Consider the following 144179-nt stretch of genomic DNA (forward strand, 5'->3'; position numbering starts at 1 on the left):
ATGTTATTTTTACCATCTATTAGTATCATCTCTCTTATAGAGACAGGACCCACATGTGTTGATGAGCCCTACCTCTATTAGAGAGATGGTCAAATGATGGTACAAATAGGTAATAAGTGTATCACTACTCTTTGTACAATGTGATTCATTCATTCTAAACACATTCTCTTACTTGTAACGAATTTTCAAGCCAAACACATGGACAACACAAATCATGTGACTTGGAATACATATGGCTGTTGGACTTCACACGTAATACAACATGCTCATATACTATAAAAGAAGTTGAGGTTCCACAATAAAATCAATTGGCAATATGGGGAGTAACTCAACTCCTTATAAGTCCATGCAAAATTCCTCATTCCATCAATATGAGATTCATTCTCACCAATTGTAAATATGGAGGAAATTAAATCCTGCCAACCAAATTGGTTAGGCAGTTGCATTGTCAATACTGAAGATTATCTTTTCAAAAGTGTATGACACCCCAAGTTTCATAGACTAATATATACATAGATTTGATCTGTCATTCATTAACTAATAATCTACGTATTGCCAAATTAACAACTTCACTTTGCTTAATTAGTTTACCAGAAGATTACCTGGAATTGCAGACTTCTTCAGAACCCTTTACAAAGAAATATAAAAAATAATCGAAAACGAACAATTAAGATAATGATGTGCACATTCAAAAGGCAGCCGTCATATACCTAATGTTTTGAAACTTGCAGCCGTTATATACCTAATGTTATGAAGTACAGGTCGAAAGTGTATCAGAAAATAGATTTTTGACCAGAAAAAGGTCGCTCTGTAACTATATATTTCTCGAACAGAATTGTACACATATTTCTTAATAATGCTTCCCCTAAGCAGCCTAACCTTTCGGCTGGGAAGGATAAACCGTATAAAAGCTTAACAGACAAATATAAAGCCTAACTACAAAAAGAAAGTGGTCCTTCACACAACAAGAAAACTTTTGAGACTTTAATAGGAAAGAACTAAATATGGGAATATTTAATCTCAAATAGTTCGTCTACTCCTATTTTCTGTGATGATAGTGTGATTTGTGACTTTGTCGGCTTCAGGTCTAGAGTTTACTGCATTGAGTTTACATTAGAAACAACAATGAGAAGGCAAATACTTGTATTCATCTCTTCTTCACTCTTTGTGGATAACGTATCTTCATTAAACAATTTTCGTAATTGGAACAATATATTCAATTTCTTAAGAATCGTTTGAAGATCATATCTTCACAAAATCATTTGAATCATATACCGTTTAGTAACCCAAATATATGGAACAAATTGAAATATAAGTATCAAATAACACATTCATGATAAACCATTCATTATATTGATATAGCAATACTACTAGGAAAATTGTACGGACTTTTTTTAAAAAGAGAATCGGTACCATTTGTATTAAAAAATTATTAGCGGACATTATGGAATTGTTAATCATCGTTATTCATTTTTTTTGGCTCCCTTCATGTTTAACTGGTTACAGCATGACCTTAATACTCAGCGTATGAAATACATAAAAAATATGAGGTTACACTATGATCATCAAAGCTTGCAGTCCAAGACTACAGAGTAGTGATGAGGTTCTAATCAATAACATTGTTACTAGATAACAATGTTTATGTTATGGACGTCTGTTGCACTATTAAGATAGCCTATTATATATGCATGAACGTGTATGGATTACAAAATTATTGTTCAGAATAAAGGGTACTGGTACTCTTTTTTTAAAGGGTACTGTACACTAGTTCTATTTAGAGACACATTATAACGCACATGCTAGCACACTCTCTAATAGAAGTGACTCTACCATGTATGTGAAATCGATTTATATTTAGAGATGTGTTAGCAAGTGTATTAATTTTTTGTGTTTAATGGAGCTATCTAGATATGACATACCTAAGACCATCTCTAAATGAGATGTTAAATCTTAAGTAGAATGTCATGTAATCAAATTTGAATGTATCAGCAAGTTGCAACCGATATGGCAATCCTATGTGGATTGACATATGAGTTTTTATATGTCAAATTTGACATATGAGAAAATGTGATGTCAAATAATTTTTAATTATTTTATTGTGTATGTCTCATTAATGCACCAATTGTAGATCTTGAAAATTTATTTTAATTGATTTCTTTTTAAAAATGAGTCCTACAAATATCATTTATAACAAAAAAAAAACATATCAGTTGGAAAAAGAAAAAATTTGACATTAACACATCAACCATCAAATTAACATTTGATATTTATTTTTTGATATCTCCATTGGAGATGCTCTAAGAACATTGGTGGAAGGATAAGTATTCCTAAGTACACTAGGGCTACGAAGGCTCCAAAATTCCAAATCTTATCTTATATTCTCCCATACACGAAGGCTCCAAAATTACAAACATGAACACCTAAATCAGTGGCTGCAACGTGTGAGCAACGATGAAAACAGTTCTCAGGAAAAGTATCCTATAGAGTGGAATAATTTCTCATGACATTTGCCAAATCTGCAGAGTTTTGAATGTGGACCACTTGTTTTCAAAGGAAGATTTAGGCAATTTTTTATATTGGAAGAAGATAGACCACTTGACGAGGTCATGGACTTTTGGCCCTTCTTTCTGAGGAGGGTCTACCTAAAATTATACTAGTTTGGCAATTGTTTGGAAATTGGAAGGCTACTTATGTCATGCACGTTGCAATTTGCAATTGTGCATTCAACTGAAATACGTGAAATAGTGTCAATATTTTAGGGAAGTGCAGGCCTAGGTTGGTAACTTGGTATTGAGGAATGAAAGAGAAATTAATGAAACAGCAAAGAAACCCCAACGGGTTAAGTCTAGTAGAAAGCGAGCAAACATTTGGAATCTCTAAGTTGAATTTGAACTCTTACAGACGTATTTTTTTAGGTCACTAGTTTTGCTTTGATGTGTTGTTTGACTCTGGATCAAAAGTATGCTACCGCTTCGTATGAAACGAGAACTATATAGAAAAACAAATTAGTCTATTATCAATTTGTAGTGAGATACCTCTTATATTAAAAAAGAATAATAAACCAATAAAGAAATTGGTTAGGGTTTGCCCCTTTGTTTAAGTGCATAAAAATTCTACTGATCCCAATCAATATTGTGGTGTTCCGTGGGTTTTTGATGATGGGCAGCCAGGAATTTTTTATCTTAATAATCAAATCAGAAGCTCTCTGCCTCTCTTAATATAACATTGTGTAGTGTGCGTGCAAGCAGGCATGCGTGTTGAGAAATGGACATAAGACAGAGACAGATGGCTCTACACCGACAAGATAGAGATCAACCGCTAATGAACATTAGTTTCTTGAATTTCATCTCTAATGATTTTTAAGAGTGCTAATTAATCGTGTTTTCAGGTTCATCGACAAACACCAAGCTTTGGAACTTATTTTAGTTATACCTTTTTGTTTATCCATCATACATGAGGATTGGATGTGCTTCATTTACTATTCACATTCATGACATAAGTTTGAAAATACCTTTTTCATTTTTTTTTAATTCAAGAAAAATTCTCTAAAGTTAGAAAGAATTTCTTGTCGTGAATGTGTTTAGAATTTTTATTGTTATTACAAGCGATATTTAACATTAATTTACATTAAAATAAGAGTATTTAAACATGAGATACAATGAGTTAGACAATCCACTACTTTCATACGATTTAGGATTTAGTAAATATGTGTATCGACTACCCATTATGATATTGGTTGTTATGATTGCTGACAAGAGGCAAATTACATAACTTGAAGTTGAGTTTTTACCAAATGAAATCCATTTTCAATTAACAAGTAATGTTAACAATTTTTCTAAGAATCATGAAGTGACATATATACATACATATACATACATATATATATATATATATGTTTTATTAGTGTTTGGGAATCAAGGGGAGGAAATTGTTCATAGTCATAGACTCATAGAGGAAAACTAACTTTAAATTAGTGAGAAGGTGGGTAAAGAATTTATTAAGTAATCAAATCTTAAAATTCACTACCATTGGGCTATGAAAGTCAACTACTTGAATGATCAAACCAAAACATCTCATAGAAATTAACTAATCTACACTCGGAGGAAATGGCTCCACTCAATTAACTTGTACAACAAATTGGAAAACACCTATAGTTTGATCTAGACCGCAATATCATCGTGTGAATATGTGAGTGCCTCATTTATTATGTGCTCAAAGCACATTGTAAGTCAAGACAATTATATAAGAATATATCTCCATTATCATTCATTGTGTGACTAAATCAAATGACAAAATTACATCTACACGAAATACTCTCAGTGACACCGAAGCCTTCCAACACAGCGAACCTCTCCCACGCATGACAATAACTATAAGAGCGAGTTCCCCCTGTCGATCTACTTTCTCTCCAAGTATTTTCACAATCACAAGTCACAACCGGTGGGATAGTTGAATATTTGGGCAATTAATTTATCAACCAAATTTAATATGACATCTCATCTACTACTTAATCATATATATAAGGCCACGTGAAAACTTAGGCTTCCAAGTTAGTCTATGTTTTTTTTTTAATATGACTGAAATAATAATGCACTGTACCTGCATCTGCCAATTAAGTCAAAGATATTGCATGCAATCATCCGATTAAGGATAATGCTAAGAAGATTAAATTTGTAGATTAAATTTTGTAAACTAAATAACATAGAAGTTGATGATTCAATTATTGCCTAAGCGTTAATTAACGTGTTTAATTTTTATTGGCGACATATCATTTAATTTGCAAATATAATTTACAAATTTAGTCTCTCTAGATACCTTAAATACCTGATGCATTTGTTGCTTCTTGGAAGTTGGTAAAAGTCCATTTAGTTTGTTAAATGAAGATTAACAATGAAAAACTGACTTTTGAAATTCCCATTCAATTCCTGCATCGTTAGAATAATATTATATTTCAGAAAATATAATATAATCAGTTTCGGCACATTTGTATTACTATTTTTACATTTGAGAGTATTTTTGTCAATTTATTTTTATTTAATAAGAATTTTTTCCGAATAATCAAAATGATTGACGGTGGACAAACTCAAAAACCACTTTTATCGATATTAAATTTCAAGGACCAAAGTAAAAAGTTATGTTAATCTTATGGACACTTTTAGATAAAAATCCATATGAATATGTTGCTAACCAAACCGTTCCTTTTTTTTTTTTTTTTTTTTTTATGTTCAAGTGTACATGTGTTTAAATGTTGTGGTGTTGAAATTGCATGCCTTTTTGCTCACCACTTTTAATCATAGTGTAGTATTATCACCTCACTCGATGCTTGTCGCATGTTGTTATTATAGTGTATCATAATCCATCTTGCTAATTACCATTTAGTTTCTGGGTATGAACTCGTTCTACGTTGAACGGTTGAAGGAGGTTCTAAGTTCTAATTTCATGAACTCTAGGTGAACTCCATGTACATGTTCTAATGATTCTGAAACGTCTAAATGCTGAACTAACTAATCTCAAAAATTGATGGGTATATAGGGGTAAAATGATGAGTCTATGAGGGTGATATAATGAGACTAGAAGGTATCAATAAAGGGTGGTGCTATCCATCCAACATTTTTTTACCTCCTACACACCCTGTTAATTTCTGTCGTTTAATCATCTTCAATTGATTTGATCTGAATATCGAAATTTGGGATGAGAGTGTAAAAGGTAAAAAACAGATGTGTGGATAGGCAACATCCTAAATAAAACACGTAACATGAATGAACTATAGCAAGAGGTGTGTAGAAGTTTTAGCACAACTGAAAAGAGGTTATGCTATTGGGCCGATCCAGTTCACTCTTCTTCTACTCTGCATTTGCATCACAGAGGATTGTGTAGGAGCAGCTTGGCAGCTCTATGTGCTGTTTTACATCAAAGTGGAAGATGATGCGTGGGAAGATTTGATTTTCCAAAGCCACTAGCTAGCCAAGAGGTGATTTTCGCACACTATTTTTAATATCTCTCACACACTTCTTTTTATTTCTAACTATTGGATTCAATAAAACACAAACAAAAACAAGAGACAAGATTAAACAGGAACATGTGGTAGGCTAAAAAGGGTGTGTTTATCATTTCCTATGTAGTCATTGTACGCTGCAGAGTTGAATTTTGTGTCTCAATTCTTTCAGGTTTCATCACACTTTGGTCACTTATATAGCTTCTACCACCAAGGCTCACCTCTCAAACTATTTGTGTCAAAAGAAGCAAATCATCTTGGCACAATGGCAATCAGGCAAATTACTCAATCCTAACATTCTTGTTTACACATTTTACTGGCAAAATTAACTGAGATCTAGGCTCATTGGCTTTAAAATCAAAGTTCATCTCCAGGTATATAACTCATCCGCATGAACAAATAAAAACAGTTCCAACAGGAGCTATATGATCATTTAAGGGTCGAAGCGAAACAAGAAAAGCAATGAATGATCGATTGTTACTCGGCAAATAGCAGTAAAGGTGTCACGGGAGTGATTCTAAAAATAGGAAAGTCTACCATGACCTATGATCCAACAACTAATAATAGATTTATGCAAAGAAACAAATACAAATGACAGAAAACAATGGATAATATGCGTCTAAGAAAGATAATTCAGACCAAAAAGACAAGTTAATCTAATTACCCGAGAAAACAAAACAACTTTTTAACTCCGAGACAACCCTTCTCTTTGTGCTTAAAATAGGAAGCCAACAAACTTCAACAATCCCAAATCACCGTGTCTCTAACATAGTAAAGTAACTACTGCTTAGTAACCAAACGCTTTGCAAGACTAGTTGATAACTTTGCATTCTTTTCGTCTTGCCAGTTGCTACTACATAAAGTTGCATGCAACTCTACAGAAAGTAGCCAGTTTAATAGATACTAATATATTTGCCTCTTAAGCAAATAGAGGAAAAGAGACACGTCGATCTCTCATACGAAAATTTCTCTCATAAATCAATTATATGAAAAAGGAAGACTAGGTTCACAAACAATTCAGACATTGCAACCCAATAAATGAAGGAGGAACAATTCAGACCTAGACTTTAGGCCTTATCATTCCAACATCAACATCCCTTTTAGTAAAAGTATTTTCCCCAAAAATAAACCATCACCTCATCTCATATTTTATTGATTACTTTGATACAAATTTAACATGACATTACTTCAAAACAATACAAGTACATCATCTAACTAGTGAATGTTAAATTGAACTCCCATGTAACAAACTAGAAGAATTTCAGGAGATGCAAAAGATTTGCTATTTAATTCAAAACAAGCATGTTCAGCAGTTCACCTCGAAAGACAAGCATTTCGTTTCGACTTTCGAAAGAAACTTATCAGCAAATTCAAGAATAGTACAAGAACTCTTGATTTCAGCATGCACACGCTCCTAGATAGGACTGATATAGTTCACAAATCTGCCTGTGGACCAGGGGAAGAAAGAAAAACATAGTACCATCAGGTAACTCCCAATAACAACTAATAAAGCTGTAAAAGAAGAAAACCGAAAGTTCAAAGTTCAAACTCACATCTCAGCACATAAATCAGGTAATGTTTCCCTTTGTTTTTTTTTTTTTTTTTTTTTTCATTTGGTTTTGACAGCATAAACCAAGAATGTTCCCAAAAAAAATTTGTTTATGCTTAGTTTTCCCCTTAAATTCCTCATCCCACGTTAAGTTCTAATTCCTAAGTTTTGAACAAAACTACTTTTAAAGCTGAAACCCACCTGTGCAAGTATGTCTCACCTCTGCGAGAGATATAGTCACTAAACACGGTGCATATAACAATACTACTATCCTTTATCCAGTATAGACAATTTAACCAATCAATGAGAAAGGATGCTAATTTATGATACTGCATTCAATGAACTTTACCCCTGTTAATTTACTTTTCTAGTTAGAGATTAACCTTCCTAAAGGACGTGTCGTTTGTTACTTGCCTTATCTCGAGGGATGGACATCATATAACAAGATTACAGGCTGAATGACAATTAGCAAACGACACGCCGGTAAACGGATAGGAAGACGTAAACATGGATGCAAAAACACCAAATTAATAGAAAATGAGGACATTAGGGACCTTCGGAGGAGGTGGCCAGGGCCGGAAGCTTGGAGATAAGGCAAGCGGACGCAATGGCATTGTGGAGAGGTTGAAGAGAGCTCAATTCTCGGCGCAACAGCCTTCCAATGCAAATATAAACAAGATTATTACATTCATATACATTTCAAATGTGTATATACACAATATATATACATATGTCAAAGAAAGAAACTACCTTGAGGAAGAGGAGCGACGAGCCATGAAATTGGACGGAATCGAAGGGCATGGCGCTGCTGAAATTCTTGTTCTTGTTGTTGATGTTGCTGCTCGGCAAAACGCGCGCAGAATTGTCGATCTTCCGGCGATCGAAGCTGACATTTTTGTTCTCTGTTAGTCTGTGTGTTTCGTTTCGAAACCCTAAAACCTCTGTAAAACCCCAATTTCAGAGACGAGGACTGACGGACGCTGAGCTCAATTTCACGTCCTGCTTTGTATTGGGTTGGGCTGGATCAATTCGCATCGTATTTGGGCTTAAGAGATTGTGGGCTTTCAGTTTGAAGTTCTTACAAACGTGTCAAGAAATAATGTGGGTACTAGTGGAAATTTCTTGTTTTCGTTTTTTACAAAGTGATATTCTAAATTATTCTAGTAAGAAGGGGATATTCGAACTTAGGTGAAAGATAGTAAAAGGGAGGCATCTCTCATGACATCCCACATATGTGTTGTGGCAATTTATTTATAGAGACACGTGTTACTACCTAGTTTGATATGTTATGTTGCTAAACTTTGTCTAAACTATTATCCATGCATGAGTGAAAAAATTTACCGAAGCATCTAGTTTACATTTAAATGTATGGGGCAGATTAGCATATAAATGAAGGTAGTTTACTCCGGTGAAAAAACTACGTCTATTCACCTATAACCTGATGATAGCGTTAGTAGAGTAGGGAACTCTCCAAAAAAACCAATTGCCATGTGACATGCTCATTTATGAAATGATCGTGAATGCCGCACAAGCACATGATTCTCCTATCACGTATCCCACTCTCAAAGCTCTTCTTCTCACTACTGAAAGAAGAATGGTGGAGCCGACTGTTTCGTTGGTTGAAACTACTCCAGTGAATGCTTATGTGGCTACAAAAGGACGTGGTGGACGTTCTCAAAAAACTGGACATGGTGTTGGTTGGTCCAATCGTGGCATTCATGTGAATCATCAAAGGTATGCTCCCCACAACAATAGTCAACGATAACTGCCCGGAGAAAGGTTAGTTTCTAGAACTGGTCATATAACTTGTCAAACATATGGAAAAGAAGAGCATCCAACCCTAGACTGCTATCAGCGTATGAATGCAGCCTACGAGGGTTATATCCTAAGGAAGCGCCTCACCGCTATGGCTTCTTCTTCGATCACACTCAATCGTCAACAAAATGGGTTCTGGTTATTTGACACCAGGGTAAACGCATATAGTACTCCTGAACTTCAGAACTTTGTCAATCCCAATGAGTATAATGGTAATGAAAACATTGGTGGAGTAGGTAATGATATTGGACTCTCTATTGCACATTCTAGTTCAAATACAATTATGACTAATTCTTGCTCCTTTAACCTGAATAATATATTACACTATCCCTCGGCCTCAACAAGTTTGATTTCAGCCCATAAATCTACCCTTGACAACCATTGTTATATCCTAATTTTCCTATACTTTTTTCTTGTTAAGGACCTCAAAACCCGGAGGACGCTTTTCCGAGGAAGGTGTGAGAATGGGTTATACCCATTTCCAAATGGTGGTGGATCATCTAAACATCCCCTTTCAACATTTGTAGGCGTTCAAGTGTCTACACAGAAGTGGCATGCTCATCTTGGCCATTCTGCATCTAAAATAATAAGATTTTTAATTGTAAATAAACAAGTGCCAATTAGTGGCACCTCTAATGAAAGTTTTTGTCATTCGTGTCCGTTAGGCAAGAGTACCAAGTTGCCTTTTGATGTTTTAGAGTTTGTTTCACAATTTCCTTTAGAACTTTTGCATTTCGATGTTTAGTGTTCACCTATTGTTTCAATTGAAGGATATCGCTATTATTTATTGTTGGTTGATGATTTTTTAAGTTATTCTTGGATTTTTCCTATGAAAAATAAGTCTGAAAGGTTCCAAATATTTATTAAATTTAAAACAAAGGTTGAAAACATGTTTTAGCGTTCCATAAAATCTGTCCAGTGTGATGAAGAATGAGAGTATAAAAGCAATGCTTTTCGTGATTTTCTTGATAAACATGGCATATCTCAAAGGTTTTCTTGTCCAAAACATCCTAAACAGAACACTCTTGTAGAAAGAAAACATCATCATGTTGTTGAAACAATCATAGTCATGTTGTCTCATGCTCATATTCCTTCAAAATATTGGTTTGATGCGTGTCAAACAACAACTTATATCACAAATAGGCTATCTACGCGAGTTCTTTTCGAATGAGTCACCTTATGAAAAAATGTTTCAAAGAACACCAAAATATGATTTATTAAAAGAGTTTGGGTGTAGATGTTTTTCGTGGCTAAAACCTTATACACAAAATAAACTTGAAGCTAAGTCAAAATCATGTGTTTTCTTAGGTTATTCGTTGGATCATCAAGGATACAAATGCTTGGATTTATCCACGAGACGAGTTTCTTCATCTCGTAGTGTCCCTTTTGATAAGGACTCTTTTCCATTCCAGGATTCTAGACCTGCAAAGGAAGGCGTCAACACCATAGGTAGTTCTTCTCAACCTGAACTCTAATTTGTTTTTCCTAGTTTATCTCATCCATATCCTGCAACCATCGAGACCCAAGCTATAATCTCTCAGTCACATGTCACGTCCTTACTTCCTAACATAAGTAGCCCTGCACAACCTCAGAGCCTTCATTGAAAACCATAGCGTATCTAAATCCAATCTTATTATAGGCTTCCCCATTCTACCTAACCTAGTACCACTATCCTAAGATTACCAAGTGAGCAAGGATCAGTCCCCGAACCTGTCCTGCAACAGCCACCTACGTGTGTTCCCACTCTAGTTCATTCCATGCAAACTCGCTCCAAAACTAGCATACAAAAACCCAATCCAAGTATGCATTGCATGTTGTAACTAATGATAAAAGTGATGATTCCAACTTGTTTCAGCCAAGCAATTAAACACCTAGGAATGGAGGAGTGATATGGTTCAAGAATTCAATGCATGAGAAAGGTGCGGGATGTGGAATCTTGTTCCTTATAAACCCCACATGAACTTGCTTCCAAACAAGTGGGTTTACAAGATTAAATGACACACCGATGGTTCCATCGAAAGACATAAAGAACGGCTAGTGGCTAACGAATTTCGTCAAAAGCAAGGTGTGGATTACGGTAAAACATTTAGTCTAGTGATCAAGCAAAGTACCATTCTCCTGGTGCTAAGTCTTGCAGTTTCCAATCGATGGCCAGTTCATCAACTGGACATCCAAAACACCTTCTTACATGTCTACCTGATGGAGGAAGTCTATATGAAATAGCCTGTTGGTTTTATTGATCAACAATACCCTAATCATGTGTGCAAATTACAACAGAGCTTGTATGGTTTGAAACAAGCACCGCGAGTGTGGTTTGAGCGCTTCTAAGATTTCTTGCTTCATTTGGGATTTCAGGATTCAAAATGTGATTATTCACTATTTGCTTTCAATCAACTAGGTGTGTATTTGATTTTGTTGATTTATGTGGACGATATACCGCTTACAGGAAATAACCCATACCAAATGCATCACTTAATCAATAAGCTCAGTACTTTGTTCTCTATGAAAGACTTGGGGCCTCTCCACTATTTTTTGGGCGTTGAAGTCTCCTATTTGAAGAATCATATGTATCTTAGTCAAAAAAAGTATGCATTAAAGCAGGACCAAGTTCGTTGATGCAAAGCCTATCTTTACGCCAGTTCCTGCAAATCAAAAACTGAGTCTTTATGATGGTGAACCGCATCCTGATACTCATAATTACAAAAGTGTCGTGGGTGCTTTGCAGTACCTCACAATCACACGTCCTGATATTTCTTATGCGGTTAATCAAGTGTGCCAGTTTATGCATGCTCCAAACAATACGCATTGAATGGCTGTGAAACGAATTCTGCAATATGTTAAGTCTCTCTATGATCATGGACTTCTGTACAAACCTGGTAACATGCATCTCAATGCGTTTTCAGACGCTGATTATGCAGGAGATCCTTACATAAGGCATTCAACAGGAAGCTTCGGTATATACTTGGGTTCGAACCTAGTTTCGTAAAGCTCCAAGAAATAGAAAATAGTCTCGCGCTCAAGCACAGAGGCTAAATATAGGTAGCTGGCCTATACTGCAGCTGAGCTTTCATGGTTGCGTTCTTTGTTTTGTGATATGTAGTTCCCTTTGCTTCGTCCACAGATATGATGTGATAACATTTCATCAATAGCCTTGGCCTCTAATCTTGTGTTTCATTCACGAACCAAACACTTGGAGGTTGACTATCATTATGTCCGAGATAAATTGGTTCTTGGTGAGCTTTCTGTTAATTTTATCTGTTCACATGATCAAGTTGCAGATTTATTCACGAAAGGTATGTCATCATCAAGGTTTAAGCTTCCGATTTCCAAGCTTCTAGTTATTTCTCGTCCTATCAGCTTGTGAGGTGATGTTAGACCAAGTCCTCAGTCCGTTAGAATCAAATCTGTTTGAATCTTTTATTCTCTTTGTAATTCTTATCTCTAAATAGTTTGTTAGGCGTAGGACTTTGTCAATATTCTTAAGCGCTCTAATTGTATATTTAAATTTCAAACCTTCCATGTAAATAGAGGTTTGAAACCCTATATGTAATCTTCAGTATATTATGAATACATGCAACCTAAGCTTGATGGGGTATGCAATTGACTAGTGAAAAACCTAGCTACATATTTTACAACATTTAAAGTTCTTAGTTTGTACAACAATTCCCCATCAGTGCTACGTGCAATGCAGGATGACAGACTGCTACAACAACTTTTTCTTGTTTGGCTTCAGCGTCTAGTTCATTTACGAGAGACTCCCAGGCTTTCTCATATTGATCCCACACATGTCCCATGACTATGTCCTCTAATCCATTTAGCCATCCAGCCTGAAGAAGCAGAATATTACCTTCATCCTGCAAAAACAAAAAAAAAATCAAAAATAATCGATTGGCGAAGTTAACAGGGCCACTCTTAACGAAGTTTTTTCAGTACAAAGTTAAAAGACTAGCTTGTTTCCTACCCTCATGGACTTTATTGCATTAAACAAGAATGAAAGAAGAGGTGAAAACATTTATGTTTGATGCTATATGTTGTTCTATCGAAAAATGAAGCCGGAATTGAAGAATGACAAAATGTGATTCTTTCTTGGAATCTAAGCAAGAGAGAAAGATTATGAACATCAAGTTTAGATTTCTCACCTTAAATGAGCATTGAACGGTGCAGGGCAGGCTCTGAGGGAAACCGAGGTAAGGCGGTCACCTAGGGCCCCCAAATTTTTTTATATAATCTACAAATAATATAAACATATCAGAAGTAAAAAGCATCATAGTTGTGTTGTTAGCGTAGTGGAAGTTTGCCAGCTGTTTTTCCTTGGGGGGTTTAAGTTTGATAGTTGCAGTTGCGTCTTCTAGCATTAGTTTCTTTTTTATTTTTTAAAATTGAAATTAATAGCCTAATCAAGGAGTTGATTACAAATAGCCATCATCCTAATCCAAATGTATATAGACGCATTAGTTTCTTTTGCCTTCCTCTTCAACATATAAAGTTACAAAACCTAAGTCCCTTTGCAATCCTCTTTTTCCTTTACTTTCCTATTTCTCCATTTTTATTGAATGTTTAAATCAACTCTCACATGTTCTTGAAGATTGTAATTTGAGGTAACCAAAACTATGATTTTTTTCTTCAATAATTTATTATTCAATTGGATGATTCTAATATCTTGGCCTCGTTTGGTGGGTCGCATAATGAAGCGGATAAGATTAATAATATGAACCCGATCATTTGGTGTCCTCTCGTATTAAATAGTCGCCGGATTAATTTAGTCAGTCTGCTTATTTAGTAGGGTATACACCTGCATAACAAACCCTTCCAAAAGGAGTGGATTATTAGTTTGGTTCCCTTCCCTCTCTCTTGCACTTCGTTCTCCACGACACCTAATTGAGCGCCAACACCTGGGTGTACAAAATTCGATTGGAGACGACGGGGAGTCCCTGGGACCATGACTCGAGTTTTTAGGGAGATAAAGCTTTGGATTTTTTGGGCCCGCACTTTTTCTCCTTAACGACGGTGGGGATTTGGGGGAAGGAGGTGGAGATTACTGTGAGAGTTACAGAGAGCTTGAGGAAATCAAAATTGGATTTATGGGTTTTATCGTTTTCATCATCATCATCGGCGGGTGAAATGTGAGATGAGGAGATAATGGATGGAGGGAGGGGTTTTGGCTGGGTTTTGGTGAGGGGTATTGGTTTGGGGTATGGGGATAGGGAAGAAGATGAGCCTAAAAGGAAATAGGAGTCCATAGAGCTTCTCTCTCTTTATCTCTCGCTTCTACATTTGATTAAGTGAAGGTTTTGTGGACGAAAGGTGTGACTCCATTTTTCAGCTTCTTCTCTTTCAGGTTTTTGTAAGGGTGTTGGGGGTGCGACAAAGAGATCTGGGGAAGACAAGACTGAAGAGATTATTTTAATTTTTTTTAATTTTATTTTAAGTTTGATTTAAATAAAGGAAGATTTTGTTCTTTTTTAATTTGACCCATTTGGTGGTCGTGAATGTGTAAAAAAAAAAAAAATCCATTTTTTTCATTAATCATCAATTTTTATCTTAAAAGTAATAATTCTTTGAATTCCTTCTATCCGGTATAGTATCAAACACAGTATAAATAATACAATCGTTAGTCGATACAGCACCAAACGTCAAACAAATTTAGTTAGTACTATCCAATGACTATTTATCTTATCCGACTGAAATAGTCAGTACAATCCAAGCTGCTAAACGAGGCTTTAGTGTAATGTTGATTTTAAAAAGAACCATGGCATTGTTGAACTTATTATATTCATCAATCAAGTTTAGTTGTTATTTACTCTATCAATCAAAGTTTTATTGTTATTTACTCTCTTTATCATATATCGTTGACTGTAAATTCTTGGTACATTTGAGTCCAAAAATGTGAGACATGTATTATTTATGTAATCTTTGTATATCTGTCTTCTTTGATATTAATTTTTAAAGATATTTGATGTAAAACTAACCTTTTTCATGTATTTAGAGAATTCTTTTTTATACATAATCACTATACAAAAGACTGGGGGTCAGAAAATTTTAGGGCCCCACTTCAAAGACCAGTCTAGGGCTCCTAAATTCTCAGGGCCGGCCCTAGAAGGATGTCCTCAACATGAAGGTTCTCCATCTTTATCTCCAAGTCATGTGGCAAACAATCAACATCCAAGCAATCTACAACTTCTTGCACCTACAATTGCTTTAGCATATAATTAACTAGGGAGCAAAATTTATAACTCTTTTAATAAGAGGATTAGATCACCAATTCTTCCCCAATCCCCTCCTAAAAGGAATTAATAGAAATTTTAGTCTCGTCGAATAAGGAAGAAAAAAAGAGAGGGAATACAGTATTCTACAAACTGACTTGAGAACATCTAGGATGAACTTACTTTGGAGATGGCAATTGCTGTTTCAACACAAGCTTTCTTTGGACTACTGCTAACTGTAGAACTCACTTTCAAATCCAAAAGTAGCGCCACAGTTTTTTGGGACTGTAATGTGTCTGCGAAAAGTACATCAAATTCCGATCATATGACAGTGATATATGAAATTGTGAAAATAAAATAAACAGTTGGTGGAGTACCTTCATAACCCCAAACATGTCCATTGGTTGATTGATGGTCGAAGGAAAACCAGTCTGTTTAACATCGGAGGTGATAATTCAGAAACATATATGAGGAATATAAAGCTTGGTGGTTTCTCTTGACAGTTCAACCTTGAATTTATACTCAACCAAACCAGCAAAAGAAGTGAGAATATATCAACAAAAAAATCACACAGCACTTTCAAATGTTCTCCTCATACCTCTCTAGTCGCTCTGTGTGGATCCATGACAAACAAGTATAATCCCTTACCCGTTTTCCTTCCTCATGAACTTCCACCAGCAACTGGTGAGCTAGGGGTCAACATTAACATTGCAATATCATTTAGAGGACAACATATCCACTTACACAACCTACATAACAATAAAAGCTTCATGAACTACACGAATAAATTTAAACAACAGAAAGAGAGACAGAGAGGGAGATGTTTGTCTTCATACTTATAGCTCATACCAGCAGCATAGGTAATTACCATGATGGCGAATGTAATCAACCTCATTTTTCATCAGTAAAGATGCCCAATACCTGGTACAGTCGATTGAGGCAAATATACGGTGATCCACCCTCAACTCATGGGATGAAATCCAACACACTTACACCACAATTGCTCTAAACTAAAACCCTAAAGTACTATGTTCCCAATCCTGATTTTCAAATGGAAATTTTAATAAGTAATTAAATGAAAAGGATAAAAGTATGCTTAGCAAGAAATGTCATATATCTGAGAAAGGAATAATACCAATAGCGGTTGCAATGAGAGCCTGATTAACAGCATTATGAGGAACCACAAGAACAAACTTGCTTTCATGCAATAGTATTCGGTTTCAGCAACCCCTAGCACATGCCCCTAACTCACTCATAGGATAATGACCGTCAATAATAAATTTGCAGCATCTACATGCCATTATTGAAAAGCTTCACCAAACTTTGCTTTTCCCTCATGCTTCAAGAGGCCCTAAAATCATAAAAGTATATTAACAGTCATCAAATCCTCTTCACCTCATTTGTTTTATATAATTCCTGATGATGCAAAATTCAAAAAGTAAATTGCCGAAGGAACGTAGAAAATATAACTCACTTGAAATGCATACAAGTCAATTTCCCTCATATCAGAGTCCATAATCATTTCCTCTTTGTGAGGAACCCATATAATTTTAGCTGTTCTCTTTGACCTCATCAGGGGACTGCAACGTATAACGCAATGTTAGTAGAGATCCAATGCAAGAACAAGGGTCAGTTACCTAGAATAAACTAATACAATTTACAAAGATGGTTTGGATTTGGTTATTAGATTTGATATATGCTGAAATGTAGGGTAGTGGGAATGCTCAAAAGGGTTGAAGCTATTACATTGTCTAAGCTTATCGGAACACCACCACCCTCACTTGCAGTTGTGTAGCTTGTTGCTTCACAAGAGAGCCCAACATATGGAATTCCACAATTTGGAAGGTTGTGTTTCGTTTTAGGAATTCGAACTCCAAATTGCGCTTTCTAATATCGTGCTAAGGTTTTCTTTGAGTTACTAATTTTCAAAACCTTACAATTTAAAATGTCGCATAACAATTATATATATTCAAATAGGCTGAAACAAGACGGCTTATTTGGCTCCGACTACTCTCGAACTAGTACGGAATCTATTTTCTTAAAGCCTGACATAACAATTCAATTGGATATTGCTCCAAATACTCCGTTTTCCTCAGGTTTTCTTTGGGGATTATTTTCCTAACAATTCAATTGTTTCTTGGGCATTACATAAGCTACAAAACTAATAAAAAATGCAACAAGTTGAACGTAACGCCCCGACCCAAAATTTTTTATTTCGGAAATAATTGCAGTGATAGGCCAAATTAAACTCTTGTTTATTTAACTACCATAATTTATATTTCTTTATCTAAATTTATTAATCACTCACAAAATCTATAACCAAAATTTAATTACCAAAACATAAGATTTAATTTTTACAATTAATCACCAAATTTATTTTCTTAATTCAAATTCCCAACAAAGGATTAATCTCAATTATTTAAGGCTTCATCGAACCCCTGTTAGATTGCCTACGTACCCTTGATGCGGGATCAAGCCTTTTGTAGTTCACGTTTCATTTTCAATCCATTTCCAAGGACATTCAAGTAACCGAAATAACCAACATTGGGTTTAATAATCGAAACATATTAATTGAATACCAAATTCATATTTAGAATATCAAAATTTGCACAAAATGGCAGCATCGGCCCACTGGCCACACGTCGCCATGGGTGGTGGCCAGCCGCCCCTGACTATCCAGAAAATTTAACTATTTCCAAAGATTACCAAATTTTGTAGGAATGTACAACTAAAGGAGAGGAACATTTTTCATACCTGGATTGAACCCTAATTCGAACGAGAATTGCTCGGATTTTCCTCGAACCAGCTGGAACCCTAGAATTTGGGTGTCCTTGATTCGTCAAAATCATAGCTCCGCCACCCCCAAACTTGTTTGGACTTTAATCCAAGCCTTAAGAGGAGTTGAACAAGGTTGGTGGTCAATGGTAGCACATGCAAAAATGGCAGAATTGTTGTCGACACCCATGAACTGTCAGGGTGTTTTCCACTAAAATAAAACCAAAATCCTTCTAATTTTTGGTGGAAATGGAAGGAGGGGCTAGATGATGATTAGGAGTGGTGGATTGGTCCAAATCATCAGAAAAAATGGTGGAAAGCGACGGAAAGCCGTCGGAATAATAGGTCGGGTCGCACGATTTGGGTGAGAGGGATCCATGATCCAATGTCTCCTTCTTCTCTCCCTTCCCCTCATTTCTTCCTTCCTCATTGGTCCACACTCTCCCTCCTCTCTCCCGCAATCTTCTCTTCCTCACAGCCACACACGTGGCATCATCCCATTGCTCCAGATTTTCTAGAGCCTTCCAATTTAATGGTAAAATGCATATTTTGCCCTCCACTTCAATCGTTAATAACTTCTTCGTTATAATTCCGTTTCACAAATGGTTTTTGCCCACACGCTCGTGAGATCGAACTCCATCCAAGTATGCCAAGAAAAATGATAAAATATGCAAGGATAAAATATGTCCTCATAAATTATAAAAATTCCCAAAAATAAAACTTTAAAATTTCTTAATTAAATTTTCATAACTATAAATCGATTTATTTTCGATTTTCTTCACATATTCATAATTAAGAATATCTAATTCATGTATTTAAATTTTCAGGGTATTAAACCGAACCTGGCAAAGTAGATATTTAGAGTATCATTGATGAGTATCAGGTGGGAAGTCTCGGCCTAAGCCTCACCTTTCTTGGTGAGCACGGAAAAATTGGAGCTCCCCCAGATCCGACCCTACTCGTTCCACATGCTCTGCCCGTGCCTCACCGACACCAGCCTCTTTGCCCCCGTCACTGCCGAGAATGGCATCGACGCGTAGAGCTCGGAGCTCAACTCCCTCTACTCGGAGGACTTTGGCGCCTCATGCACGGCGGAGGCTGCCACTGCTAGGGTGCACCCTTGTAGGGCTTGGGATCAGAAAGACAAAAATGACTGCGAAGCTTGTGCTGTGGATGAGAAAAGGAGTGGGAGTGAGTGAGATCATAATCTAGCATTTGGATTTGGAAGTGTTTGTTTCTTGTGATTTGGTTGTCTGGCGCTTAAGAGTTGGAAAAATCAATTGGAGGAGTTTTTGTTCGGTTACCGTTGCTTCTGTGAGCCAGGGAGATGAGGGAGAAGCTAAGGGGACTTCCTTGGAACTTCGGATTATCAGTTACTCCAGTTGTTTTAACCGTTATATTTTTGTTTTAAAATATAAAAAATAAAATTCAAGGGTTAAAAAATCCAAAAATACAGCGGTGCATCTAAAATTTTGTGGGAAGCTAATACCACGTGGCACTCTCAAAGTTATATTGCTTCATGTTCAAGGGTGCATTTTTGCATGTTTGTAAGCATCACCACAATTCATTATCGTTGGATGAGTGATTTAATCATTTTCCTGCACAAATATTTTTCTTTGCCAACGTGGTTTGAACTTGCGCCGAAATGCAAAGGCACAACCTTCCACAACTGTGGAAAAGACAACCTACTTCCGTCATAAATTTTAAAATTTAAACTTGTCAAACCAATTAATATGATGGTAATGCTCGTCACCAATTAAGGGTTGCGAACCAAAACGTTCCATATGCTCCCATGTTCAATGAGGTGCTATGGGCAAAAGAAATAACAGCTATATTTTGAATGGTTCATGTCCAAGAGAGAGCCTCAGGATGAAATAAAAAGGCAGCCGTAGTGAGCTCTTAACAGAGTATTAAAATGATTCGTTTACCAGAATGTAACTGTTGGTATCACACTAACACCCAAGTTTTTCCCATATCAACGAAGGTGCATTGACTGGGATATGGCTGATATGAATTCTTCAAGTTGACTTGACGCAATCCCTATGCAAATATAACTACTCAAATAAAATGTATAAAGTCCCAAAACTGCTCAAATCAAATGTATAAAGTCCCAAAACTGTTGGACCATAAATTCAAAAACTTACATATAGAATATCTTGTTATAAACGTTTTACAACAGACCTGGGACTCGACGAACATAATTTAGATCCGACGCTACAAGTTCATGAGAAGGAAAACGGGATCCAAAACTTCAATCAACACAGAAACAATCGTCTTGCTACTTGTTGGAACTATGGATGCAAAAGAGACGGATAAAACCATGACTGCTGAAACAATAAATTTACTCCTCCATGGCAACTTGTTTCTCGAGATGCGGTTGGGAAACCTTGACGAGTGATGGCTCTTGCTGTTGCGCAATCGGAGATATGACCAAGTGGAGGCTATGGTCAATCTCTTTCCTTTTCTCATTTTGCTCTTTGACATTCTTGCCCTTCATCCTGCATAAGTTTTTAACAAGTTTCGTAAGATGAAGAAAACCAAAAACAGGTTTGACTGTTTTCTACAGAAGGTTAAAATGGAACAGGAGGAATGTACCTATTCTTGTGGTGTCTGGCCTCTCTCTCGATTCTGACTTTATCGATCTTCTTAATTGCCTTCAGAGTGTCTTCTGTAAGACTCCTGTCAGTATCTCTCCGGCCTATTTCGTTTTCTCTCAAACTCAAAGGTTGAGTCCTGCAGATAGAAAGAAAAGAGTAACATAACTAACAGGATATTACCCAAGCAATTAAACGATATTTACTAAATGTCTGTAACAATAATAGGATTAAGAGAGATCAAAGTTAGTTTACCTGCGTCATGTCCTTTCCACGCAACCGCCTATAGGCCTTAGTCCACTTCACCTTCGCGGATTCCTCTTCATCTTAAAGTTCTTGTGGCATTTGGATCTGCAGAATCGAAAAATCTAGAAGAGGAATGGTGTCAGGTTATCCGGTCACACATCATATAGCCTCAGAGCAATGTGAGTGTTATCAGTAACCATCATCAGTTTCACAGTGAAAGCATAAGATGCTAAGAAAATGCAAACTATTTCTGGAGTAAATCTGAACTAAAAGATCAAAAAATTAACCCAACTTGAGGACCTCAGTCCAAAACAAAACCCCAAACTGAGTGCCAAATAAATTGACTCATCGTAGCGTCAACCCTGAATGGAATTAATATAAATAGCATCCTTGACATAACCATGTAAACTAAAACTAATCTAAGCTGACTTAACCAACAGTAAATCAGGCACTGTTTGATTATAGGACTGGAAAACCATATAGGTTCAGCTGTTCAGGACTAAATGAGTAACATTTTCAAACTTAAGGCTCACGAGTGCATCTGTATGGCTGTCATAGTCCCTGTTGAGATTACTACAATTAGAATACAACTACTTTTGTGCTTTAGTAGAGAGTAGATAACAACTTTACCTTTGCATCGTTGCGAACAAACTGAATCCCATGTCCGGGGTATACGGTAGAGGAACAAAACCAGCACTTTTCCAACCTCATTGTTCCCTTAGATCATATAGTCCTACTTTCTGGGAGAAAAATTAAGTGTACCATCATTAAGAATTCACAACCAACCACATCAATTATTATAAAAGTACATGGAACCCCTTTATTCGTCTATCCAAATCAATCCATGACTAACAACCTAAATGATTGCAATGATTTTGCCGAGCAGTATCACATATACTCTCCATCCACATTAATCTAGCAGGCATTAGATCGATTTGATATATCAAAAGAGCTATACATTCTCAAATCTCAATGTTAGCTCTAACAGTTATTCTTCTAAAGTCCCACTGTTACGAAAAAGTTAACGAATGGAAACCAGCAACATAGTGGACAAAAAATAAAATCTCAACTGCGCCACCGGAAACAGGAACAGGTAGAGCAATACAATGCGATACAGTGATTCAGGAAAACTCAAAAATTCAGATACAGGTATGGCATAGATAAGTCAAGCAGAAATATTATTTACAAATTTTAGCCAACAATATTCCAAATTCACGGGAAAAAACTGAATCAATATTAATTTGGGTATTATTCTAAATCAGATAATTCAATTCGTAGCCAGTTTTCAATTTTTCCCCAGAAGAATATGAGGGGGCAAGAAAAAAAAAAGCAAAATTTTCAACATGAATTTGAACATACATTTAGCCTATCAACCAATATCAAGCAGTGAATGACATTTCCAACAGCACAAACACGAAAGCAAAACATAGAGAAATTTATAAGTGAAATCAAAGAATCGATTGAGATTACCTATTGAGAGAGAGGGAGAGAACTCACCGACTGAGAAGAGAGAGAGAGAGAGAGAGAGAGAGAGAGAGAGAGAGAGAGACGAGGGTGGGAGAGGGTGAAGTGCCTGCAAGAGGCGTCGCAGGAGACGAGAGGTGGTGGGAAACACGAGAGATGAATCGAGTTTAGGGTTTTAGTAAGAATTGGGCTGGGAAATTAGGGTTTACATAACAACTGAAAAAATTTTGACTTTTTATTTTTAGAGGAACCAAATTTTTTCAAACTAAATTTGTAAATCAAATGATATGAATGTTAATAATTGAATTATTAATATGTTTATTTTCTATTTGTACCACATCATTTGATAAAAAAAAATTGTAAATCAAATTATACTATTGTTGATGATTGAATTATTAACATACTTATTTTTTATTTGTACCACATTATTTGATTTAAAATTTGATCTCTTTAACATTATCCTCCTTTAAAATAGAGCACTTCTTTTAATCGTCAGGCCTTTATCGTAAGTCAGAAAAAAAGTGATCGAGAAATTAATATATTGAATGTACATAGAAATCACATTTACATAGTAAATTAGAAAATTTGAGTGTGATACTTATATGTTGAACTCATGAGTGTGATATTAATATATTGAATTCACACTAATGTAACAATAATGTTATAGATAATAAAATCAGGTTACCTGATTCCTATGTGTATATATATCACACTCGCTCAAACTATTGTGGAATGCGTAATGACACGCCCCGACTCAAAATGTCCACCTGGACTTCGAATCGAGCTGTGCTGGCCGACATCAGAATGGTGATGTAGCCATAAAGTGTAGTGATGTGGAAAATGTGAATAAATTTAAACCTAAAAGTGCCTAAAGATAAAAGTGCGCTTGTGAGCGAGAATGAATTCATTTCACACGTGATGTTAAAGCATAAGTAAAGTACAGTAAAGTATAATGAGAATCATACCATCGAAGGTAACCATCTATACCAAGATTTGCCAAGAATTCTCGTCAACACGAAAGCTCAGCTACTAAACTTGGAGGGGCAAAAAACAAGGGTGAGTGAGCCTAAAAATAAAGTTTTATAAAAACCTTTTTCAAAACTTTATAACCCCTCACCATAAAATAAGTATAGTTTCCAAAATATACATACTATGTATAGTATGAAAATACTTACCGTAGCCTGCAATATCTCAAGACTTCAATACGTCACAAAATTCGTAGATAAGCATATAACTTCTAGAAATCACAATATCTCGCAAAAATAAATATATCACATCGAGTGCTCATCGACACATGCTGACACACGATTCATGTAGAGGTATTTTGACATGAACAAAACTCGGTGTAATAATGATTTACGCTTTATTACTACAATGTCGTTATACGCATCACATACAAGTCCTAATTGCCTATAGCAATCTAGGATAGGACTGGCACCTACAATGGATCCAAAGTGAGCGTACGGTGCGATGTGAACATACACATGAAAGAATGGCCCTAGCCCAGGGGAGTACTAACATCGATGCAGCAATGATGAGCAGATAACGTAAATAAAATCATACAGTGGTAAATTGATAATTCACGTCACCGTGATATTATTCATGGCCATAAATATAATTAAGGCATCAATAATAATACGCATAATGTGCATCTCGTAGGACGTAGCATAACTTCACAATTTCTATCATTGCGCTAATAAACGTCACACTAATCTAGGCGTACTATAGGAAAATCTTTAAGAAATGTATGAATGGAAACTAACAATTATATATATACTATATAAAAGAAAAGATTGACTCACATGCAAGGTTTTAAAAAACACTAGGTGCTAGTCGAGTGACGGGCTGGTGCCTAGTGCCTAGGCGGCTAGGCAGGGTCTAGGCGGCCTAGGCGGATTTAGGTAAATTTCTTGTATATCTTGTAAATAAGTGCATATTGACACTTACAAAAAATTATACTTGTATGAAATTCATGGATAAGATAATAAAAGAATGATAAAATACAAAAAAATTATTTAACAAATCCAAAATTTAAAAACATATTAAGCATATATGTCATATAACTTAAGATATTTTGAAAGATTATATGTAATTTTTTTAAAATAAAAGTAAAAATCCCACGTAGTGGGTTGGGTGGTTCATGATAAAGAGAAAATTTTGATGACAATATGGGTGGTTCATAATAATTTGCAAAATATTTTTTAGAGATCATATTAATTTATGTTGAATTTAAAGAGAAATAAAGGTGTCAAATATGTGGATGTGGAAAAGGCACACTAGGATGCATAAAGATGGGACTCTGCACCAATACTTATTGTTAATGACATTCAACCTGACTGATAGCCTATGGCTTTTTACAAAAAACAAGTAATTTGATGATAGGTGTTCAAATTTGATTGGAGAGAAACTAAGAAAAAAAAAAAGAATAGTATGTAGAGTGGTCACGTGGTGTGAAAGGAAGAGAGAGAAAGTCATCATCTTCATCTTTCCTCTTCGCCAAACCGAGAACCAGAAGAAACCCAGAAAGGTGATCTGCATTCTTGAAAACATAACAAACCGAAATTCACCCACCTAGGCCGCCCAAGGGCCGCCTAGGCCGTCTCGGCGGCGGCCTAATCCCTATCCTAATTTTTCTCCTGATTTTGAGTTAATCCCCACTGCCACCTAGGCCAATTTTTAGAGCACTGCTCACAGGTACATGCGATGTCACATCCATTCAAGTTAGGAAGACGGAGTCTCCGATAGTAATTGCACCTAAGCAGAATATTAGGACCATTAGTAAAACTCAACTAAAACGATTAAATTTGGAAAAACGGAGTGCAGATTTGGAATCAGAACGTTAAGATACGCTAAGAAGGGTCTCCCTGCAAATTTTGTAAAAAGTCAACCAAAAGTCAATGGTCAACCCTAAAAAATCAAATGAGACGTCTCGGTGGTTATCTATGTTAAAACTTTAGAATTTCACTAAATGGATATCAAAAATGGACTCGAGACATTGAAATTAGCCTAGAAGGGTTTCTGAGAAAATTTTGAAAAAAAGTCAACTAACAGTCAATAGTTAACTTTAATGAAATATTCCATTCTCAAATGGAATATTCCAAATCTGAAATGGATCCAGGTCGTATCCAGGTTTGGGCTAAGTCAGGACTTGGGTTAGGGTTAATGAGTCATGGGTCTGGGCCCTTTTTTTTTTTTTTTTTTGAAACAGGTCAACCCAATCCTCGTCGAGGGTCCGGTCATTGGTTTCTGAGCTGGTTGATTGGGATAGCTTCTCAAGCTCAAATCTCAACCATAACTCACCATTTAATTACCAAAATGAAGCTAGGAGGGTAGGGATTTGAATTATCCCATTTTTGTTCTCAGTTGTGGATAGAAAGTGGCCTGAAAAAGGCCTGCAACCCACGGGTCCTTCTCTGGAAAACTGGGAAATAGTTTTTCCAAATTATTTTTGTCACAAAACCTTCCCAAAATCACTTATCACACTTAGATTTACACTGAGCAACTAGAGATATTCATCCTAAGGTATTTCCGACTCACCTTCACCGGAAATTTGCGACATCTCGTCGGCGCTTGTGGTGGATGCATCACGGTTTGATTGCATATGTGTAGTGAACACAGGGAGAAGAGAGAAGGCCTTGAGGTTTGAGATGAAGAGAAGAGCAAGAACTGGTGAGGGTTAGGTGGTCGCTGGCCTCGGTGCCGGTGGTTGCAGTCTATGACGTGGGTTCAACAGAGAGGAGAGTTAGAGTGAGAGAAAGAACCGGAAGAGATGAGAGAATGAGTGAGTTTGAGGGAAGAGAGGGCCGAGAGAGACAATGTGAGGTGGCAGCAAGGAATAGGTCCCAAAGGTCTGAAAAAGGACACGAGAGCAAGGGAAGAGTGGGGTGTGGAATCGCCCTTCACATTTCGTAGTTTCGTAAAATCATCATCGTAACTCCAAATTCGTTTCCTCTTACGCCTACGCATTCGTATTGTCGAGTACTTCAAGATTACGGAAAAAGTGGCTCGTACACCTCACAAAATAACGGTCAACAAAAGTCAACAATCTCACCTCTAGGGCATTTTTGTCAATTCATTCTTTTAAAATTAATAAAATCGTAAAAGTAGGGACAGGTTGTCACACGTAAGGTGGAGATTCCAACCTAAAAACTGTTATTTATAAATGAGGAGAAATCATATAAAACATTGTATAAGTTACAAGACAAACTTGAGCCTATATTTTCTCTTAAATCTTTTATCATAAATATTTTTAATTTTTTTATATATTACTATACAATAGGTCATATTTGTCACGCCACAATGGTCAACAAAAGTTAACCTTCTTAGCTTTTAAAGGCATTCTAGTCCTTTTACACCTTTGAGAATTTAAAATATTTTAATTTCAGGAAGGACCAATGACAAAGGTCCACGTGGAATTGGGTGAAAAGAGAATTGATTCATTGGATTTCCAAAGAACAAAAATTTTAGGAGAGAAAATGGTGACCGGAAGAAAAGGGTGATGTCGTCAACGACAACATCATAGTCCCTTTATTCTCTTCGACAATCCTAAACTCATCTTGCAGGCACTTCGCCTGACATTGTCGAAGGCCACAATCACCCTTCACTATCTTTTCATTGTTCTGCGATCACTCATTTCAATTCCGATCCCATGACACCATTTACTATTTCGATCTACCTATTCGTTGATTGATAGTTCAATAATTTATCTATAGACCCATTTTATTTTATGGTATAGTTAAAATATAAACTCATGTTAGCGCATTGTAAGGCTAAATACACCCCCACCTTCTTAATGTAACAATATCGTTTGTTAAAAAAAAAAAAATATATATATATATATATAAACTTATGTTAAAAGTTGTTTGTCAATAGTTTCTCTATAGACCCATTTTACTCCACCAGTCCTTTTGTTTGTCAAAATAAAATATTGTTTCCCGCCACTTACTACTACGGTCTAATGATATTCCTCTTCACTTGTAAGTGAAAGGTCTTAGGTTCAATTCTCGTTAAGGAAAATTTGAATCACATTAATATTATCTCATTACAAGGCTAAACTCACCTTATTCTTCTTAGTTTCACTTTGAAGCTCTAAATATGTTATAAGTTGACGCAAGTCATAGAATGGCTAAAAAAAACATATATTAGAGTTACTACCTTGACGAATAAACGAAACGACAATGGCTAAAAAAATCTCAATGGAGCAAGAAAGTTCTTGGCGATAGACTAATGAGGTCAAGAATAAACGGCTCCCATGTGAAATAAAAAACCATAGTTAATACCACTTTGGTACTTCAGGAAGAAAAAAAACCCACTTTGGTACAGTTTGGAAGATAAAATAATCCTACAAATTCCATAAGCTTTAAAAAGTTCCACACCCTAAAATCTATCAACATCTATTTGTATAAACACCGAAAGAAGAGAACTGTTGGATTAATTTAGCACTTGGTTCGGTTATTGCGCTTAAATGATTTATATATTTTTTAAATATGAAATAATATAAATAATGGAAAAACTCCACGAAAGATAATTGTATTCAAGATTGTCAGGGCAAGGTCCCACCTTAATTAGTTTAAGACCTCAAGCTTAATAAAGCATGATGTTAACGGGCATGTGAATCTGTTACTAAACCTTAAATTATGGAAAGTATATTGTTATATAAATAAATAAATAATTATCATGTACTTCACAGTAAGCATTAAGTGTCGTATGAAGTGGGTTGTAGAGCGATTGCATTTCAAGACTTTGTTCTTCTATCTTTACGTTGAGCGATTGCCACTTAATACTACGATCTAGTGATATTCCTCTTTATTTGTAAGTGAGAGCTCTTAGCTTTGATTCTCGCCAAAAACGAATTTAAACTACATTATTATTAGCACATTGTGAAACTAAGCTCATTCATTTTTTTCTTAAGGTAAATAATATCGTTTGTTCAAAGCAAAAAAAAAAAAAAAATCAGGTAGTGACAGGACCTTGTCCATGAAATGAAGGTTTGTATATGGACAACAGGTTCAAGGCCTACATTCATCATTTAATAAACCATTAGGAAATTAGAGTGAGAGCATAATTGGACGTTTCCATACTCCTCAAAGCTTGCCCGACTAAATTATTAGAAATCATGTCAACTTCAACATGGTTGTCGTGACGATCATACAAAATTCCCTCCATGATTTTTACGCCATCAACGGTGGTACAAACAACCCCAATCACAAAGGATATCATAATGAACATAATAATATAGGTTCTGAGGGCTATATGAGTTTGTGAATTAATCTTTTGTCTTTTACTCATGTCACATGCATTCTACTAGCATGCACAACAAATATTTAATTAATTTTTAGTTGAAGAACTAAAATTTTAACAAAAGAAGAAAAATAGTGAAATTGTTGTAATTAATATTTAACGTTGTGTGATTTTGTAAATCCTTAATAGATTTGGCTTAGGATTCCAATGTAACCTCGTGATTCTATCCTCTTAGGTTTTGTATTACTTGGAGAGCAAGTATCTCTATTTATGGTTTACTATAAAAAAAGGCACTAACACGAGGGAAACGTATTTTCAAATTTCGTGGAGCACTATCCTCTCTTTCTCTCTCTTTAATGCACCCTCTCATTGCAATCTTTCTTTTGCTGAAATCTCATTGTCTCTGACGATTTAATTTGAGATTCACATCAAATCGAGTCGAGATTTTGTGAGATTTAATTCGAATCTCTATGAATTTGGACCTCGACATCCAGACATTCTTCCCAGTTGCAATTTTAAGGTTCCTAGACAAACTTATGACTCACATCAACCTTCTTGGGTTGAGATCATCGCTGTCTGTCACGGCGCCACTAGCTTCTCCTGTGAAACCCCACCCAGCCTTGCTGGGCTGTTCTCTAGTCTACTTAAGCCATGTTGGGCTTCCCCTGCACTCGGCTCACATGAACCAATCCCAGTTTTTGGGCTTGGGCACCACTGCTTCTTGTTTTGGCTCCCATTGTGCCCTTGTTCTACTGAACCTACCAAAATAGCCCAGTTTCTGAGCTTCTGCTCTCTGCCCGTTCCCTATGTTGGCTTGTAGCGCAAGCAGTAACTAATCAGCCCCAATTTATGGGTCGTGACACATCTCACATAGTTGGCCCTATAAACTTCATTTACTTGTTGTTTTATATATTATTGTTCTGTATATATTGCGTTTGCTTGTAGGTACCCATGAACTTGAAGTTCATAAATTTGAACTCAAAGTTTCGAATAAGTGCCATAGAAACCTGAAGTTCACTTAAAACACTACACCTATGAAACCCACAATTTTCATGTAAAGTTAAACCAAAACATGTATAATAGAACCTAAATGTTATACTTTGTGTGTATGGACGATTTTTTCATTCATTCCACTAATCACAACCTTTTTCCCTTGGTTATAGCGACATGTCAAATTTGAACAAACTCGACTTTACGCTATGGAAGTCTCTGGAAGAAACTACCTGAAGTGGGTCCATGATGTGAAGTTCCACCTTACTGCAAAGAGTCTTAGGGCCACCATTCAAGCTGATCCAGATAACCTGGTTGGCAAAGCTAAAAAAAGCAACCACCATAATTTTTATATGAAGCCATATGCATGACGCACTCCTAGCCAAGTACCCGGCAAACCGAGTACTCCACTGAAGAAGATTCAAGAGCTTTATGTCTCACTTTGGAAGAGCTCTTTGATCATTACATATATATCTTATTGCATGAAGTAAGACACGACTAGCAGCATTTACGCTTCCAATACTTGAAGTCTATGAATGAATACAATTCTGAAGTTTGTTGAATCCAATCACTCTCAAGTTTTTTAAAGAGGACTTGACTAAACAGAATCTCCTGGAGAAAACCTATTCAAGTTTTCATACCATCAGTATTGTCCAAAAGTAACAATATAGGGCACAAGAATGACAAACTTTTCAAATTTGATCTTTCTCTAACTACTTGCAAAAAAGCAAAACTAGCTGTTGATGAAAAATTATCAAGTTAGGCCTACTGGCTCAACTGTTGTGCTTGAAGCACATGCCAATATGAATCTAGGCCTAAATGGATACCATAGGCGTGGCAGGTGAAGTAAGGGCTTAAACCTTAAGTCAAAGGCCCAAGGTTTACAAAGCAATGACCCATGCAAGGGAATAAACCAAGCCTCAAAGGGTGACAACCTCGCTCCTAAAGTCTCAAACTTAAAGAATAAGGGCAAAGTACCCGCCCACCATAGAAGCAGATATGTGCATCGTTGTGGTGTCAAGGACCATTGGTCCCATGTTTCTTGAGCTTCCGCTTATGCTATCGCTGAGTATCACTTATGTCCTCATATGATTGAGACTAATTTTGCTCAAGTGGAGAATCTCGAAGATATTATCCTAGAGATTTCTGATTTTCAAAAGGCATCCGCTCTAATGAAAGATTAGATTTTAGACATGTGGCCGAGTTTCCCTAGTGACCAAACCCCTTTAATTTTTTTTGGTTTATTTGAACAATTTCCTTTGTTTGGATTATTTGTTTGAAATTTTTGGATATTATTTATTGCATGGTTGATTGAATGAAATTTTAAATTTCCTTATACATACCAATTCAATTAATTTATTTATAAATCTGCCTTGTGTGGAAGTTAGTTGTCTGACAAATAACGCAAAACGTGAACACATCTATTTTACTAACTTTATACCTAAAATATAAACTTTGACAACCCTTTCAAGCCCATCTAACCTGATTAAGGAGTATGACATTGTTTATATAATTTTGTCTAATGGTACTGAATTAGGGCTCGTTTGGATGTGCTTTTAAAATGACTGAAAGGGCTTTTAGAGAAAATGTTTTTTGTTCCAAAAGCACTTAAAGTGCTTTCTACAAGAAGCACCAATTGCAGAAAGTACTTTAAGTGATTTTCTAAATTTACTTGCATTTTTACTAAGGATTGGTTCCAAAAACATTTTCACCAAAAGCGCTTTTAGTCATTTGAAAAGCACATCCAAACGAGCTCTTAAACATTAAAGAGGCTATTTACTCACCCCTATTCAGAAGAAGGTTGTTGAGCTTTAAAGATATTCGAGATAGTAATTAGGACAAATTATATTTTATCACCTCAATTTTGGGTCACATAATAAACTCATACCTCAAGTAACTTTCGTATCTTGTAGCGGTTTTTGAGCTCGCTGCTGGTGTCGAGGATCATCGTGACTTGCTAAGGCAACGAGCTGACAAAGAGGGAGATTGTGAAAATGGGAAAGGATTTGCTGGGAATTGGGCATCGAAGTGGCTTGATGACATGTAGAGCCACCATTGTGAATTTTATTTTAATTTTACAATTTTTCTTATTAGTTTCTTGTCCATGTATCTCAAACTTGACATTTATATCAGTAAAAATGTGGGTCGTACATTTTTCACGTCATTATTTAATGGTCAAATTGACAGAATTATACTAACGACACACAGAAAAACCCCTACACTTTCTCCACACTCTCTTTGCCGCACCTTCTCTCTCCATTGTCAGTTAAATAGGCAACAACAAAGTATACCTAATGGAGAAACAAAAAGGGTAATGTTAGTGATACTAAATTTGCAAATAAATTTTGTATACTAAATTATGTGTCGCTTATAAGAATGAGTACGTTTATCAACGCTTAAGTAATAATATCCAATAATTACCTTTCCATGTCATGTAGTTTATAATATTTTACTATAAATTTAGTGTTCACTGACATTACCTAAATAAAAATATGGAAATGAAAAAGTAAGATGACAATACCAACATTTCTCAAATTCATGACTTGTCTAACACACAAACAAGATTTGATATTCACTAGTATTTGTTTGACCAGGAAAAAACTGGTATTTGTTAAGTCTATCCTTCAATCTCGGGAAACAAATTTATTACGGGAGAAATTAAAGAAACGCGGTTTTAGCTTCTCCACCTCCTTCTTAGTTGTCTCCATCTATCTCTCTCGCTCTCTCTCTCTCTCTCTCTCCTATCTCTCTTCACTCCCCCTTCCGCACTCACTCACTCCAAAGGCAAAACCCTCCATCTCTCTCTCTCTCTCTCTCTGGGTTTTATTTATTGGTGTTGTACTTGGTGCATTTCTTAGAAAGTCGTAACCTTGGCGTACAACACCAGATCTGCCCTGTCATTCATTCAATTCAAGCTATGCTCCACTAAGTTCAGTCACCTCCGAAATGTCCAACTCCGACCCCAAAACCCGACCCCGTCTGGGCCCATGGCCTCCGGTCCCGGAGTCCTCCCCAATGCCCCCTTCTTCCTGGGCTAAGAAAACCGGCTTCCGCCCCAAGTTCTCGGCGAGACCAATGCCAGTGATTCTGGCCAGATATCCCTGCCGCCGCACGGCCCCGAGAGCCCCAAACCCAGCCCGATCTCGAAGCTGGTCGGGCTCGACCCCAACCGGCGCCCAATGGTGTACCCGAGCGCGAGATGGCTACCCCGCCACCAGCGCCAGGGCCGCCTTCAGAAAAGGATAATAAGGTGAAGAGGAGGAAGGAGTCTGATGGAGGGTCGAAGACTGCGGCCAATGGGCCCAGTGGGGTTAATGGGCAGGCTGCGACTACGCCCACGGAGCCCAATTCGCAACCGCGGAGGGCGGCCAGGAGTGAGGAGGTGGTTGATGTTTTGCCACACGGGGTTGATGATGATGGGTATGTGGCTAGGCACTCTCATATGAAGTATGAGCTCAGAGATACACCTGGTCTTGGTGAGTGTTTTTCTCATACAAATGTGCTATCTTTCGATAAGTTTAATTGGTATATTTTGAGCCCGGTGTGTTTGTACAATTGTTGATCTTCGAATTTGATTTGGTTTATTGATAATTGAAAATGTGTTGTGCTTGTGTGTGATTATTCGGACGTTTATTCATGTATTTGTCTTGATTAAGCGTTGTAAATGTAATGAGTTTAGCTTTTCTGAAGTCAAATTTTTATGTTTTTGATATGATTTGTGTTTGTTGGTACAATGTTGCAGTTCCCATTGGCCTCTATGGGTTCCAGCATTATCTCTCCATGTTGGGTTCGATAATTCTAATTCCACTCGTCATAGTTCCAGCAATGGGTGGTACTTATGTGAGTAGTTGTGCACATATTATTTATTTTATGTTACACATTTATTTTCTGAGTGGTACAGTGCTGGATAGTTTGATTTGACTGGATTTAGTGTATGTAGGAGGATACTGCAAATGTTGTCTCCACAGTGCTTTTTATTTCGGGAGTGACCACTCTCTTGCAGACATCGTTTGGATCCAGATTGCCCTTGATACAGGGCCCCTCATTTGTTTACCTAGCTCCTGCATTGGCAATAATCAACTCCCCAGAATTTCAAGGACTCAATGGAAATGTATGTTGCTGTTCTTGTTTTTGTTTAGTTTGATTGGGAGTTTAGTGAACATCCTTTTGTATTTATCACACCCCAATCAATAGTTGAGTCTACAGCTGAAACAAAGTGAAAATTTGTAGTGTTGTCTTATAAAATTTCTGAGTGCTTTAAATAAAGCGCATCTTAGAGATGGCTACAGGCGTGATGTCTGCCATCTAATAGTATTGTTTGCTCTTCTTACTTTCTGTCCTTTGTTGGTTAGCCTGAACGGTTATATTATTAAAAGTTGTGTTTTGTTGCTTCAGTATGAAATTTGCATTTTACTGAGGTTCATGGAACTTATCAGGACTTCTTTCCATGCAAGGAAGAAATTCTATTTTATTGTTTATTTTGTGTGTTCTATGAACCATTACTTTGTCCTAATTCTGAAGAAGAAAGACTCACTGATTAGAAAACTGTCTTTCAGTGGATCATATCAGTTGGATCTTTCTTTTTCACCTCTACTTTATTGAAATGCCTTTTTATTCTTGTAGGTTAGTTCAACCAAATTGTTTGTGAAATTTAATATTCATCTTAAATTGTAAATAAAGATGCACACACATGTATTTACATATGTATAAATTATTACTCTCCTTTCCTTCCACTCTCCTCTAGCCTACTAGCCTTTAAGACCTGGCTTGAATTCTAAGAAATAAAATTAGCCACCAGCAGAATTACATAAGAATACCACGGATAACAATACCAAAACATTAAGACACTATTGCTTTCCAGATAGTCCCTAACTCTGGAGGAACAGAAGCCCATGAGGATGCATGAAATTGGACTTTCTCACAAATTTTCGACCTTCATCCCCCTAATGTCTTCAACTACCCTTCTATTTCTATCCTCCTGAACTAACCAAAAACCAGCCATCACAGCACAACTCCCCATTACCACTCCCTTCTTATCTCCAAAAAACAGAAAACTCTGCCATAACAAGGAAGCACATGAGACTGGAATCACCCAACTTAGGTCAACCCTAAACAGCCTTGACCGTTAAGACAACACGATTGGACGGTAGAGAAGAAAATGCTACAAGCTTTCAGCCCCACTTTTACACATAGCACACCAATGAAGAGGTGGACTAGAAGAATATCAGCTCCTCTAGGCCCTGTCACAAGTATTCAACCACACATGAACTTATCCAAGTTTTGCACCTGTACATTACCTAGGCAGTACTTGAGGCTTCTGAATTACATGCCATGTGCTAAATGAAGGGAATATTTTGTAAGGTTTCTTAATTATTTGGTGCCAAAGTGTGCTGAATGTACACTGGGTAGCCTTTATATATAAAGCATAATTATGTACTTAAAGAAAGGTCATTTTTAACTAAAAAATAATTGACATATATTGGCTCGAATAATCTCAATTGATGTATGTGTGTGTATGTGGGTGCGTGCGTGCGTGCGTGCGTGTCTGTATGTGTGCCTATGTGTGCGTGTGTCTGTATGTACGTGTGTGCGTGTGTCTGTGCGCGTGTGTGCATGTGTCTGTGCGCGTGTCTGTACGTGTGTCTGTGTGTACGTGTCTGTATGTACGTGTGTGCGTGTCTGTCTCTGTGTGTGTGTACGTGTGTCTGTATGTGTGTGTGTGTGTGTGTATGTACGTGTGTGTGTGTGTGTGTGTGTGTGTGTGTGTGTGTGTGTGTGTGTGTGTGTGTGTGTGTGTGTGTGTGTGTGTGTATGTACGTGTGTGTATGTATGTGTGTGTATGTACATACGTATGTATGTACATGTGTGTGTATGCACGTATGTACATGTGTGTATGTATGTATGTATGTATGTATGTACGTGTGTCTATGTATGTATGTACGTGTGTCTACGTATGTATGTATGTATGTATGTATGTATGTACGTATGTACGTGTGTGTGTGTGTGTGTGTGTGTGTGTGTGTGTGTGTATTTCATGATATTTAGTAACTGCGACTAAGTAGTAAACTAGAGGTCATTTTCACGTACAAACATTATGAAACAAACTGTGCTATTCAGTATTACTATGAGTGCCTTAGAGTTGCTGTTTTCTTTATTTTATTGGTTTCATTCATCTTTTACTTCCCTTTGAAATTGAATAACTGTTTCACTACTAGTGAATTCTTATCAACAACTGATGGTAATCCTTTGTCATGGCAGAATTTTAAGCATATCATGAAGGAGCTACAGGGGGCTGTAATAATAGGTTCAGCTTTTCAAGCAATACTTGGATATAGTGGACTAATGTCAATATTTTTGAGGTTTGATTCCAGCATCTTTACCAAATCCCCCTCATGTTTGGTTATTTATATTATTTTTTTTCTTTTTGCTAATAGGGAAAATCAGAATGCCCGGTATTTGATTAGTTTACTTTGAAATACCTGCCAAACCTACCAACCAGGATTGCCTAATCGGAGCTTGAGTAGATGGATGGAAATAAGTTTCATTTGTTATAGAGGTCACGGTTCGAATGTTTGTGGGTGTTTATTAATTATATGTTACGAATGTAATGATCCTTAGTAGATAGCAGTGTCTTCTTTTTATGTGAGATCTGTGGCTTGTAAGTTGTAATAATTACTTTTCAATTCTGGCAAGATAGGTAAGGGGTTCCCGAATATGGAAAAAAATGTTGAAAACAGACAGTTTTTTAGTGTAAGGGAAAAAAAGTGATATAGGATGCCCCGTGGAAACCACCAATTTGATTTTCAAGTCTGGAGTTATTTAATTTATTTCAGACTGGGTATATGGATTGAACTATTTGATGCAGCTTAGTTGGCAGTGATCAAATTATTCCATGGGGTTCGGTCTTGGCTGTGGATGATTTGATATGCCATCATTATTATACATGAAAAAGGAGAGTGAACAGTGGGATGACTATATGGAATAATATGCACTGAGTTTTAATGTATCAAAGGGGATCAAGTATTTGTGAAGAGGGCAAGTAAGCAATCACATGAATAATGTAGAGGTGCATAGTGATATTGTAAACTAGCCTAGTGTTTAAACCAATTGATAGATCATTAATATGTTAGAAATATTAATCTTGGTAGTGGCTTGAGCTGATTGAATTAAAGGCTTATTTTTTCCTATACCCTCTAGACTCTAGAAAAAAAATCTCACTTTATCCCGTGTACTCATTTTTCATGCCCCCTATTACCCCATTTTGTCAACTGGGTTGAAAGAAGTATTAGTTTTGCTGATCTGCTAACGTGACACTGTTTCTTTGGTGTTTTTCAGCCGTGAATTACAGAGATAGGTTAATAAATTGTGTGTTTTAGACCACACAATTCATACGGCCTTTCAATATTGATTTTTCTTTGAATCACTTTTCACTAAATGTTTGCCAAATATTACATCTTATATTCAAAATATTTCTTTTGGATTTGGTTCCTAGCTTTTGTACAACACTTGCAATAGTTGGGTCTTGTACTGCAAAATCAATAACTCAATGTCAGTTCGTTTGCCTTTCCTATTCAGGTTAATCAATCCAGTGGTTGTGTCACCAACAATTGCTGCTGTTGGACTTTCTTTCTATAGTTATGGTTTCCCGTTAATTGGTAATTGTCTTGAGATTGGTGCGGTGCAGATACTAGTGGTCATTATTTTTTCTCTTGTAAGTATATGAAGCTACCCTTTTATTTGTTTTTAGTCATTGCTTTTATAGGTATATAATAGATTATTCATGTCAACTGTTTTTTTCTCCGTGCCAAAACACCTAACGCACTATTATTTTACTTTCTGCAGTACCTACGGAAGATATCCGTTTTTGGTCATCGTGTATTTCTGATATATGCGGTAAGTTCCTCCATGTAACACAATAAAAAAGATATACGCTGTAAGTTAGAAATATTTAGGTTTATATCATATTCACTGTTTACGATTATTAATCTTAGCATGTATGTTACACTTGTATGGATGCCTTCTGTAAATTGTATAAATTGATACGGTTCTGTCTGAACTGCCAGGTTCCGTTGGGTCTGGCAATCACATGGTCGGCTGCTTTCCTACTAACTGAAGCTGGAGCATATAGCTATAAAGGTTGTGATATAAATGTACCTGCATCAAACATAGTATCTGAACATTGCAGAAAGCATGTTTTGAGGATGAAGAGCTGTCGAGTTGATACTTCTCATGCACTAAGATCTGCCCCCTGGTTTAGGTTTCCCTATCCATTACAATGGGGTACTCCTGTCTTCCACTGGAAAATGGCCCTTGTCATGTGTGTGGTATCAATTATTGCATCAGTTGATTCGGTTAGTTTTCTTGTCATTCATTTTGGATATAAACTTCTTGGAGTTATAGTTGCTTTATAACATGAACTTTTATATTTTCATATTTTTTTCTAGTTTCACTGTTTAGCACATGCTGGACTCCTGAATTTGATGGACACCACTATAGTATTTATATAACAGTTTCAGATTTATATATGTTATTAGAATGCTATTTCCATTAAATAGATGAGTATGAAATGAATGAGTTGGCTTTAACCCAGTTTTGATAAATTAGTTCTTAACTCTGGTTGATATGTGAATGCAAGGTTTGATTGATGTCCTGGACTAATGCTTGATAAAAAAATTTCTCTACATCTGTCTTGGTCCCATAAAACTTGTGAGATTGAAGATGTTGGCGATTGGAACAATGTACTTGGTAGGATAATAAACTGAGAGCTACTCATACTTTCTTTGTTGATAGGTGAAAACTTATTGTCTCATGGTCTTAATTGTTCACTTTAGAAAAACACCAGTCTGGTCTTTAAAGATCTTGGTTACATCAGTGTATGGGATTGCCTCTTGGAAATGCCCTCTATACATGTGTCGTGGAAATATTAACAAACTACTAAATTACTGGTTACAATGAAAACTATTTACAACATTAGGTATTATTCTTTCTTTTCCTGTCAAGTTGCTAATTTAATTTGTCATGTCATACTGTCTGATTAGTTTGGTTGACCTTTTGCTTTGTGTATGAAATTCCTAGATTGGCTCATATCATGCATCTTCATTATTGGTGGCATCCAGACCTCCTACTCCTGGTGTTCTTAGTCGAGGGATTGGTCTGGAAGGTCTTTCTAGTGTCTTGGCTGGTCTATGGGGTACTGGAACAGGGTCCACGAGCTTAACTGAAAATGTGCACACAATAGCCGTCACTAAGATGGGAAGCCGTAGAGCTGTTGAATTGGGTGCATGCGTTTTGATCGTCTTATCCCTTGTCGGTAAGTGTTTGTCAAACTTGTGTTTTCAATTGTAACAATGGGCTTGTACCTCAACAAGAATCTGTATGACTACTAGTCAGTTTCTCTTTTGGTTGGGCATTGCAGCATTTAGATAGTGTGTAGTTTGAATATCTATAATAGCAGGTTATCTATTGGTTTTGTTAGAGGATTATAATTGCTCATATGATATGTTTATGGCCCGTTTGGTTACACACTGTTCTCAATCTTCATTATACACTTTTCGGGATTACCATTTGCTTATTCTGCAGTTATTTCACCGCCAGGATCTTTTCTGTGCTATTAAATTGTTAGCATATAGTTGTCCTCCACTGTTTAAAAGATATGAACAAAGCTTGTCTGCTCATGTAAGAATAATTGCAGGCATATGATGGTTTGGGATTGTGATTTTCATTAAATACTACTCTTCAAGCATTTTTAGATGAATTCTTTCTCTCATTGCTGACTGTAATCCTGGTCTGTTTGCTTTATGGGCTGATTGAACTATCAAAGGGGTTGGTCTCAAAATAATTAAATCAGTGAAGCTCAAACAATGCTTTATACACGTTACATTATAGGACTTGCAAAGATTATGTTGGAATATGTTTGTACATTTTTATCTTGGATTGAACAGATCTTTCTGCCGTAGAAATTGGCTATTTGATCCTGACCATCGTTATCTATGTTAGAAACTTATAGTCAACATTTGTTTTGAATGTTTCCTCTGTTTCTCATGCTACTTCATATCACCACATCTTGGTGATTTGGTATCCATTACCCCTGGTACAACTTAAAAGATGCGAGTTATATGTAGAATCAAGTGCATATTTTGCATTGCATCTAATCTCAGTTATTGTACTTGCAGGTAAAGTTGGAGGCTTTCTAGCATCTATTCCTCAAGTCGTGGTTGCTGCACTGCTGTGCTTCATGTGGGCGATGCTTGCTGCATTAGGCCTATCAAATCTACGTTATAGTGAGGCTGGAAGCTCTAGGAATATTATCATAGTCGGGTTATCTTTGTTTTTCTCGCTTTCAATACCGGCCTACTTTCAGCAATATGGCATCTCTCCAAACTCCAACTTATCTGTTCCGAGTTATTTTCAACCATACATTGTAGCTTCCCATGGACCCTTCCGCAGCAAATATGGAGGGGTATGCTTCTACTTGACATTCTGCAATAAAAAGAATGTGTTCTGTATTTTGTTTTTTTTTGTTTTTTTTTTTTTTTTTTTTGTGTGTTTCATTTTTGAATAGTAGGAAAAGAACAGCTTTGTGGTCAACTGACCCATTTGGACTACTAGAGGAAAAAATGAAAACCAAATAAATAACTGGCATTCTACAAGTAAATCCAAGTCCTTTGCACATGATAGTAAAGATAACCAGCTGCCTTTCTTTATCCATTCTACTGTTTAAATAGAGTTCATACAATCCAATTAACATAGGAAAAGTCAAACAAGTTAAGCTACTTGTACAACTTCTTTTGCCCCCCACATGTTACTTATAGAAGACTCGATACTCATACCATAACTGTCTCCCTTAACATGCTGTAACACCTGGAATTTACTAATGTTGATACCTCCTTTTCCCTTTTTGCCCTTCTGTGTGTTAGGTGTGGTGCATACATTAGTCATCAATTCGTTGAATCCTGAATCCCTGATTCTCCCTCGTTTTCCCAGATAAAGCACTTGGTGGTTGGGAAATAGAACCAACCACCTTACTTAGATTACTTGGGACATTTTTAGATACTGATAGCCATTTTGGTAGCTGGTCCTTTTCTACTTTATTCCTGTTGGGCAGTTTTATAATTCTGTTCAGTGGTTGTCATTTTTTGTGAAGTTGAAAGCGGTTTGTATGCTGAATAGCATGGTAGATGGTTGGTTTCCATTATTAGATATAACTCTGCATATCAACCCTATAGAAACCAGAATGTTTGTCACATCATTTCCCTAGCATATGCCTATATTGTTGGCATAGTCAATCTAATACACATGCTGGCCCTGCATATGTAATAAGCTCTGCTTAAGATGTTCTCTTTGCATATGTAAAAAGCTCTGCTTTAGAACCAATAAACTCTACTCAAGATGTTATTTTTGCAGGTGAACTATGTGCTGAACACGTTATTCTCATTACACATGGTGATTGCATTCCTTGTGGCTTTTATCCTGGATAACACTGTACCTGGCAATCGTCAAGAACGCGGGGTGTATGTGTGGTCTGAAGCTGAGGTTGCTAAGAGGGAGCCTGCTGTTGCCAAGGACTATGAGCTGCCCTTCAGAATTAGCAGGTTTTTCAGATGGGTGAAATGGGTTGGCCTTTGACAGAATTTTGTGGTTGGTGTTGGCATAGTCAGAAGTTAAAGCTTTTCGAGCAGCCATTTTCAGGTGACGATTGTACTGTACTGTGATTCTAAATGTAAGTTCGGGGCACATACTCTTAATTATTGGCCTGGAAACTGTTTTTTCCTGCACGAACAGAGTTGCGACTTGGTAGACTCATAGGTCTTGTAGAGATATTGGTGTACATTTGAGGAACCAGAGGATATGGTTTTGCTGTAATCTTAGATAAATGTAACTAGTTTTGAGTCATTGGGAATATCAGGTGGGACTCTCTTTCATGCTGTCAAGTGAGGTTCATGTATATGTTATTTCGTTTGTTGTTTCGCTTTTGTTTTCCTTGATCAGCTAGACAGCTACTTCCACAAATGTCAGATTCTCAATGAAAACAAAAATATTCACACCGCGGGAGATCTGCATGCCGGAATGTTTTACTTTATGTAAACTGTTTACATATATGATCAACTACAACTCCAACTGATTAAGCTTGTAACTCCGCTGTCTCTAACACCGCACTTTGTCGTGAAGATTGTGAAGAACCCTATTTGCGGAGTCAATTGGACGATTCCGTCGTATATTTTGTTTTTGGTTTGCTTTTTTACAGTGCACAAAGATCTCTCCCAGTCTGAAACTTTCTGGCTTGGATTGCTTGGAGCCTGCATATTTTCAGTTGAGAGCCTTGAGGCTCCTCTTCTGCACTGTCGCCATGGATTCTTCACTGGGAAAGTTGCCCTTTTGCTAAGATTTCTCGGATTCGGTTTCCCGATTTGTTAACAGACTAATCTAATTGACTTGGTGCAAACCTTGTGCTGAAAAATCATTTTTCATTGATTTCGTTCGTGCCATCTGGTTCTGGTGAGAGGGAACACGACGAAATAAGCCGTAAAATGATTGCCGGAAAATACATAAGATTGGGCTGGAATCCAAAATCTGCCACTGTACCAACAGGGGCTGAGATTTTTTAGTGCTAGTGTACCGGAACACACAACTTATAGACCAAGCGTCATAAATGAATGAACTTGCAAAAGAAAGTTAGCAATCATTTGCATTGTAACACGTTTGTGTAGAAGGCCATATTCTAAGTACATTGAAAAATTTCTCCAATAACGGCAAATACACTCTCATCTTTCGATTTGTTAGCTCTCCCAAATATTAAAATCGAGATAGAAAAAAATGAATTTACCAAATGAAAAAAAATGAAGGTCAATTGAAAAGTGTAGACATGATGAGCACGATGAGTGGTGATAAATCCGTATGATGAGAGCTAATGGATTATGGAATAGAAGTACAAATGATTGGACTAAAAGTACGAATCCGGATTCTCGTCGGATCCTCCTTGTGACGATCTCAGGATTCGTGAATCATATTCGTTCATCGTATATCGTGCGATCATAAATCATTTTAACTATTTTTATTCAAAATTAAAGGGAATTGTTATTAGCACTCCAAAAATCTCATTTGGCACTCCAAACTTTCTATAATTAGAAAGAAAAATACACTTGTGAGGAGTGTAGAATGAAAATTTTGAAGTGCTAATAGCAATTCCCAAATTAAATACAAACAGTACCTAACAAAAACTGACCGCACAATGTACGATGAAATGATACAATTTATGAATTCCCAGAATCCTCACCAAAAGAATTTGAAGAGGATCCTGTTGGTAAAAGTATGAAGCACTTTCTGTTGAGATTTTCTGCAATGCCTCGGAGTAAGGACACGTGGCAAAATCTTATTTAATTGGTTTCCTATCATCATCGGGAATTGGGATGCCAAGTTAACTTGTGAAACAATCTATTCTTGTTTCTTGATTGGAAACCCTAACCCACTAACCGTTCGCTTCTAAATACAAAACTGCATCCCCTTTCTTTTGGGCACCCGCAATTCCCCCTCCACCAATTCTACAAACAAAGGCACTGCGCCTACTGATTTGGGACAAGATTCAGAGGAAGAAGTCGATGTGTGTGTATATATATATATGTGTGTGTGCGTGTGTGTGTGTGTGTGTGTGCAGATGATATAAGAATCATCATCATGGGGAAGAACAAGATCGACATCAAGAAAATAAAAAACAAAAACTACCTCAAGGCCATATTCTCCAAGTGGCGCAAGGCTTTGTTCCAAAAGGCCACTGATCTATGCTGCTTGACCGATGCCACCCTTGCGGTTATAGCCTTTTCGCCCGGTAACAAGCCCTTCTTCTTTGGCCACCCCTCCGCCGAATCTGGCATTGATCGATTTCTTGCTGAACAAGCAAGGTGTGCATCCGATGATCGCAAAGAGGAGGTTCTTGAGTAAAAATTTGAAGTCGAGTCGAGAGGAAGAAAAGGAAGGGGGCCAAGGTATGGATGAGGAGAATGGGAATTTTTGGTGGGAGGAGCCGATTGAGGAAGGGTTGGAATTGTTGGAACTCAAAAAGTACAAGTCTTTGTTAGAACGTTTGAGGGAGAATGCGGCTATTAAGTTAGATGAGATGAATTGGAAAGAATTGTGCACAAAAGATTATCTCGGTATGAATTGGGGTTTCGAGGTTGATTTGAGTTCTTCTACTCCTAGTGAACTAAGAGATGTATAAGATTAATGGCTGTGTTGAGAATTTTGGGTTTTAGTTTTGGGGTAGCTAGAGACGGTGGTGGCGCCGCCTTCAGCAGGAGAAATCACATCTCTTTTGAGAAAGGCCACGGTTTAGAGAGGTGCGCGGAGCTGAGCCTCATTCTCTAAACGGAGTGTGATGTTTTTTGGTTTTAGTTTTGAATAATTAGGGAAGTTGTAGCTATTGTGATGCAAAAGACATAAATTTTAATGCAATATTTTTGGGTACTTCAATCTTAAATTTCTGGAATTCTGGTTGTGTCAGTAAGTTTTGTGTTGTTCATGTAATTACAAGTGCTAATGTACAATTCTCTGTGCCGAAGTTTGATCTTTCTCAAGTTTCGAGTGTGACGCCAATAGATTGGCCAGTAATTACTAATGAATCGGCATGAATATCTTGTGAAGTTCTGTTAATTGAATTCATTTGCAGGAGGGTTAGTAAGGCTAACATCAGATGTAGACTTCAAGTCTAGCTAGAGTCGATTTTGGTCTTTGAACTTGGGCTCGTGGCTGGGTGTCACTGCCATTTTATAGTCGTTTTTTTTTTTTTTTTACAAACGATATTTTCTACACTAAACGTTGGGTGAGTTGGCTAAGCTTTATTTGCTAGCAATAATGTGGTTCAAATTCGTTTTTTAAACTGTAGCATTAAACGCCTGTCATTTGCTAGTCTTGTGGTAAGTTGTTTGTTTTTTTTTTTTTTTTTTTTTTCGAGAGAGAGAGAGAGAGAGAGAGAGAGAGAGAGAGAGAGAATCTCTCATGTACCCAGGACAATTGCCCCACTTGCTCGAGTTGTTCCACAAGGTTGAGCTTGTGGGCCTATTGTTGACACTTGGGCTGGTTTTCGGCTGTCCTTATCATGCTTATTTTTGGGCCTTGGCCTTAAGGAGTGGTTTTGGGCATTAACAGTCCACACTTCAATTATTTCTAATTTCCTAAACTACAACTCAAAAATAACAATTGTTTTAAACAGTGAAAAGCTCCTTAATAAGACATTATCCATAAGAAGGAAATTATGGTAGCGAAATTCAAGCATGAGATTTGAACCCCTCAGGAAAGCCATGTTGAAGAATACAACCATCTCACGTCAAAAAATTGACGAAGTTTAGTATAACTTATACTGATGAGTGGTTTTACTTCTAATTACAATGAGATCTTTTGTAATAAAGTATCGCACTCGTCCTCTTTACTGTTAATACTGAATACAATCCATGCACTTGTGAACCACCCCAAGAAGTAAGTTACATAGCGTGAAATTGGTGCCCCTTTTTTGGGCCCTTCTTCTTGCATTTGCAACTGCAAAGGACTAGTTGGAGACTCCTCAAAACTTCCTTAATATTTGTAGAAACTGTATATCACATATTTTAAAAGCTGGTAGTTCATCAAATGTTTAGCAATTAATTAATTATTCACATATTTTAAAATACTAGACCACATTCCAGAAATTTTATGATGTAGAAATCTCCTAAAACTTTTGTTATCTTTGAAGTTGGATAGGGAGTGTGATTGGAGATGAATTTTCCGTATTCCTTCTTAAATTTTGGTAGGAATTTATTTAGAGAGTCCATTAAGAATGCAAGTAGTCATAAAAATATGTTAGACTTGGTTCACTAAATAGAGGAAAGCAAGTTGAAGAGCGAACTTCTCATCCACTTTGTCAAAGAAAAGAATAAATAAAATACGAAAGTGTAAGAATAGTTTATATATAAAAATTAATAAAGTTACACTCTCCCATTTAGTGGATGACAAGTTCGTCATTTAGTGGAAGGTCTTGAGTCTAATTTCATGAATGATACATTTGATATTATTTTATTATGACCGTCTCATTATGTTACTTAACTCAAATCATCTTTTTAAGTGTATATAACATCGTTGTAACAATAAAGTTTGTGTCTCTAGTCAACAGTTACTAAAACTCGCAGAGGATTTTAAGCACCTTTTTAAGTTAGCATCGGCTCATCTTCGCACAACACATCGTAGAAGACCAGAAGCACTGTACAGTATCCTTAGATAACATTTTGACTTGACTACATAGTCCTGAGTCCTCTTCCTCCTCCCAAAGGTCGTCCCGAAGGCAACAATTTTGCAGTTAAAGTGGGTGAGAAAGTATAAAGAAATGTCCTACCATGTCCTACCATTTACAACTTGATCGTTTTGGTGCATGATTACATGGCCATTTGAATTCTACTCACCAAATAAAACTATCATAACACGTTTTTCATGTCACGCACCAAACAGGCTTGCAGCATTTGGCTTGTCTCTCTACTGGTACCAATAATTCATTAATTTGCTAAAAGTGGTAGTTGGAAGCTAGCCTTGTCAAATTCCACTACACTGATTTGACCTTCTACAACAACCGCAGAGGGTACGTGAGTATTCTTTGGTTTACATGAAAGTTCACATTTAGTCTCCTAACTCAAAGTGTCTTTATTAACAACCATTTCGTTTTCAATTTCAGTATTTTAAATCAATTTAAAAAATAAATAAAAACTGAAATCCAAAAAATAAAAATTCAAGGTCAAATTAGTTTTCAATTTTCATTTTATAAAAAATTGAAAATTGAAGGTAGTTACCAAATTGGATTTCACTTTTTAAATTTCGAAAAAATGAAAACAAAAAATGAAAATGAAATGGTTATCAAACGGCTCCTAAAATTTTATTTACAGTAAATAGATTTTAAGAGACAAGCTAGATTTTAAGCCACAATGAACATTCACATTGTAGCTTAAAATCTATTTACTGCGACATGACCAATAGATTTTAAGTTTTATTTAGTAAATTGATTTTATGCATAACTCCTTATTTTGGTCCTTAATATTTGAAATCAATAGAAGTAGTTCTTAAGTTTGTCCACTATCAATCATTTTGGCAATTTCCAGAAAAATCTTCATTAAATAAAGATACAATAATAAAAATACCCTTAATTTTTGTTACTATTGTGCCCCTTTGATTATTAAATTGAGACAATTTTTGTCATTTTGGTCCTTATTTAATAACACAGAATGACTAAAATGATTGATGAGGGACAAACTCAGGAACCACTTTTATTAATTTCAAATCTCAGAAACCAAAGTGAGAAGTTATGCAAATCTCAATAATCATTTTGGCTAAAAAGTCTTTTCAATGTCATCCTCCACCACTGAACATTAATGTCCATGACAACATATCATGTCGGTGTTTTATTTGGAAAGAAAATCACAGTAGAAGAAAAAGGCGAAATCAAATATTCTGCACTTAAAATGAGTGTGGGCTTTCTGTGGCTTTAATTGTTGTTTGATGCATATTAAGTTTATGACAATAAAGTTAAGAAAAATTAAATTTATAAATACTTGTTAGTCAATAATTAGGATTAGAGAAATGTCACACTATTTTGGATGCAGAAGATTTTGATTTCGGAAAAGGCACACACATGTATGCACAATGTCATACATCATCGTACGAATTTGTTGCAATGTCAAATTTCTATCAGTTTGTTTATCAATTTCTCTGTTAAACACTGATGTGTCTTGAAATGGAACTCACTTGCTCGTTAATTAGATAAAATATTAATTAAATTAATGATAAAATCATTTAAATATTAATATTTTATTAATTCTCTCTCTCTCTCTCTCTCTCTCTCTCTCAGAAATTCAAATCAGCAATTCAACCCATTTCATCCTCAAAATTTCACAACCCATAGTTAAATTATTCCGGGCAGATGGATCTGGATTTATATTATCACGCTAATGACAGATATGCCCCTAGGTGGAGCGATGAGCAGAAAATTAAAAATCCAAGGCGTAGAGAACATCCTCAAGAAGAACTGTAAAAGTCAAAAAAAAAGAATTTGAAGCATGGAAAGCTTCCAGGTTTAGGAAATGCTTGAGGATTGTCGAAATTGACAGCGACCTCAATGAGGAAAAGATGACAGTTTCAGGGCATAGAGCAACGAAGAAAACTTTAGACATCACGCGGTGAAAGCAATCTCGCATGAAGGAGGTGTGCTCCAAAAACCGTCGGCATACCGAGACCTACATCAACTGGACCTACCGAGGAAACGACGGCGGAATCCGGCTGGTTAAGCCATTGATGGCGAAGTTCGAAGATTGAAGGCATGAATGAAGGTCGAATCGATCAGCTGCAAAAAAAAAAAATCGTGTTTTGTCTTTCAAAATTTATTTATTTTTTTCTGGGGAGAGAGGAGAATAGTGGTGAACCAATCATGTTGAAGGGAAGAATGGGGGAGGGGAGTGGGTTGTGGTTTTGGTGGTGAAGGAAGGAAGGAGGGAGTGACGGATGGATTCGGGAAGGGTGAGGTTGATGAGTTTACAGGGGTGAGTCCCATATTTTAAAATAAAAATATTTAAATGATTTTATCTTTAATTTATTAATATTTAATTAATATTTTTATTCAGTTTGGCAAGAGAGTAGGCCGCACCTCAAACCACGTCAGCATTTAATAAAGAAATTGACAGACAAACTGACAGTGATTTGACATTACAACAAATTTATAAGATGTGGTATGACATTGTAATTTTTGAAACATGAGGCATGAGATTGTGGCTCAACTAATAGTTGAGGTAGTTTTGTGTAATTTACCCTAAATTTTTTCTCAAATGCTAAATAGAACAAATTAAACACTCAATAAAGTAGTATTTGCTATGAATCTCATTTAATATGTGATTGTGTAAATTCTAGTTAGATTTGAGTTTTAGATTACCTATTATTCTAGTGATTCTTATTTAAATTTGGGTTTTAGATTATTATTCTAGTGATTCTTTCCCTTTAGAATTGTACTTACTTGGAGACAAGTTATTCTCTTCCTCTTGTTTACTATAAATAAGATACCGTTTGGTACGTGGGACGGGACAGAACGCAGTGGGACGAGGCGTTCCGTCCCATGTTTGGTGCGCCCAAAAATCGTGGAACGCTCTGTCCCACGGGACTAAATTTGGCTGATTTTTCGTTCCGTCTCACCCCCTGGGACAAAAATGTCCCTTATCTTTTTCAATATTTACCATCCAAATCATAAAACAAACCCTAACCATTCTCTGCCACTGCTTCTCTTCCTGTAGCCTTCCTCCTCATCCTCATCCTCTCCTTATCATCTCTCGTAGTCGCTGACTACACCCAGCTAGCACGCAGTAGCACAGAGCCACTACAATCGTGTTGCAGATTGACCTAAGTATATGGTTGATATCTCAGTTTTTTACTTTAATCGATGAATCTTTTCTGATTCAAATTTTTTTGTGCTTGTTTTGCGTTTCAGTTGAAAGTTTTCTGGGTTTTAATTAACTAGGTATTGTCAATCTTGCAGCTGTCTCACATTTCGTATAATAGAAGAATCTCATTTCAAGCTAACAATGAAGCTTGTGATATTTGTTAATCCATCTGTTATCTATATATGGGTGCAAATAACTGAATTTGTTAACTTTCATGCTTACAAGTTAACATGCTGATTCTTGTATTGGAATCCCAAACTTCAAGGAGATGGCAAACAACCAAGAATTCCATCGCCAGTCAAAGTCCATTCCATTCTGCCATTGTTTTCGTCATCACCATTGTTGAAAGAAATCGCAGCTCCGTCCGTCAAGCCACAGTCGAACTCGAACGCTTCAATGGCAGCCCACACCAATAATAGCAAACCATTTTTGAGCAACCAGAAAGCTTCAACATGTGTGCAGTGTCTGGGTTTAACTCTCAGTAATGAAGGAGCCAAAGCTTCAGGCCCCTTTCAATGGTTACTACATGACGCCAGTGATAACATCAACATTAAGGGCTATGGAGACCACAGAAGCGTCGAATTACAGATTCTTTGCCTCTGCAAGCAGCCGTCAACGAATACAAACACCACCAAACGTAGACACGAGGTATTGAGATCTTTGATTTACAAGTTTAAAAATCGGAAGGCCATATGGCATTGGTTTTTCCATAGTTTCTTTGCGTGTTATACTGATGGCAAGGTGGTCATGAATGATGCTTATTTGAATGAGATAAATGGTTGGGTCAGCATGTATGAGGTTTGCAAGTTTGTGATGGTTTTGAATGTGGACAAAGTGTTCGATGAAATAGCTAAGAGACAAAATGAGATTGGCAAGTTTGTGATGGTTGGTAGCTGATGAGTGAAGCAAAGAATACTTGTATAAATAACAAACACCTCTCTCTTTCTGTAATTCATTCATTATTCAAGGAATACAATCTTTAGTCATTCACTTTCTTTCTCTAAATTCTTTGCCATTGTTTTTTGTTTTGGTTCTTCTTAGTTCTTGTGCAATCTCCAAAAGCTCAACATGGTATTGTTATAAAAGATGACAGAATTCTTGGCATAACATATCTTCAGCCATGTGCTACTATAAAAAATATATCATAGATAAGCACATATGTGTTCAAATATGAACAAGTTCAAAAAAATTAATTAAATAAATAAATTGTCCCGTCCCGTCCCACACATAAACATTGTACCAAACAATAAACATAACAGGGGTAAGTTAGTCATTTAATCCTTTGGTTCCATTCTGTCCAGCGCGTACCATACACAGAACGGAACAATGGTCCTGTTCCGTCCTACGCATACCAAACATAACATGGAACCTCAGTTCCGTCCCGTTCCGTCCATTCCGTTCTGTTTCGTTTCGTCTGCGTACCAAACGGTACCTAAAGACACTGACATAGGGAGAATAACACAATTCATATGCATTCTCTCTCTCTCTCTCTCTCTCTCTCTCTCTCTCTCTCTCTCTCTCTCTCACCCAGATAAAATAGGTTAGAACACATTATTACCACCCTTCTACGCTACGCTACGAAATCAAACGAGAAATTTCTATGACAAACTAGTTCACAATTATTATCACGCAATCCAGGTTCTTCTAAAGCACAATCTTAATTGATTTTTTTTTTCATGCATGATTGCATGAACCTTCACCGAAATGCATGAAGCCAACCTTTTGTTTTATGAAAAGATTCTTTTCAAATTGTGTTCGCATTATATTCAAAATATTTCATATTATGCAAATTGATACTTTGAAGAAAAAGAAAAAAAAATTAATTAGGATTTTGAAAACTCATGCGAGTAGCGGCTTTGAGCCGCACTATTGAGCCATACAAGCCACCAACTGAAGGCCAAGCAACCTGCGCAGTTGAGCTGTGAGAATTAGAAGAACGAAGCAACAAACTCTCAAACAAGAACGTAGAGATTAGAAGAACAAAACAACAAACTCCTAAACAGGAACGAGGCACTACAAAATGAGTTTACAACTCGAATTCCAATATGATAAATCAAAACAACTTCTCCTCCTTTGCTTTACAAATACATGAATTTACAAATTCTTAAAACTTAACATGAGATATGAAAAGACAAATGAAATAAAGACTTACAATATAACTCCTAGAAACTAAAAAGATTTAAGATAATCATAAAACACAAACTTAAGCAGGATACATGCATTATAGCTCCAAAAATGCATGTATCTTATTATACTTCTTAAATCCGAGTTGCTACTTATTAAAATAATGTCTTTTGTTTTCCTCGAGTTTTGTTTGGTCTTCTCAATCTTTTAGATGTCCCAAGGACTCTAGATCGTAGAGCACTCCATATGAAATGATAAGTATACAAATGATAGATAGGTAGGGTTCACTATCTCCTAGTGCAAAAAGAGACTTTGAAAACCCCAAACACTTCGCCCTTAGCACCACCCTGCCGTGTTAAGAACTAGAAGAACAAAGCAATAAACTCTTAACCATGAACCAGGCACTTCAAAATGAGTTTACAACTCAAATTCCAATATGATAATTCAAAACAACTTCTCGTCCTTTGATTTACAAATATATGAATTTATTAAAGGATAAATTACATAATACCCCTTCATGTTTAAGGTCTATTACAACCTCATACATCATCTTTAAAACATTTCACTTTCATACCTCACATACTATTTTATTTCAAAATAATACCTCCGTTAGATTTTCTATCCATTGGTCTGTTATATGCTGACGTGGCTGCCACGTGGCAAAAAAGTAATTTTTTTTATACATTAACAATATTATAATATTAATCCTATTTAAAAAAAATTAAAAAAAAAAACCAAAAAAACCCGAACCCAAATCCCCTTCCTTCCCCCTCACCTCTCTGCAACTCCCATTTACAAAATCCACCATTCAGCCCGCGATTCATCCCATTGAAGCACTTCTATACCTAATTCTACCCACCAACCAACCCATTTACAAAATGCCCACTCCAAAACCCTAATAACCTAACCCCCAAACCCGTAGAGAGTCCTGCCCAGGCCGTCAAAAAAGTTAGAGTCGACGAAGAAGCTTTGAAGGTGGGCAGCAGTGGCAGTGGAGCCGAAAGAACGGTGGGCAGCAGTGGCAGTGGAGCCGAAAGAAGCGGTGGGCTTTGGGGTTGAGGAGAAGGGGTTGGGTGGTTGGCCCCCCGATGAGTCATCAGACTTGAGAAACATGGCAGAAGGTTGAGGGAGGCGAGGCAAGAGAGGTCGAGGTTGGAAGGGTCGAAGAGGAGGAGGTTGTCGAAGTTGGGTAATTGAGTGATTAACCAAAACATGGGTTTGATTAACTTGAAATTCAAGAACATTAAAAACCTGCTGAGGAGGGTAATTGGGAGTGTAGGGTCTCATAATGTGACGCCGTGTCTCGTAAAACAACGTGCGAGTTGCTTCGTCCATGGCATAATGATTCAACGTCGTTTTTCCACCCTCCAAGATCTCAAACACTAGACCTCAAAAACCACACCCGCATATTAAATTCCACATTTTACAGAGGAGGGAGAGGGAGAGAGAGATAGAGAGAGAGAGGTGGGACCTGTGCTGAGGGGTGCTCGGGTGGAGGGGATGGATGAAGCGGTGGAGGGGATGGACGGCTGGGAAGGAAGAGATAGGTAAGGGGGTGGGGGTGGGATATGGGGTTACGGGGAAGGATTTCTGGGTTTGGGTTTTTCTGGTTTTTATTTTTTATTTTTTTTTTAATAGGGTTAATGTTATAATATTTGAAATGTATAAAAAATTATTATTTTTGCCATGTGGAAGCCACATCAACGCAAATGTGGCCGCCACGTCAGCATTTAACAGACCAATAGATGAAAAATCTAACGGAGGAATTATTTTAAAATAAAATAGTACGTGAGATATGAAAATGAAATGTTTTAAAGATGTTGTATATGATTGTAATAGACCTCAAACCCGAAAAGGTATTATGTAATTTACCCTTCTTTTTTTTTTTTACCCGTTGGAGGTGTTTTCGGCTTTACACTTACCTTTGCCCAAATTTAACGGGTGAAAATGCTCTTATATTTTTCTCGCAACGTACTATAAGTCTAGATCCCCGCACTTCCTATACGAATTGAATAATATACTGCATGAATCACCTGCGCATCACATGCTGAGTTGCAATATGTTTATTAAAAATCCGAAAAAAGTCAGCGATAACATGACGAAATCTTTACAGAAGATCACAAACACACACATATTTATATTTATATTAATTATAGTCGAGTCTGCATGTTCGTGCTTTCAAGTAGATTGTTTTGTATTCCCACAAAAGAAAGTAGATCGTGTTATCCCACGCTATTCTTTAATTACGTCCTGCCCACAACGAATCACATGATCAGATAACTATAATTCATTTCCAGGACTTTGCTTAGGCTATTAAGGGTTAAACTAAGAGACCTGAAAGTATAATGTCCTTATTGTTAAGTTGACATCTCTTTTATCACTAGTTTCTAATTTTAAACATGTCATATATATATATATATATATATATATATAATAGTACGCATATGCATGCCCTAATTGTACCTAATAATTGATACTTTAAGATAAGAGACAGGTGTACAATTCATGCTGCGATTTTCCAAATAAAAAATGTTAACCAACACAAGATGATCCAATGGTTGTAGACGAATTTCAAGTTCGTATTCTATACGGCATATTTTGGATTCGATTCCTACCATTGGTGAATTACACAATGATGGTTAGGAGAAGATTGAAATACTTCTATGAGTTGTCCCAACCTAAAAAAAATAGACTTGTTTAAATTATATAATTCAGGTCTAATAGCCATTCACGACGTAGAGAACCACGCATAGAGAAGAATAGAATCCAGCATTATTATGTTTTAATAAATGAGGATAAAAAATGAAGCAAGGAAAGAAGATTGTGAAATGTGTGGCTGCATGTGTATTTCGGCTACTTGCACGTTTTAAAAATGCAATATGAATATGGTGCGCAGCTTTTCATGTTACAACACATGCACGTCGTTCTTTGTACTATATTTAGCAAGGGAAAGGATCCTCGCCGGATGGAATCCTAAAAATTTTATGATCGTGATCGTTCATTGTATATTGTGCGATCATTTTTTATTAGATACTATTTATATTTAATTTTAAATTTTAAATTTTGAAATATTTTCTGACCAGCACGATATATGATATACGATCATGATCACATGATCTCTACGATCCCTAGAAAAATGATCGAGCAATGATCCTTTTCCATTTAGCAAATACTAGCAATTGACAAGTGGATGGTTGTAAAATTAGTACAAGTGGACGGTTGTAAAATTAGGATGTCCTTCTCTAAATTTGAGTTGGTTTTTTTTTTTTTTTTTTTTTGGTCAAATGATAGATTTTGTTAGATTAGATATTAGATCAGCTATTAACATGGTTTGAACTCACGCCATTATACAAGAGTTCAACACATTTCTATCACTGTGGTAAAAGACCATTTGCAATTATATTTTTTTTTTCTTTTTCAGTTTTATGAAATCGGTCTTCATTCAAATAAGAAAAAAAAAAAAGAACAAGTTGTACAATTTGAAAATGGCTAAGAGACCATGGAAACTGATATGAAATTACAGACTCTACAAAATAATATAAGAGACTGATTGATAAATTTGCATGCCTAAAAATATTAAGGGACTGAAATTCGTGCAGTTGATCAAAATACAAGCGTATTAATTAATTACTGGATAAATGCTTTGATTGTCTGGATTTGAAATTTAGGAGAGCTTCTAGCTATTTATTTATGGTTTATTATGGGCAGTTTGATAGTTATTATTTTTTCATTAATAAATATTATAGTAATAGATTAGGCTTAATATCATTAATAATTTTTTGGAATAAACTTGATATTGATACAATCTCAAATAAAAATAATAATGTATTCATATATGTGACATCCCACAGTCACCTAAGGGTGTGATCCTTAAATGTATGTTCTCATCCCTACCTTCACTGGCTTCGAGTTCTGTAGGAACTCCGAAGTTAAGCAAGAAGGGGGCTAGAGCAATCCCATGATGGGTGACCCACTGAGAAGTTGCTCGTGAGTTCCCAAAAACAAAACCGTGAGGGAATGGTAAAGCCAAAGCAGACAATATTGTGCTACGGTGGTGGTGCGGACCCAGGAAGTGATCCGTACCGGGTCAGGATGTGACATATAAGTTTAAAAAAGAGAGTTTTAACAAAACACTCATGGTACTGTTCACTTTTAACGAAAAACCACATTTATACATTTTCCTGATACTATTCACTATACATTTAAAAATGACTTTTCATTAAAAGGGAAGTTTTTGTTGGACTTTTTGTTAGTTTTCCTTTTAAAAAATGATTAAGATAATTGAATGGATTTTACATAAAAAAATTGGTACATTTTACATTTAAAAAAATTGGTACATTTTAAAGAAGGAGAATCAAAACTAAATAATCATGTTGTAAATTATTTATGAGATTAACAAACATGTGAGTATTACAATCTTAAATCAATTACCAATTTTTATTTTAAAAAAAAATATTTGACTGACATGTAAATTCATTAATACATTAATGTTAAAGACATCGATCAAAACTTAAAAACCAATAAAAATTTCAATAAAAAAATAAGGTAAATTACATAAAACTACCTCAACTATTGGGTCAGTCATAGTTTCATACCCCATCTTTAAACAATGTCAATGTCATACCTCATCTTACGAATTTGTTACAATTTCATACATTCCGTTAGTTTGTTTGTCAATTCTTCCGTTAAATAGTGACGTAGCTTGAGACGAGGCCCACTCTCTATTAAAAAAATTAATTAAATATTAAAAACTAAAAAAATAAAATCATTTATTTATTTATTTTTTTGCATAGGGGACCCACCCCTTATCCCCTTCACCTTTCTTCCCCGCTCCCGTCTTCCCTCAACCCAAAACCAAAACCACCCAACTCAGATCCCACCTGTCTTCACCTCCTCCACTTCCAGCTTCTCCTCCCGCTCCTCCACCTTCTTCAACAGCGTCACTTCCCCCCCTCGCGCTGAAGGAAGAGGTTGATCTCAGGGCCGCCGCCGTGGATGAGGATAGGCCTGAGGCCGATGCAGGAAAAGAGGATGAGGTTGTTGACGACGGAGGCCTGGAGGGACTCGGATTTCATGGTGGTGCAGCCATACTTGACGATGATGGTCTTGCCTCGAAATTTCTGGATGAAGAGGAAAGACTTGGCGAGGATGTCGACTCGGAGTTGCCCTAAAGTGGGATCAAGAGACGAAGGGGATTGGGGGAGAGAGTTGCAGATTGAGAGAGAAAATGAGGGTTTGCGGCGGAGGGATGGGTTGTTTGGGAGCTTGAGTGATGGCGATGGGTTTATTAGCGTTTTAGTTGCCAACATTGTCCTTTTTAGTGAGGCAGTGGAGGCGCGAGACTGAAGTGAAAATTGGGCGAAGGGCCGCGGTTGTGATGTTGAGGCGCAGGGGGGAAGTGGCGCAGTTGAAGAAGGTGGATAAGTGGGAGGAGAAGCTGGAGGTGGAGGAGGGGAAGGCGGGTGGGATCTGGGTTTGGTGGTTTTGGTTTTGGGTTGGGGGAAGACGGGAGCTGGGAAGAAAGGTGAGGGGATAAGGGGTGGGCCCCATCTCAAGCCACGTCACTATTTAACGGAAGAATTGTTAGACAAACTAATGGAATGTATTAAATTGTAACAAATTCGTAAGATGAGGTATAACATTGACATTTTTTGAAAGATGTGGCACGAAACTGTGACTGACTCAATAAGTAAGGTAGTTTTATGTAATTTACCCAAAAAATAATGTCAAAGACTTCGATCAAAACAAACTGAACTTCGATCTTAACTGGTTGAGTGTGTTGTCGACCGGCCGCCGGAGGTTCGGACAATAAAGCTTCAACCAATTACAGACACGATTGCTTTTGTAGGTTTTCAGTGGATGCGGAAGCCCATGACCCAAGTAAGAATAATTGCAGGTGCACATATGATGATTCGTTGAGTCATGACTTTGATGGTTAACGACACTACCGAACGGTGAAAATAATATGACGTTTTATGGACAAACCTAAATTGTTCTGTAAGTTTTAACTCTTACAATATCCTTCGAGATTTCTTGAGATGTGATTAACCAGCCTCATATCATATGTCCAGTAGTTTCTTACCGCTTAATCGGTCACATAATACTCCTTTAAGAATTAATTTGCCCTAAATTTAATTAATGCCCTTGATGTTTTTATTTTATAATCATCTTGGAGAAAGAGAATTTGAGTCAGGTTAGTATAGGTGACCGTGTTTTGCTTTGATTCGATTTGACACCAACAGTATAACCAAATCAATTAGCATTCCTCGAATAATGGTCTGGTTTTGACCAGTATCACCACTAAAAGCAAATCATTTTTAATCAATTTAGTTCGATTTAGTTCAATAAAATAGATCCAACATTTCAAAAGTTCTAGTTTTCTAAACCAATCAAAATATTATGTATTTCAGAGCATAACAAACTCATCAAGCCAATTAGGATAAATGTTTAAATAGGTGAAGGTGTAGGCGAGACATTCTATGGAAACCTCCATCTAGGGCAAAGCCTTGAGGCAGAAGGCGAAGCCTCACGACACTTAATTTTAAATATAAATTATATGTAATTATACATACCATATAACATTTTGGTGGAATACTTAATAGTCTTAAAAGAAAAGACAAAATAGTCTTAAAAAGACAAAAAAAAAAAAAAAAAGACTAGCTCGCTACTTGAGGAATTGAGCTATAAAGCTTCTTTACCTCTTAGAAACCCTAATGAGGAATTGAGCTATGAAGTTTCTTATAAAATTTGACTTCACCTAGAAACCCTCACTAACTCGCTACTTGATGCATAATCAAATATTACGTGCTTTTAGATATGAAATTTGACTTCAGCTAAAAATCTCATTAACTCACAGGGCTCGACAGTGTGTTGTTTGGGTTCATAGTATTAGCATAGATATACACATGAATGAACAACAAGAAATCTATCACATGCTAGTAATTGTGTAACGTAAGGAGATGTCCTTGGGAGCTAGTGGAAGATCCATCTTTGAAATCTCTATATAGTACTTGTTGATCAAGCTATGGTTTGTAAAAATTATTTTAACATGAGGTGCATCATGGTGATTAAAGATATTTCCATTTGATTTGACATTATTTCATATCACAAAAAATCTTGGTTGGGAAATAAGCAATAGAAGAATCAAATGGCATTGTACCTATACCTAAAGTTTGGAAGGGGTATTATATTACATATACCTGTATCTAATTTTGGTAGTGTTTCCTTATTTTTGGCATGAGAGGCCGCTAAGGAGGTTTTGCTTTCCTTCTTTAGATATAGCGCGCAGGTGGGCCGCCAACCAAGTCAAGAACTGGTGAGGTTAGAACTAAATTGAAGTTCGACTTCTAACCAAATGATTGAACGATCAAGCTAAGAACCAGTTTTTGGTCCAAATTTAATCTACTAAATTGTTCCGATTACACCCAACAAAAAAAGGACCAATTAAAATATCTCAGCACCAGTCAACTAAACCAAAAAACCAATCGAACCCGTTAACTCTTATGTGAAAGACAATATTTACCAATGCTCCAATTTTCTCTAATACTTTATCCGGTGCCATGAACAAATTGAAGGTTGATAACTTGCTATGGAACTCCCCTTTTCTTGTACTAGGATATTTCTAGACTTAGAACAGAAAGTTACTTCAAGGCAGTGATGAATAGATATCTTGTTTGTGCATTCTACTTCGAACCAAACACAAGATTTGAACCATGCCCTACATATATATGTTCTTTTCGTTTCTTTTCTTTTCTTTCTTTTCTTTTCTTTTCTCTTTGTTGTATGATGTTGAGGCAGGTATGTTTGATATTGCCAATGGATTTCTTATCACGTCATTTCCTTATGTTTGATCTTCCTTATTAAGCTGTTATTTGCAAATGCCTCTTACATACATTTCTAATGACCATGGAGTGCACTTTTAAACCCCTCCTATCAATTTTTTGTGATCCATTCTTTACAAACTCGACCTCAATCCTCAAGAACTTAGCAATCATCACCCCCAACATAGCCCTAACTTCACTCTTGAACTAAATAAGCAACTTAACGCTTGTTATCGATTTGTTTTTTGAGTGATCTCCATAAATTCAATTTCTCGTTCAGCCTCTACTCTAATTTGAAGAATGCTAGCAGCTTTCTCTTTCTCATTTGAACCTTCTCATTTTGTTTTTTAAATATCACCCTTTAAAGACTAAACTCTACTAAGAATCAACGAAATCCCAAAATCATTTAATCATCTAAGTTAAACACTGAAGTTTTTACAACGTTAAAAGTAAATAATTACAATCGTTGCGCAATAATGCAAAATGAGCAAAAGACTGAGAAGCCATCGCACTTCTCATTTTGTCCGTCTACAGAAGGTTCCCAACATTTTCAAAGCAATATTAAACCAAAAAAATACGACCGAGGGTCAGAGCTAACACGTGACACATATTATTTCTTCCCAAGTAATAATAAAAATAAAATCCAACGAATATATAATAAAAATAAATCCAACAAAAACAATAATAAAAATTAGCACAGCCAAAATAAATAAATAAATAAAAGGCAAACATAAAATATTGTAAGAAATGAGAGAGCATTAGGCGAGCGAGGGTGGTAGGTGTGAGATTTGACCAAACCCGCCCTCCACCTCCTCGCAACGGACTCGTCCCCTCTCTCTCTCCCCTCTCGATATATAAATACCCATCGCCACCCTCCTTTCGTCTCAGCTTGACGTTCCCAAGGAGAACACCAAGCTTTCAGTTTCCCCCAAAAAAAAAAAAAAAGTTGAAAAAAAAAAAAACAATACATCAATTTCCATTTCTCTAAATTCCATCCGAGTTCCCAACACGCCACACAATGCAGTCTCTTCTTCCGCCCTCACCAAACAATCTCACGAGCCCCGCATTCCGCCTCGCCCGCCTCGCCCCCACCCGACTCCCCGTCTTTAAATGCGCCTACCGCTCCGACTCCGTCCACTTCCCCAACGGTGTCGGCTCCAGTCGCGCCGACTGGCAGAGCTCCTGCGCCATTCTTGCCAGCAACGTCGTCTCCCAGCAACCCCATACCCCCTCCGACAAATCCGGAACCGCTGACCATGTCGCCTCGGTCAACGGCCACAAGACCTCCGTTGACCTCGATATTGTCCCCATCGAAAAGCTCGAAGACGACAAGTCGTCTTCGCCGCCTCCGCCTCCCAGGGCGCTCACCATCACCGACTACTCTCCAGCTCCTATGCACGGCTCCCAGCTGCGCGTGGCCTACCAAGGCGTCCCCGGCGCGTACTCCGAAGCCGCCGCCGGCAAAGCCTATCCGAAATGCGAGGCCATCCCCTGTGATCAATTCGAAGTCGCCTTCCAGGCCGTCGAGCTCTGGATCGCCGATCGAGCAGTTTTGCCTGTCGAAAACTCCCTCGGCGGCTCAATTCACCGTAATTACGATCTCCTTCTCCGCCACCGCCTCCACATCGTTGGGGAAGTCCAGCTCCCGGTCCACCACTGCCTCTTAGCCCTCCCCGGAGTCCGAAAAGAGTACTTGAACCGAGTCATCTCGCATCCCCAAGCCTTAGCTCAATGCGAGCTGACTCTCACCAAACTCGGCCTCAACGTCGCCCGAGAGGCCGTCGACGACACCGCAGGCGCGGCCGAGTTCGTCGCCGCCAACAACCTCCGGGACACGGCAGCGATAGCCTCCGCGCGAGCCGCCGAGCTCTACGGCATGGAGATCTTGGAGAATGGGATCCAGGATGACTCGAGCAACGTGACACGCTTCGTGATGCTGGCCCGGGAGCCGATCATCCCCCGTACGGACCGGCCGTTCAAGACGAGCATCGTCTTCGCACACGACAAGGGGACGTCGGTGCTGTTCAAGGTCCTATCGGCGTTCGCGTTCCGGAACATCAGCCTGACGAAGATAGAGTCGCGGCCGCACCGGAACCGTCCGATCAGGCTGGTGAGCGATTCGAACGAGGGGACGGCGAAGCACTTCGAGTACCTGTTCTACGTGGACTTCGAGGCATCGATGGCGGAGGTCAGGGCACAGAACGCGCTGGCGGAGGTGCAGGAGTTCACGTCCTTCTTAAGGGTCCTGGGAAGCTACCCCATGGACATGACTCCTTGGAGTCCTTCCAGGGGGGGTGATTAGTGCAATTATTTGATTCCTGAGGCCCCGAAATTGTAAAATTATTACCACAAAGAACAAGGACTTGGGAGAAAATTTGATGTTTTTCGATTTTCTCTCTCATTCGCTTACCTACCCTTTTTTATTATTATTATTTTTTTAATATTCGATGGATCTGAATCCGGATCGATGGGTGGGCCCATGTGATCACAACCAAGTGAATACAACTTGGAATTTGGTGTTTGGGTAATTATATTTATTTGTAGTTTTACATTTTTTCACTCAACTTTTCTTATGTCACGTGTAACAATGAACAATTAGAATTCTTTTTCTTTTCCTTTTTGTTTGTATTTTGGAGATTATTTTTCTTTTGTTTGTGGTGCCGTCTGTATTCGAAGATTACAGTTTGATTCGTAACGTTATTGTCAGTTGTTGAAAATTAGTGTTATTTTAGCAACATGTGGTTCTTTAGAAAAGTCATTCATCATTTTTCCAAAATATGATATCGATTTTGTTATTAACTTATTTTTCATATTTTTTCGGAGATTAAAAATTCAAATGCTTTTTTCGACAATTAAGTATTTATCATTGTATGTTTTAAGTATAAGCAAGCAAGCACTGCCGTCCTTTTTTTTCAAATTAAAAACATGCAAAAGATGCACAATTTAGGTGAATGGATGAGAATGTTTGGAGAGGCTCGTGCTTGGGGTTGTTGAAACACTTGTCAAGGCATGTTTTCACCAACCAAAACCGAGCGATACAAGTCTAAGTTTTGATTTGAAGCTATTGCGAATAAGTCAAGTCTCCAAACTACATGAAGAATAAACTTGGAGTTGGGGTTCATGCACTTACCTTTGTTCTTGTTTCTACCCCATTTTCACGGCTTCACCAACCAACCAAATGAGTTCCATCAACAATATCACCATCTTTCATTATTCTTACAAATGTGAAATTACCTTCTACTATAGAAAACTACTCTCGTTTTAAAGCAAAATTTCATCGGCAATTTTCGGTCCGCATACGTGAAAATCGACAAATTTTGTGTAATTGAGATCATAAGGTAGAGTTTACATTAATAAATGGCTTTCAGTGGTTGATGCAAGAAGCAAATACTTAGCATATATATATGAGGATTGGTCCCCAACTTTCATTGCAGATTGGATTTGGTCTCCCAACTTTTCATGAAGTTAACAAAATATGTACTATTGGTCCATCTGTGCGATTTATAAACTTTCACCCGAATTTATATTTAATTGTTTCACCTTTGTTTAAATTTGGTCTGTAAACACATATTAGAATTGAATATATTAGACATTTTGTTAAATTTAGAAACCTCAATTAATGAAATTTTAGTTTACGACAAATTATAAACTATAATGAAAGTTCATAGACCAATTATAAATTTTTCAAGTCCCTAGTTTCAAAGATGTAAAGTGAATTTGTTTGCCTTCCTCTTTGGATGTCATTCTCATCCACTCCTATTTGTACGGTCACGGTTAAGTTATATCAACATTTTATATTCCTATTGTTTTTTGTCTTATTATTTATATAAAAAAAAATCAATATAAAATGTTGACGTAGCTTAACCGTGATCGTACAAAATAAGAATGAATGGAAAGGGCACCCAAACAAGAGGACAGACAATTTGCCTCCCAAAACAAATGTGTCCATAGTCTTATATCTTGAAAGGAAAGCTTGGTCTACCCTTAAATGATTGGATTATGACCAAAATTATATACAAGAGTGATTAAAGTATAAGAATAAACAATGTTAAGATAGGATTACGTGGGTGATTTAGAATAAGATAGGATTATGTGGGTGACTATATAAAGGGTGGTCTTATCACACATCTCCGGTTGATTTTTATTCTTTGAAATTTTCCAATTCATTTAATTTGATGCTAAAAGTTGAAAAGAATGTTGAAGGTAAAAAATAATATGTAAATAGCATCATCCTATATATAAAGAATATTTATATATTTTTTTTTCTTTTGAACAAATTATATGAGGTAAGCCTCACAATGAATTAACGATAATATAATTCAAAGTCATTTTTAACGGGAATCAATCGTAATATTCTACTTACAAGTAAAAATACATAATATTAAACAAAATAATGAGAAAGAGAGTTTGGTTGGGTGAGCAGGGGCATGGTGGAGAAAATGGGTTGTGGTAGGTGGAGCAGTCTGCAATTTGTGCTTTGGCAGCTTTGCTTGCCAACAAGTGGTCGATAGCCTCTTCACTTCGCTTTCACCCTGACGCCCTCCCCACCTGTCCCTGACGTTCCTCGGTATTTCCTGACATGGAGTGGGCCATATTGGTCCCCATATCGCATCAATAATTTCTCAATAATTAGCTTTCTCTATTTAAACATATTGGGTATTTATTTGGGAAATTGAATCATATAATCACGCATACGTGAGATGTCTCGCTTAGTATAGCTAATTTTCTTGATTTGTATTTGGTCTCTACAACTTCCTAATTGTCATCTACAAGTCATTGTCAAGTAGGAACGAGCTCTCCTTAACAAGGATTGCTCAGACTCTCCGTGTGGTGTTTTAGATTAGATTAAATTAAATAATTTATTATGAGAACTATTAGATTTATCTTGTTGTCTTATTTCTTCATTCATGTTATAATCTCACCTACCACTTAAAAAAAATTAAATAATTGAAATGTTATTTCCCCACTTACTATTATTCTCAAGATAAACCTTACTATATGATATATACACACACACACACATATGAAGTTATAAAATTGTCTCTTAAAAAAATATATAAACAAGTAAAATATAAAACTCAAATTAAGAAAGAAAAGCGAGCAAAAATCAGAGGGAAGAGAGGACAGAGATGGGAGTGTCAAAGGAGCAAGTGAAGTCTTCAGTGACGTCAAAACTAAACCCTGCAAATCTCAAAGTAATCGATACATCTGGAGGATGTGGTGCTATAGCTTTTGCTATTGAGATAGTATTAGAGGCAATCTGAAGGAAAAAACATCAGGAGTATCAGGTATCTAAACCTGCCGCTTGAACATCCATCATTTCAAAGGTTTCAAGAACACAAGTACGCGAATTCAAATGAAAAGTTTGGTGGCAAAAATATGTGCTAATACTAATCGTAATATAGTAGGCAAAATCAAATATAAATTCAAAGTAATATAGTTGGCAAAATCAAATATAAATTCAAAGCCATCAAGGTGTGTAAATTCAAATGGAAACCACATAAGTATGCAAATTCAAATGGAAAACCACATAGGTATCCAAATTCATGGATAAACTTCGACAACAATAAATTCAAATGATCCACACACAAAATTATTCTTCTACCTCTTCAATGGAAACATAATTTTCTACCTCTTCCATAGAAGTGTCACATTTTACCTCTTCAATAAAAAAAGTCATCTTCTAAGTCCTTTTTTTTTTTAGCTTTCTCTAAATGAAAGGAGATGAAAGGATGAGTTAGGATTCGTCTTTAGACCACTATTCTAAAAATCCCTGCCTAGCACCCCCTAGGCGGCTGGCCACCGTCCCGATTAATGGCTAGGCGTTTGAAAATTAAGAAAGAGAGCCTAGACTTGCTGAGGCGCCCGCCTAGCCCGTCCAGACCCACCTAGACACTTGTCTAGGTTTCAACTCACTTAGATAGAAAATAGATAACTTTCCTTTTGCATTTTATTGTTTCCAATAAATTGTAAGAGACTTATTGAACACTTAAATAAACACACATTAAATGTTTGTTCCCCATGTTTTCATTATGTTCTAATACTTCATAATATATATTCATTCTATTTTCTAGTTTATGATGAAATTATATATATTTTAAGTATAAACAGACATTTATTTTCACGAAAATGCAATAGATTTACTTAAATCTGCCTAGTCCGCCTAGGCGCTAAGCCCCAGCCCACAGCCCGACTAGCACCTAGCGTCTTTTAGAACCTTGTTTTAGATAGAGCGTGGGAGTTATCTTGTTCAAGCTTTTTTAAAAACAAATAATGCAAAAGAGGATAAATAATGTCCTTAGCAGTCATTTTACAAATGGACAAAATTATAATTAGAAAATTCATTAAAATGTGAGTGGGATAAGACACTGGAGGTGTGAATAACATCACTTTTTATTATTTTCAAAGTATGTTAAAGGAAGAAATAGATAAAAAAAAAAAAAATTACAGACTTAACTGTTGAAGAAAAATTACTTATTAACAAAACTTGTATTTTTCAATCCTTACAAAATGGTAGGATTAGATTGGACAAGTTTCATTTTTGTCTAATTCCTCACACACCACTATTGTGAATAATTAATCTCGTATAATCCTTCTTTATTTTCGTGGAAAAATCAAATAACATAAGTTGTTTAATCTAATTTAATTCTAGACATAAAGCGGTAAAATAAAATAATAAGAAAATCTAAATGCCTTTAAAAAGGCACAAAAATTAAGTTGATTTTCAAAATTTCTTCAATTTGGTCGGTAATGCCATTTTTTGGATTTTAAATTTCATGCCCTTTAGCAGCCACACACGCGTAGCACTTTTGCATTTATACCAAGTGACGGGGTTGGAGAAGGTCCAATTGCCCATTTTTTCGTAGGTCTAAAATTCAGTAGGTGTAAAAAGCATATACGTAATTACCAACCCAAATGCTGGATTGACTTCTGATTTGGTTTTATTGTTTGCTCAATTTAATAAGGTAAGAAATCCTTCTCTTCTTCTTGTATGGATTGTTTTGTATTTAGTATATCAACACATAATTTATATAAATATTTAATTAAAGTATATCTAAGGGAAGATATTATGTGTTGCCGCCAATTTTGTGATTGAAGCTCGAAGGTTCTTATCTGAGATATATACTACAAGTTAGGGTGTCCATGTCGCAAGATAAATAAAAAAGAAACGAATGTTGTAACCATGGAAAAATAAGAACAAATGTGCCGGTATTCTTCTTAATTTTGTAAGTAAAAGACATTAGGTTTGTAAGTCGTAAATGACTAATTCAATACTAATTTATTTTCGTCCGCCTAATAGAAATGAGTATCAAAAAATTAAGGAAAAAAAATTGTATAGGCTATCAACAAATTAACTTCGCAAAATTATTGGGTTTGAAGTGAAACAAAGAGAGGAAAGTTGGGCCATCCACAAGTTGAACTGGACAAGAGAAACCAGGGTCATAATGTTTTCTTGGGCTCGGAATGGCCCAAACTCAATTGGGCTAAAAGCCTAAACCGGTAGTTTTGTTATGATTATTTGGGTTAAATGCTATTAATGACAAACTTCTGCGGTACCCGTGTCCGAAACCCAAGTAGTTAGGGTGGGTACGATAACAGGAGTAGGCTAGATTCCGTGTTTGAAACTATTCAATGTTACAAGAAGGGGGAGAGTAGAGTATCGAACTCAAGATGCAACGGTTGCCAGGTCAAAACCCTATATATTCACAAGCATATATAATGTACCACTTGCGCTAATGTTGAAAGTTGGAGTGCCAATGATCATATGGTTTAATAGCATTTGGTTACCTCTTTGTTTGAGCTATCTTGAGTTCAAAATGCATGATCGAAATCTGTTGGATGTAAGTGATACCCTTTTATTAGTTGGAAACACTGGATTGTTTCGGTCCTCTATAAAAAAATTTCTCTCTCTAACAAAAAAGAAAAACGATAAAAGAAATAAAAATTACAAACTAAAACCTAGAAGAGAAATAGTTATCCGTCATACTCTAGAAAATCATTCTTTAGAGGGTTGAATTATATCAAACATTTATCCCATAGTTTAGGGCACTTTGATTTTGTGGAAAGTCTCTGGTGGAGAAGTATGCATTTGATAACATGAAACAAAAGGTGAAAGAAGCACAATTTTTCTTCATCCACAAAAAGAGAGAGAATCTCTGAGCTGTATCAAATGGTCTTAGCGATTTATATGTGGCCTAATAAATTAAAACATTGCAGTTTGGACGGCCAAACAAGGAAGACTTATCCATGCATGAGATACAATCAAATCAATAACGTCGTATGTAACCAGAGAAAAAGAATAAAAATAAATTAGAATCATACTGAACTTTTAACTGTGAAGATAGACGATTCTATATTTCATACGTCTCCTGCTTTTCCACGAAATTGCGAGAATACAGCATGAAAATTAGTGAACAGGAAAATAGAACGGAGAAGTCAATGTCAACAGCAGAAAGCAGAACTACAAAGCGACCAATTTATGCCGGTGCCCGAATTCTGAAAACTTTAAGATGGTGGAAAAAAGGTGACAGTCTAAAAGTTGTTACAAAAAAAGGGTAATACAGTTCATGAATAGTTTGGCACAATAATTGGAGCATATAGTGGCTTTTGTCTGTAGCTTACATTTGGGTAAAGATGAAGTGATTATGGTTCCATTTTAAACAAGATTTCATTTAGATAGGTGACTACTAGCTAAGGTGCATTTCGAGCACATAAATTTATATGATTGATATTCTAAATGACTAATTTTTGGGGAAAAGAAGTCAAACTTGAGTGCAAGTGATAAGCACACCACACCACTTCTATCAAACACACGACATTACATGATGCAAAACGCATAGTCAATACACACTTAAAATGTCAATGTTCCGGTTGCAGCGTATACAAACCCTAGCCATCGTCCAATCTCAAATCTTCAAAACTAAACTTATATTTGAGTCCAAAAAGTGTTGAGTTTTATATTCTTAAAACCATTTGCATATATTTAGAGTTTTAAAATTTGAGTCTTTGTATCAGAAAAAAAGCATCGAAGTCGATACTCAAATTTTGAGTTTTAGCAATTTGGGTATAAGAATTTGATTAATTGAATTCATAACTCAAATTTTCTTGGTTGAATAACATTTTTCTTAACAGCATGAGATGGACTCAACTTTTACACCAAAACCCAACGTTGAATAGCCGAACAGAGGCTTGAACTCATATTAGACTCAAATAGCATATTTGATTTCAATTTTTCTTCTGCATTAGAGATGCTCTAATACATATTAGAAAATATAATCATGCACTAAAACCAGTAATGGGTTATATGAGGATAATACTTAGGTATTCAGTAGTGAATAATTTATATACTCACATTCTGATTTGGTTCAGTAAAAAAATGTTATGTGTTTTTTTAATTTTTGAAATCTAAAAAAAATTAATAACATGTTTATTATTTTTTTAAAACAACAAAACATGCGCTAGTTTATCATTGGACAAAAACAAAAATTAAATAATCATATGTGAATACGCAAATATTACCTGTTATAAGATATCAACAACAAAATAATGAGTTTCCAATGCCATTGTCACATAACATAACTTGGTCAAACATTTCATCATTTCATGAGTTATCATGGTCGTGTTCTCAGTTCCCTAGAGAATAAGTTAGTATTCACAGAACCCAAACCCAATAATGACCTTTGCTACGATAATTGTTTATGTTCAAACAATAAATGATGGATTCAAACCTTCCAATAGGAAAGCATAATCTCCTTTACCGTTCTTTATTAAGAAGAATCATGACACATGGTTCTCTTTGGTTTTGGTGAGTAACGATAGAGGTCAGGTGTAGACTGAAATATTTTTATAGGTTTTTTGGTTATCGTAAAGGTAAACTGTTATGGCGAAGCCATTAGTTGATTCTTTTTTAAGAAGGAAAAAAAAAAAAAAAAGATATGCATGGTTCAAATGGTTCAAAATATCCACATGCATATAGATTGGAATTGTTCTATATTCTAGGACATTGATCTTTTTTATTTTTTAATCAAATTTAGACATATGCGTAGAAGTATAAGTACATGAAAACCCTAATATTTGCTCACATAGTTTGTTGTTAAACTATATAAATGATTATGGTCCCAAATATAAAATTTTCATGTTCAAATTTATATCATAATTGCATAATCAACAAGATTAAGGACACAGATTTATACATACATACATATATATATATATATATATATTAATTTATAGAGCAATGATTTCTTGTTAGACTTCAGTTGTAATAGAATTATTATGTTCCTAAAAATATGCTTATGCTGCTGGATAAATATACTTACGTTGTCGACTAAATTATAAAATTAACTTGATTAATGCCCTAATTGTTTGGTTGTGAATCTGAATCACATAATCAACATAGACATCTTATCTTAGGAGACATAAAAGATTTAGAGCTCACTAAACAAAGTTGTGATCAAATTGTGCGCTAGCACATATATCATCAATAAATATATGCTAGGGATTGGTTTAAATAGCATAGAAACTCGGTAGAAATATAGGAATGGTCTGATCACTGATGCCAGTAAATACATACATGTGATGTGGAGCACTTGTAAGACATTGCATTTTTAGTAAGAAGTCATTTCATCTTCATATAGTTTACAACCAGACAACACGGTATTGATGCCACATGTCATCAGATGGTGACACGTAAAATGAGAACAACATACCCAATACAGTATCATCTGTCTTCCTACACCAATTAAATAAGAACATACATTTTCATTTCATTAACAGATAATATTATTGTAGCGGTGTATCATGTTATGTCTATATAAGTCAGGTAAAATTTTGTAACGATGGCAGCAGCTGTCAGCTTGACCGAAAGGTTGACTTGTGGACGCTGTCAACCACGATATAACATTGATGTTTTTAGTGTGTTTGGGCTCTTTTGGACCACTATATGGCAGACAAACATAAAGATAGGCAATGACCAAACCAGCAGCAAGCCCTCTCTCACGCACACATATACATATGATATATCATATATCAAAGTAGTGGAGAGGAGAGGTGTTGTCACACAAAAGCATGGTGCTGGTTGGCCCCACCTTAGCGGAGAGGAGAGGTGTTGCAACTGCAGGCCTTGTTTAGATGGGATCCTTCATGTGATTTATTTGACTTACAGAAGCTAAGTGAGTGCCTGCTGCTTTCTTTTTGCATGTATATTTATCTCCATCCTCTTCTTCCTTCTTCTACCACCTCAAGTTCCAAATCTTTAAGCTCATCTCTCTCTCTCTCTCTCTCTCATTTGAATTCGAAGCTATGAAGCAAAGCTTCAAATCAGGAGCTGTTCTTGTTCTCTGCATTTTTTTCATCCTTTTCTCCTCAACATTATCGACCCGTCTCTTAGCGAACAAAGAAGGTAAAACATTTGTGCCATTACACCAACTAGCTATTAGTTTAGTAATAGTGTACACCAAATAGCTATTAGTTTAGTAACAGTGTATTTTATTACATCAATGAAAAAAATCTGAAATTCGAATTCTTCTGTTAATTGAAATAAAGAGAAGTTGTTATTCATTAACTTCCCTTCTTCTTGGCAATATATAATCTTCGGCATCTTTACAGGACAAGAGAAGGTGCTGCTCAATGAAATGGCTCATGGGGGTTCACTTGTAGGATTGGAAGGCAGTGAATTAATGGATGTATGTTTAAGTTCTTTTCTTTTTTCTTTTTCTTCTTGTTTTTTTTTCCTAACCCTAGCTCGAGTAATTCATCAAGTAGATACTATATATAATATATGTCTTATACTGCTTTTCTGTTGGGATACATTATTATATTGTAGCAGCTTATGGGAGTGGAGGATTGTGTTGATGGAGATGAGGACTGTTCAAAGAGAAGGATAATGGCTGAAGCTCACTTGGACTACATCTACACACAGAAACATAAGCCTTGATACCCTTCATATTTTCCAACTCAAGGGCCTTCATTTCTTGTTATTTTCATATTCTCCTTTATTAAGAAAACTTTTGGAGAGCTAATTACCAGATTGCAGATCCTACTTTTAATATAATGCAACAGTTACATCTAAAGTAGATATGGATATTTAAGTTTATGCATGTACTCTTAACTCTCTACGAGATTTGAACCGAATACCTCTTCTTAAAAGAGAGAATAAAATCACAAGCGCAGTAAGTTCTTTTTGCGATTGATTTATACATAAACTTCTGAGATTATGTATAAGTGCCGCTACTGGTACTACTACTGAGTTACGCGTGTTACATTATAACCCATGAAAACTTACAATCTTTTGTAGGTGATTTTGGGAAATGGCATTAAATAAAATTTCCAATTAATTTGCAAACAGGTAAGGAGATAGGAAGTTGAGGCTGAGTGAATTTAGACACAGTTGGGAAGTAAACAAGATTTTTACTACTTGTAGTCCCAAAGCTCACGTGAAGGCACTGCGGAAAGAAAGCTCTTAATTCTCTCTTCAATTGGTTTGGTTGTCGGTTGAGTTCTTTCTTCTGGTAGCTACTTTGGCGGCACTTAATACATATGTATGTGCTCACAGAAGCAAAATTCTGGTTTTATTATCTGCTTGTAAAGTTTCCACTAAAGAGAAACTAGGTAAAGACAAAGTGGTCACCTTCCCAATTGTTTTGGTCCAACACTACATAGTATATTGCAATATAGAATCCAATGCAGCTACATGTGTATGTTCTTGAAGATAGGTAAAGTAATTGCAAAAGCAGCTTTTAGCTCAATTGATTTGAGCATTACCTCTGTATTTGAAGTCGTAAGTTTGTTATCATCTCTTAAAACCGGGTGTGGCTACAATGCTCCGTGGTATTTGATGCCTAAATTTGTAGCTGTATGAAATTATCTTTTTAGTACCAGTTAAATCAGAGTGTTCAAATATGATCGTTCAATTTTATAGAGTATTCAATCCTCTGTTGTATTGTAGAGTAATTGCACTAAGTAAAGTGCTACTTATCAGACATAATTAGTGCCTTGGTAAAAAAAAGAGGGAGCTTTAACGAAAAGCTCATATTACTGTTCACTTTAATGAAAAATTATATTTTTACTCTAAAAAGTCAATTCTGGTACTAATTACCATACTAAATTTTAACACTATAAAATCGATTACCAAAATTCTCGTACTAATTACCATACTAAAATTTTAACATTGTAAAATCGATTACCATTACCATGCCAAATTTTCAGTATTATCGAAGTTTGGTATGCTAAATAGTTCGGTTAACATGGTATGGTAATAGTAATTACCATTTTGTTTTGGACAACTTTTTTGGGCCAAAATCTGATATATATATATATATATATATATATTTTTTTTTTTTTCATCAGCCCAATTCAAGGCCCACTTTTTTCAATTTTTATGCCCTTATCTCAATTTTACCTGCACAATCATATAACTCCGTATTACCTTTCAGATGATTTAATACTTGAAGCAAGTAGGTAGTAAGCACAGACAATAAAAAAACTGCAGGCAACAACCATATAGTAAAAAGCATAGGCAACAGCACACCAACACAAATCTAGCATATTTTCATGTAATTGACACTATATATATTTCATGTACTAAACACTATATATATATATATATATATATATAATATTTATATTTTCGGTATGGTACAGTAATACCGTGATATCGAATATCGTACCAGAAAATTTCAATTCGGTACACTACCGTGCCATTACCAAGTGACACAAAAAGTTTAACGCAAAACCAATAGAGTACGGTTGGTAATTCGGTTGATATGATAATTTGATTAAAAAAAAAAAAAAAATTCCATCTCTATTCAACCCGACCCATTAAGGACGAAGGCCGCGGGAACCAAACTAGTGAGAAAAATTGCTATCCCAATATATAATACGAAGTAATCAGCCTTCAAATTTTCATACTTCTCGTGAACTAAGAGAAACCAACTTCTTTTTCCCTCAAACTTCAGTAAGTTGGATGCATCTTTTTGGCTTCATCAAGTTAAGCCAATCAAGTGGCACCTCCTCTCTTCTCCTTAGCAGTTTTGGTTTCTACACTCCAAATGTTTGATTATAATTCAAGGGTGTATAATAATCTAATTAAATTCTAAACAACTCAAGAGATCCAATTTTATTTCTAAAACTCAAGGTTATAAAAGAAGCTAGATGTTAGTTAGATAGTGGGCTCGGGCCTAGCGCCTAGGTAGCTAGGCAAGGCCTAGGTAGATTTAAGTAAATTTATTATATATGGTATAAATAAGTGCATATTTATACTTTTAAAAAAAATAAAAAAAAAACCCACACAATTATTTTGGGATGCATAAATTATAAAATAAATGACATATAAATTATAAAGTATTAAAACGTATTAAAAACATAGGAACAAACATATAATGAGTGTTCATCCAAGTATTCAACAAGTCTCTTACATTTTATTGAAAAATTAAAACACAATATGAGTCGCAAACTATACGGGTTTAGGCAGGCACATAGATGGGTTAGGCGGACGCCTAAGTGGGTCCAAACACACTTTCTTAATTTTCAAATGCTTAAGAACTAATCGGGGCGGTGGCCAGCCGTCTAGCCTGGGTGGAGCCTAGACTGCGCTAAGCCCAGATGTTAGGTGGAGATTTTTAGAACAGTGGTATCATCTTGTAGTAAATCAACCAACAATTTACAATTGCAATTGAAGCACTATCACCATACTACACGAAGTAGGATGATAACTTGGGAAAACATAAAACCACCCCCCACAAAGAATCTAGAAAAAGGTAGATGTAAGCAATGTTTAAAATATCGGTATCAATGAAAATATCGATAGGCAGAATATCAATGAATATATCATATATCGATTGTCTTCGATGAAAATGATGGAAATTTGCTCACAAACATGGAAATTTAAATTTATTTTTTAGGGAATGTCATATGAAGCCACAATACACGTATGAATCAAGAATTAATGATTAGATATTGTGTAAACAATATGTCACATCCCGGCCTGGGGTCCACCACATCTCGGGCCCGCTCCACTACCGTAGCACGATATTGTCCGCTTTGAGCCCCGACCACGCCCTCACGGTTTTGTTTCTGGGAACTCACACGAGAAACTTCCCAATGGGTCACCCATCATGAGAGTGCTCTAGCGAGCTACTCGCTTAACTTCGGAGTTCCCATGGAATCCGAAGCCAGTGAGCTCCCAAAAAGCCTCGTGCTAGGTAGGGATGGGAATATACATATAAGGCTTACAAGATCTACTCCCCTGGACGATGTGGGATGTTACACAATAAGTATGTGATATGTGAGAAGAAAAACTTCCTTATAATGACAAGTAATAAAATAAAACTAGAAAAAATAAATTATACATAACTTAATTGAAATTTTTGTTATGAAAGCAGTACAAGTTTTATTGAAGTAAACTAAAACCATAAAGAAAGAAATGAAAAAAAAAAAAAAAAAAAAGAGAATGCATAGGCTCATAGATATTTCTCACAAATTTTTTACAAATTGTTTGCAAACACTGGATATTTCCTGAAAATATCGAAATATCGATGAAATTGACTGATTTTCGTAAATATTGTGGATATGGGGTGAAGTCTAAACTTCACCCCCTCTTTCCATATCGTTCCATGAATTTGTAGATATTTTTGTAGAAGTATCAAGCATATCTAGGATATTTCAAACACTGGATGTAAAGGCAATGTGCTTGCCTACTTGCACATTGATCTGTTTTTCATATATTAGAGCAATTTAAAATATTGATTGTTGGAAATAGTTTTGGGCCTTTACGTTTGTCAAATTTGGACCCATGTGAAAATTTCCAGTTTATTTGGTCTTCGATTGAGTAACCAAGGCCCAAATTCAAGACATGGGCCAAGATTTAATTTGTTTTTTGTGTTTTTTTTGAATTTTAATGTGTAAAGAACACCAAACGGCAAAAACCCTGTCTCTGCAGCTGCTTCTCTACCTTATCTTCTTCTTCTTCCCCATGACCCCCCAACAATGCCGGACCAAGAGTCGCCCAAACCCACTGAATCCCAACTCAAGGACCAAAAATCCGACTCGAATTCCGACCCAGATGAGGAAAAAGCAAATCTCTCCTCCTCCGACGACTCAGAGTCTGAGTACGACTCCGACGAGTCGTCCGAGTACGAAGGAGATGGAGGTGGTGGCGGCCCAAATGGCGGTGAAGCGGATGATTCACTCAAGTACATCCGACCCGGTGAAGATATTCCCGAGGCCGATAATACACCCGAGGTGAACATGAAGCTCTTCTCTCAGGTGCTCCAGGGGAAGAGAGTGAGGAGAAGGCAGGACGAGGAGGACGAAAGCTATGTCTTTTATGAGGACCTTTTCGATTTTCCAGGAGGACCCGGAGAATTGGAGGGAGGAGGACTTGAAGGAGTTATGGGGGGACGCTCCGTTGGAGATGACCAACCCCGGGTGGGACCCGGTTTGGGCTGATGAGGAAGAGTGGGACATTGTCCGGGAGGAGATTAAGGCCGGCAAGGACCCTCCAATTGCCCCGTTTTATGTCCCGTACCGGAAGCCTTACCCAGCTATACCGGATGACCACTATGACATTTCCAATCCCAAGGCTGTGATTGAGGAAATGGATAGGATTGAGGAGTTTCTCAAATGGGTTAGCTATGTTTTCGAAGATGGAAGCACGTATGTTTTTGTTTCTTTCTTTACTGCATTCAAATTTGTGTAGAGTTAGTTTGTCAATTGAATGTTCATTCTCTACATTGCTGCAAAGATTGTATTTTTACTCCGTTTATGTTAAAAGTTGTTGCTTTTTGGTGTTTTAACTTATCAGTGTTTCTTATCACATTACGCTATGATGGTCTTTGTTGAAGGTATGAGGGCACTGTCTGGGATGACTTGGCTCATGGGAAAGGAGTCTACGTTGCCGAGCAGGGACTTGTCAGGTTTGTATATAATTTACTAATTTCAGTTGTCACCAGTACTCTTATATGTCGACGACTATCGTGGACATCTTTAAAATGGCTAGAAGAGAATGATGAAAAGACACAGAAATGTGAAAGAAAGATAGGCTGAGCGAACGTATCTTTTTTTATTTTGTTTTGATGGGGTGTATGACTGGGATAGTGAGTATTTTGACATTTGCATCCTAGGGTGTGGTGGACAAAGCTTGTATCAAAGAGTTTATGCAGGACATATAGTCTGCTCTATCACTATGGTTCTTTTCCGTCAGGTTAGAGTAGTTTTAAGTTCAATATATTAGAAAAAATAAATAGATAAATGGGCATTGTTACTTTGCCTTGTCTGAGGCCCCCACCCTGTTTATGTTTATCTAAGTTTATTAATTTGGCTAGCTTGCAATTAGTTCATTCTTTTTATGTGAGAAATAAAATTTCATATCCTTTTTGTAGGTATGAAGGTGAATGGCTTCAAAATAACATGGAGGGTCATGGGGTTGTTGAAGTTGATATACCTGATATAGAGCCTATTCCAGGTTCCAAGTAAGTTTATTATCCCTATATATATGTGCCCTGCTATATCATGGCAGTTGGTTCTTTAAGAGTTTTTTCTGTGCAGTATAAACTAATTGAGGTACTTGTTACCCTCTTGTAAGGCTTGAAGCGCAAATGCGTGCTGAAGGGCACATAATATCAAGAGATTATATGACCCCAGAAGATAAGAAATGGCTGGAGATGGATATTGAAGACAGCATTCTTCAAGCAGGCGGGCAGACTGAAGTACCCTTTTATGAAAGTGAAGAGTGGATCAGACAATTTGGGAGGAAACCGTAAGTTATAGGCTTCTATGTTACATCGGTTGTAATCAGGATTGTTTCTTGATGAATTCTGTGTAATATTAATGATTTGATTTATTTAAGATTGTAAGATGTGGTTAGTTTTTCAATATGTAATCTTGATATGGCTATTTGTATGGATTATCAAGTAAAATCAAGTAAGATAGCTGGTCAATGGGCTTGAGTTCCTAAAGTGGTGTCGTATTGACTAAGATACCACTTCCCCTTCTTTAGTAGCCAACCCGTAGGATCTTATTTTCACGGTAACAAGCCACCAGCAAATATCTGATGCTGAAATAGTCCCATACAGTCTAGATGTGAGTATAGAGTAGCTAGCTTTTGGCATATATACCTTTTTGCTAAACAGAAGAGGTGAAATGGGCCTGAGGGCTTGTAATTTACAATTTTCATTTACCATTTATCAAGCCATTGCAAATTTTACTGTACAGCTGTACAAGATATAAATAGATATTCTTTTTCTGAAACTGGTTTTGTGATTTTATCTAATGATCTTTCTTTGTCAGGGAGAAAGGTCGATATCGTTATGCTGGTCAGTGGAAGCATGCCAGAATGCATGGATGTGGGGTATATGAAATCAACGAGCGTACCATTTATGTAGGTGCATGAAATTTTAAGCCATTTCTTTTAAAAAAATAACTGAACACATAGAGTAAGCTTTAAGATATGGAAGAAATCAAAAGCGTGGAGAATTATTGCCTCTTATCGAGTACAAATTGAGACCTTTTCCTGTTGTTTGTCACAATAAAATACACAAAGCAACATCCAAGAAATTAGGTTAAACCATGTATGGGGTAGTAAGACATATTATTCTCTAGAAAGAGGGTTGTTGAAATTCAAGACATGGCTAGTTGATTTGGAAAAAAATAGCTTTAATACCAAAACTGATGTACCGGTATAAATGCTTTGCTTTCTTTTATGAAGTTCAGAACTGTAAGTTTTCAGTGATGCATCATTAGTTACTTTTATATTTCTTCAAGTTTCATTTTCAGTTTTATATTTTAGGAGAATATCTATAGCTTCCCTTGACCTATAATGATACTGGTATGACTATTCCTATTCCTGTGAATTGAGGCCACCAATGTTCCATAAAACATCGATACTTTTTCTTATTGTTTTCTGCTACTTCTAATCCTAATATGATATAGACCCCGTCTCCCAATCTACGAGTTGTAGACCAAGTTGTAAACTACCCTAGGGCTTCGTAACAACTTAATAACATCTCTTAACTCAAAATTAGATCCCTAGGTTACAACGACAGCCTATCTCTAATAATTGTGGGAAAGTGGGAAATCCCAGTATACTTTTTAGCAATAAAAGATGCTTGTAGGGGATGCCAGGGAAAAAAGTTTACAGTGGAAAGAAATCAAATGACCTGTAGGGCATGCCAAGAATTTCCGGCACCAAATAATGTGAAAGTTCTGCCCTTGTTTGCATTCCTCAGTGTATAACAGCTTGATACTATATTATGGTTATTGAGTTAAGGTACCTTACGTTCTATTTGCATGCAGGGTCGGTTCTATTTTGGGGAGTTAGTGGAGGATGATACTGGTTGTGATGAGGATGTATCAGCGGTAAAAATATATGTTCATTCTTTGACGTATTATACAGAGGCGAAAGTTACCATCTGTGTGAAGATTTCTCTAATGTGTTGGTTGCTTTTCAGATGCATGCGGGTATTGCAGAAGTGGCTGCTGCTAAGGCTCGGATGTTTGTGAACAAGCCTGATGGAAGTATGTTTTTAATACCAATAATTGCCTTCCATAAAATTAAATTGCGAATTGTTGTATCTTGTAGAAACTGAAAATTTGTACTCAACTTTTATTGGTGGACGTTTCTGGCCAGAGGTTAATTAAATATGCACTAAAACATATACCATTATCGTCAGGAATATGGCTTACATATTGTTAGTATATTTATTCACGGATTCAGGTGTAAAAGTGTCCATATAGACAGTATTTGAGGACATTGACCAAAAAAAATGATAGCATTTCAGTATTCTATGGAATGTACATATTATTTTTACTGAAGAGATACCAATAGTTCTTCAACACCCCATATAGGTTTGCATACATTTAGTGTGTTGGAATACAGTCCTTGTTGGGGCCTTGCTCCATTTATTATTAATATTTTATGATAATCTGGCTCTCAGAAAATGCAGATTTAGTTGATTTTGTAGACTTTCAGTACATAGGAACTTTGAATGACTATTATAAATGCTTGCATCATGTAGATCTGGTTTATACCATAAGATCCGTTCAGCTTTTGTAGACTCTGTGATTTCTCCTTTGTTCATGACAATGGAATTTCTTTTCTTTTAAAGTGGTTAGGGAGGAAAGGGGACCTTATGGTGATCCTCAACATCCCTACTTTTATGAAGATGATGATGTTTGGATGGCACCAGGCTTCATAAACCAATTTTATGAAGTAAGTTATCATCAATTGTTTATGGCTGGTAAAATTTTTCACGTAACAAAAAATGAAAGTAAATCAATATACTTAATTAGTCAGGAAATTGATTGATCAGGTTTAAGAAGTTGAGCATGTAATACTTCTTTTCTCATAGAAAAGTATTTATACTTCTTTGTCAGGTACCTGATTATTGGAAAACGTATGTGCATGAGGTTGATGAAGAAAGGGAAATGTGGTTGAACTCCTTCTATAAAGCTCCACTGAGGATACCCATGCCTGCTGAGCTTGAATACTGGTGGTCAAAGGGTATTAATTTCATCATCCATAGACATACGCCCTCTTCATCTCGCATTCATTCAAAAAATTTGCTCTGCACATCCACCTATGCATGAATTTCTTTTTCCTTCTTTCACCGAAGTAAGAAGCAGAATGTTAGGGATCTTCCAGACATACGACAAACTCAATTTTATGAACCCTTTTATCTTTCCATTGTAAAATTTGAGAGGTGTCACCTGTCCACATGAGCCATTGGCTTCTTCATATAATTCCGTTTAGTTTTGTGCCTCTCTGAATATAAATGCGTGGTTTGGTCTTCCACCAAAAAAGACAAAGTTAAGTTGCCTACTAGTACTAATGTATGTTACATTTGCTTGATCAGATGAAACTCCAGAATTTGTTCTTCTTAACAAGGAACCAGAGCCTGATCCTGAAGACCCATCGAAGCTTGTATATACTGAAGATCCCATAATCCTACACACACGAACTGGACGGTTAATCAACTATATCAATGATGAAAAATATGGGGTGCGCTTATTTTGGCAGCCACTTCTGAAAGATGGGGAAGAGGTGGACCCAAAAAAGGTGGAGTTCCTTCCCCTTGGTTTTGATGATTTCTATGGAAGGAATGTTGGTGTGAAGAAGAAAAATTTATGGATGCATGTGGTATCAGCAGTGGAAAATGCATGCAAGCCCGTTCTTGAAAAAATAGAGAAATGGACTGAAGAGAAGAGGAAAGCCAGTGAGGTGAAGTTGAAGTTGATTGAAAAAGAACTTGAACTTGTAGAGGCTGAGTTGTGCCTGGAAGAGGTAATTGAGGATATGGATGAGGAGTTAAAGATGAGAGAGAAAGAGGAAGAGAAGGTGGAAATGAGTTTGCAGGAGGAAGAAGATACTTCTGCTGCATCGGCTAAGCAAGATGAGAAACCCTTAGTTGAAGAGGATGAAGAGGACGAGGACGAGGAAGAGGAAGAGGAAGATGAGGATGATGTTGCGCCATCAAGTTTTGGGTCAGCAACTGCAGATCAAGATGCAACTAAAAATGGCCAGAAGGGAAATAAACCTGGGAAATCTCCATTTTCTTCGTCTTCATTGGCATTTGCTTCATGTAGCCTTGTCTCTGGAGTGAGTTCTGAACTTTTCTTGTACAACATATTTCTTGGAATTTCGCTTCATGAAAATGTTGCTATAAGTCAGCATTATTAAATAGAATATCTTGTGATGTTAAGACATATATATGCTATACAAGGCCTTAGATTACCAAAAATGAAAACCATAGCCAATCAATATATTAGCTCAGTCAGTAGGAAAGTTTATATTGTGGTAGTCCAAATGATCTCATGGTTTTGAATAAAATCAGCATCTTTTCCTTTCCTCATAGCCAAGCAACTTTGTAAAATTTTTGGATTCGCAATCATAGACTTATATGTTACTGCATCAGGTCTATTTTTATATTATTTAATAAGGATTTGGTATGCTTGGGTAAAAAGCTTGTGTGTAGTGTCCTCTTAATGATTAGTTGCGCTGTATACTGTTTGATGGATGAGTCATGACGATTAGATTTCTAAACTCATTAATCGCCTTCTGTAGAGGCTTGACTTGATCTTTTGTATCTAGTTAGTGCTGATGACGGTTTATATTTGCATTAAGGATTTAGAATGTTGAACTTGATTGCTTTTATGATTGAAACAAGAACTCTGCTTGTTTATATGAACAACAGATTTTGACATCTTTCCATGTGAAATATGCTTCTATGCAATTAATCACTATCCTTGCCAAGAAGAGTTTTGATTGCATACGCAAGTGATGTATAAGTTGGTACAATGAGTTAATTAGTCAATAGGAAGTATGTCATTAGAGCGTAGGTTATACGTACAAATGAGATAACCATGGATCGGTTTTCTTGTGAATTAAGAGTTTAAAAAGTTTAAAATTTTCAGAATACCATAAATCTGGGTGTGTGCATCTATTGATGTGCAGTTATTATGGTAGTTCAGATTTAAAGTTTCACTTAACCGAATGATTTTTACTTATGGGAGCTTATTTATATATCCGTCAAGTAGTTACAACTTATGGTAGTCCTTCAAAAGTTAGGCAATGTCTAATGGATTTGATCATCAACACTGTCACTTTCTAATCCATCTTGTTTGTTTGAAATAAGTTGAAGGTTGAGGGCACTCTTAATGATGCCAACAGTGTTTATTTTATATTACCCTGCATGAGTGAAGATAATACTCTGTATTTGAAAGCAGATGCTGGTGATTGACACATTAAATGTGAAGACTTTTAATCGGTATATCAGCTGGTGTTTTGAATATTTTTGTTGCATATCCAACTGACGGTGCCCTGTTTTCAGAGAATGCAGTTTGAGTGATGACTGTGAATTTGAACTAGTTCTTACAACTTTTTGTTGTTGTGCAGGTTCCATCCAGGCTACAAGAAGCATTTTTGTCTTGGAAAAAGAGTAGAGCGATGCTGAACACAACTATTCCTTCGTGCAATGACACCTCTAGTTGCCCCTCACCTGATTCAGTTAGTTTCCCTCCGGTGGTTGGTCCAAAAGTAAACTTGAAAGCCACTAGTCAAAGGCAGCTGAACTTCGAAGCCAAAATCTCCTCAAACGTGAGGCTATCTCGGATGCGGCCCATATCTCAGTTATGCTCATCTCCTTCAACATCTATGGATACCAGAATAAGCTCAAAAGAGATGAGATCAAGAAACCGTAGTTGGCCGCATGTAGCGCAAGGGAGGGAACCATACAGCGTTTTGTCGCTTCACACCCCAGTGCATTGTTTGAACCCGTATGAAGAAACTACGCATGGCGAGCTGCCGCTGTCTCCCTTGTTAACATAATACTTGTACTCTTAAGGGTAAATTTTGTAAGCGGCACATTCTTTTTCCAGTTTATGTATAAACTCGAGGTTCTCCCCCCAAATCCAACCAAGAGACAAATAAAGGTGAGGATGATTGGAGTTTGGGTTTGAATGCCTTTTAGGTGTTGTGAAGAGGGCCTATGTAGCGACATTGTTACCGTTATTGTGTTTTTGTAATTCTCAGTATCGTGTCGTTGTACGTTGTATTTTAGGTTAATAATAATATGGAGGATGTTTAGTGTAACACCAATTTCTCCTGGGCTCCAAAAACTTCGCATTTCCTGGGATCGTCTCATATTTATGACTGGTAGAACGCATACGGTATATTGCAAAAGGTTTCGTAAAAATTGTAAGAAAAAGTTAAGGGCATGTGTGGTATCTTATTCAAAAAAAATTAATCATTTCTCAAAACTTATCATAAGAATATTTCTTAAAAAAAAATTACTTCAAGACTCAAAAACTCGTTTGACATGAGATTTAAAATGTTTAAATCTTAAAATTTAAACTGAACAAAAATAAGGGGTCGCAGAAAAGGTGAAAAGAACAAAGTACCATAAGAGATGAAGAGGAGGAGAGAGGGAAAGAAGGGAGAGAATTGAAAGAAAAAAAAGTAAGAGAGAGAGAGACGCAGAGTCTGAGGGGAGGAGACGGAAAAGAAAAGAGTGTGCTTTAACTTTAAAAACTCTAAAATATCATTTTTTGTATTTTTAGAGAATATGCAATTTTTCTAAGTTAGTTTTGAATTTATTTTTTAAAAACAGTTCTATTAAACAAGTTTTTAATACTTAAAACTTAAAAAAGTGTTTTGAGTTTAAAAATTTGAATTCAAATTGAATACCAAACAGACACTAAACATTTTACATTTTTTTTTTTTACTTTCTTGAGGATAACTCTTCGTGACTCTCTCTCATCATGTCACACCCAAATGAGGAGAGAGAGATAATTACAAAAATATAGATGTGTTACACCAAAATCACTATCACATTTCAAATGAAATGACGCATCTGAAAAGTGTACATTTCACTAATAAAACTCACATAAATTTGATAGTGAAGAAAAGAAAGGATTTCAAATGTTGCACCATTTTCAAATGCATCCTTTACTCAAAGAAAAATTTGTACGAAAGTAGTTTTGAAGTCAAATTAAGCCCCAATAAGTTGAAATATTTTCATCCTAACTTGATGTGTATGTGCTCACCTAAAGTTTGGTGAATGCAGAAATGTCACAACCCAGCTAGCTACCTGCAATTACTTGTTATTGACTATTAAAAATGGCGGCAGCATGAGTATTCTTACATGGCTGCGTTTTGTTTTTAATCGAAATTAATTACAAATTTAATTAGGATCAAATCAAAAGTGGTCGTAAAGATGGTGACTTTTCTAAAACTCAAGTTTTTAAGTCCAAATTCTTCAGCATAAAGACTTGCAAGGCTAGATTAACTGAACTTGAATTTATTGGTTTAACATCGTTCTTAAATCTTTATTAATATAATTTTGTATTAAACTAATATTTATTAGTATAATTTTAGCTTTTAAAGAGAGAAGCATTCAATTATTTGTTCAACGTATTATGTGTCAGATTCAAAACATTTAAAATGATTTTTGTTAGTACATTGATATTTTTATACTAAGGAAGAGAGTTCGGTTAAGTCACACAATGGACAACCTAATTTGGTATCGAATTCACCATTCACGGGATTCGAACCTAGGACCTCTCACTTCCAAGTGAAAATGAATATCATTGTATCATAGTACTGAGTGGCCATTTGAAATGAATTTTTGGTAGAAACAAACACACAAATTAGGATTATTTTTTTTAATATGAATGATATTAGAGAAAGAGGAGGAACCGAACATAGGACCTTCCACGGGTATGCCCTTAGCAATTTGATTAGTTGCATCTCTCTTGTAATGAGATTCTTCTTTGTTATTTATTAGGATGTGAGCATCCAATTTTTAAATTCTAAAAACAATTGGTAATATGAAGAATAAATTCAAGAGACTTAAACTCTAAGCAGTCTTCACTTATCAAATATGACGTCATTTAAGCCTAACACAAAAAAAAAAAAGGCAATATGAAAAGATTAGGTTTTTCTAATACATAAATATAGCCTTTGTCAAACAGAATACATAGATTATTTATAGAATAATATTGATGATACCCATAATGACACATCCTGATCGAGATCAGGGCATGCTGGCCGTCACATGGAAGTGACGAAGCCATGTGCACAGTGCGGAAGCAAATAAATTAAAATAATAATAGAAATAATACAAATAAATAAAATCCGGCTTAACACAAGGTAGTAACATGCATGTGCAAACAAAGTGTGTAACAAAGTTCAGAGCACGAAAACCTAATGCAGTCCGGAAGAAAATGACAAGACAAAAGTACACCCGAAGGTGGTCCTACACTGGTGTCAGTCTGTCAGATAGGCCGAGGAAGACCTCGGGGAAGCCACCAAACGTGCTAGCCAACTAGAACCTGGAAGGGCGCAAAACAAAAGCGTGAGTGGGCAAAAACAAAGCTTTTCAAAAACCATTTCAAAACAAATTCCAACCTCTCGCCGTAAAACCTGTATGCTTCTCAAAAAAGAGCATATATATATATATATATATATATATAAGTCATGCTCGAAAAACGTGCCATGCCAAATGCCTCGAAGTAATATGCAAGTGCTTAGGAAAATGTCACATCAAATGCCTTGAAATATGTCAGCCGGAGTCACCTAATGTGACATGTACAATTGAAAGTAAAGCTCAAATCTCCATCTCACTAACTATACCTGCACACGAGTCGAAACCACCTAAAGTGGTCTGTACGACAGGCCTGGGTGTAATATAGGTACGCTCAAGTGCTACGATCACGTGAATGCTGGGCGAATACTTGCGGGTCACCTACGAGTCGGAACCACCTAAAGTTGTCTGTACGACAGGACTGTGCACCTAACTTAGATCCAAGATGAGCGGGTGGTGCGAGAGGTGAACATCACGTGAAGGACTGTGCCCTACTCTGGGCGGGAGCACTAACACCGGGGGTGCAAGTTATGAGCTCTCTATGTCTCTAGAATCATTACTGAACGTAAATATAAATCATACTCACCTGGCACTCACCTGTGCGTCCGCAGCGCCACACACACACACACACACACACACACATATATATATATATATATACACGCAACTAATAATGCATAAATGATAGTTACAAACAACATGGCATATGAATGAGTAAACGTTTCAAATCAATTTCTAGGAAAATATGGGTATATAGGTATATACGGAAAACCAAAAGCCCGCTCACTAGTATGTAGAAGGGTCGTAACCCCCTTGCCTCGAGTGACCATGCTCGTCCTCGGGATACGTCTCACCTATATGCGAAACAACTATAGAAACGTTAATTTTAAAGCACATATCCAACCTTTAGAAATAACTTCTCATACATTGCTCAAATGGGGTGTATGAATACACCAACGTGATCTACTCAACCTCAGGAATATCCCCATATTTTTAGAAAAAAATTTCACCGTCGCACGCGCCCCCACGCGTCGGCCAAGGCACGGCCACACGCGCTGGCCACACGCAGGCACGTGCCTGGCACGCTGACGGCGTCAGGAATATTCCGTTAACTTTAACGGATTCCGTTAACGCTGTTAGGAATATTCCGTCCTCTTCTCCAGCGAGGCTCCGGCGCCGTTGCCGGCGCTAGAAAATCGTGAAATTTTCAAATCGTCCTATCTTCTTCGTTTTTCAACCAAATTTCACAAAATTGGTACCAAAATGAAGATTACAACGAGAGGAACAAGTTTATACCACTTTCAAGTGCTAAAATCCACAAAATCTCACCTGGAAAACTCCACCATTTCCGGCCAACCTCGAAACTCACGATCCCGACGTCCAAAACCTTCAAACGAACCACCTCGAGCCTCCTAAGGACCTAACCAAGCTTCCTACAAGCTTGGAATTCTCAAAAACATAAGAATTTACGTGTGCATGAACAGTGACAAAATTGGAGTATCCCGAGTTCGACATGAAAACGAAGGTATCCTTACCTGAAATGGGTATGGTTGGACTCCTACGGACTTCACGAGCATGGATATGTACTTTGTTTCTTCGATCTGTGATGATTTGGTGTGTTTGTGTGTGTGTCCGTACAATGGAGGGGAAAAATGGGAAGGGAAATGGCACGGGACAGGTGCAGGGAAACAGGAAATGGTGAGGGTGTGTGTGGGGGAAAGTGTGTGGCCCAAAACCTGCCAACAAAACCCCAAGAACAACCACATAACGAAAAAAAATCACGCTAGGGGCAAAATTATCTTTTCACGTGTACGTTTTAAAATTTCCAGAACGGGCTGTCACGCATAACACTAGTTTCTTAACCTGTAACTACTAATATCTATCATTTAGTATTACTGTTTAGTATTTTTAGGTTTGATTCTCTCCTACATTATTGCTAGTCCAAATTAACAAAGATTTACCAATATATACCATGCCTTAAATTAAAAACTTGATCGTAGATGCACCAATATCGTAACATGTATTAATTATATGTTCGAGTACCAAATACTTGGAGCTTCTTAGTTATTACTTGTTATACTTGTAACAACTGAATTTTTTCATGAAATTACTTGTCCCATGCTCTTAATTAGCCAAAGTATTATTTATAGAGCATTTACGATTTACTTAATTACTTTGAATAGAAACAAGCTCGCATCCAACATATTAGAGCTTTCAACATTACAATCAAATCTTTCCATATATGACATGCGTCAAACTTGCAGTCATCATATTGCATGTACAATAACCTACACATCTCATATAATTAAATAACATAACTTAATTAAAAGTATATTTTTTTTAATCGAAGTTTTAGGATGATTCTCCATCTTTCGACGTGTGATTGTATAAAACTAAATAAAATAAACGGAGGCTTTCGATGTAGTCCCTAACTGTTCATATTTTATGATTGAAACCTTATTGGTTTTCAGTTTTTTATCAAAGTCCCTAACATTAATACAATAATGTATTGCTATGTAGATTATTATATTTTTTAAATAAAAAATGATATTTGTAGTTGTTTATATTAATGAGATTTTAAATAAAACTTATACTTTGTGGAATTAAAAATATTAAATGATAAATTATGCTCTCCAATATAGTGTATGTATGTATAAACTTGGGTACATTCATCAAAATTAACCAAAAAAATATTGTACCAAAACATGGGTACATTTTTCAAAAAAAAAAAAGAAGATATTATGCTTGATAACATTATTAAATTTCTTCAATTAAACTTGACATGGATACATTCTCAAATCAAAGAAATAGAATGTACCTATGTTCGTACAAAAAAAAAAATAGACTGAATTTTATATAAAAAAGGGTTACATTTTATATTAAAAATGATATATTTTACATATAACAAATTGATATATTTATGAATGGGTACATTTAAGATTTAAAAAATTACAAAAATTATAATGTGAGGGAGTGTTAGTGTAATGTCTCAAATGTGAGGGAGTTTTGTGAAACCTCGATAAACCTCAAGAGGTGTTTGTGTAATTAATATTTCTATAATAAAATAAATAAATATGAATAAGTTTGCACCCATTAATTTTTGTTATAAAAAGAATTAATTTTTAAGGGGTGTTTTGTGAAACCTCGATAAACCTCAAGGGGTGTTTGTGTAATTAGGAGTTTAATAAGGGTGCGAGTATTAAAATTCTAAACCAACTACTAATTTTTATTTTGAAAATTATGTAGTTCGCATATAAATTCATTAACACATTAATGCTACGAACTTTGATTAAAATCTAAAAACTAGTAAGGTTTCAATCAATGAACATTAGTAATTAGAGACTGGATGCTAATTTTCTCTAAAATAAATAAATAAAGAAAAGCCTGTCCAAGCACGGCACCGTGAGTCAATGACAAATTATCCATACCAATATCCTGCCAAACAAAGCCAAATACATAACAAGTAGAAAATTAAGCCAATTCCACAAGAAGTAAAATGGTTGAATTTGTCCAAGTAGTGGACACAAAAACTGGTCCGCATTCATGCATTCGTGGTCATGCATAAGTGTGACATCGAGAGAGAGGAGATGAATTTGCATGCCAGGGATACATCATCACGGTAAAATTCTATGCTCATAGAATAAAGATATGTATAAGTTTTTATTCACATATCTTTGTATTACTGATACAAGATACCACATAAATGTGTATTGGTACCATGTAAATTATTCTCGAGTGATAGAGATATAGAATTATTGTGTCAGCCGGCAATAATAGAGCCAAAGCTGATCCATATGGACGTGTTGTATGCATTGCTTGTCCCCTTGATTTGTAAGACCGTAAATAATGGACGCAACTACAAACGTATCCACTTTGGAAGTGAATAATGAACGAGTCCAAGTGCATGGACTTAAATTAGACTCTTGCATTGCAATTTGCATGCATGTATGTCGAGACTGCGACTTCGACGTGGCTCTTTTCGCTCACATGTTTTGCTTGCTTAGCATACCTTATATATGGCTAGCTGTCTAGATAGACCAACCTGCACCAGTGATGCCTCCCTTCTATTTCTTGTCTTCTTTTCTTTCATCAATCACTTTCGTGGATATCGCCTGCCCTAGATAAACAATCATGTGGTTATTAAAAGAAATATATATATATATGGTTATTAGGGGAAGGGAATCCCCATTTTTTGAACTTACGGGACCCACACCATATCGAACTTCAACGATTCGAACCGTCTATTTTTCAAGTTGCATAATCCTTGCAAAATATTAGCCAAATTGGAAATATTTGAGGCATCTAATTGAGTTTAAAGAAATTAATGAAAATTGTGTTCTAAGAAACATTAAATTTCATCATGACAATTAAATGGACAAATGGTTTCGGATTGAATTGAATTTTTGGATAGATGATTTATGAAATGAGACTTATGTAATAGATAGTTCAAATCGTTGAAGTTCGATGTGGAATAAGTCCCACAACTTATTCCCATTTTTTGAAAGAAAATGAAGATCTCTTTCCTTGAAGGCTATATATATTATTTGAATTTGTCATGATTCAAGACCTATTAATCAAATAGAAACGGATGGAATAAGAAAATCATTTCGCTAGTGTGTATGGAATCAAGCACCAACTTATCAAGAGTTGTCTTTGAAATTTCGGAGACACTGCAAATTTTATTAAAGGGTCCTTTTTAAGTAATTTTTTTTAATAGTTTAGACTATTCAGTAGTACGGAAAATGAACAGTTATGATTGAATTGAGGAATATTACTTTTACTTATTTGCCAATCTAATGAATAAAAGCCGGACTTCTCAGTATGTAATCCAGACTATTGAGAATAGTTATGATTGAATTGAGGAAATATTACTTTTACTTATTTGCCAATCTAATGAATAAAAGCCGGACTTCTCAGTATGTAATCCAGACTATTGAAGATTTACCCCTTCTGATGAAGAATTTTTTTTTAAGACAATAAATTCAAGCCAAATTCAACAAACAATCAGAATTTTAGCTTAATATGTTCATATGAAAATATATAAGAGGATGGAATTTTTTTGGAGATCATCAGTGGATGGGATCTAACCAAAACAATACATATTTATCAATATAAAAGTTTATTACCAATATATAAACCACGTGAGTCTTCATAGCATAGAGTAACAAAAATTATACTAGAAAAAAATGGAAAATATATTTTGGTCAGCTCGATAAGATGGCATGATCGTATCCCTTTGAAGAAGTCGGTTCATAAGAAAAGCCAAAAAGAAAAGGTCTCTAGAAATTGATCGATCCCCCAAATGATATAAACTCTATCAAAGGAAGAAAATGAAAGGAGTATATATGAAGAACCTACTTATTTATAGAAGGAAAGAGCAATAGTCAAATGTATATTGCGTTGCGTGCATGTAATCACTTTCTAGAAAATATGGATCAAATGAATTTAAAAGGAATCATATACGAATCTCGGATGATAGGATTAGAATGCGACGGAAAATTTTACATTAACTAGCTGGTGAACCTCATCATCATACTTGAGTTTTGCAACGTATTCTTGAGTTTTTATTTATTTATTTTTTCTTTAAATGATAATGGTGTTTCAATTTGATTGATCATCACAAATAAATATAAGGGTGCTTATTAGGTATGTTGCTTTAGTAATCAACGAATTCATCTGGAGTAAATTTACACAAAAAGGCAATTAATTAAAACTACTACACGGTTACTACAAGTACAGGTCCACTAATACAAATTCATCACAAGAATGATAGACGCAACAAACCTCATCACAAGAACAATAGACGCAACAAACCTATACTAGTGCACACACTGATCTTCAATGATGAGTGAGGCCACACAAAGTCGTCGCTGGAGAGTGAGATTATATAAAGTCAGTACTGAAAGACGAAACCACATAAAGTCACCGTTGAAAGGTGAGACCACATCAAGCCGCCATTCAAAGGTGAGACCACATCACCCACAAATGTGGTACAAACAAACCATAAATGGGTTAATTGATTGATTTAAAATAGTTTATTAATTTACCAAAAAAGTACTTCAAGGGGACTTTTAACTGAATCAATAGTTTAGGGGTGTCAAACGACAGTTTACTCTTGTAAAAACCTTGACATTATAAATCATATTCCAACGTAATGGTATTAACTACTTTCCACTTGTAAATAGAGAAACCTGTATTCTACTCCTATGAATGACTAGTTGAATATCTAACTGTAGTTAGCTCATTATTTGATCCAGTCTAAACCCCCTACCTTAATACCATTGTATAAAAAAAATTGCATAGTCGTAGGGTTACAAGGAATTGTCGCTTTTAAAAAACTGAGGCCTCGTTGAGTGGCTTGGATCACATTGAACTTTATATTTCAAATGGGATAAAGAAAGGATTGGAGTGGAAATGATGAGATTCATGTCTAGTGTTTGGTCATTACATGCAAGATTCCATAAGCACACGGAACATATGTATATATAATCTCTCTGTGAGTCTTCTGATCTTTGGAAAGATGAACTACGAAACCATCAACTAATTTTTTTTTTAAAGAAAAAAAATTGACTTATTAATCATTCTTTTATGTGATACTCGTTCTCCTATTAGTCAAATCATGCAATTTCCCCCTCACCCCCAAAAGTTGAAGGAAAAAAAGGGACCATTTTACTTCTTTTTTCTTTTTTACTTTGTTAGTCACATGTGTTACCCATTTTTAAAAATGTACAGCAATTCTAAACTGTCCTAAGTGGCAATGTCAAAATTATCACAAATCTTTTAATCATTCATTTTTCAGTTAACTCCAAAGAAATATAGTCCGTTTTTTAACCATTAGTATATGCCTAACTTAACATCCAATTACCATACTACACTTCTATATATTTTAGTAGAAGTGCCAAAACTATCAACAATTATTTGAACTACACACACACACACACACACACATATATATATATATATTATTTGCCTACCACTCTAACTACCCTGTATAATTGTACATATAATATAGTATTTGATGATGTGGTCCAAATCAAACTTGTCCCCAGCTAATGGGTTATGCATCACCCTAAACCTAAAAGCACGCAAGAAATTTCGCGTAACTTGTATGTTGATTAGAAGCATCCTCTTGGGCCCCCTCTCACCTCTTTACCAAGAGAATAATAATAGTTAGAGAAACTTGTCTTCAGCTATTGTGTTTTTGTGGGAATGCAAAGGTTCTAATAATTCATGTCTTTCTATACATGGGAGTGCAAAAAAAAAAAAAAGGAAGGTTTTAGGTTCGATGATCTGAGCTAGTGAGTCTGCTTGATTGTGGTCATGCGTAGAATGAAATCTCTCATATCGTCTTCGGGTTCAAAAGGGGTATAAAACTGTAACTTGCCATCAATTGTCTCCCTTTAAAAAAAAAAAAGTTTTATTTTCAATTTATTTCTTTACTTTAACACAACTAATGTTATTCTAACAGAAATGTTTAAATTCTAAACACAATGTTGAATCCCACATTGAGGTCGAAGGAGAGAAATTATAGTTTAAATACTTTAATTCTGCTCTAATTAATATCGTAGCCTTTTATGATAAAAATTTCATATCTGACAAATTATTCACTAAGTTAGGACAATACTGATGTTGTTGAATCTAAACATGTGGCTCGTCTATGTGATAATTCAACACACAGTAGGACAAATTACTTCATCATGCCAACCACCACTTGCAATATTAGTTAATCATATAATTATAAAAACATTTATACTATAATATATAGGCATTTTATATGCAAGTCATTTATTTTTTCATTTACTTATGAGATTATCTCCAATACAATACAAGTTTTGTTATTTGGCCAAATTAGTATGGTCACGTTAAACGCAACAGAACTATTTTCTCATAATTTAGAACATCGTCTTGTAAAAAGTAAGAAAAAAAAAAAAGATTATGTTGATATTTCTTAAGGAAAATGATTCTAGTCGGATTATTTTCATACTATCAATTTTCGTTAGGCACTATATATTTTAATTTAAAATTTAAAATTTCAAAATAATTTTTAATTGCATAATATAAGATGAACGATACTAATTACAAAATCCTTAGGATTTTTAAAAAGAGATCATTTTCCATTTCTTAAAGTTGGGGAATTGTTTAAAGTCTACTTCACTTGATGTAATGTTTTTGTGGACATTAGAACGAGTGGCAACGTTGCACCGACTGTCCGCATTATGAAATTAATTTGTATGCGACAAAATACATAACTCCACCGTGACCTCAAATGACTCGTTTTGTTTTCCGCCCGCACGACCTGATTGGGCCACGCGGCAATCGCATGTCCCCGCCAGTCCAATAGCCCCCTCAGATTTTACCACGTGGACCTCTCTACTCACGCTTCAATTCCACAGAGACTCGAGGATCCATCCTCTGCCATACCGCCTACTGCTTCTCCTGAAACTTCCACGAACCACTAGCAAGTCGCTACACCCCACGAAACCATTTAATTTTGACACGTGCTTAAAACTCGAGTGACCAGCGTAACCCTAGCATCGCTTACCTACAGGTGCTGAGCATGTGAAACTCAAACAACGGTGTAGCCGCCTTCCCTGACTGAGCAATGATTAGCTACCTTGACGTCAGAGAAGGATTCTCTCCTATCTTTTTTTTTTTTTTTTTTCTTTTCTTTATCTTTTATTTGAACAATCACGGTTAATTGATGTTAATATTTTATATGAATTTTTTATAAAAAGAAAAATACAAAATAAAAAATATGGAAGGAGAAAATGAAAAAAAAGATGAAAAATAAGAAGGAAGAGAATCCTAATGCATGACGTCTCAACGTTGCGCTCACCGCCGCACCACAATCATCCATCCACGCGTTGCATTCTGACAACTGATCTTACCGCTAGACAGTTAAAACCGGAAACCCAGCCCACACAGCACACGCAGCTTGGCCGGTTGACCGTCAAACTTGAAGAAACTAAAATAAAAACAAATAACAAAAAAAATAAAAAACGTTATTTAGCCGATTTATTACCTAAGCTCGACCTCCAATTGTATCATGGATAATGCTAACTTTGCACTTTAGGTTCAATAATATTTTAACTCATATTTTATTATTTAAAAATTAAATTTTTTTATGTTTGCTTATCGTCAAATGCTAATTCAAACTAAATTATTACAATTGCTCATTTATTGCCTTAGCCCAATTTCATAATAATAATAATAATAATAATAATAATAATAAAAGAATACTATTAGTGTGACGATTCGTCCCTAATTTTACAATTTTATAAATTTCAAAAGAGTGAATTTACGAAAATACCACTAAAGGCGAGATTGTTGACTTTTGTTGACTGTCATTCGTGACGTGTATGGGCTATCACTTTACCGTATTCTTGAAGTATTTGACGTTACAAACGTGTAGACGTAAGCAAAATCGAAATCGAAGCCAGGGTTACGATGAAAGTTTTATAGAACTACAAATCCGAAAAGTACTTTTGTAAAAATTACTAATTATTATTGCATATATTTCTCCCAAATAGGAAAGGAGAACAGGGAGGGAAAAGAGGATGATGGACCAACTAGAAGAAGGAGGTGAGGAGATGACCAATGGGGGGAGAGAACAAGGAAGGAAAGGAGAGAAACGGGAGAGTAGCTAACCAGGGCCGAATCCCCTTGACCTAGTTTTTGGCAGCTTCTTCTGTTGCCATTTCCATCTATTTCCCGGCGAGTTGGAGTCTCCCACTATCACCATTCGACTCAACGACCTTCCTTCTTATAATTCCACACCAATTTGACGGCGGTTAGTGAAGATTTCATGACGAATTCATGTTTTCTTATCTGACAAGTCCAAAGGCACCCACAGCCACGATCTGCCGTTTCCAAAGTCACCACCATCGACCACCACCATGGTTCGACTCCTTGTGAACCTAAGAACCAGTCCCAAGCCTTGGGTGGTGCATCAAAGTATCGGAGATGACGAATCGACATCCACTATTTTCTAGGGTTTCCGGTAGGTTTTGTGGCAATTTGAGGTTTTTTCTGGCCAAATTTGTGACATCCCACATCGCCCAGGGGTGATCCTTATATGTATATTCCCATCCCTACCTAGCACGAGGTCTTTTGGGAGCTCACTGGCTTCGGATTCCATGGGAACTCCGAAGTTAAGCAAGTAGCGCGCAAGAGCATTCCCAGGATGGGTGACCCATCGGGAAGTTCTCGCGTGAGTTCCCAAAAACAAAACCGTGAGGGCGTGGTGGGGGCCCAAAGCGGACAATATCGTGCTACGATGGTGGAGCGGGCCCGGGAAGTCGTCCCACCTGGGCCGGGATGTGACAATTTGGTATCAGAGCCTAACCCTGGCCGCGTGTGTGCCGACGAGGACGTCGGGCCCCTAAGGGGGGTGGATTGTGACATCCCACATCGCCCAAGGGTGATCCTTATATGTATATTCCCATCCCTACCTAGCACGAGGCCTTTTGGGAGCTCACTAGCTTCGGATTCCATGGGAACTCCGAAGTTAAGCAAGTAGCGCGCGAAAGCATTCCCAGGATGGGTGACCCATCGGGAAGTTCTCGTGTGAGTTCCTAAAAACAAAACCGTGAGGGCATGGTGAGGGCCCAAAGCGGACAATATCGTGCTACGATGGTGGAGCGGGCTCGGGAAGTCGTCCCACCGGGGGCGGGATGTGACAAAATTGGACTTGGCCACAGGTATGAAACTTACTCTACTCATTGAGATCTTCATTTCTGTAAAATTTGGGAATTTTTGGAGTTGTTCGATTTTCCGGCTAGTTGGGGAGGCCGACTACCACGTGCGGCGGCGCCTGGCTAGTGGGCCGACACTGTCTTTTTAAGTTAAATTCGATGTTTTGATTTCAATTTAATCATCGTTTGTTATAGTTTGATAGTTTGAACCTAAAATGGAATACTACGCCACTTAACCATTTTATGATTCGACGATCCGACCATTAGATCGTCACTAAACCTTAATACGTTATATTACGTAATATTTAAGGATATTAGGAACTGACGGATTAGAAATCTAACGTATGGATCTTCCCAGATGGGTTTTCTAAGTTTTTAAACCTAAACGTCAGTCGTCACTTAATTTTGACGATTGGCAGAGATCTGACCATTGGATTGTTTCAAAACTTTAGGATGTTTTTCTAGGAGCTTATTGAAACTCCTGGGAAGTTACGGATCGAAAATCTGAGGTGTGGATCTTCCGGATCGAGTTACGTAGGTTTGTGGACCCTACCGTCGACCTTTGACCAACGGTTGACTTTTGGTCAATGGGTTAAAAATCATTCTAAAATGTCCTTGGGGATGTGTTTTATGTAATTTACGTATTCTATCGATAAGAATTCTGAGACATGATTTGATAATTGTTCTAGACAATGATCGTTCGTGATGCCTCCATATTCGTGCTAGGGAGTTGTAGCGTAGACTTCAGGTGAGTGGGTCTTTTCCTTTTTGCAGTCTATATATATGATTGATAGTTTCCATTTATGCATTTGAAAAAGAATTTCTTACATACTTATATGATTGATAGTTTCCATTTATGCATTTGAAAAAGAATTTCTTACATACACCTGGATTAGACTAAAGTTTATAAGAATTAGTGAAATGACGGAATTTATGAAATATGCTAAAACCTATGGGATACAGAGGCAAGTTTATTATGTTGACTAAAATTATTGAATCATTATGGCATGCTTATATTTATGTAGTCTACTCATCATTGCTGCACCTCAGTGTTAGAACTCACTCAAGGCTAGAGCCAGTCTTTCATGTGTATGTTCACCTCCACACCGCACGCTCGCCTTAGATCTAAGTAGGTGCCAGTCCTGTCATACAGGTTGCATTAGGCAACTTTGACTCGTAGGTGACCTCGCATAGCGCCAGTCTTCATGTGATTGTAGCACTAGAACATATATTATGCTTACACCCAGTTCTGCCGTACATGCTGCATTAAGCAACTTCGACTCATGTGCTAGCGATTTATGAGCATCAGTTCAGTCGTAAAGGTCGCATTAGACGATTCCGACTTGTGTGCTAGCATAGATTGTTTGAGGACCTGATTTTACTTATATCACTATTAAGATTTTATGATTTTGGATATCCTGCCTTAGTTACGAGATATTGTGCCGTAATGAATTCTTGAGATTTTGCAGGTTACGGTAAATATTTTTATACTATACGCAATAACTATATTTTGGAAACTATACTTGTTTTACGGCGATGAGGATTTTGGAAACTCACCCTTGTTTTTCGCCCCTTCAGGTTTCAGTAGCTAAGCTTTCATATCGATGAGGATTGTTGGCAAATATTGGTGTAAATGATTACCTTGGATGGTATAATTCTCACCCTATCTTATTGTACTATACTTATGCTCTGACATCACATGTGAAATGGATTCATTCTCGCTCACAGCGCACTCTTATACTTAGGCACTTGGTTTAAATTTACTCACATTTTGCCACATCACTACACTTTATGGCTTCGTCACCCTCCAGGTGTCGGCCAACACAGCTCGATTTGGAGTCCCAATGAACATTTCAGGTTGAGGTGTGTTAATGAGACATCGTTTAATTGAATCATGTCAGAAAGTCAATATATTAGGCATTCTCTAATCATATATATTAGGCATTCTCTAATCATTTCAAAGTATTGTCCTCGTATAATTGCTTCTATATTTTTCATTTAGCCAAATTCCTCTTTAACTTATTATAAGTTATTAATTGTTCTAAGAATCACATTTTAAGCCACTTAGTACTACGCCCAAGTTGTATTCCTCTTTACTTATAAGTGAGGCGTCTTGGGTTCGATTCTCGTCAAATGCGAATTTGAATTACATTATTGCTAGCCCACAGTAAGGCTAAACTCACCTCCCTTCCTTAATGTAGATAATATCATTTGTTAAAGAAAAAAAAAGAACCACATTTCAAGAACGCAACAATTATAAATAATACTAGCAGATGGGCACACACAAAGTGTGTGAGAGAATGTGGGAGTGTGAAGTATTTTTTTTCTTTTTTTTTTTTTAATTTTTTTTTAATTAGAGATATGTTAGGATTACATGTAGGTGAGACTTAAAAAAAACAACAAAATTTGGTTGTGTGAAATTATATTTATGCCCCATATTTCTAATTCATGTTTTGTTTTAATTAGAGGGTTAAACTGGTAATTTCATAAGATTTTGGTTGATAATGAGTGTTTTATTAATTAGTAGAGATATTTGTAACTTTTCTAGAGCAAAAAATTAAAAGGAAAACTAACGAAAAGTAAAAAAAAAAACTTCCCTTTTAATGAAAAACCATTTTTAAAGGTATAGTGAATAGTACCAGGGAAATGTATAAATGTGATTTTTCGTTAAAAGTGAACAGTACCGGGAGTGTTTTGTTAAAACTTCCAAAATTAAATGCAATAGCATCGAATTATTAATTTATAATAGTTCAAAAGTAAATTAGTGGATGAGATAAATAATATGTTAAGAAATTAAAGGCAATAAAAGAAGAAAACTAATTTCAAATTCTTATTTTATTTCATTGACACAAAGCGAGAATATAATCAAAGTTGCTGCATTATGAGATTGAGACCCCTTTAAAATTTTCAAATTCCGAGTAAGACTTTGGGTATATTTTAGAAAGTTACAGAGTGAGACTCTTTATGAATTTTCTGACACTTCATATTTTTTTCATAAAATTTTATAATGCTAGCACGAAAAATAACAATAAACCGTGAGGTGCCAAAGAGAAAATATGCATCTAAAAAGTTGCTAAACTATCTTCAACCCAAATAACTGATAGAAAAACAATCGTAACCCTAATTATATATAATTATAGTCGAAATTTCGGTATATAAAACACCAAATATACGCTATGTAAAATTTAATCAAATTGCTAACTCGATATTTTTTCCATCACAAAAGAATTCAAGACTCGGGAGAAATCCACGAAATACTGAAAGAACAAACAAAACGACGCTCCCTCTATTTAACGGGCAATAGCCAGTACCCGGTCACCACACTAGGAAAATTCGTGTTAATTTCTAGGCTACCCCTTATCTCGTTGCGGGTATAAAACCCATACGAGGGCGGGGGCTGGTTTCTCGATCGATCGTAAAGCCTTGTTGAGCCCTCTCCACCCTTCCATCATTTTCTCGCTTTTGCCCTCGTCGGATTTATGGTTATTACGGTTATACCAAGCAGGTTATGATTGCTGTCGGCTGCCGGAAACTTGAGAGCCGAAGCTCTTCCCCTGCTCTCGGCTTCCCTCGCCCCAGGTTCTTCCGATACCGCCGCTTGAGGTAACCGGAACCACTCCTCCCGCTCAAAACGAAACGCCACAAAAGTAGTTATTTCCGTTTTCATCATCGCCTGTATTAGTTATTTACGGAAAATGCCGAGCCCGAAGATTTCTAGCCGGAGGGGGCAGCCGGAAGAGAAGAACCGCAGGCCGAGACCGCTCTCTGTTCGATCGTCATCATTCCACGGCCAGTTCACGGATGCGGCGCCGCCGCCGCAGCTTCGGAGGCCCAAAACGGTGCCGGACATGGCGTCGTTCAGGAACGCAGTCGGAACAACGGTGTCGTCGACGGAATTACGGCCGAAGCTGACGAAGCTGCTCCTCAACGTTACGATCCAGGGGAGCGTCGGGGCCGTACATGTTGTGATGTCGCCGGAATCAAAGGTCGGAGATCTGGTCGCGGCGGCCGTGCGGCAGTACGGCAAGGAAGGTCGCCGTCCAATCTTGCCTTCCGTTGAGCCGTCGTTATTCGACCTCCATTACTCGCAGTTCAGCTTAGAAAGTAAGCGCTTATTGTCTTTTCGCTTTATAAAATCAACGGCCACCATTTAACGTCGTATACAATTGATTGACACGTGTCCAGCGCGTACTGACTGCGATAATTTTTTGTTGGGCCAGGTTTGGATAGGGAGAAGAAGCTGATGGAGTTGGGATCCAGGAACTTTTTTCTATGCCCGAACGCAATAGCGGTGGGCGGTGGCTGTAGCGATGGCGGTGGCGGCGGCGGGGGAGCGACGGCGTCGTCCGCTTCGTGTTCGAAAGAGGCGGAGAAAGTTTCACGAACTGGGTTTGCGTGGCTCAAGTTCATGGATTTCTTGTTGTAATTGGGATTAATTAGTTTTGGCAAAATTAATTAAGATGTTAATTATTTTTGCAAAAATGCATGTGGCAGTGTGTGTATATGTAGGTGGGTAGTGTTCCTTGTTAGCAAAACAAAAAGGTATTTTGGTCACTGACTTTAGCCCTCCTTATTTATTCAGTGGCCTCCTATGTGAGTGCACTAAATTACAAAATATTCAAGTTGATGTGCGAAATGTGTCTAATGATTGACAAATGCGTATAGGGTGGTGTTATTTACACACTTATTTTTCAGTTATTTGATTGAATGAATTAAAGATGATCAATTGATAAAAATAACAAAGAGTGTGTAAAAGGTAAAAAAGAGTGAACAGTATCACTCATATATATAATTGGAAGAGAATTTAGCATAAGTCTCAAATGTCTATATGATTGATAGACAAGTTTGATACAATCAAATAGAAAGCCCTAAGGGCGACGTATTCTAAGAGCTCTCACTATGTCATTGAATAAATCTCTCTCTGTCCGTGCAAGTTGAGGACTCCTTCCCCTTTCCAAACTATGATTCGAATTATTTATAGAAAGACCTCTTATCAATGATAGAACAAGGTCCATTTTTCATCATATCTAAGGAATCCCCTGGGTATTTGGATATTTTGTTTTCATCAATGATCTAGTCAATCATGAATAATTGGTTGTGCGATCATAGATATGAAAATTACATTCCTCTCTCTGTCAGAACGAGAGGAGGGGTTGAAGGGATAAGACAGCTTCACCAAAGTCAAGGTAGTATACAAACCTGAACATTACAGTCAACAACATCCTTCACAACATCAGGGACAAGCTTTTTCTCAAACGGCTGAAGCCCCTACGTACCTGAGCACCTGGCCAAGAAGTAGCCAAACGAGTATTTGCTCCTTCCAGTGCGCAAGTCATACTACTCGGAATTGCCGAACATTGAGGGACCATATTGAAGAGCTCCTTGATCAAGGCCAATACTGAGAGTCCATGAGAAGCAAGGGAAGGGGAAAAGCGAGATGACAGAAAGCCTAAAGACGAATTTGAACAACATTATTGTTAGCCCATTGTGAGACTATGCATACTCTCTCCCCCTTGGTGCAGATAATATCGTTTTTTCAAAAAAAAAAAAAAAAAAAAAACCTTGTGTGTTCAACTTATTAATTAGTTTTTTTGTTCAATGCATATTAATGAGTTTGTAATTTCTTCAAATTCAATCAAGTTTGCTTTTATTCTCAATATTTAGATAAATTAAATACTATTCGAGAAAAATGGTTGCAGATTAAGTGTGAGATTGTTTTCTTTGCAATGAATGATGAAGAAAACTAAATCACATCATGACATAAACAGGATCGAGGATCACAAAATGAAAAGAAATGTGAGATTTAGAATCATTTAAAAGTATTAGAGATATATGTTTGAAATCTAGCTGAATGATTTAGAATCTCTTCATTAATGTCCAGCTTTGAACATGATTTTGAAAACGGAAATTTTATTTAGATCAAATTATTTTATTTTCTACACCAACTAAAAAAAAAAAAAATATTTCAATTCAACTTCCCAGTTTGCCCATAATTAAATAAGAAATAGCATCTTGCTCTTTACATCGTATTCTTTATTATTTATTTGTAATTTTATTTATGTTTAGTTTAGATTCTTTTTTTTTTCAATTAAATTTTACTCTTTTACCTCTTAGTGTTTATTCTTTATTTGTAATTTTTTATTATGTGTAGTTTGGATTTTTTTTAAATTAAATTGTTTTACTTTAGAATTTAATTAGGAACTGGTATTTTGCAATATTGATAAGAAAATAAAAAAGAGTAATCATTGTTGTTTTTACATCTACAACGAATAAGCCAAAAGCTAGCACACCACTGTACCCTCTATAATTTCTTGCAAAACGAACCCAAGTGAGCGCAAAATATCTCCTTAAGATCGCCGACGACTGTTATCTCCCTCAAGTAATTTTAAATTTTGGAAACTACTAACACAACATCAAAGGTTGAGTATCTATACATACGTGTGACACAATCAAATAAAAACGAGGGTGATGATGTTTCTCCAAATCCTCCAATTGGGGATTATTGTCACATTCTGGTTCGGGGCGGATCACATCTCGGGTCCGCTCCACCACCGTAGCACGATATTGTCCGCCTTGGGCTTACTATTCCCTCACGGTTTTGTTTTTGGGAACTCACGAGCAACTTCCCAGTGGGTCACCCATCATGGGATTGCTCTAGCCCCCTTCTTGCTTAACTTCGGAGTTCCAATGGAACCCGAAGCCAGTGAGCTCCCAAAAGGCCTCGTGCTAGGTAGGGATGAGAATATACATATAAGGATCACTCCCCTGGACGATGTAAGATGTCACAATTCACCCCCCTTAGGGGCCCGACGTCCTCGTCGGCACACACGCACCAGAGTTAGGCTCTGATACCAAATTGTCACATCTCAATCCGGGTGGGACCACTTCCCGGGCCCGCTCCACCACCGTAGCACGATATTGTCCGCTTTGGGCTTACCATTCCCTCACGGTTTTGTTTTTGAGAACTCACGAGCAATTTCCTAGTGGGTCACCCATCATGGGATTGCTCTAGCCCCCTTCTTGCTTAACTTCAGAGTTCCAATGGAACCCGAAGTTAGTGAGCTCCCAAAAGGCCTCGTGCTAGGTAGGAATGAGAATATACTTATAAGGATCACTCCCCTGGGCGATGTAGGATGTCACAATTATTTATTGGATATTAGGGGTAAGTTAACAAAACCATACCCTCGAAGAGCAAATCCATGTCGTCTACCTCCACTCATAATATCTTCTCAATCCAATAATTAAAACTTTGATTATATGGTTTTGGGATGAATATTATAAACTGACAATTATGAACATAATAAATTTGTCTTACGGTTATCTTCTTCAAGTTTGCTTTGATTACTACTAAGGAAGGAAGAGGAGATTCTTATCCGAAAAGGGTGTTTAAGATATTAAGAACTATAATTTTTCGTTGTGTAAAAATGGTAACCAAATTAATACAATTCAGATTGGATTCATATAAAATTGCTCGTTTGAAAATCTATCTCCTTTGTATTATAATTCGGATTAATATCCTATCAGAGGCACATAACATCTTTTAAAATCTGGCAAGTCGGTAATTAGATCTTATTTAATTGTAACCTTGATTAGGTTTATTTATTCAACAAGAAAGAAATACGTCCAACGGGAAGTTTTCTTTGAAATCATTCGTTCTGATCTGGGCCACTAAAGCCCAGGCCCATCCCCACACTGCGATTGACAAGGAAGTCTTCAAAAACCCTAGCACGAAACCTGGCGGCAATTCGCTTATAAAACGCCCCTTAAACCCTCCATCTTCCGCCTCTTCAGTCGCGCACTCTCAAAAACCCTAGCCCCCCTTCTCTCTCACTTTCTCACAGTTCTTCAATGGAGTTTTGGGGTAATTCGTCTCTATCTATATCTCTTTCTATTCTTCGTCTCGCTCGCATGAATTCATTGTCTAGGGTTTCCTACTGTTATGATTTGTGTGCTCTGCTCGTCTGCTCTGAGAAAACTTGCTTTCTGTGTTCGATAGTTTGAAAATTTTTGGCTTACGGGTTGTGTTTTTATTTTGCTCTGCATTCCGTTACCGATAACTTTTATGAATGTGATTCTGCGATTGAGATTGTTGTGATTGCTAAAATTCTTGTGTTCAGAAATCGGTGTAATTATTTGACTTGACGATTTCCATGAGCGTTTCGGGTTTACGGTCTCTTAAAATGGTATCCTGCATCGTTTCCTATTCGGGTTTTTGTAGAAAATGTGGATTTAAAAGGACAGTGGTGATTAATGTGCTTTTTGTGGTTATGTAATGAAATGTACCTGGATATTTTGTCTTTGCAGATGTTATGCTATTAATTATTGTTGTACTCTGAATAACGATTCCGTTTTCGTTGGTTTAGGTGTTGAAGTTAAGGCTGGAGAGCCTCTAAAGGTAGTGCCAGCGGAAAGCTATGTTATCCACTTGTCACAGGTTAATTGATTTGTCCACTAATTTTTGTTTTGAATCACTGTACATGGCATGCGTTCGCAAGTTTCTTAATAGTTTCTTGTTCGCTAGGCAACTCTGGGCGAGTTAAAGAAGGGAGGTGATCAGTGTGTTATCCATGTCAAGGTCGGAGACCAGAAGCTTGTTTTGGCAAATCTCTCATCTGATAAAATGCCTCAGATTCCCTTTGACTTGGTCTTTGACAAAGAATTCGAGCTCTCTCACAACTTGAAAAGCGGGAGTGTCCACTTTTGTGGTTATAAAACTTACATTGCAAAATATCCTTTCAATTGTTTGTGTTTATGCTAAATTGATTGTTGGAGCATGATATTTAAACTTTCTTTCTTAATGCCTTAATCTTGTTATGATAAGGTGGAGTCTCATGTTAAAAGCGGTTCTCAGTCAGTTGTTTCCTAATGCTATTTTTTTCAGCTGGTTGGTACTTTCTTTGGATGACCTTTAATTGGGTTGTTGAATATTTCTTTTCATCAGCGGGTGTAGTATCGTTGGATTGGGTTGGGTGAGCACCTTAAATTTGGGAACATGTTAATTGGCTTATAGTACTCTCTGGTTTTACATTGTGTTCTCAAAATTTAGTTTACTGTAGTTTTATGAAGTTTTTGTTCAGTTGTCTTTTGTAGAAATGCATGCAAAACATGCAGCAGTTCTATCTATTGCTTTTGGGGATCAAAATTGTATGAGTTCATTATTATGTTTTTTCCTCCATGCTAGTTATCATTGGGGGAAAACAAGTTTTCATGAACTGGGGTTTTGTATTGCATGGAACTATTAATGCTGATTTTGTAATTTAGTGTTGATGAATGTTGCAATATTTGGTCTCTCCATGTGTTCCTTGACTACTTGCTGTTTCTGCTGCCACTGAATCCGACGAGGACCAATCTGGTAAGTTCTATTATATTTTACTTCTCTGTTTTGTGTTTATCGTTAATGTATTATTCAATGTCAGCTGATGTGGTTACAATTTTCCTTGTAGATTTTGATAGTGAATCAGAAGAGGATCTCCCACTGAATTTTACTGGCAATGGTAAATGCTGCACTTGGACTTCTCTTTTTTATTTTGTTGCGCGGGAATGTGTGGGAAAGTTCAGTTCATTCTAACCAGTTTTTCGATTGTGCACAGGTAACATTGTTGAAGCAAAGCCAGCTCCACCCAAGACTAAAGCTGTCAAACCAGAATCTTCTGGAAAGCAGAAGGTTAAGATTGAAGAGCCAATTAAGGATGAGGATGATTCTGATGACTCAGATGAAGATGATTCTGATGATGATGATGAAAGTTCTGATGAGGTAACCAAAGGGGTTTCATAAGAATATAGCTATGAAAAGTGTTATGAATTGTACCAAAAAACTACAGATTATGAACTATTTGCACACAAGTTAACTAATTTCACATGTTCTGGTTTTAACCAATGTCTAAAATTAGTTTGAGTTTTATTTTTTTCCTCTTTGGTCCTGAAGATTTGTTCGTGGGTTGTGTTTCAACTTGTTTGTTGTTGGAGGTTCTTGGGTCAAATGTTAACATTGGATTTAGCTTTTAGATTACCAGTTTCTAGCTTGTATCTAGTAATCACTTTCAAAATTTGCGTTTCGTATTGTAGGACATGCTTGGAGCTGATAGTAGTGATGAAGATGATGAGGACAGTGAGAAAGAAGAGGACACCCCAACGCCTAAGAAGGTAATCAAATGAATTCATATGGTTCTTGTTAGTGTGTTTTTCGCTTTTAGTTTTTAAACTTTTATTTTTTCTGTGAGTTCTAATTGTTCATAATTTGATTATTTATGCAGGACTCCAAGAAAAGGCCCAATGAGTCTGCCCCAAAAACTCCTGTCTCTGCTAAGAAGGCAAAGCAAGTTACTCCACAGAAGACTGGTACTTTTCCTTTTTCTCACACACAAAGAAGCATTTTTAGTGTAATATCACTGCAATGATTCTTTCTGTTTTCTAGCGTTAGTGGTCGTATTGGGAATGTTTCTTGCATGTTTTATGGACGACATGTGATGTAAATGCATAACGATTCAGGAAACTGCACAACATGCAATATAAATTTCTAGTTCGATTCAGAAAACAAGAAGCAAGATAATTTCCCTTGTTTTAGTTGGTGCTTGGTTTTATGGACTTGTTAAAGTTGTTGCATCTGTTACAGATGGAAAGAAGGGTGCCCACACTGCAACACCACACCCTGCAAAGAAGGGCGGAAAGACTCCACAAACACCCAATTCTGCTGGCGGCGATCACTCTTGCAAAACATGCAGCAAGTATGTGAAGGCTATAACAGTTTATTTTCGCTACTATTGGCGTTGGACTGTATTTTGCTGCTGGTTTTTATGTATTGTGTTGCTTGTTGCAGGTCATTTAACTCTGATGGCGCTCTTTCGTCTCACAACAAGGCCAAGCACGGCGCTAAGTAGAATCAGAGGGACGTGCGGAAGCGTTGCACGCCTATGATATGTTAATTATTTTGATAATTCAGAGTAGAGAGGGTGATGTGTGAAATGTTTTGGGCGTAGTGGTTGTCCTCGAGGTTTTTGAAATACGCGGCTTGTTATTTATAGTTAATATCTTGAATTGGACCTATGTTTTAGTCTCTTGTATTGGATATTCCTCATGAATCTCAGAGTCTAATTTGATTTTAATCGCACTATAATCCAATTACCTGTGTCTAAAATTTTGTAAACATGAGCATTTTAACAAAGGAAAATGCTATAAAGAAGAAAACTTGATGCTTTAAAATTCACCAAAATAATTATATACAAATAAATAAAAACAGTAACCGAATTACTTAATATGATCGTTCCAACTAAAAACATCAAATAATAATCCTTGAAATCTCAAATATGTCAACCAACTCGTTCAACAACATAAGAGAATTTGGTTGCCACACTCAAGCAGCACCATAATTAGACTACTACAACTACCAAACTGTAAACAACCTACAACAGTTGTTCGAGCCATGGAATTCAAAGATACTTTCGTACTCCCGAAATGAAACCTCAAACGTCGAATAACCACTACATTCGCCTGAATCCTGAAACACTGCACCAGCAAACCTGTACACAAATTCCATGGTAAGCTGCAATGAAAAGAAAAAGGTACGCACCATAGAAGCAGGGAAACCTGAACCTGCAAAACTTGTAAAGAATGTAAGATCTCGACTTTTTTTTTCCCGTAAATTGAAACAGAAAAAAGATATTAAGCTACAAAGAGAGAAGGAAACAAAACCCAAGACTGAACCATGATATTCGATCATTCACTACTCTTGATTTGTGGTAGTCTCAGATCCTGACTGAAATTGTGATGCATGCAAAACAAGCAAACAAGTTTCACACGTTTGCAACACATCAACTAGGGAATGCTTTCATGAACATAAATAAGAACAAAATAAAACCTTTTTCCGTCTTAATTGAACAAGAAAGATATACGGGGCCTATTCATATAGAGATGCAAGAGTGACTGCGATCCGCCCCTACTTCCCAAACAGAAATTCTTAGCTGAGGGGGATGGCTACGCTAGAATATTATACTACTACGAACTAAACGTTATATTGTTTTCTTTACAGATTCCCAAATCTAATTTACTTTTTGTGATAAACTTTTGATTATTTGTGCTTCAAATAATCAAGCCTCTAAAGAATTTCCTATTTGAAGACTAACACTATATTTGGATGAGGAAAATAAACTTGGAATTTGGATAAAAATCAGAATTTATAAATTGACATGCACCAATTTTCTTGTTTGGATTCATAAATATAGAAATTTAGAATTTCTATGTGGAAAGAAAGAAAAAAAAAAACTTGGAATTTGGGACATTCAATTCCCTAGTTTAAATTCCATGTAAACAAGTGTCATTTCCCAATTTCTATGATTGAGAGTTTAAAAATAACAAATTCCGTATTCAATTCCATTGTTCTTTTAGGATAACCAAACAAGAAAATTTACAAATTCTAGAAAATAAAATCCTGTCATTTCAATTTCAGTCATTTTAAAATTCTTTAGTAATCTTAAATTTCTTCATCCAAACATAAATGTAGTATTGTTAGGAATGCTTAACTAGGGTTTACCCTAATTGGTCTCCTAACTCTTGACTTCTCCCTATCCTCTATTTCTTTCCCTTGCGTCACTTTGTAGTTGTCACAGATGACGGAATCGTAATAAGTTTTCTACAAAGGACAAACTGATGAAGGAACACTGTTTGAAGTGAATGGTTCAATCTAAGAATAGAGATCTAGGGCAGTAGGGAGGAATGTATTGAGGCATATCATGCAGAGAGCACAGAGTCACACAATATGAATGATAAAAAATGCAAAGTTAATTCAATTCCATACCACAGAATGAACCTGCACACCACCTGCAAAGTGGAAAATGTGCTGTAAGCTATATTTATTGAACGTATGCTTCTTGTTGAAACATAAATTTCTTTCGTGATTGAGCATGTATAATATATATTGACGAGTGTGTGGGTGTGGGGGTGAGAGAGAGAGAGAGTGTGTGTGTGTGTGTGTGTGTGTGTGTGTACGTGTGCAAAAACCAGAATACAGCCGTATAATCTCGGTAGTCATACCCTCATTTATCTGGAAGCTGCTATTGTTGCCGTTCCTCATGGCCATTGTACTGTTGTTCCATTTGTTCATGCCCATTAGTGTTACTTCGGTCAGTGTTGACCTTACTAGAATTTTCATCCTGTTCTCTTTCCCTGTTCCACTGCTCAATCTTTGCCCGTCTCTCTTCACTTCCTTCTCTAATCGGACTGTGGTTTCTTCTTCTTCCAGGGCTTTTACTTCTACTGCGTCCTTTCCTTCGACCGGGGCTTACAGTCTTGTTCCTCCGGCTCCAGCTTTCAGGATAGCGATCCTCATCATCATACCTTCTGCTATGACCCCGGCTACCATGAGAGCGCTCTTCATAGCTACGATGCCGGTAAGGGCTGCGACTCCTGCTTCGACTGCGACTATGCCTTCTCTTATAGCTCCCAAATAATTCACGCCTCAATTCCCTGACATTTTAACAAAGTAAAAATAATATTAGCTTATCAGTACATTCTGCAATTAAAAAAAAATAACAAGAAAACTTACCTGCCAATCCTTTTCAGGTGCATAAAATTGCAGTATCCACCACGGTTGCATGTATTCTCCTCGTATTGCCTGCAGGTGGCTTCACGGAAGTCTGTCACTGGTGAATAGTCAACAATGATAGGACGACCTGCAAGTGATTTACCAAGGGCCAGAAGTTCAGCATATAATAAATTGTAGGCCTACGTAGAATACAAAGGATAACCAGTAGAAACCTTGAGAGTTGAGACCAAATTCTAAAGATGAAAGATACAGAGAAAAACTAACCAGCATAAAATCTTCCACTCAGGTTCCGAAGCGCATTTGCAGCATGTTCTTCCTCCCTAAACTGAACATACACATTGCCCACCTGCCCAAATGAATAAATTTCCCAGTCGAATCAAATATCAATAATCTTTCTTTTGAACGAAAAACATAAACAAGGAAAACCGAACAAGAGCTTAACTCTCTGTTGAATATAACATACCATGTGGTCGGCTAGGTTGTCGCAGACATTCAGACTTTCAATGTCGCCATACTTGCTCAACTCCAGAAATAGATCCTCATAAAACTCCTGCAAAGTCCCATACACTCTTATAAGCTATACAGAATACAAAAGGATTTGCACAAACACTCTCATAAGGTTTTCAACTATTTCAAAGCCTTCGTATAAAGCAAGCATTCGGCGGTTTAAGATCATATAATTAACAATTCACAGTTTAAATTAATCCCTAAATGTTTAAAGATGATAAAATATTAAAGATGGACTTTTTAATCACACCAATTCTGAAAATTTCACAAACGGGGAATCCACATAACAATAAACCCTAATCCACAGAAACAACATATAAATCCATGATAAATCAAACAACCCTACCAATAAAAACAACACAAAATCAAAGCGGTTTCTGTTGAATCATGATTCGTACAGCATAAACCAACATCAAATTAAAGCAAGTACGGCAAAAGGGTTTCCGATTTTCGACACGAAGAAGAAGAAGGGCGAGGGAAACCTCGAAGTGCCGCTGCATCTGGCGGGGGTCGATGGGCTGGCCCTGGGCGTCGACGCCGGGGGTGATCATATCGGGCCGCTGGTACATGTTGGAGAGCAAGATCGTGGGGCTGACGCTGGGCTTGGTGTGGAGTCTGGAGCAGCGGTCCCCGTGCCTACACGCCCCAATTTTGAAGTAGAAAGGGCAGTTCACTCGGTCCTTCTCCGTCCCGAATATCGAAGCCAAATGCTCCGCCATGAGTGTCTTCGGTTTTTGCGAATCAATAGGGAAGGGAGGAAGCTTGAGACGGTGGCCGGAGGAGGCGGGTACGTCTATAAATATTGAGGGAAGGGGAGATTAGACATCGTAGTTTTCAATTCTGTTCTTCTAGAGAGTTCGTTTGGACAGTCGGACGTGTTTATGTGAAATTGGGTTCACGTGAGGGTTTGCGTTACGGCACGTGGTCGCCCATCAATTACACCCTCCCGTTTATGTACATTTTGCACGCTGAAAATTCTCATTCCCACATTTTTCTTTCGAATGAATGATAGTTGAGATTTAACTAAAAAGGAGTTAATAATTAAATCTCAACCGTTCACACGTGAAAATAGAAATATACAAAGTGAGAAAAGTTTTTTAGTCATATTTACTTGGATAAAATAATTGAGTTCAGACTAATTTCGAACAAAAAAGAAAAAAAAAATATTCAGCTTGATTCAAATTCGACTTCTAAAAGGAGTTGGACGAATTTTTGTAAAAAGGATTTATGATTGAAGAAGAAGACAATGTATCCCATGCTCTCAACATTTCTTTAACAACCACATAAATTGGTTGTCTTTTTGTTAGTGGAGGTATAATTCAAGAGATTTTTTAGTGTTTTCAAAACACAGCATGATACAAGTAGCGGAGAGATTTTTTTTTAAGTGTCTCTTCACTTATATTATAACACGTGGTATATTGATCCATGTTCTGAGTTGAAAAATTTCTCTATAAGGTGAATGCATGTGTTGTTTACATGCATTGGTGAATGTGATGGTTGAGTGCTTAGAGCAGGCATTGGAATTGAGAGTAGAATTCTTTCTCCTCCACTCTCACTTTCCTCTTTTTATTTTTCTCTATAAAGAAGTCAACACAAAGTGTTAACGTGATTTAATTGTAATCATTCAAATAGAAAGACACCTAGAGGGGAAAAAATCATACTCCTTGAAATTGGAAGTTGGTAGAGAGTTCTACCAAGGAATTTTAATTGTCTTTCTAGGTGATCAATTTATATATGGACAGTGGTTAATGCATGTATCTTGGCCCATTGTGATTCTTGTGAGAGAAAATTTTTAGTGTATCCAAAATACGAATTGATACACTATATGTCATAAGATAATGTCTTATAATTCATCATTGTTAACGTTGATAGCATTTTCGAAAAGGTTTCTCATGTTCTCAAAGTCCAAACTTGTGAGAAATTTTTTAGAGCATGCTAAGTGTTTGTTGTCAGTGTGTAGTGCGCTGTGCATTGTATTGATAGTAATCAGTAAAAGCAACAGCTTCCGATATATAGCGATGCTCTAAATTCTAATTGCATTTTTGTAATCAAATAACGAAATATAACATTTTTCTCTTAAAATCCCCTTTCTTTTTCTCTCTTCTACAGTATTAACAAGGGTACCTAGATCAAAAAAAAAAAAAAAAAAAAAAACTCATAAGTTTAAATTGAAGTTGGAATTTTCTTTTAGGATGGAAGAACATAAATTATTGAACATAGAAAATGCACACGCATCATTGGCTAAATAGAAAGCCGCATATATTGGCTCCTTTTTACAAGTTTCTTAATGTATGACAAATTTTTAAGCTTAACATATAGACAACATAAATGTGAGTTTCGTACTTTTAACACAAATACAAACCTAACTAAAGATAACATAGGAATTCAAAACAATTTTTTTTTGGTTCCTATCAAATATCCCCGGTCCATACGTGGAAATAACTAACTCAACAAGAAATGGAAATTGCAGCCATATGAACGAGGTAACTGGAACACTGGCAAGCAAAATGCTTGGAATAACAATCGATGATTTCCCTTCAAGCATAATGTAAAGGGCACAAGAAAAGACAATCATCATGGTGGCGATAGATAAAAAGAGGGTGAAAAGGCCTATTATCATTTTTGTGGGCAAAGATTTGCGGAAATCATCTTCAGAATAGCGTGACGTGAGAATCCCCAGAAACATGATAACTGAAGTTGTAGAAGAAAAGAGTGAGATTGCATCTGAAACTATAAATATTGTGAATACCCTTTCACTTAAGAACACAGGAAGACCCGTATTTCCATTATTTCCACCAGGAACTGTGATTGCAGCAGCAAACATGATGGTGACAATGAGAGCACCTACAACTGTACAAGAAGTTGCTGTTTCCTTCATTGACTTTTCTGCCTCTTTACCCATTTCATTGTGACTATCTGTAAATACTTGTCGTGGTGTTTTATTATCTACGTTTACAGATTCACAATCCTTGGGATCTGCAATGCTCTCCACCTCCTGCATTTTTTGACGACAAATATTTTCAGAGTTGTGACTATGAAATCCTTATCTTCTCATATAAATCCTTCAACATTTGTCGTTTGAAACACCACATAACCCAAAATCATTACTTAAGCTACATAAAACGATAGTATAGTAGGTAGTTCTCAATGGAAAAACAATATATATATATATATATATATATATATATATATAAACGACACATAGGCATAATATTAAGCATATATAGATAGATCAAAAGTCACCTTGAACCATTGTAGTTCTCTTTGCATTTGCAGGGCTGCACCTCGAATGTGATAAATCTGTGACGCTGAGGTAATTCTTGCTACTGTATGTAACATATTATTGCCAAATTTATCTGTCCACCCCATTCTCTCTTGTATTCGTGTTTGATATGGATCTTCTTTGAGTAACTCATCAAGGGCATATATAAGATTGTAAACTTTATGGTGACGACGTTCAGCGGCAATCTGAAACACGTTCTGGCCCTTTTCGTTTGTAATGCTGCGAGATGATGCTTGTTTAAGGAAATGAATAATATACTCCACATGTCCTCGTTCTGCTGCCACGCACAAAGCTACTGTTGGGATATAGTATCCACTTGCTTTACACATGAGAGGTAAAAACTGCTTGACTCGCTCATGTATCAATTTCATCTCATATATGCGATTGATTCCTATGTTCATTCAATAAAACAAATTTAAAGTTATAATCATTAAAAAATAATATTGAAAATTAATAAAACAATCATCACAAAGTCAATTAACGATATGATTGATTATATGAATCTGTACGTGGCCTACCCAAAAGTTTTTGGAGATTCATGACTAGTCCTCGGAATAAACTCACTCCTGCATTACAAGTCAAATTTGATGGTCAAAAATAAAAAACATTTTCATTTACAATAAATGGGTCCTACTTCGTACTATGTTGGTTTCCTTCTGTTATCTTACAAAAATGTTACTTTTATTGCATCTTTCATATCTGATTTGTATTATTTTTTTAATAATTTTCTTGTGTTAGTAGACCATATACCTCTATTACAAAAAAAGTACAAATATTATACGAAAAATATAATAAATATAATATTACTCAATTCTCTTATTTGTCAGATTACTCACTCATTATATCTAGTAACTACAATCTACTATATACGTTAGAAAAGCAATATAAAATAGGGTTGTCAACAACGGAACGCATATGAGAATGTATAATTCATATAAACAATGGAATAAAGATGTGAATATTTGCATCAATAGGAATATGAATATATATCGGCTCGAAACAACTTCAGATTGTATTGGATTTGGCTCATATTCGACTTGTCAAAGTTCGGCTCATGAAAAAAATAAAATAAAGAACTATGTTTATGATCGATTGGATAAGAAACAATTCGACTTGAATGTTGGTATTTTTGGCTCATAGCAACTCATTTTTTCACGAGACAACTTGAACTAGGTTCCATTCAAGAAGTTTGTCTACAATGAATGATCATGTTGGAGAATTTATTTATTTATTTTTGATATTTTTTAATATAAGAGTCATCCTACCACACATTGATGGGATTCTAATTCCCCTTTCCATGCAGTCCGGGTACCACATGAGATGCTAGTGTAATTTTAGCTCCCGAGTTAAATGATATATTAAATTAGAGCCGATGACTCGAAAAAGTGCATCCATGTGAGTTTAAACTCAGGTTAGGTGTTTCAAATCTTTTTTAGCTTTCCACTAAACCAATCACATAGGATTATCATGTTTGAGATTTTACTTTTGAGATTTATGCTTACTTTTTTTTTTTTCCTAAATTAGATTGACTTTCAGTTTCACTCATTTTGAAATGAAGATTGATATCTTGTCCCGTCATCCTTTTGGTTTCAAAAGAAACCGCATGCATGATGCCTTGGCCTCCCACTGGTTTCCAATTATTCAAAAAAGAAAAAGACGTTTATATGACTATTTGATATGATTGAAAATTTTGTGTTATAGTAATTGTGTTTTATATTTATTTCTTAATGTGCTGCCAATCTGTGAATTTTTATTACAAGATAGAAGCAACTGAGACTAGTAAATGAATCGAAATTAATTGCTATCAAGCATGAGTTTTTTAAGCTCAGTCTATCTCGGCATGTATCATAAGCAAGTCAAGGCTAACTTGAGCTCCAAAAACGTTAAATAAACCAAGCTTGAAGAGTGTAATATGGCTCGGTTTATTTATAACCCTAAGTAGAAAATATGGAATGATCGAAGAATTATGGAACAATTTACCATGGCATTAACAAAAACATATTGCATTGCAAACATATAAAATACCTGAGGAACTAAGATGCCTTTGATTCTCTTTTTGGTCTGAGAGAGGCATCTGATTCTCCTTTTTGTTTGACAGATGCCTTTGATCACTCTGGCCACTTTCAGGTTTTTGAACATCAACACGATTATCATTAATGGAAGGAAGAGGTGTTATGCGTATACCTATCAAGATAAGAACACAAGCCCAATCATTAGTTCCACGAAATATTCTTGTGAATCAAGATTTTTAAGTTAATTATGTATACAAAAAATAAAAGTTTGAACGAGCTAGCAAACGGTGTTCAAGCGAGGGAATTATAGAAGAAGAAGACAGAGATATCATATTTTAGATAGGAGAATTTAAGTTATATTTTATATACGAGAATTTAAGTTATTAAGGATTGGTTCAAATCCTACAATTAAAGATTTCGTTCAACTCTTAATCCTATAATTAAGAGATTATATGCATTTACATATTTATAACAATTTGTAACCTGCAATGAAAGTAAAAAAGTGATGATGTGTAGTCCTAGTCATTGGAGCAATTTCACATAAATATGAGGAGAAAATAAAAAGTAATAGTGTGCACTAACCGCAATAGATCAAATTTTCCCAAAAGTTGAGCCGGCACCCACTTAAGAATGCATGACGGTTACTTGCCAATGTTACTAAGGGGAAATTCTCGTTGTAGTCTTTAGCCATGGCCAATTGTGGGTAACGTTGAATCAAATCCCACGAAATATCTACACACACATATGTGTGTGTCAAAAAAAACATTGTAAGTGTGTACAAAAAAACTTGTAACAAAAGAAAACAGACGGGAAAAGATTGACATTGCAAGTATGCCGAGAATAATTGTACCAAATCTGTTGAGCTTAAAACCAAGAGAAATAAGTTGAGCGCCATCAGTAACTCTTAATGTTTCATGTGGAGTGACGGAGTAAAGATAGCGAGCCATTCCTTCCGCATTTTCCATTGTCTCTGCCAGGACAACCAGAGGTCTCTTGCCCTCATAACGACACAAAATAGTAAGTAACTTGTCGTTCTTTTCAAGCATGCATTTAGCTAATTCAACCCTTTCTGGATGATAACTCATTAAGCGGAAAAAAGCTGTCTGACCAAAACCGTCTTGCTTTTCCAAGTCTTCCTTTGCCATCAACTCCACCAACTGTTCAACAATGCGCGCGTTGACGGCCATGTGCGGAAACGGGCTGATCGCGTGGTGAAGTGCTGTACCACCTTTGCCTTCAATTCCCATATCCGTGTAAACTGAAAGTCCTCCTAGCCGGCGATGTTCGCGAAGCAACTTGATCACATTATCCCAATCTTTAGACTTGACGTATTTGATGAAAGTTGCATCAATATCGTCGGCATTGCTGATCTCACCATGTGCTGCATTGAGCCCTTCTTCCATTGCAGCATGACGATCATTTGGGGTTGGCCTAGCATCACCATCAATCCGGGTTGGATACGCTTCAACAAGTGATCTCTCATCTGAAAATGGAAATCTTGATGTTCAAATGGTACCATTCGATTCTTAATTTGTCTTTTCATTTTCTACGTTTCCAATTCATGTGTATCTTAATTATGAATAGTACAAAATATTTCTCATCAAATCAGATCAGATCAGATCATAGATCACCTACCAGGTACAACCATATTGCCATATATATGTTTATTAGCTCCTCTTTTTTCCTTTACCTTTTCATGTATATACTACGTACCTGTATCGCTTATATATGGTGTATATCTTGGGTTCAAAAAATCATACAAAGCATCCCATGCTTCTTTGGCATTGGTTTTGTACTCGATTCTTTCGTAAATAACATCCCCGCAAGAACTTTGGATTGCATATAAGGCCTTGACATTCTTCTTCTTCCAAGCCTCACGTTCAGCTTCAGCGTCTTCTTCTTCAGGAAGTTTATCGGTGCCTTCGACGATGTCCCAAAGATCTTCGGCCAACAAGTAGGTCTTAATCCGAGAACTCCATTTGCGATAGTTCTCATGATTAAGAACTGTAGGAATAACTATAGCTGCCATGTTCAATCTACCTGTTTATTTAATAAGATTTTATGTCAATCAAGCATATGTGGGAAAAAAAAAAAAAAAAAGAAGAAGTGAGAATAACAAAATGAAACAAAGTCAGTTTGTCTAACAACACTTGAGGAGGGCCTATTCTCCTGCATGGATTGTATGCACATAGATTAGTCAGATGACATCCTTAATTGCAATTGAAAGAAGCACTTATCATTCAGTTTCAACGTTAATAGGTCATGTGAGCACTTTTCTAAGTGAAAATAAAGCCCACTAATAAATAAAATAAACTAATAAATTTCAACTCATCTTATTCTAATAAACAAATAAATAAAATAATGCATTTTATTCTGTGTGTGTTTATAATTCGATTAATTCAACTCACCTTATAACTTGATCTTCAACCAAAGGGTAACCAAATGGGAGGCAACAAGTTCCAAGAAGGAATACAAACCGAATTACCGATCTGGCAAGCAAGAACAATCGATCCAAAATATAAACAAATTTGACAAATATAAGTACCTAGAATGGTTACAGGATTTGGAAGTTGAAAAGAAAATGAAATCAAATGAGAGAAGTGGAGAGAAGTTTATAGAAACGGGGAAGAATTTTATTCTGACGTGAGATGTGAAATTTGAACAACTGCCAAGACAAGTAAAGAATCTCATTATAGAGAAAGTTAAGGTAACACTATAAAAATTGGTAATATGATGAGTACCTCAACTTACTTATAAGTCCATCCAAGATCTATTCTTCCATTAATATGAGATTTATTCTCAACACATTCTCACAAAAGAAAAGGCCAAAGTATAATTTCACCTTTGATTTATTGTCTTTTTTTTTTTTTTTGTTCTCATCTTTTTTTTATCATATTCTACGTGAAATTAGTAATAGATGTGATATATGTACAACCTTCTCGTACACATTTAATAGATTCTTTGCTTCTACCAACATGCATACTGGTTCGATTTTCTTCTTTTGAGTAGGAGCATCTTCGAAAGGGTCTGGGCAATTGCACATGAAAAAAAATGTTAGAGGGAATTCTGGGGGCACAAAATGGGAAAAGAGGTCTGGGGAAGACGAAGTAAGGAGGGAGAGAGGAAAGAGAGACCAAACTCAACTGTGGGTAAATTGCAAACTCATACCAATTACAGTTGAAATAAAATATTAATTATACAAAAATAAAAATATGTTTCATTATTTAAATAATTTTAATTTATATATTAATATTTAATTAGATTTGTAGGACTCAGTTATGTGTCATGTCAGCACATAACAAAATTTTGATGGAATTGTGACGGAATGACCACATTCATTTGCGACACTCATTTTCAAGGACTACATTGATAGATTTTCAATTTCAAGAACCATCTTAATGGGTGAGTCAATTCATTTGTAATAAAAACCCAAATTTATAATTAAGCTCTATTTTAGAGAGCAGCATGTCCAATTGCCAAGACCCTTTGAAGATGCTCCTACTCGAGAGGAGAAAATCAAATGTATGCATGATGTTAGAAGCAAAGAATCTATTAGATGTGTCCGAGAAGGCTCTACATATATCACATATACAACCAATTTCACGTGGAATATGATAAAGATGAGAACAATAATGAAAGAAAGACAACAAATCAAAGATAAGATTATTCTTTGGCCTTTTCTTATGTGAGAATGCATTGAGATAAATTTCATATTGACGAAAGAATAGATTTTACATGAACTTGATAATGTGAGATTTGATGAACAACTTTGTACTGTTGATGTTGTTACTATGAAAATTGACAGACGAAAGAATTGCAATTGAAAATAAAGTGTAGTCTAATACCGAACCTAAAAACGATAAGAGTGGTTGCAATCTATTAGCAGCATCCTTGCAGAACATTTTGATACTGGTACATTTTTTTTTGAGAAAATATATTGGTACATTAGATTGGAAGAACTCTGTCAAAATCTAAAAATTTGAAATCTTAAAAAAATCCGCATTGGTTTTTATCTTAGATCTTGTTTATGGTACGAGTTTTATGCAACATCTAATTGTTGCAAAAGATTTTTTAGATTCTTATATGATTGTTGTTGAGAGTTGTCTCATATTGGTGAGGGACAATGTTTGCTATGTGATTATATGATCTTGGGCTACTCCCCATATTACCAATTGGTTTTATGGTGGAACCCCAATTTCATCATGGTATCAGAGCAATGTTGTCCACGTGTGAAGCCCAACGGCCACACGCGCTCCACGTCACCCAGTTGTTGTCCACATGTAGGCTTGAAAATCCGCCACACGTGCGGGAGCATGTTGAGAGTTGTCCCACATTGGTGAGGGACAAGGTTTGCTATGTGCTTATATGATATTGGGTTACTCCTTATATTACCAATTGATTTTATGATGAAACACCAATTTCATCAATTGCTGTTGATTTTTCAACCGTTCAATGGTACGTACCAAAAAAAAATTGCGGATTTATTTGGTTTATTTCATCCAGTTTTATTTCCCAAGCTCTCTTAAATATTATCTTTTCTTTCTGATACACAAAGGTCCAAAACAGCAAAAACTGAACAAGATATTACTGGGCCTACTAGGTCTAATACTTTTACTAATTTTCATGGGTGCTGTCAAGGTTCGTTTGGGTTGGATCTTCTAGCTGTAGTATATGATATGGGGCATGATCAGAGGGTTGATTTGGTTAAAAAAGTGAATGACTTAAAGGATTGACTACATTTTACATCATAAGGTTTAAGGAGCATTCACAAAAAAAATCACGACATTTCAATTGTTGTATTTTACATGACATAATTTTTGAATTGCACTTATTTAATTTTTCCGTTAATTTCACCATCTAATTAGACATTACGTTTTGATGTGATATAAACTTGGCCTATTGTCAATTTCAATGTTTGGTACTCTACTACTGTTTTAATCCTTTCAATGTCGCCATACTTGCTCAACTCCATAAAACTCCTGCAAATTCCCATACACTCTTATAAGCTATACAGAATACAAAAGGATTTGCACACACACACTCTTATAAGGTTTTCAACTATTTCACAGCCATTCGGCGGTTTAAGATCATATAATTAACAACTAAAAGTTTAAATTACTCCCTAAAAGTTTAAAGATGATAAAATATTAAAATGCACTTTTTAATCACACCAATTCTGAAAATTTCACAAATGGGGAATCTGCATAACAAAAAACCCTAATCCCACAGAAACAACACATAATTCAATGATAAATCAAACAACCCAACCAATAAAAACAATACAAAATCAAAGCGCTTTCTGTTGAATAAACAAACATCGAATTAAAGCAAGTACGGCAAAGGGGTTCTCAATTTTTGACACAAAGAAGAAGAAAAGGAAGGGCGAGGGAAAACTCGAAGTGCCGCTGCATCTGGCGGGGGTCGATGCGCTGGCCCTGGGCGTCGACGCCGGTGGAGATCATAACGGGCCGCTGGTACATGTTGGAGAGCAAGATTGTGGGGCTAACGCTGGGCTTGGTGTGGTGTTACCTTTTCGCTTCAATGATTTTGTATATTTCGAGTTAATTACACTAACACCTTCCTGAAGTTTTTCATGTGTTCACAAAATCTTTTCACGTTTGAAACATAACACTAATATCCCTTGAGGTTCTAATTCACTTTCATATAACCCTTTTAGGGCTAACATCATCTTAAAATAATTTCTTAAAGACAATTTTGTCCTAATTGTTACTTACTTTATCAAAAATCCTTTATAAATAAATAGAATAAAAATTCAAATTAAAATCTTACATTAAACAATAATAGGAAATAAAAGAAAATTGAAGAAATCTTGTTACCTTCTTCCTCTACATTGTTAATTCATATCCCAATCCTCTTTTCTTAATTGGAAAAACCTTAGCAGAACAAATCTTTTTCAAAGTAGGAATGTGGTCGGGTAATTTCTTCCAAGAAGCCAAATCAGGTACTCTTCCTTCCATATCGTTTTCTCGTTGAAATTGGTTTCAGTTTGGGTGAACAAGGAGTAAAGGAGGTTGACAAAGAGACGGAAGTGGCGATTTGAGGACAAGAGCAGAAATTTTTTTTTTTTTTTGAGAGAAAGATCCGAAGATGCATAGATGACTTTCTATTTTTAGTTCTTTTTATTTTTTTATGGTTAATGTATGTTTTTGAAGTCCAACAAAAAAAAAAAAAAATCTATTTTCTTTATATTGGTTATTATTATATGTATTTTTAAAAAGCCTTTCTTATTTTTTTAAAGTAATTAATAGTGGGGCAAATTTGTTTTTAAGAAATTATTTTAAGGTGATGTCAGCCCTGAAGGGGTTATGTGAAAGTGAATTAGAACTTCAAGGGGTGTTAGTGTTATGTTTTAAATGTGAGAGGGTTTTGTGAAAACACGATAAACCTCAGGGGGTGTTAGTATAATTAACCCTGTTTCATTATAAGAGCCTTTACAAGAGAGGAGGTAACTCTTATAGAGAGCCAAAGAAGTGGACTACAAGAATAGTAGGCTAACCACCACTACACAATCCCATGAATTAAGCCCTAGCAACTGGACAAAACTAATAATCATTTACAAGAAAAAGAGATCTCAGAAATAAGGGAAAATGATTGACAAAATGGTAAGAATGAAAGACAAGGTATGGGATGACAAGAAGGTAAGGTTATAGATATCACTTTATCTCATGACTTAGCTAAAGTGATGATTACAACCTATCCTTGAGATCTATTCCAATAATCGGTTTCACTATACTCCCCCTCAAGTTGGATCAAGGGGATTGATTGATCCAAGCTTGCACAACAATCACTAGAACTGTGTAGAGTCTAGGGCTTTCGTGAAGAGATCAACAAGTTGATCGTGACCTCGTGTGAACACTGTGTCTATCACTTTGGATTAAACTTGAGCATGAATATAATGGCAATTAAATTCCATATGTTTTGTCATTTTATGGAACACAGGATTGGAGGCAATATGCATGGCAGCTTGGTTGTCACAAAACAAAGACATTGGTGTCTCGCTGGTGATACCAAGGTTAGAATGAAGACCCTTTAACCATATTAGTTCATTGGCTATTGTTGCCACGGCCCTATACTCAGCTTTTGCACTGGATTGTGCAATTACAGTTTGTTTCTTGCTTTTCCAAGTGATAAGATTCCCTCCAACAAAGGTCCAAAAACCCATGGTAGACTTTCGATCGAGTGCATTTCCAGCCCAATCAGCATCGGTGTAGGCCATGATGCGATTGAAACCATTGTCTTCATGGTTATTCCCTTACCCACTGAGCTCTTGAGATATCGAAGTATTCTTTTGACGATTTCCTAGTGAACTAATGTAGGAGAGTGCATAAAATGATTGGCCAGGCTTACTGAGTAAGAGATATCAGGCTTAGTAATGGTGAGATAAAAGAGTTTCCCAACCATTTGTTGATAAACACTAGGGTTTGAGAAAGGTTCACCTTTATCATGTAACTAAAGCTTGCTCATTATGGGAGTTTAAGCAATTTTGCACTCCATCATGTTTGCTTCATCTAGAAGATCCAGAACATACTTCCTTTGATTTAAGAATAATCCCTTCAAAGAAGTAGCTACCTCAATTCCAAGGAAGTATTCAATGCTCCCAAGTCTTTAATGGTATATTGTAGATGAAGAGACCGCTTAAGAGCCTTGATTTCATTCATATTTGCTCATGTAATAATCAGGTTTTCAACATATATAAGTACAACTAGTTTGCCAGCTTTACCACTTCGAACAAGCAAAAAAAAGTCAGCATGGCTTCTTTTGAACCCTGCAACTTCAAGGACTGAACTGAGCTTTGAATACTAAGCTCGAGGAGATTGTTTGAGACCATATATAGCTTTGTGAAGCTTGCAGACCTTGTTGGATTCCCTTTCTTTTGGATGGTCAGGAAGCAACCTTATGTACACCTCTTCTTTAAGATCACCATGAAGGAATGCATTCTTCACATCCATTTGAACTATTAATGATTGACTGCCACAAAAAACAATACCCTTATAATGTTCATTTTGGCAACAGAAGCAAAGGTCTCCTTGTAATCAATGCCATAGGCTTGTGTAAAGCCTTGAGCTACCAAACGAGACTTATGTCTCTCAATGGTACCATTGGAGTTGAACTTTGTCTTATATATCCACTTATTCCTTACTGCCTTTTTGCCTTTGGGAAGATCAACCACTCCATATTTAGTTATCATTCAGTGTTTCGAGTTCTTTGGTCATATCATCTTGCCACTCATTATGCAGCTTTCTTGAAGTTCCTAGGCTCAAAATTCATGGACAATTTGTTGAGAAATAAGGCATTAGTGGGTGACGATCTTTGATAAGTAATGGCTGCAAAAATAGGGTGTCTTGCAACGTAAGTAATGTACTATTGTAACCTCACTAGTGGATGTCTATCTCGTGTAGGATTTCTTTTTGGTGCAACCACATTTTGTGGGGCTGGTTCTGGTTTTGGTGATCCAAGAGTGCTAGGAACTTCTTCACTTGCAATCTCAATGAAGTAAAGATCCTTAGTGGTGGTATGTGCATGAGTGCATTCATGTATTTTTACAGGAGTAGGCAGTGGAAAGATATCCATAAGATTTGCCCTATTAGGGTTAGCCTCCAAATCTGTGTGAAAGTAAGGAGAAGATTCATCAAATCGAACCCTTGAGACTACCAGCTCCCAATGGGAGGGTTGTAAACTTTGTAACCCTTTTGAGAGCTAGAGTATCCCATAAACACACATTGACAACCCTAGGGTTGAGTTTATCATGATGAGAAGCTTGGATGTGCACATAACACGTGCAACCAAAGGTTCTAAGATGAGACAAATCTATGGTCTTGCCTTTCATGACTTCTAAATGAGATTTGGCATGCAACACACAAGTTAGTAGTCGATTAATGATGTAGGTAGCAGTGAGGAAAGCTTAAGACCAAACTTCTTGGGTACATGCATTTGGAACATAAGAGATCTAGTTTTCTCCAATAAATCCCTATTCTTTCTATAGGCCACACCATTTTGTTGTGGTGTACTAACACATCTAGTTTGATGTAATATGCCATGATTGCTCAAGTAATTACACATGTTATTGGAGGTGTAATCAATGCCATTATCTAATCTTAACATATATAACTTAGAGGAAAATTAATTGGTGATTAGGTTATGAAAATCCTTAAAGGCATCAAACAATTCACTTTTAAGCTTTAGGAGATACAACCAAGTTACTCTAGAATATTTATCAACAAAAGTAACGTTGTACCCATTAAAGGATTTTACACGAGAAGGACCCTAGATGTTTGAGTGAACAACTTCAAAAAGCCTGCTGGTTCTAGACTTAGAGGAAACAAAAGGAAGTCTAGTGGATTTTGACATTTGACAAGTTTTACACTCAAGTGTGGTTTTACAAAAAATTGGAAATAACTTGGTCATCACTGGTTCTAAGAGATGGGCAAGACGTTCGCGCCAAAATTGGTATTCCTGAGGATGACTTAAGTTGACACTGGGATCTTTGACAAAATTAGACTCCTTTAAGAGATAGTAGAGTCCATTTAAGAAGAACTCTCACCAATCTTCTTCTGAGTAACTCGATCTTGAAACACAACATTGTGAGGGGAGAATATGGCAAGACAGTCTAAAGTGTTTGTGATTTTTCCTATGGATAAAAGCTGAAATGGAAAGGAAGGTATGTAGAAAGCAGTGAACTCAACATAATCACTCATCAATCTAATTCTCCCTTTTCCTGGAATAGGTTCCCTTTTCCCATTTGCTACTGACACATGAGTTGGATTGATCAATTTTTGAAACTTATGTAGACTCGAAGGTTTATTAGTTATATGATCAGTGACACCTGAGTCGATAATCCAAAAATCATAAGTAAGATTTGCATTGATAGTAGTGGAAATGGCACTGATAATACTTGGAATATTGTCTTATGATGTGTTCTCTAAGCCTACCAAGAAACCAGCAAATTTCCCTAGCATCGTAGTTCGATTTTCTGTGATTGCCTCCTCATTCTCAGTGCTTCCCCTTTTTTTTTTTTTTTTTGAAGAAAAGCAGCAAACTTGTTGATCAGGGAATTAGGATTTGATGAGAAATTTGCCATCCCATCAACTGAAAAATCAGTTATATGAAAGGCTTTTGGAGCAAACCCTTTCCCATCTTTGATCGTCATGTCTTCTATGTCAAACTTAGGGTTTAACTCATGATGTAAAATCCAACATTTTCCCCCTTTCATGTTGCAATATGTACATTTCCAGTCATATTTCTTCCCAAAAAATCTTTCACCAGTTGTTTTATGGTTGGACGTGGAAACCTTAGCTTTAAAGCTAGACTTGGGCTCAACGTGCATCATTTTTCTTTGAGTTTCTCTCTTTGGATTGTATAAAACACACTGATAAAAGATTGTAGCTCTGGTGTCATTAGCAAATGATTGCAAAGATCTTCATACTCAGCTCCCAAGCTTACCAAGAGTTGAAACACTTTATCTTCATTAACCATCTTTAAGAGCACAACAAAGTTAGTTGTGTGTGGATGGTACATATCAAGCTTATTCCACATGGATTTCATGTTTCCAAGATGTTGAATGAAGGATACCTTGCTTCAAACTAGCAATACTCTTCTTTAGTTGAAAGATACGAGGCGCATTGTTTTGGTTGCCAAACATTTCCTTGACAAATTCCCATAGAAGATGGGAAGATTCTGAGTAGCTGAAGAGCTCAAACAATTTGGGCTCCATGGAGTTGAGTATCTGGGACATGACAAGTTGATTAGTGGAATGCCATGCATCATAAGTTGGTGAAGAGGATTCTGGAGGCATAATGCTTCCATCGACGTACCCTAGCTTCGACCTTCCTCCTAAGGCAAGTGAGACAACTCATGGCCAAGAGAGATAATTGAACTCATTCAACAATACTAAGCATAATCGTTGTTTGGATTGGCCTCACCATGAGTTATGCTAGGATATGAGGTTGAGGAGCTTGTAGCCATAGAGCCAAAATGATTATCTTTTGCCATCTTAACCGATGATAAACAAAAGAGAACATTGAACTAAAAAAAAGGTAGAGACATGAGCCTATGGTTCCTGATCTGATACCATGTTAACTTTTAGCTTCAATGGTTTTGTATATTTCATAATAAGAGACTTTACAAGAGAAAAGTGGACTACAAGAATAGTAGGCTAGCCACCACTACAAAATCCCATGAATTAAGCCCTAACAATTGGGCAAAACTAATTATTATTTACAAGAAAAATAGATACCAGAAATAAGGGAAAAAGATTGACAAAGTGATAAGAATGAATGACAAGGTATGGGATGACAAGAAGGTAAGATTGTAGTCCTATAGATATCACTTTATCTTATGACTTAGCTAAAGTGATGATTACAACCTATCCTTGAGATCTATTCCAATAATCGGTTCAATATGTGGAGTCTGGAGTAGCGATCGCTGTTCCTACATGCTCCATTTTGAAGTAAAAGGGACAATTCACTCAGTCCTTCTTCGCCCCAAATATCGAAGCCAAAGGCTCCGCCATGAGTGTCTTCGGTTCTGTGGTGTTTGTGAATCAATGGGGGAAGGGAGGAAGCTTGAGATGGTGGGCGAAGACGGAGGGTGTGTCTATAAATATTAAGGGAATGAGAGATAATACGACGTCGTTTTCAATTATGGTTCTTGTTCTTTTAGAGAGTTCGTTTGGACAGTTGGACATGTTTATGTTAAATTGGGTTCACGTGCCCATCAATTACACCCAGCTTGTTAATGTATATTTTGTACAAGGGAAATTTTCTTTTGCACATTTTCTTACGAATGAATGAATGGTTGAGATTTAACTAAAAAATGGTTAATAGTTAAATCTCAATCTATCACACATGAAAAAAATGTGCAGGGTGGGAAATTTTTTTTTTTTTTTTTTGTCATATTACTTGACTAAGAAAATGGGGTTCAAACAAATTTCGAGTTGGAAAGTTCTAAAATATTTAGGTTGATTCAAATTCGACGTTCGAAAAGAGTTGGGCAAATTTTTGTAAAAGGGTTTTATGATTGAAGATCATATTAACACATTTTATGCAGAGAACTATGTGTTCTTTTTTAGATAGAACCTTGAAGAAATATATGCCAACGATCCACTAGTTTCCTGCTTGCAGACTAAGGAATTCCTGTAAAGTTAAAATGTACAAGTGGAGGTGCATGACTTTTGAAATTCCCAAAAGATAACTCGAGATTTTTCAGTGTTTCCAAGGCACAACATAATGCAAGTGGTGAAGAGATGTTTTTTTTTTTCAAGTGTTCTTTCACTTATATCTCTGCCCTCCAAATTGCCCCCCCTCATCTCTCACTTTTTTTTTTCTCTCTCTCTCTATAAAGAAGTCAACGCAAGATATTGACATGCCTTAATCGGAATCGTCCAAATTTCCCCCCCTCATCTCTCACTAGTTGCATTTTACCCTCTTTTGTGTTAGTGTGCAGCTAATCGTATTTTGGAGCTCAGTTGAGGACAAATAAGGCAAAATGGTGCTAAAAATGGAGAATTGAATAAGGATGCTGATGTAGACAAAGAATTAAAAGTGGAAACTGAATATGGTGATGAATATGGCTCTTTATAAGACCAATAACAACAAAAAAATGTGGGAATTAAATGCCCAATTACTGGGATGTATTGGTAATCTGTAACAGCTCTTTAACATTATAAAACCTATCCTTTCAGCCACTTTTACATACACCTTTTATTTTGAGCGAATTTCACAACTCCAGTCACTATTTTTATCTCTTTTCATCCACACTCAAATCTCCACCCATTCTATACTCTCCAACATCATCGAAGACTCATCTTGACAGGTTGTTCTTGGAGAAGTTCAACATCAGAATTGCTTCAACGGTTTCCTCTCTCTTTGATTTATTGTCACTCATGTTGTGTATTTCTAATTTGATCTCTATGAACATGATGTGTAACTAAATTCATAGCTGGGGATTTCGATGTAGCCTTGCACAATTGATCCATGTTTTTATGTTAAAATATTCAATTCATCAATCTGTCTCTTGTTTCATTCACTAAATCTTTTGTTAAATTTGTTTGTTAATTTTAATGATTGATCACCATTAGGATTTCTTACAGATCATTTGATCAAGATTATAGTCAACATCATGCTTAAGGTAGACATGTGAATGAATGAAGAGAATGCTATGCAAACATCCTGCCATGTATTTTCTTTGGTTCCTTAACGTTTTCTTGCATGCTAAAGACTCTTAATTTGGAACTGAAGTTGAACATCCCAATTAGGTTGTAGTGTAAGAGAATTTGATCAAAACTACACATCATATGGCTGATCATATATATGTAAAACGGACTCTAGAAACAGGTTGGTAATTGAATACAGTTTAACTTCATAAACATGGAATTGGTTTTGAAATGGTGAACTCGAAATCCCTGGACCCATCCTCATTGTTTCTCAATCAACCTATCATTCGTTGTTACATTTTTCTTGCATTTTTAGTTATTCTCATTAACAGCACACAATCTACATTTAATTTGTTATTTTCATTGTTTAGTTAGGGTTCTTTCAAGGCTAGTAATTTATAGAGGTCTAATCAGTCCCTATGATTAAACACCCTTACTTGTGCCATTATACTAACCATATATTGCACTCGGAAGGAACACAACAAAATTATGGTGCTGTTGCCGGGGACTGATTTCAGCCCTCTATAATTGTTTGTTCTTCAAACCCTATTTATTTTCATTTTCAGTTTAGATTTCTAAATTTCATTTGTTTTCTTTCTATTTCTTAGGTAGTATACGTCCGACAAACTTGCTGAGATAGGCCAAAGACTTGAATGTATAAAGAGCAACAATTTTGAGAACTTTCTATCAACTAGTGCTCAAATTAACCGTGAAGAAGAGGACGATCAATCTTTTGGATCAGCGAGTGTAGATGCTTATTTTGAGCACTCTAATTCAGACGGAGAAGAAGAGATGGCTGACAATAATGATGACAATCGAGCTTTGGAGGATTATGCTTAACCGATTATAACAAATTCACCTTCATGCATCTTGCTGCCTCCTGAAGCTAGAAACTATGATCTCAAATCTTCACATTTTCACATGCTTCCTTCCTTTTATGGTTTACCTAATGAAGATCCGTTAGCCCATATTAAAGAATTTTATAATGTTGTGAGTGGTTTACCTTTGCAGGGAGTGAATGAAGCAAATCTGAGGATGAACGTCTTTTTGTACACATTGAAAGATAAGGCTAAGGGTTGGCTAATGACTTTAGCACCTGGTTCGCTCACCACTTGGGATGCTGTAGCTAAGAAATTTTTGGAAAAAAATTTCTCTACTCAAAAGATAGCTACTTTGAGAGGGCAAAGCTTCAACTTTGCACAACATGATGGAGAACCTTTCAATGAATGGTGGGAGCGCTTCAAAGGCCTTTTGCTGCAATGTCCACATCATGGGTTACCTCCTTACTTACAAATGCAAATTTTTTATGATGGATTAACCCAAACATGTCAATCTACTGTTGACAATGCAACAGGTGGAGCTTTGAAGAAAAAGAATGCTCAAGAGTCATATAACATCTATGAGATGTTGGGATTTAATGCTCAACACAAAGATAGAAGAGGTAAACAAGCTGGAGTGTATGAAATGAGTTCTAAAATGATCTTGCATTGCAAGTGGCTAGTTTGGAAAAGAAGCTTGATTTTGTACTCAATATGGTGCCCTCGATAGCTGAAGTGTGTGCCATTTGCAACATACCAGGTCATCCTACTTATCAATGCTCAGCTAGTGAGGCTTATCCCAAATTCGTCCAAGAGCAAGTGAATCTCATGAACTCTTACAATCAAAGGCCAAGGAATGACGCATACTCTAATACATATTACCCTAGTTAGAGAGATCATCCCAACCTCTCATGGAAGAATAACAATTAGTTTCAAAATTTCCAACCAAAGCTTGCCACTACACTTGAAGATACGATCAAATTGCTAGCCCAAAACACCGTTCAATTCAAGCAAACTACCAATAGTCATTTCCAACAACATTCGGCTGCTTTAAGTCAAAGAGAGGCCGAAAAGTTTTCGAGCCAACCAGTGATACTTCAAAGGAACCAAGGGCAGGCCAAAGCAATTACTACACTTAGAAGTGGTAAGGTTATTAATAATGGAGTTGGCAATGAAGTTATTAATGAATCTAATCATGTGAATGCAGGTGCCACTTAAGAAGATAATGAGAAACCAAATGACGAACCAAGCAATGTCACTTCTTCATTTGAATCACCAAATCTTCACAAGGCTGAAAAACCTTACACACCTCCCATCCTATTTCCTAGAAGACTTGCCAAAAGCAAGCAAGATAAGTCATTTAAAGAAATTTTTGATATTTTAAGTAAAGTGAATGTTAATTTACCTTTGCTTGATGTCATTAGGAATATGCCAGCGTATGGGAAATTCTTCAAGGAGCTGAACAACTATAAGAGAAAATATTGACCTAATGAGAAGGTGATGGTGCCTGAAAATGTGAGTGCTGTGCTTCAAAGAAAGCTCCCACCAAAACTTAAGGATTCGAGAAGTTTTTCTATCAATATCACCATTTGAGACAAGCTAGTAAAAAAGACTATGCTCGATTTGGGTGCTAACATCAATTTAATGCCCTATTCAGTATATATTCAATTAGGTTTGGGGGATTTGAAGGCAACAACTATTTCATTGCAACTTGCTGATCGATCATTGAAATATCCAAGAGGTATAGTGGAAGATATCTTAGTTCAAGTTAACAAACTAATTTTGCCTGCTGATTTTGTAGTGTTGGATATGGAAGAAGGTCCTATACATGATTGTGAGTTACCTATTTTGCTTGGGAGACCCTTTATGGCCACTGCAAAGACTATCATAGACGTGCAAAATGGTCTTCTCACCATGACCGTGCTAGGAGAAACTGTACAATTCAAAGTGTTTGAATCTCTTTCTCACCCTTCTTGTTCACTTGATTGTTGTTCGGTTGATGTGTTTGATTCACTTGTTTTCTCTAAGTTTTTTTTAGACATAATCTAATGATCCATTACAATTTGTTTTGAGTCAATCTCAAGATGATTTTGACGAAGAATATGCATTCATGGAAGTGGTGGCTGCCTTGGAAACATTAAAACCATATCCATCCACCATTTCACCTTTTATAAAGTCATTACAACCATTTGCCACACATCTGATACCTTCCATTGTTAAACCTCCAAAACTTGAGCTTAAACCACTTCCACCACATCTAAAGTATGCTTACCTAGCTAAACTTGAAACTCTTCCAGTTATCATAGTATCTGACCTCAACCCAATCGAAGAAGATAAGCTAATTAGGGTGTTAAAAGAGTTCAAATCAGCCATTGGTTGGTCTATTGCAGATATCAAGGGAATAAGCCCTACCATGTGCATGCATCGGATTTTATTGGAGGAGGGAGTGAAAACAACCCATGAACCATAACGAAGGCTTAATCCACACCTGAAAGAAGTAATGAGAGCTGAAATGTTGAAGTTGCTAGATGTGGGTATAATATACCCAATGTCTGATAGCAAATGGGTCAGTGCTGTTCAAGTAATGCCTAAGAAGATTGGAATCATGATGGTAAAAAATGAGAACAAAGAGCTTGTACAAACAAGATCTACAGCTAGTTGGCGTGTTTGCACTGATTATAGGAAGTTGAATTCGAACACTAGAAAAGATTATTTTCCTATGCCTTTTATTGATCAAATGCTTGAGCGATTAGCTGGTTACTCAGATTATTGTTTTCTTGATGGATATTCAGTTTATAATCAAATTGCAATAGCTCCGGAAGATCAAGAGAAGACTACATTCATCTGCCCATTTGGCACTTTTGCATACAGGAGGATGCCCTTTGGCATTTGCAATGCCCCAACAACTTTCCAAAGATGTATGTTAGCGATCTTTTTGGATATGGTTGAGAGATTTATTGAGGTATTTATGGATGATCTTTTAGTTTTTGGTTATTCTTTTGATGATTGCCTTAACCAGCTCTCTCTAGTGCTTCAAAGATGTCTGGAAACAAATTTGGTTCTTAATTGGGAAAAGTGTCAATTCATAGTGAAACAAGGTGTTGTGTTGGGTCATGTAATATCTAGCAAGGGAATTGAAGTTGACAAAGCAAAAATTGACATCTCAAATATGGCATCCCCTACTTCAGTGAGGGGAGTCAGAAGCTTTCTAGGACATGCTGGTTTTTATCGTCGTTTCATTAGAGATTTTTCCAAGATCACTCATCCATTGTGCAATCTTTTGGCTAAAGATGTTGTATTTGACTTTGATAAAGATTGTATGAATGCGTTTAATACCTTGAAACATGAACTAACCTCTGCTCCTATTATTATGGCACTATATTGGTCTTTACCTTTTGAATTAATGTGTGATGCTTCTAACTACGCTATTGATGCTGTTTTAGGTCAAAGAGTGAATAAACTCCTATAAGTGATTTACTATGCAAGCCGGAAATTAAACAATGCTTAACTCAATTACTCCACAATCGAAAAAAAGTTGCTTGCTGTTGTTTTTGCTTTAAAGAAATTTCGTTCATATCTTGTTGGCTCTAAAGTAATTATTTACTCTGACCATGTAGCTCTTAGGCATTTGTTGATAAAGAAGGATGCCAAACCATGCTTGATTAGATGGGTACTCTTGTTACAAGAGTTTGACCTGGAAATTTGAGACAAGAAGGGGAGTGAAAATGTTGTTACTGACCTCTTGTCCCGCATTGTTGATGAAAACCATAGAGATGGACAAATTTTGCCTCTCAATGAATCATTCCTGGATGAAAAACTGTTTGTCATTCAAGAAAAAGAGCCATGGTATGCTGATTTTGTTAATTATCTTACTTGCGGTGTAATTAGAGATGATTTCACTTTTTAGGAGAAAAAGAAGTTCCTTTCAATGGTGAAACACTATGTTTGGGATGAGCTATATTTGTTCAACTATTGCCTTGACCAAATCATCTGAAGATGTGTCCCGAAGAGTGAGAAGCAAAGCATATTAACATTCAGTCATGCATTGGCATGTGGAGGACATTTCGGTGCCAAAAAGACAACTTTAAAGGTTTTAAAATTTGGTTTCTTTTGGCCTACATTATTTAAAGATGCTTTTGATTTTTGTTCTAAGTGTGATACGTGCCACTAAACGAACTAATGGCAGTAGCGGCAGTAGTGGTACCAAATGGGTCAAAGCAGCAGCTAAACGAACTAATGATCACAATGTTGTTTTGAATTTTCCTAAGGATCTGATTTTTTGTAGGTTTGGAACTCCGAGAGCTATCATTAGCGATGGTGGCAGCCACTTCTGCAACAAACCCTTCGAGGCATTGATGAAGAAGTACAACATCACACATAAGGTGGCAACTCCATATTATTCACAAACCTTGGGCCAAGTGGAGATCAGTAATAGGGAAACAAAAAACATTTTGATGAAGACCGTTAGCCCCACAAGGAAGGATTGGTCACTTAGGTTGAATGATGCACTTTGGGCTTATCGAACAGCATACAAGACCCCAATTGGAATGAGCCCTTATCGACTTGGGTTTAGAAAAGGCATGTCATTTGCTAATGGAGCTCGAGCACCGTGCATATTGGGCCATAAAAATGTTCATTTTGATCTCAAGGAAGCTGGTGTAGCAAGGAAGCTCCAACTTAATGAGTTGGAAGAGCTCAGAAATGAAGCATATGAGAATGCTAAGATCTACAAAGAACGAACCAAGCTCTATCATGACAAAGCAATTCTCCGGAAAGAGTTCTAATATGGAAGTGCTTTTGTAAGACTCACGTTTGTGACTTTTTCCAGGTAAATTGAAGTCTAGATGGGTTGGACCCTTCAAAGTGCTTCAAATATTTCCCCATGGAGCTGTGGAGATAGAGAACATCAAGAATGACACCTATTTTAAGGTCAATGGGTAGCGTTTGAAGCCTTATTTGGAGAATGTTGCAGAAGAGCAGACCTATCAAGTTGTAAATTCTCTCAAGTTTACGACAACTTAGACACGCTGTCATGTCTTGCCTAGACATTAAATTAAGCGCTTGCTAGGAGGCAACCTAGCTGGGTTTGTGTTCTTTCATTTTATTTGTGTGTTCTTTGTTTTTGTTTTATTCCATGTGCACTTTACCTATTCGCATTGCATGCATTCCATTCATTTTTAAGCATCGAGGACAATGCTTAGTTTAGGTTTGGGGGTGTTGGAAATTGAAAATTTACTTTTGCTTTTCAATTTTGGTTAAAGTATGCTTTTGCTTACTAATATGAATGTATATGATGGCTGTGTATACAATCTGACTATGATGTTGTCATGAAAAGTTCCATATCATAATTTTTATAGTTCACAAAGTTATTACTCTTGAATTATGGTGATTAAAGTGTCAAACTCAAATTATTGAAGAAGAATAATGGAGACTACCCTAGTGAGTTATTTTGAGCCTATGTGCTTCTTTAAGAAGGTTTAAAGTGTTTCTGCTCCTATCTTTTTCTTTCAATTTCATTTCAAATGATCTCATTATTTCTCTTTGATTGAATGCTAGGAATAATCCTATGTTAAAGATACCATGTGCTTATTATCAGTTATGAATGAACTCATTGAGAAGATGTTAGGCTATACATGTTTTAACCACTAAATGGCCTAATTCCCATCCCTTTGTGTGCTCCATTCACCCTTGTTGCAGCCAAACACCATTAGCCTAGTTCTTTCATCACCCACACCAAACTCTACCCATCTTAGCCCATTACAGCCATAACTTATAGTTTGGGGAATACCAAAGTGATGAAGAACAAAGATAGATTGAGCTCTAGATCAAGAATGTGGCGTGTATCGAGATAACATGTGCTGGAATTGCAAGACAAGAAAGAAAAAAGTTTCAAACAAAAAAAAAAAGAAAAGAAAAAAATATGAATAAAGAAGATGCAATTTCCAAATCTGTCACTATCGCATGTGTGTCCTGGAAGCCAAGAACAAACAACAAAGATCAATTCAAGAGAAGAGTTTGCTAGTTTCACAACAAAGACATTTTGGTATGTCCCAAGCGTATTTCTTATCCATTCTTCCGTAGCCTTAGCCTAAGCCTTACATTACAACCTTATGAAAGACTTAGCTAATCTTTGGGGATATATTCATGGGTGCTGGTAAATATGTATGTTATCCATATTCTTGGTGTTTGATTCATTTCATGAGATCTGTTCAGAAATTGTGCTTTTATTTCATATTTCATATGTGAGAATTTTGATTACCTTTTACATAACTTCACTCATATATGTTTGATGAGAGACAAAACCTTAGGATCTAAGTGAAAATTTGAGGACAATCTGTGAGAATTAGAGTTGAGGCGAATTCTATCTTCCGTTTTTGAGTATGGTGCTTTTGAAGTCATGAGTCATGGAGCAATACTTTTACACTACACACATGATATGATTCTTTGAAGTGGCAGTGTTTTGTTTGATGGTATGACTAAGCATTCATTGGTTCTTATTAGTTTGTTTCAAGTGACTTTTAATCAATTTGTTTGTCGAGTCTGTAGATGTTTGTGGGCGTCATTGCTGTAAACCCTCAGGAGACACAATTCCTCCTACTAGGGACACCTAGAGGTTTAAAGGCTTGTTGCACATGCTCAGTGCAATCATTTAACCTGCGAAAGTGGTCAAGTTAGATTTTTCTTTGTTTTGTTTGTTTTCAGTTTTAGTTTTGCTCGAGGACCAGCAAAAACCAGGTTTGGGGGTATTTGATAACTCATATATTTCACACATTTATACCATCCATTCCTAGTCCCTTTGTGATATTTTTGAGTTAAACTAGTTGCATTTTACCCTCTTTTGTGTTAGTGTGCAACTAATCGTATTTTGGAGCTCAGTTGAGGAAAAATAAGGCAAAATGGTGCTAAAAGTGGAGAATTGAATAAGGATGCTGATGTAGACAAAGAATTAAAAGTGGAAACTGAATATGGTGATGAATATGGCTCTTTATAAGACCAATATCAAAAAAAAAATGTAGGAATTAAATGCCCAATTACTGGGATGTATTGACAATCTGTAACAGCTCTTTAACATCATAAAACCTAGCCTTTCAGCCACTTTACATACACCTTTCATTCTGAGCGAATTTCACAACTCCAGTCACTATTTTTATCTCTTTTCATCCACACTCAAATCTCCACCCATTCTATACTCTCCAACATCATCAAAGACTCATCCTGACAGGCTGTTCTTGGAAAAGTTCAACATCAAAATTGCTTCAACGGTTTCCTTCTCTCTTTGATTTATTTTCACTCATGTTGTGTATTTCCATTTTCATCTCTGTGAACATGATGTGTAACTAAATTCATAGTTAGGGATTTCGATGTAGCCTTGCACAAGTAATCCATGTTTTTATGTTAAAATATTCAATTCATCAATCTGTCTCTTGTTTCATTCACCGAATCTTTTGTTAAATTTGTTTGTTAATTTTAATGATTGATCACCATTAGGATTTCTTACAGATCATTTGATCAAGATTATAGTAAACATCATGCTTAATCTTGGTAGACATGTGAATGAATGAAAAGAATGCTATGCAAACATCCTGCCATGTATTTTCTTTGGTTTTTTAACGTTTTCTTGCATGCTAAAGACTCTTAATTTGGAACCGAAGTTGAACATCCCAATTAGGTTGTAGAGTAAGAGAATTTGATCAAAACCACACATCATATGGCTGATCATATATATGTAAAATGGACTCTGGAAACAGGTTGGTAATTGAATATGGTTTAACTTTATAAACATGGAATTGGTTTTGTAATGGTGAAATCGAAATCTCTAGACCTTTCCTCATCGTTTCTCAATCAACATATCATTCGTTGTTACATTTTTCTTGCATTTTTAGTTATTCTCATTAACAGCACACAATCTACATTTAATTTGTTATTTTCATTGTTTAGTTAGGGTTCTTTCAAGGCTAGTAATTTATAGAGGTCTAATCAGTCCCTGTGGTTCGACACCCTTACTTGTGCCATTATACTTACCATATATTGCACTCGGAAGGAACACAACAATGGTGGTTAATGCATGTATCTTGGCCGTTGTGGTTCTTGTGGAGAGATTTTATATTGTGTCCGAAATATGAATTGATACACTATGTGTCATAATGCTTAATATATTCATTGTTGTTAACGTTATTGTGGAAAAGTTTCTCATGTCCTCAAAGTCCAAACGTTGTTGGATTTACATGTAATTTTCAAAAATATGATGTCTATGTCCAAAGTAGAGCCTATATAGAGTTTGCGTAAGTGTTTGTTGCCAGTGTGTATTGTGTTGTGCATTGTATTGTTGCAATCAGTAAAAGCAACAACATGCTCTCATTGTATTCTTATTAATCAAGTAACGAAATATAGCATTTTTCTCCTTAAAATTCCTCTTCAATTTCTCTCTTCCACAATATTAACAAGGGTAAATAACTCAAAATAGAAACTCACCAAAAAAGAAAACTCATAAATTTAAATTGAAGTTGGAAATTTTCTTTTAGGATTGAAGAACATACATTATTGGAAAAAAAAAACACACATACACATCATTGGCCAAATAGAAAGCAGTATACATTGGGTTCCCTTCACAAGTTTCTTAAGGTGTGGCGAATTTTCAAGCCTAACACGTGAACAACACAAGGTGAGATTCATACTCTCAACTCAAATACAAACCCAACTAAAGATAACATAGGAAGTCAAAATAACTTTTTCTTGTTCCTATCAAATAATCCAGGTCCACGTAGAAATGACTAACTCAACAAGAAACGGAAATTGCATCCATATGAATGAGGTAACTGGAACACTGGCAAGCAAAATGCTTGGGACAAGAATTGATGATTTCCCTTTAAGCATAATGTAAAGGGCACAAGAAAGGACAATCATCATGGTGGCAATAGATAAAAAGAGGGTGAAAATGCCTATTATCATTTTTGTGGGCAAAGATTTGCGGAAATCATCTTTAGAATAACGTGACATAAGAATCCCCAGAAACATGATAACTGAAGTTGTGGAAGAAAAGAGTGAGATTGCAGTTGAAACTATAAATGTTGTGAATACCTTTTTAGTTAAGAATGTAGGAAGACCGTATCTCCATCATTTCCACCAGGAACTCTGATTGCAACAACAAACATGATGCTGACAATGAGAGCACCTACAATTGTACAAGAAGTTGCTATTTCCTTCAATAACTTTTCTGCCTCTTTACCCATATTGTTGTGATTATCCGTAAATACTTGTCGTGATGTCCTATTATCCACATTTATAGATTCACAATCTTTGGGATCTACAATGCTCTCCACCTCCTGCATTTTTTGGAGAAATTTTTTAGGGATGTGACTATGACAATGAGGTAATTCTTAATGGAATAGGGTTGTTAACAATGGAACACATAAGTGATACATAGAATGATAGTATAATAGGTAGTTCTTAATGGAAAAATAGTCACTTTGAACCATTATAGTTCTCTTTGCATTTGCAAAGCTGCACCTCAAATGTGATAAATCTGTGACAATGAGGTAATTCTTGCTACTGTATGTAATATATTATTTTCAAAGTTATCTCTTGACCCCAATATCTTCTATATTTTTGTTCATTTGTCTGGATCTTCTTTGAGAAACTCATCGAGGAGATATATACGATTATAAACTTTGTGATGACGACATTTAGCAGCAATTTGGAACACGTTTGGCCCTTGACGTTTATAGCCCGTTTAATTGAGGCTTCTCCAAGGAAATGAGTAAGAAACTCTGCATGCCCTCTTTCTATGGCCATGAACAACATTTGTTGTGGAAAAAAAAATCTCCTTTTGCTTTACACATGATAGGTAGAAACTGCTTCACTCGCTCATGTGTCAATTTCATATCATCTATATATATACGATTGATTCCTAGGTTCATTCAAGAAAACAAATTTAAAATTATAATCAATTAAAAATAATATTGACAATTAATAAAACAATCATCACAAAGTCAATTAACGATATGGTTGATTATATGAATGTATATGTGGCCTACCCAAAAGTTTTTCAAGATTCGTCACGAGTCCGTTAAATAAACCCATTCCTGTATTACAAGTCAAATTTTGTATGAAAAATATAATAAGCATAAGTTATAACATTACACAAAATTTCTTATTTGTCGGATTACTCTAATTATACCTAGTAACTACAGTCTCTATATAAATCAGAAAAGTAAGCTATAGTCAAACCTTTGCCACTCGATTTCACACTATTTACAAAAAAGCCGTCTAATTTGGGTTGGGTTGAGAGGGTAATTATTAAAAGTTAAGAGGATAATTTTGTGGGTCCTTCCTATGCGCGTGTTGGGCCGATAGGTTGCATTCGGTGTCTGTAGGACCCGCATACAGCAACTTCATCCTTCTTCTGCTTCAATGTCGTCGACCACCACAGTGTTTCTGAGTGGCAACATTGGCCCATCTGGGAAAATCGCCAAGTCTGGACTAGTCTGCAGAGGAACCAACAAGATCGATGTTTTGGGGTCTGGCGGTGGCAACTATGGCCACATCAGCATAGTCAGAGGAGGCGGTGGGGGTGCGAATAACGGCGAGTCTGCGATGACAAATAGGGCAACTGGGAACTCTGATGCAGAGAAGGTGAAGAAATCTGCCAATGGGTTTATGGGTTTTCAGTTTTTTTTTTAATTTTATTAATTTTTAATAGGGTAAATTATTGTAATATTTTTAATAGATAAAAAATTATTTTTTTGCCACGTGGCATAAATTTAGCAGCCACGTCAGCTCTTAAAGGATCAATGACTGGAAAATGTAACAGATGTATTATATTGAAATAAAATAGTACTTGAGGTATGAAAGTGAAATGTTTTGAAAATGTTATATGAGGTTGTAATAGAGCTCAAACCTGAAGTGGTAAAGTGTAATTTACCTTTTAAATATTTATATTTTTGGATATTGGAAATTAGGGGTGGGCATAGTTTGGTTTGGTGTGGTTTTGAGTGAAATCGAAACCGAAATCAAAATTTTTTGCTGTTCGGTGTGGTTTTGAAGTCAAAACCAAAATGAAACCAAACCGTTTGGTTTGGTTCGGTACGGTTTCAAACGGTGTCGGTTTGGTTTTTAAGAAAAAATGTACAATTTGCAATTTAACATATTAATAAGCATTTCTCAGTAGCAATAGGAAAAAGACATTTGTTATGTAAACCATTAGCATGTTGCAAGCAGTTGTGATGTTAAAACATGTTTGTGCAACAAAAGGGTGTCCCTTACAATGTTTATCATAAAACAAGTTGAATAAATTTGAATTCATTAAACATGAACGAAACTTTCATACTAAAATATGTGATATTATGCTTCAAATGAATGGACTTCATTAGATCATTGTTCAACTCTTGATAACAAGATTAGTCCACCCTTGTACATATATGTGTGTGTGATGGTATAAAATAATAAAGGTCCTTCAAGTTAATGAACGAAAGAAAGTGATGAATGATGATATTCTAGTGTGGTTGAGCACATACTAAGTGTATAGATTCTAACAAACAACCAATTAAAACATGAAATCTAATATGGACATTTAATTAAATATTTATTAATATTTGCGGTGCGGGTTAGTTTCGGAGCGGTTTTCAAAAGCCAAAACCGAAACCAAACCATTTTCTATGTTGCGGTTCGATTTCAAAACCGAAACTGTTTCAAAACCGCAAAACCAAACCGTTCGGTGCGGTTCGATTTGGTTCGTGTTTCAGTTTCGATATTCAGTTCTAAGTGCTCACCCCTATTGGAAATTGTATTTTCTTTGGATTAATCCTAGAGCAGGTAGCATGTGGTTTTTTTTGTCTTTTTTTTTTTTTTTTTTTTTTTTACTAATTTTAGTTTTGGCTTTTAAGTTTGGGTTCTGGTTTTTAATTTTTATACAAATTTGTTGGTATAACCATATCCTCTTGGGTTGTGATAATCATCCATTGTCCAGGTCCTAATCAGCTATGGCTCAATGGTTTAAAAATTTAAAAACCAGAAAGATGGTTATTCTAGCTTTCTACCAGGTTTGTATCTATTTTTATTTGTATTTTTTGCAATGCTCCTCTGCACTACAATGTCCCTCTCCCCCTCCCTCTCAAAAGATTCAATTTTTGTTTCTGTGTTTTTGTTTTCTCATTATTTCACTGGTGGGTTTTTGTTTTTGTTTTGTTACATTGGTGGGTTTTTAATTTTTTTTAATTGATACATTGACCGGTTTTTGTTAATTTCTGCGTGGATCTGCAAGAATGTGTAATTTTGTTAATGGGGTGGTGTTGCAATAAGAATTGCATTTGGTTGCTGGGTGTTTGTTTCCACCGCGTTATCAAAGGCTTTAGGATACAAGGTGGAGACAAATCAGTTGGAAATGGCAGTGGGGGAGAGTCAATTTACGGGTTGAATTTTGAAGGTGAAAACTTGACATAAAGCATGAGAGAAAAGGAATGTTGTCTCTGGCTAATAAAGGCCCTGACACCAATGGCTCTCAGTTTTTCATTACCACCACTTGGAGTTCTCATCTTGATGGGAAGCATGTTGCGTTTGGGAAGGTGATCAAGGGGCTGTGGTTCATTCAGTTGAGCATGTGAACACGAAAGACGGAGACTAAAGAAGTCGTTATTGCGGATTGTGGGCAGCTTCTTGAGGGAGCAGATGATGGGGTGTGTAACCTCTTCAAAGATGGTGATGTTCATCCTGATTGGCCTGCTTAACTTGATACTAAACTAGAGAACATTTCTTGGTGGGTCACGGCTGTGGACTCTATTAAGGCCATTGGATACGAACAGTACAAGGTAATGAGCTATTTCATTTAATATCACAACTATGGTAATTATGTCATACATTTCATTCATGAATACCATTAGTATGTTTTTTAATCTTTATACAGAAGCAAGACTATAAGATGGCCCTTAGAAGGTATCGCAAGGCTTTGCGCTGCGTGGATATATGCTGGTAGCTGGAAGAAATAGATGTAGGTAAACCAGTTGGTTTGCACCATAGAGTGTCCCTTGCTTTCTTTGATCATCTTATGACATTATCTTTGTGATTATACAGAGGCGAGCTCCTCTTCACGGAAGACAAAGTCCCAGATATTTATTAATAGTTTATCAAATTTGAAAGAACTGGATGTTAAATGAATTCTCTAGGAACCCTCTTGAAATGAAAACAAACTTACTTGTCTGGATAAGTAATTCAATGCTGAACTATCGTTATTGCAGAAAGTGTACATTTATGAGTGGTAGTGATTGACATCAAAATTTTATAATAGTAACTTAATCATACTTAAATTAAACCAGTTGGACAAAATTAAAATTACTGTTGCTTCTGAGTTTCTATGAAGAGTCCTTGAGGTGAGTGAAACCTAAAAGACAACTATGAATATCGTAATCAGGCCTCGCGTTAATACTTCTCTGAAGGCTAACTTGATTATGTTCATGAGTATTCTGTATTCTTGTGTGGTACATTGATTTTATTGTCATCAACTAAAAAGAAACATTTCCCTTTATCCACTTGATTGATAGGTGAGTTTTCTGTTCAGGCTTGCAGGTTGAAATTGGAGACCTAGAAGGAGCATTGTTGGACACAGACTTTGCATTGCGTGATTGGGAAGATAATGTGAAGGCTTTGCTTTGCCAAGGCCAGGTAATAATCTTTAATTCGCAAGAATTCATAAAGCCTTCTGGTTGCTGTTTATTACATTTTTTAATTAAAGTAATTGTGTCTCATTTTTGCATGGGATAGAAACTGACTCAAATGTGTGTAAGAACCGTGAATCTCTAATCCTCTTCCTCTTTTCAGTGTCTCCCAATTGATCATTTTTTTTTTTTTTTTTTTGTGGTTTTTGTTTTCTGGGTTTTTTTGGTTGTCTAGAAAATGCAGTAGACGAAGGAAAGTTTTGAAGCATTTTTGTTTTGTTTTCGGTTGTACTACTAAGTTCTCTGTATTTGTAGAGGATGGAACGATTATGGAACGATTTACCATGGCATTAACAAAAACAAATTGCATTGCAGACATATAAAATACCTGAGCAACTGAAATGCCTTTGATTCTCTTTTTGGTCTGAGAGAGGCTTCTGATTTTCACTTTTGTTTGACAGATGCCTTTGATCACTCTGGCCACTTTCATTGACACGATTATCGTTGATGGCAGGAAGAGACCTTATGCGTATGCCTATCAATATAAGAACGCAAGCCCAATCATTAAATCCATGAAATATTCTTGTGAAGCAAGATTTTTATGTTAATTGTGTACACACAAAGTCAAAGTTTGAACGAGCAAATGGTGTTCGAGCCATGCAGGTATAGAAGACGAGGACAGAGATATCATATTTTATACAGGAGAGTTGAAGTTATTAAGGGGTTAGTTCAAATCATACAATTAAGGAATTCGTTCCACTATTAATCCTATATTTAAGAGATTATGTGCATCTACATATTTATATTTATAAGGATTTGTAATCTTAGGCGTATACTGGTATGAAAATAAATAAAAAATGATGACGTGTAATCCTAGTCATTGGACCAATTTCACATAAATCTGACGAGAAAATAAAAAGCAATATTTGTGTGCTAACCGTTATATATTAATTTTTTCTAGAAATTAAGCCGGCTTCCACTTAAGAATCTATGACGGTTCCTGGCCAATGTTTCAAAGGACAAATCCCCGTTGTAGTCATGGGTCATGGCCAATTGTGGATAAAGTTGAATTAAATCCCCGTTGTAACATAATTTTTGACAGAATTGTGAATGAATGATTACATTAATTTGTGATACTTATTTTCAAAAATTATATTGATTGATTTTGAATTCATGAACCATTTGTGATAAAAATCCAAAACTATAATTAAGTTCTATTTTAGAGAGCAACATGTCCAATTGCCCAGACCCTTCGAAGATGCTCCTACTCAAGAGAAGAAAATCAAATGTATGCATGATGGGAGATGTGATATATGGACAACTTTTTTGGACACATTTGATAGATTCTTTGCTTCTCCCGACATGCATATAGTTGGTTTGATTTTCTTCTTTTGAGTAGAAGCATCTTCA

At 36.3% G+C, this 144179-nt stretch overlaps 11 protein-coding genes, 1 non-coding gene and 2 pseudogenes across 17 annotated transcripts; 8 read left to right on the forward strand and 6 right to left on the reverse strand.

The window, feature by feature from the left end:
* Positions 1–7120: 7120 nt before the first annotated feature.
* Positions 7121–8527, reverse strand: LOC103954760. 2 transcript variants are annotated; one of them, XM_048569022.1, is made up of 3 exons: positions 8295–8527; positions 8099–8199; positions 7121–7437 (listed from the first exon to the last, which is right to left on the reverse strand). In XM_048569022.1, the coding sequence occupies exons 1-3, from the start codon at positions 8435–8437 to the stop codon at positions 7430–7432; spliced, it is 252 nt and encodes an 83-aa protein (XP_048424979.1). In that variant the 5' UTR covers positions 8438–8527; the 3' UTR covers positions 7121–7429. The 2 variants fall into 2 exon arrangements, with proteins under 2 accessions (XP_048424979.1, XP_009364856.2); XM_009366581.3 differs by having other exon boundaries at positions 7121–7441; positions 8295–8526.
* Positions 8528–13006: 4479 nt separating this feature from the next.
* LOC103954759 (2-carboxy-D-arabinitol-1-phosphatase) lies at positions 13007–19719 on the reverse strand. The gene is given in 12 exon segments (XM_048569128.1): positions 13007–13213; positions 15448–15546; positions 15746–15847; positions 15940–16000; positions 16169–16205; positions 16208–16257; positions 16482–16602; positions 16698–16844; positions 16847–16913; positions 17037–17142; positions 19180–19440; positions 19442–19719. Coding segments are annotated over 12 exon segments (1359 nt in total). The 5' UTR covers positions 19543–19719.
* Positions 19720–20423: 704 nt separating this feature from the next.
* On the reverse strand, positions 20424–22836 carry LOC103954758 (probable ribosome biogenesis protein RLP24). The gene is given in 7 exon segments (XM_009366579.3): positions 20424–20835; positions 20933–21021; positions 21023–21070; positions 21187–21242; positions 21245–21299; positions 21808–21917; positions 22648–22836. Coding segments are annotated over 6 exon segments (486 nt in total). The 5' UTR covers positions 21889–21917; positions 22648–22836; the 3' UTR covers positions 20424–20678.
* Positions 22837–32618: 9782 nt separating this feature from the next.
* On the forward strand, positions 32619–41838 carry LOC103954757 (nucleobase-ascorbate transporter 12). Its single transcript, XM_009366577.3, is given in 12 exon segments — positions 32619–32932; positions 32935–32978; positions 32981–33347; positions 33614–33711; positions 33812–33982; positions 36130–36230; positions 37447–37582; positions 37714–37764; positions 37935–38222; positions 38947–39181; positions 40044–40330; positions 41275–41838. Coding segments are annotated over 12 exon segments (2115 nt in total). The 5' UTR covers positions 32619–32817; the 3' UTR covers positions 41497–41838.
* Positions 41839–43423: 1585 nt separating this feature from the next.
* LOC125470248 lies at positions 43424–44290 on the forward strand (annotated as a pseudogene).
* A 15880-nt stretch (positions 44291–60170) lies between these two features.
* Positions 60171–61654, forward strand: LOC103954756 (arogenate dehydratase 3). Its single transcript, XM_009366576.3, has one exon. The coding sequence runs from the start codon at positions 60264–60266 to the stop codon at positions 61545–61547; it is 1284 nt and encodes a 427-aa protein (XP_009364851.2). The 5' UTR covers positions 60171–60263; the 3' UTR covers positions 61548–61654.
* An 8558-nt stretch (positions 61655–70212) lies between these two features.
* LOC103954755 (putative phytosulfokines 6) lies at positions 70213–71316 on the forward strand. Of its 2 annotated transcripts, none has more exons than XM_009366573.3 (3): positions 70213–70646; positions 70853–70929; positions 71070–71316. In XM_009366573.3, the coding sequence occupies exons 1-3, from the start codon at positions 70547–70549 to the stop codon at positions 71178–71180; spliced, it is 288 nt and encodes a 95-aa protein (XP_009364848.2). In that variant the 5' UTR covers positions 70213–70546; the 3' UTR covers positions 71181–71316. The 2 variants fall into 2 exon arrangements, with proteins under 2 accessions (XP_009364848.2, XP_009364849.2); XM_009366574.3 differs by having other exon boundaries at positions 70233–70646; positions 71073–71316.
* Positions 71317–75163: 3847 nt separating this feature from the next.
* Positions 75164–82829, forward strand: LOC103954754 (protein TIC 100). The gene is given in 12 exon segments (XM_009366572.3): positions 75164–75592; positions 75594–75898; positions 76087–76158; positions 76624–76713; positions 76827–77000; positions 77531–77621; positions 78536–78598; positions 78691–78757; positions 79348–79451; positions 79616–79742; positions 80095–80837; positions 82134–82829. Coding segments are annotated over 12 exon segments (2631 nt in total). The 5' UTR covers positions 75164–75229; the 3' UTR covers positions 82566–82829.
* Positions 82830–99253: 16424 nt separating this feature from the next.
* LOC103940875 (uncharacterized protein At4g22758) lies at positions 99254–100349 on the forward strand. Of its 2 annotated transcripts, XM_048569538.1 has the most exons (3): positions 99256–99899; positions 100016–100089; positions 100120–100349. In XM_048569538.1, the coding sequence occupies exons 1-3, from the start codon at positions 99491–99493 to the stop codon at positions 100219–100221; spliced, it is 585 nt and encodes a 194-aa protein (XP_048425495.1). In that variant the 5' UTR covers positions 99256–99490; the 3' UTR covers positions 100222–100349. The 2 variants fall into 2 exon arrangements, with proteins under 2 accessions (XP_018501432.2, XP_048425495.1); XM_018645916.2 differs by having other exon boundaries at positions 99254–99899; positions 100016–100349.
* Positions 100350–103521: 3172 nt separating this feature from the next.
* LOC103954750 (histone deacetylase HDT1) lies at positions 103522–106897 on the forward strand. The gene is made up of 10 exons (XM_009366570.2): positions 103522–103656; positions 104159–104229; positions 104317–104522; positions 105125–105147; positions 105239–105289; positions 105386–105549; positions 105861–105938; positions 106049–106133; positions 106408–106519; positions 106612–106897. The coding sequence occupies exons 1-10, from the start codon at positions 103644–103646 to the stop codon at positions 106670–106672; spliced, it is 864 nt and encodes a 287-aa protein (XP_009364845.2). The 5' UTR covers positions 103522–103643; the 3' UTR covers positions 106673–106897.
* Positions 106898–107022: 125 nt separating this feature from the next.
* Positions 107023–110558, reverse strand: LOC103954751 (splicing factor U2af small subunit B-like). 3 transcript variants are annotated; one of them, XM_048569063.1, is made up of 7 exons: positions 110322–110558; positions 109796–109882; positions 109597–109678; positions 109333–109459; positions 108822–109253; positions 108586–108608; positions 107023–107311 (listed from the first exon to the last, which is right to left on the reverse strand). In XM_048569063.1, exons 1-5 carry the CDS (start codon positions 110556–110558, stop codon positions 108842–108844), a joined length of 945 nt encoding a protein of 314 aa, XP_048425020.1. In that variant the 3' UTR covers positions 107023–107311; positions 108586–108608; positions 108822–108841. The 3 variants fall into 3 exon arrangements, with proteins under 3 accessions (XP_048425020.1, XP_048425021.1, XP_048425023.1); XM_048569064.1 differs by having other exon boundaries at positions 107023–107547; XM_048569066.1 differs by lacking the exon at positions 108586–108608.
* Positions 110559–112016: 1458 nt separating this feature from the next.
* LOC103940872 lies at positions 112017–117942 on the reverse strand. The gene is made up of 8 exons (XM_009351056.3): positions 117543–117942; positions 116848–117174; positions 115985–116617; positions 115717–115866; positions 115148–115306; positions 113641–113688; positions 113083–113513; positions 112017–112834 (listed from the first exon to the last, which is right to left on the reverse strand). The coding sequence occupies exons 2-8, from the start codon at positions 117161–117163 to the stop codon at positions 112202–112204; spliced, it is 2370 nt and encodes a 789-aa protein (XP_009349331.3). The 5' UTR covers positions 117164–117174; positions 117543–117942; the 3' UTR covers positions 112017–112201.
* Positions 117943–129475: 11533 nt separating this feature from the next.
* Positions 129476–129582, reverse strand: LOC125470498. The gene has a single exon (XR_007252780.1). It is a non-coding gene; the product is annotated as a small nucleolar RNA R71 (small nucleolar RNA).
* An 11447-nt stretch (positions 129583–141029) lies between these two features.
* On the forward strand, positions 141030–142053 carry LOC103940876 (annotated as a pseudogene).
* Positions 142054–144179: the final 2126 nt, after the last annotated feature.

Source organism: the organism of the source record quoted next, unplaced genomic scaffold, assembly GCF_019419815.1.
Source record: "Pyrus x bretschneideri cultivar Hongxiangsu unplaced genomic scaffold, Pyrus_bretschneideri_v1 Contig5, whole genome shotgun sequence".
In the NCBI taxonomy this organism is placed as follows: domain Eukaryota; kingdom Viridiplantae; phylum Streptophyta; class Magnoliopsida; order Rosales; family Rosaceae; genus Pyrus; species Pyrus x bretschneideri.

Bases quoted from the DNA above. Each gene is read 5' to 3' on its own strand.
- LOC103954760 (XM_009366581.3), bottom strand. From the start codon at position 8,437: ATGTCAGCTTCGATCGCCGGAAGATCGACAATTCTGCGCGCGTTTTGC. The intron at 8,200-8,294 runs GTAGTTTCTTTC...TTGCATTGGAAG, and splicing joins CGTCGCTCCTCTTCCTCAAG to GCTGTTGCGCCGAGAATTGA. The intron at 7,442-8,098 runs GTCCCTAATGTC...CCTGGTCCACAG, and splicing joins CCTGGCCACCTCCTCCGAAG to GCAGATTTGTGAACTATATC.
- LOC103954756 (XM_009366576.3), top strand. From the start codon at position 60,264: ATGCAGTCTCTTCTTCCGCCCTCACCAAACAATCTCACGAGCCCCGCA.
- LOC103954755 (XM_009366573.3), top strand. From the start codon at position 70,547: ATGAAGCAAAGCTTCAAATCAGGAGCTGTTCTTGTTCTCTGCATTTTT. The intron at 70,647-70,852 runs GTAAAACATTTG...GCATCTTTACAG, and splicing joins TCTCTTAGCGAACAAAGAAG to GACAAGAGAAGGTGCTGCTC. The intron at 70,930-71,069 runs GTATGTTTAAGT...ATTATATTGTAG, and splicing joins AAGGCAGTGAATTAATGGAT to CAGCTTATGGGAGTGGAGGA.
- LOC103940875 (XM_018645916.2), top strand. From the start codon at position 99,491: ATGCCGAGCCCGAAGATTTCTAGCCGGAGGGGGCAGCCGGAAGAGAAG. The intron at 99,900-100,015 runs GTAAGCGCTTAT...TTGTTGGGCCAG, and splicing joins CTCGCAGTTCAGCTTAGAAA to GTTTGGATAGGGAGAAGAAG.
- LOC103954750 (XM_009366570.2), top strand. The intron at 104,523-105,124 runs ATATCCTTTCAA...TTCTGCTGCCAC, and splicing joins TATAAAACTTACATTGCAAA to TGAATCCGACGAGGACCAAT. The intron at 106,134-106,407 runs GTACTTTTCCTT...CATCTGTTACAG, and splicing joins AGTTACTCCACAGAAGACTG to ATGGAAAGAAGGGTGCCCAC.
- LOC103954751 (XM_048569066.1), bottom strand. From the start codon at position 110,558: ATGGCGGAGCATTTGGCTTCGATATTCGGGACGGAGAAGGACCGAGTG. The intron at 109,883-110,321 runs GTTTCCCTCGCC...GGGACTTTGCAG, and splicing joins AGATGCAGCGGCACTTCGAG to GAGTTTTATGAGGATCTATT. The intron at 109,679-109,795 runs GTATGTTATATT...TCATTTGGGCAG, and splicing joins ACAACCTAGCCGACCACATG to GTGGGCAATGTGTATGTTCA.
- LOC103940872 (XM_009351056.3), bottom strand. From the start codon at position 117,163: ATGGCAGCTATAGTTATTCCTACAGTTCTTAATCATGAGAACTATCGC. The intron at 116,618-116,847 runs GTACGTAGTATA...TTCCATTTTCAG, and splicing joins ACCATATATAAGCGATACAG to ATGAGAGATCACTTGTTGAA. The intron at 113,689-115,147 runs GTATTTTATATG...CTTGTAATGCAG, and splicing joins AAGGCATCTTAGTTCCTCAG to GAGTGAGTTTATTCCGAGGA.